Raw genomic sequence first — 104,134 nt, 5'->3', positions numbered from 1 at the left:
AATGTGTGCCACTTTTACTTGACAGTTTAAGAAAAGTACAGGTGAGTATGATAGTCCACACCTGTAATCCCAGCACTTGGGACGCTGATGCAAGAGGATCTTGAGTTTGAGACTAGTTTAGCTTTGGATACAGTGAGATCTTGTCTCAAAAATGACAGGGAGGAGCTGGGCATGGTGGCACACAACTTTAATCCCAGCACTCAGGAGGCAGAGGTAGGAGGATCACCATGAGTTCGAGGCCACCCTGAGACTACATGGTAAATCCCAGATCAGCCTGGAACTAGAGTGAGACCCTACCTTGAAAAACCAAAAATAAAATAAAATAAAATAATAACAGGGAGGCCTGGAGAGATGGCTTAGCCATTAAGGTGCTTGCCTGCAAAGCTTAAGACCCAGGTTCAGTTCCTCAGAACCCATGTAAGCCAGATGCACATGGTGGCATATGTGTCAAGTTCATTTGTAGTGGCTAAAGCCCTGGTGCACCTATTCTTTCTCTCCCGATCTGCCCCATCAAATAAATAAATAAAAATTAAAAAGTGAAAGGGAAAAGATAGAAACAGGAAATTAAACCTCTCACTACTGGAATAAAAAATTCCAGCATAAGTAACAACATTTGCTGTGAAAGTTGGCAACATAGAGACAATATTTCTTTTATATAGAAATATTTTTAAATTCAAATATTAAAAGGCTGAGGACCCTGTTTTAATGGGTAAAGGTGCTTGTGCTTGCTTGTAAAGCCTGATAACTCAGGTGCTACATACATCTGCAGTTCATTTGCAGCAGCAAGAGGCCCCGGTGTGCCCATTCTCTCTCTCTCTCCCTCTCTCTCTCTCTCTCTCTCTCTCTCTGTGTGTGTGTGTGTGTGTGTGTGTGTGTGTGTGTGTGTGTGTCTCGATCTCTCCTCTCTCTCTCTTTGCAGATAAATAAATAAAAATATCTTTTAAAACTGGGTGTAGGGATACACACCTTTAATCCCAGTACTGTGAGTTTGAGGCCACCCTGAGACTACATAGTTAATTTCAGGTCAGCCTGGACCAGAGTGAGACACACCTTGAAAAACCAAAAACCAAAAAAAAAAATACACACACACACATCATGGCGGCACACATCTTTAATCCCAGCACTCGGGAGGCAGAGGTAGGCGGATTACTGAGTTCAAGACCAACCTGGACTATATAGTAAGTCCTAGGTCAGCCTGGGCTATAGTGAGACCCTACCTCAAAAAAAAAAATATTAAAATAGCTGGGCATTTAATCCCAGTGATCAGGAGGCAGAGGTAGGAGGATTACCATGAGTTTGAGGCCAGCCCGAGACTACATTAGTGAACTCTAGATCATTATTAACTCAGAATTCATGAGTATAAAGACCACCAAATTAAAGCAAGCTTTTAATTGTGCACAATAGAGCCAGACTAGCGGCTGCCTCCTTAAGGCAGGGATTCAGACAGCAGCCCCAAGACAGCTTCTAAGGCTCCTTTTATAGGACAAAACCATAGAAATCACAGGGTAGGGAGTTTGCAGAGACAAGCAAGCATGGTAACAGAAACAGATCAGCATTACAGTTAAACTACTTCCCAGAATCTTATGTAGATACAATCCTGGGAACAGTAACCAGGGAACAGTTTGTGGCTCCAACTCAGAGAGAAACTTGGAGAAACAGAAATTTAACCTATTCATTATATTGAAATGGCTCTTGCTATTAAGATGGAGTCAGGTTGGCTCTTCACTCCCCCCTTTTCTTATGTATCTCTGTCAAAGCTTTGATAGGGGTTTCTATTTCCATTGGCTGTATTGGTTGATAATGTTTATGAAGAACAAGTATTTCAGTAGTTCCTATCTGTCTGGATATAAACCTTGCGATGCCCCAGAGGATGCATGGCCCGATTGTTAGGGAAAGTAAGACAAGTTAATAAGGGGTCTGCTGCAGCTGAGATAAGAGTAGTTAACCAGGGCTGGAGAGATGGCTTAGTGGTTAAGCGCTTGCCTGTGAAGCCTAAGGACCCCGGTTCGAGGCTCAGTTCCCCAGGTCCCACGTTAGCCAGATGCACAAGGGGTCGCACGCGTCTGGAGTTCGTTTGCAGAGGCTGGAAGCCCTGGCGTGCCCATTCTCTCTCTCTCCCTCTATCTGTCTTTCTCTGTGTCTGTCGCTCTCAAATAAATAAATAATAATAAAAAAAAAAGAGTAGTTAACCAGTAGGACCAATTGAACAGAGATTGATACTACTTACCTCCTTCTTGTTGATTCAAATATTTAGTTTGGAGATTATTTCTTACCATAACTAGGGTTTCTCTAATTATTCCTCCTTGTTTCATGAAGAGTAAGTCTAAGTCTCTTCTATTTTTTTTTTTTTTTTAGTTTTTTACAAAGGCATAAGCATTACTATTAATGAAACCCTAAATTTGTGCACTGAGGATTTAAATTTCAATGAATTTTTTTCTCAATATTTTATTAACAACTTCCATGATTATAAAAAACACCCCATGGTAATGCCCTCCCTCCCCCCACTTTCTCCTTTGAAACTCCATTCTCCATCATATCCCCTCCCCCTCTCAATCAGTCTCTCTTTTATTCCGATGTCATGATCTTTCCCTCCTATCATGAAGGTCTTGTGTAGGTAGTGTCAGGCACTGTGAGGTCATGGATATCCAGGCCATTTTGTATCTGGGGGAGCACATTGTAAGGAGTCCTACCCTTCCTTTGGCCTTACATTCTTTCCGCCACCTCTTCCTAAGCCTCTTCTATTTTGTAGAATGGCCTCTGCTAGTGGATCTACCTAATGTTCTAGTCTAGAGACTGAGTCTTCTAGGAACCCCACATCCTGTTTGATCTATGTGTTGAGTTGTTTGGATCCCAGGTCCTGTACAATTAGTGCTGAGTACCTATGACCACTGATCCGGCAATACCAGTGCCCATAGGAGTGGAACCAGTATGGAGGCTCGTCTGCTCTGAAGGTGATTATTAAGCATGGCTAGGTGTAGGCAGCCAGTGTCTATCATAAGCAGATATTTGGGGCATAATATAGGTGAGAATACAGAGGAGAGGGTGGGTGACTCTCATGCCTGATGCGTGTAACAGATAGACATTGAGTGAGGCCATCTATGGAGGCCCACCAAGTGTCATTAGGAGCCGGGAGAAAGAGTTGCTGGCTTTGGTTATTCCATGCCTCTGGGCTTTGAGTTAGGTATGCACAGTTGTCCTGATATTGGGAAATAAATTTGTCAGAGGGCTTGGAGGTCAAACATAACCCTTGACCTTGTACATCACCTAGGGTAAGCTTAGGCTGAGACCAGAAGCAAGCATGATCTGTTGCTAAGGACAGGCTATTCCTACATAATAAGGGGCTTGGGATCTAGGCAAAGCCAACAATCCTTGGTGATGTTGGGGTGAGAGTTGTTGATAATGGAAAAGGTAGTTGTTAACATTGTTAATAAAGGGACTTAGTATGTAGAGGAGTGTGAGTTAGAGGCATAGAAGAATGGGCAGCAGTAGCTCCCGCTTTAGAAGAGGGTTGAGGGGCTGATAAGATATGAGGGGGTGGTAGGAGTTTTTCATTAGGGCCAATGGGTTTAGATTTCAGATTGGATTCATTTCCTCTGAATAGTGATGGAAGTAACTGGGTCTCTACCGGTGATACATAATCATATAATAAAAACATTCCCCATGGTTTTCCCATTTCCCATGGGGAATCCGTGGCATAAATGTTCCATAGTTTAGGTTGAAAAGTTATGGGATTGCAAGTTTCCCTGATAGGACACTTGGGATTAAGTGAGGTAGGGTTGGGGGCTACAGTTAGGTATTCATCATCCTGGGGGCTTTTCCAGGAGGCAATAGTCTCACAACCCCAGGTGGAACAATGGTAAGAATGTTGGCCTTGACAAGAGTTGTCCCCTCTTGCTGGGCAAGCCTAAAATTGAGTGCCTTGTTAAGTTCCATTCTCTCTGAAGAGCCCCACAGCCCCATCTGAGGCTCCCTGGTGTCCATACTCCCCCTCTGCACCAGGATCCTGGCTTAGGTCCTGTCCCATGTGAAGTACAAAGGTTACAGAGATCAGTTCAGGTCAGTCTGAAGTAGTGTTAGAGGCTAAGACCTTGCCAGTGTCTGTCAACTGGACTTCCCATTCCCAGGTTGGGGGCTTATGGGGATTATTGTAGCTTAGACTTATGTTTGGAAGTAAACCCAGTAAACCAAGACCAACATTTTGGGAAAGGGGAGCACATATGTTAGGTAAGGTGTGAGCAGAAGTTGTAATCTTTGGGAAGAGTTGGAAATGGGTAGACTATGGTAGAAAGAGTAAGGTGTATAGAAGTATGGGTGGCATTTTATGATTAAAATAATAATGAAATGTGACCATAATAGCATAGTGAGGATTGCATTTTCAGTGTGAGACCAGTCAGAGGGTTGTGATTAGTCCAGTGGTAAGGATTGCAGCTGTGATGAGGGCAAGAACAAGGGGAAGGATGGGGCAGCGCGTGAGCAATCCCAGTGAAGGGCAAAATGAAGGTTGAGCATGAAGAATTCAATCTGGGGCTAGAGAGATGGCTTAGTGGTTAAGCGCTTGCCTGTGAAGCCTAAGGACCCCGGTTCGAGGCTCGGTTCCCCAGGTCCCACGTTAGCCAGATGCACAAGGGAGCGCACGCATCTGGAGTTCGTTTGCAGAGGCTGGAAGCCCTGGCACGCCCATTCTCTCTCTCTCCCTCTATCTGTCTTTCTCTCTGTGTCTGTCGCTCTCAAATAAATAAATAAATAAATAAATAAATAAATAAATAAATAAATAAATAAATAAAAGAAGTCTTAAAAAAAAAAAAAGAATTCAATCTGATGGGGCTGAAAAGACGTAAAAGTGCCCTGTAACCAAAGAATTTCAACAGCCTCGAGTAGCTGATCAAAGGTATGGATAGGCTGTGGCATTAACCATAGATCCTCTAGCAAGTTGTCAAGAAAAAAGTGAAACTGCTGAAGGCTCAGGGTCATCCGGGGAGGGGGTTATTTTAGAAATCTTAACCTTAAGAGAGCCCTTCTCAGTCACTTTTCATTTTTTGTGAGTTGTCTTTTTTTCCTCTGGGTCTTTAGCTGATCTCTTAAGGTGCAAGTGATGTATCCAAACAGGGATACCAGCACTTTAACAGTGGTGGGTGTTCAGAGAATCACAATGTAGGGGCCTTTCTACCTGGGTTTGAGGGTGTCAGTCTCAGAGCCGGGGATCAGCACAGAATCTCCTGGATGAAGTGGGTGGTCAGGCGAACAATATCCAATCGGCTGAGCATCCTGGACCCGTGGAAAAATCTTATCTAGAGTCAGTTGCAAACCTTTTAAATATTCAGAGATAGGGGAGTCTGTCAACAGTTCTTGATGTATCCCTAGGGATCATAGAGGGTGGTCTCCCATAAATTATTTCATATGGAGTAAATCTTTCCCTGTAAGGGGTGCATTGAGTTCTCAGCAGGGCAAAGAGCAACAGGTCTACCCAGTTACCACCAGTGTCAAGATTATATTTAGTTAAAACTTCCTTTAGGGTTCTATTCATCCTAACTTGCCTGTACTCTGAGGATGGCACATACATCTCAGTTTCCAATTTATATTGAGAGACTTTGAGAGTAATTGAGACAATCTGGCCATGACGGCCTGGCCACTGTCAGACCCCAAGCTTAAGGGCAGGCCAAGTCTGGGAATAATCTCTGTTATTAATTTCTTTATTACAGTTTGAGCCATTTCCACTCGAGTTGGAAAGGCCTCTACCCAGCCTGAGATGGTGTTGACAAAGACCAGCAAGTGTTTATAATACAGTCCTTGTTTAATTTCAGTAAAATCCATTTCCCAAAATTCACCAGGTATAGTACCTTGACTTCTAGATCCTTGAGGAAGGATATCCTTTTTGACATTTCCCTGAGCACAGGTCAAGCAGCCATCTGAGATGCTCTGTAGTATCTATGTCCAGACAACCAAACACAGGGAGAGAAAGTTCTGAAAAATCCACTATCCATGATGATTGTTTTGAGCCCCCATGTTGGAAAGTTGTTTTGTCTTTTTTGGTGAATACAAAGGAGTGTCTTTGTCAAAGCAGATCAGAGGCTTTGGGACAATCAATAGTTATAATATATTTTGGGACTTGGGTCCCCAAAGGCCACTTCTTTGGCCACCCGGTCTGCATGATTATTGTCTCGGGTTTGGGAGTTGTCATCTTTTTGCTGTCCTGGCCAATGTGTTATAGCCAATTTAGTTGGTAACCAGATAACTTCTAGAAACTAATTTTTTTGTTTATTTTTAATAGTCTTTCCTTCTGAAGTTAATAATCCCCTTTGTTTGTATATCTGCCCAAGGACATGAGCCATGGCAAAAGCATAGTGGCTGTCTGTATAGATGTCTACCTTTTCCTTTTTGGACCATCTTAGTGCTTGAGTCAGAGCAATTATTTCTGCCTTTTGGGCTGAAGTGCCCTTGGGTAGGGCTTGTGCCCAAATGACTTCTCCTTGTCCTGTGACCACTGCTGCCCCTGCATACCTTATTCCTTCCTGGATGAAGCTACTGTCATTGGTGTAGAGGTCAGTGTCTCTGGTCATGAGGGAGACATCTGTCAGATCTGGTCAAATTCCCTAAATGACATCCAGCATCTCAAAGCAGTCGTGGATGGATTCTTGAGGATCATCATCTGGCAGCAGGGTAGCAGGGTTGATGGCCACAGACTTATCAAAAGTCAATCTATCTTTGTCTAAGAGAAGGTCCTGATGTTGGGTTAAACAGGCATTTCATATCCAGTGGTTAATGGCATCCCTTAATAATGTTTCCACAGCATAAGGGGCTACTATGGTCAAAATCTGTCCAAGAGTAAGCTTATCTGCTTTTATAAGGACTGCAGTGGCTGCTATGACCTGTTAACAAGGAGGCAATCCAGATGACACTAGATCTAGTCTCATTTATTTATTTATTTATTTATTGGGTTTTTGAGGCAGGGTCTCACTCTGGCTCAGGCTGACCTGGAATTCACTATGTAGTCAGGGTGGCCTTGAACTCACAGCGATCCTCCTACCTCTGCCTCCCGAGTGCTGGGATTAAAGGTGTGCGCCACCACACCCGGCTAGATCCAGTCTCTTTTAAATGTAGGCAATCAGCCTTTTCTAAGGGCCTAGGGCCCAAGTCAAAACCCCTTTTACAATTCCCTTTTTCTCTTGCACATAGAGATGGAAAGGCTTAGAGATATCCAGGAGGGTAAGGGCAGGGGCCTCCTTTAAATTCTTAAAGGCCTGCTTATGCTCTTCTGTCCATTCTGTGGGAGTATTCCCTTCTGCGGTGGCTGAGTACAAAGGTTTAGCAATCTCTGCAAACCCAGGAACCCACAGGCAGCAGTACCCCACTGCTCCCAAGAATTCTCTCACTAGCCTTTTTGAAGCTGGGGTGGGGATGCTCATGATGGCCTATATGCAGGTCTGGAATAATAGTCTTTTTCCTTCTTTTAATTCATAGCCTAAATAGATGACCTATGATTGACATACCTGGGATTTCTTCTTAGAAACTTGATACCCCAATTGAGCCAAGGTCCTTAAAAGTCCTTGGCTTGCTTATAAACAATCCTCTCTGTCTTTTGCAGCCAGCAACAGGTCATCTACATATTGGAGTAATGTAGCATGTGGGTACTCACTGTGTAATTGGCTCAGATCTTGGTTTAGAATCCCTGAAGCACCGAGTCCAAGTTAGTTATCCTGCTATTCCCAGTTCAGGGTCAGTCCATTCAAAAGCAAAAGTGGGTTGACTTAGTTTTGATAAGGGAATAGAGAAGAAAGAGTCCTTCAAGTCTAGAACAATGGAGGTCTGATATTCAGATGGTAGCATGCTGAGCAAAGAATAAGGATTAGGAACAGCTGGGTGGATAGTTTCCACTCTTTTGTTTACTTCCCTTAAGTCTTGTACTGGCCTATAATCTCAAATTCCCAATTTTTTGTGTTCCAGGATGACTGGCAGGGAGTAAGTATGCCTGTCTCAAGAAAGCATCTGAAGCCAGGTGTGGTGGCACACGCCTTTAATCCCAGCATTTGGGAGGCAGAGATAGGAGGATTGCTGTGAGTTCAAGGCCACCCTGAGACTACATAGTGACTTCCAGGTCAGCCTGGGCTATAGTGAGACCCTACCTCAAAAAAACAACAGCAAAAAAAGGCATGTGATGTGAACTTTTATACCTTCTTTAGTTTCCTGACTGAGGGAATATTGCTTCACTTGGATAGATAGAAGATAATTGGACCACTACTTGTGGTACATACCTGGCTAGGCCTGGGGGATTATCTTCTGCTCATACAGGTGGGACTTCCCTGGCTAGTGGCTCTCTTAATTCCTCTTCAGGCATTTGGATAGGATTTAAATTTTTTTTTGTTGTTCATTATTTATTTATTTTAGAGTGACAGGCAGAGCGAGAAAGGCAGGGAGAGAGAGAGAGAGAGAATGAATGGGCTGCCAGGGCTTCCAGCTACTGCAAATGAACTCCAGATGCATGTGCCCCCTTGTGTGTCTGGCTAACATGGATCCTGGGGAATTGAGCCTTGAACCAGGGTCCTTAGGCTTCACAGGCAAGCGCTTAACTGCTAAGCCATCTCTCCAGCCCTTGAATAGGATTTTTGAGCAGTAGGTATTCCTCAATTAAGGGACAGGTAATTGTTAAAATCTGGGCTGAACTTCCCAATTGGAGTTCAGGTGTGTTCCCTGAGAATGAAATAGTTGCTTGAAGTTTGTTTAGAAGATCTCTTCCCAAAAGGGGGAATAGACATTTAGGGCTGTCAAGAAACAAGAAAGTTACTGCCCCATGTCCCAGGTCAACAGTTTGTTCAATGGTCCATTTGAATTTTTCCCTGCCCCTGTTGCCCCTTCTAGCTCCATTGTTTGATTGGTGAGGGGCTCCAGGGGCTTCTGTAGTGCTGAACTTGAGGTTCCCATGTCCACCAAGAATCTTACAGGTTGGCCCCCAATTGAAAAGGATACCAATGGCTCTCAAGGGCCTGATTACAAAGAGCCATGGCCCTGCTATCCTTCTGGAGGCATAATTGGCTTTGGTCTGGGTAGACCTGTTCTCTTCCACTGAGGACATTCATGTTTCCAATGTCCTAGTTCTCTGCAGTAGGCACATTGGTTTTTCTATAGAGGCTGTCTGCCCTGGTAGTTAATTTTCTGCCCAGGTTTGTTCTGGTAGATAATTCTTTGTTCAGGGTTGAAGGCCCTAGGGACATGTAATGCTGCCATTGTAACTTGATTTATTGTCTTTATCATCTGGTCTTCTTTGCTGTCTCTATTATTGAATACCTTTTGGGAAATCTCTAGTAATTCTGATCTCTTCTTCCCTGCAAACTCATCTAGTTTTTGGATCTTTTAATATATGTCTTGAGCCGACTGGGTTACAAAAGCCAAGCTAATTGCCTTGAGGTTCACTGGATCCTCTGGGTCAGTAGGAGTATACAGGCAATATGCCTCCAAGAGGCGCTCAAGGAATGCTGAAGGCAATTCTTTTGGCCCTTGTTTTACATCTGCCACCTTAGATAAGTTATTGGCTTTTGGGCTGCCTGTTTCAATCATTCTAAAATAGCCTGGAGGTACTGACCAAGAGACCTCCTAACTTCTTCTGTCCTATAGCCCCAGTTTTGTCTCCTTCTGGGCAGGATACAGCTGTTTCAGTTCTCCGCTCACTGGGTTGGGTGTCTATCCCAGGTAATGCTTTTGTAGCTACAGTTAATATTCGTTCCCTTTCTTCTGTAGTAAAAAAAAAAAAAAGGTGTGCAGGAGTTTTTGGCAGTCATTCCAGGTGGGAAAGTGATTAAAGAAAACAGAGTCAATCAAGGAAGTCAGAGAACTTGGGTCTATTCTCAAAGGGGGATTCTGGTTTTTCCAGTTGTACAGGTCAGTTGTAGAGAAAGAAATATAAACATAATAATTATCAGGGGAAACTTGGCACAAGAGGAGGACAGAATCTGGCACCTCTCCTGGACAGTTTTCAGAGATGCCATTGGGAAGCCCCCACTGGGTGTGAGGAGGATAAGAAATGGGTAAGGAAGTGGGTGGGGGATTAGGAGCACAGGGGGTAGTAGAGTGAGGTGATGGGGAAGAGGTTGAGATTGAGGTAATGAACGGTATGGGGGGAGAATGAGATCCTCTTGGGAGCCTTGTAGTCTGGAGACTTAGGGATCTCCTGATGTTTCTTTGAGGACTTTGGATGCTTTCCCCTTGTAACAACCAGAGCTTGCCTTCCTTGGCTGTCCCAGGCCATGAAACCTGCATCCAGGGGGTCAGATCTAAAGTTGTCTCTGGCCAGAGCAAAATATATCCTATTTGATCCGGGTGGCCAGGGTTGCCAAGGACAACGTTGACCACTGCCAAGCCATCTGGGGATTGAATGAGCCCTTGGAGGGCCATTCAACTCTGAAGGTGGGCCAGTCTAGCTCACAGAAGGTTCTGAGGCAACTTTTGGTGATGGGATAGTCACAATCCTGTTTTATTACAGAGGTATATAGTTGGTTAAATTTTTTTAGTACACTGTCTAGGGGGGTGGCAGATTTGTTAGTCTTACTTCCCATTTTGTCTGTCAGTCCAGTCACCTAGGGCCAGCCACTAAAAGTCACAGAAACACAAGACACAAAACCAAGACAAAAAATGACAAACAAAAGACAGACAACAATCAAAAAAAAACTAAAACCAAGTAGACAATGCAATGTCTCACTATTGCCTAGAACCAGGACCAAGTGGACAGCATGAGCTCTGCAGTTGTCCTGAATCAAGTGGACAGTGCAATGACTTGCAATTGCCTTTGGCAAGAGTGTGCATGTGCCTTGTCAGACACCTCTCTGTCCCCAAGTGAGATCTCAACCCAGACCAAGTGTCATAGAAAAGAAGCTATGACTTACCACTTGAGTCCTCTCTAGACTACTGCTTGCTGGTTTCACTTTTGTGTGAACACTTTTGTGTCCGTGGAGCAGAAAGCATGTCCTGGGGCTTTGGAATATCTACAAACTTTGCACCCCCTGGGAGCAATGTTTCAGTCCTGGAGGCTCAGAGAGAAGGGTCCAGCTTTTGAATTTGTGTTGGGGTCTCTACCTTGCTGTGGCTTCCATTATGTTAACCCAGAATTCATGAGAATAAAGACCACCAACCACAAATTATGGCAAATTGAAGCAGACTTTTAATTGCGCACAATAGAGCCAGACCGGCGGCTGTCTCCCTAAGTCGGGGTGTAGAGAGCAGCCCCAAGTCATCTTCTCAGGCTCCTTTTATAGGACAAAACCATGGAAATCACTGGGTAGGGGTTTTCAGAGGCAAGCAAGTATGGTGACAGAAGTAGATTATCCATTACAGTTAAACTACTTCCCAGAACCTTATGAACACACAATCCTGGGAACAGTAGCCAGGGAACAGTTGTGGCCCCAATTCAGACGTAGAAATTTAGAGAAACAGAAACTTAACCTATTCATTATATCGAAATGGCTCTTGCTATTAAAATGGAGTCAGGTTGGCTCTTCATCAGCCTGGGCTACAGCAAGATCCTACTTCAAAAAACATATACATATATTCATCTATCCATCTTAAGGCACAAATGTATGTGCCTCTAGGTGGGGCCTCACTCCTCTCCCAGATATTTTCTAGGAATCTCACAAGCAAAAGTATTAATTTTTATTCGCAGTGAATATATCCTCACTGCCTGCATCTCAGTGGTCCGTTTTATCTTATCAAGTATAATCCTATCAGGTGCATCTCATATCTTAACCCTTTAAAGATAGTAACTTTAGAAGTCACCCAAATCCTATCTCCCTTGCTCATGCTTGTGCCTTGCTTTTTTTCCTGAGCAATTCTCTTTCTATTAACCCTTATGCTTGAAATGCTTTTGTACATAAAATCCAACTGTGGCACTGGAGGGATGGCTTAACAGTTAAGGCATTTGTCTGCAAAGCCAAAGGACCCAGGTTCAATTCCCTAGGACCCATGTTAGCCAGATGCACAAGGGGGCACACGCACACATGTCTGAAGTTTGTTTGCAGTGGCTGGAGACCCTGGCGCACCCATTATTTCATTCTCTGTCTCTCTTTCTCTCCCTCCCTCCTCTGTCAAATAAATAAATGGATAGATATAGTCAAAATATAAAAAAAAACTGATCCAACTCTTTCATAATGGTTCATCCTGAAATTCTTTTGCACAGTAAAATCAAGAACCTAAGTTTACCTGAGTAGAGGACCCTAAAAGATAAAGGAACTCCTCAGGTTGTTGTGAATAGCACAGGAATCTGTCTCCACCCCTCCCCCACTCCAACCACAAATAATGTGATTGTGGAAAACAATATACACTGAAATCTATTTTTCTCCAGTTTAAACCACCACTATTTTTATAGCTTCCAAGAAACAGCAGCCTTATAGCTGTTCACAACCCAAATTCATATGAACATCCATCTAGGAGGGAACTAGAAATGAGAAGTCAAACAAAACTGTCCAGCAAGTCATTATCTAGCTTTTAGTAATCCAGAGGCTAACTTCCTTCCTGTTCCACATTACAAAACTTTTTGTAGACTCATAGTTGAACCTTATTTTTATAACTGGATTGATTAAAACTTGAGCTGTATTCTTCAGGCTCTGATCCTGTTCTTGTTCCTGAGACAAAGCAGAAGCTGCAGCCCAGCAGAAGCAGCAGGTCTGTGGTAGAGCCATGCATAAGTGATGATGGTGCTTGTTAATGTTACTGCCCATGACATCATCAACAGAGTCAGTTGACAAATGCTGGAAGATCCCATAGTGGAACTGTGTGTACCGTAGGCGGATGCCTGTGGCTGGTAAGCCAACTTCGTTTCTCACAGGTAGAGTGGAAGCAAGCTTCTTTTTTGCATGGAGAATGAGGGATGTCTTCCCATTAAGGTAAGGGGAAGTGTTCATGTTTCAAGCCCCATGCCTGTTCTTTGTGGGTGGGCACACTCATGACTGCCTATAAGACCATTTTAATTTATGCTCAGGCTAAGATGGTGTCAAGTTCTTTGTTATCTGAAATAGTTTATTTTATAGTACATTTTGATGTGCTGAAGTGCCTCAATAACAGAGTTCATGCTAAAAATATCATGTGAGCTATCCACTTAAAATGAGAATACAAGATTGAAAGTAAAACAGAAAACCACAGTACTAGGCACAATAGTCTTTCTTTCTGGATAGGTAAGGGGATACATACTGGGGAATCAAACTCCAGTCGTTAGGCTTAGCAGGCAAGCACGTTAACTGCTGAGCCATTTCTCCAGGCTTGAGTAGGTCAGTTTTAAGAGCTGTCTGAGATTAGCTGCCCTTCCTGAATCAACCCACAAAGGTAGAAGGATCTTAACTCACTTTCCCTAAAAGTAGAGTCTGAGGTGAGGATATGGAGGCAGAATTACTCTCAGGAGAGTATGGTAGGCCAGGGGAAGGAGCTAAACAGGGTGTGGTCTCAGATCACACCTACTCTGATCTGTACATAAGAGAAAACATGCAATATTTATCTCTCCTAGCTGGTTTATTTCACTTCACATGATGATATACAGTTTCATCTATTTTTCCTATAAATGACATAGTTTCATTTTTCTTTACACGTATTTTTAAGCAGCTTCACTTCCTTCAAACATCCTGAAAGGCTGACTAACTGACAGTTTCTGGGATTAAGAACTGTGAATTTAGAAGAATGTGGAGCTTTTGCAACATGGATGAGGGTGAATTGGGGATAGAGTAGAGAAAGAAAGGGAGAAAGAATGAGCATGCCAGGGCCTCTAGCACCTGCAAAGGAACTCTAGACACATCTGGCATTACATGGACATAGGGGATAGGTGGTTGTTGTTCGTTTGGTTTGTTTGGTTTTTTCGAGGTAGGGTCTCCAGGCTGATCTGGAATTCACTCCGTATTCTCAAAGTGGCCTCAAACTCATGGTGATCCTCCTACCTCTGCTCCCAAGTGCTGGGATTAAAGGCATGCTCTACCACGCCTGTCTCGACACAGGGGAATTGAACTCAGGTCATTAGCCTTTGCAGGCAAGCACCTTGACTGCTAACCCATCTTTCCAGCCTCTATGTTTTCTTTTAAAAAATGATAATTCATTTATTTGCATGTGTGGAGGGAGGCAGTATTCCAGGCACATGCACCATTTTGGGTCTGGTTTTACACTGATGCTGTGTAATTGAACCTCAGCTAGCAGGCTTAACAAGCAAGTACCTCTAACCACTGAACTGTTTCCCCAGCCTCTGTCTTCTTTATCCACTCATATGTTGATGGACATCTAGGCTGATTCCATATTTTAGCTATTGTGAATAATATAGCAATAAACATGAATATGCAAGTATGGGGCTGGAGAAATGGCTCAGTGGTTAAAGGTGCTTACTTGCAAGTATGTCTGTGTTATGCTGACTCAGATTATTCTAGTACTTGCATATCTGGGTCATACTACAGTGATAACATGTAATTAATTAAAATAGCTGGGTATAGTTGGTCATACTGGAAATTCTACTTTCAGTGTTTGTGCTAATTTCCATGGTAGCTGCACCAGTTTATACTCCCACATACACCAGATGCACAAGGTGGCACATGCATCTGGAGTTCATCTGTTATGGCTAGAAGCCCTGGCCTGCCCATTCTCTCTCTTTCACTCTCTCAAATAAATAAATGCCATATATGTTTTAAATTAGCGGCTGTGGTGGTCTGGGTGTATCTCTGGGCCTCTCAGGCTGGGCTATTGGCCCACATGGCTATTCTGTGCTGGTGTCATGCTCAGGCACTTGTCATAGCTCCAGCATTGCTCTTTCTGCTTACAATTGCTCCAGCTAGCTGTGGCCTTCCATGTTTCCATATGAATTTTATGATTTTTTGAAGTTCTGTGAGGAAATCATTGGAAGTTTTGTAGGAATTGCATCAATTCCATCTTTCCATCTTCTAGTGTCTTCTTCAATTTCTTCCTTCAGTGTTTTTTTTCTTTTTTTTTTTTTTTTGCTTGCTTGCTTGTTTTTGTTTGTATTATTTTTTAGGTGGGTCTGATTCTAGCCCAGGCTCATCGGGAACTCACTTTGTAGCCCAGATTGGCCTCAAACTCATGGTGATCCTCTTACCTCAGCCTTCTGAGTGCTGGGATTATAGGTGTGAGTAACCACACTCAACTATATTCAGTGCTTTAACCTTTCAAAGATTTTTTTTTGAACATAGCAATTTTTTAATTAACACAGTATTCTGGATACAAGTATAATACCACCAGGTGAGGACTGCTTTTACCTCAGAAACCTATGATAGCATGGGTAGAGATAAATAGGCTTTAGTATAGCCTCTTCACTAGTCATATTTCAATCAGTGCTGACTGGAAGTTAATGCAATTTCTTTTAGGCTAAGATTTTCAGTGAAATTATACAACTAATCCTCCATGTAATATAGACCAATTTAACATGTTTTAAGGTAATCTGTCCTCGTTTAATGGCAAATTGGGGAAGTTAAACAAGGAGAGTCCTTACAAAGGCTAAGCATCCTTTTCTTTTAGGCCACCTTAAATTTTATCTTGCTTATATGTGTTTCCATTAATATTCAAATACAAATTTAGGCACGTTTCAGCTTAATAATCCTGCCACTTACTAAAGTTTCTATGCAATTAATACTTCAGGACAACCCAAAGATGATACTTAACTGGTTACAACAGTAAGATGTAAAATTTTTTAAAAGTTCTGGTCCCTTAAAATTCAGTAGGGCCACAGGCATTAACTGGAAGTAGCATTTGTTAAATAGTAACAAAAAAAGCCTTAATCAAAGATGATAATGATAAAATATATAGGCTCTCATACACAATCTTTCTAAATTTTCACTCTGTAAAAAAATGATTACAATGTCTTTCAGGCTTGCTATATGCTCCATATAATTGAAAAGAAACCAACAAGAAATTCAACATTTAGCAAGCTAGAACTATTTACTGTAAGCATATAGTGAAATTCTGGAAAATATACTATTATACTTTGAAAAAAACACTAACAGTAAGCATGTGTTGAAGGGATCTTATAAATGAAACATTACATATCTTATGATTATGCATACAACTTATCAAAAAGACTGCTATTTTTCCAAGAATAGCATCACACTAAACACTATATATTTAAGACTGAAACTTCTATACACATGTTCTCTCTGACTCCAAAGCAGCACATGCCTCTTAGACATTCTCTTGTTATCATACACCCATTGTGGTCTCACAAATTTTTGTTTGAGCAGGGTAATATAATCACTTAACTATTAAACAAATTTAACCAGTTTCAGGGAACAAGTTTCATAATCAGTAAAGGAACATTAACATTAGCTTCTCCTAACAGAAGGGGAAACTCATATGTGGGAATAGTTGCAAGCCTGGAAAAATACTTCTAAAGGAATAGACTATGAAGTCAGTAATAAACTCAAATATGAATTATGTTTCTAGTGCAACATCAGTCTCCTTACTAGACTAACAGCTGTTCTGCCATGTTTGTTGGTAGTACTAATTAATATTCAGACCATACTGAAGAGTTCAAATCACATGGAATTCTGAAAAACTAGAATGATTATTTTTACTCTGAAAATGGTGCTATAAAACTCAATTATTTTCTTAGCTTCTTCAGTGTCCTACCATCTTCATTTAAACATGGTCACCTGCGATTCTTCCCTGAGGAAGAGAAAACCAAACCCAGTGAGCTGTGACCTCATGTGCTTTACCAGCTGCAGCCTGTGTCGGCTGCCGTGGGGGCTACTTGAACACAGCCCAACTGGAGAAAAACAAAAACTTCAAATTTTGACAAGCGATTTTTTTTTTTTTTTGGTAGCATCAAGCTTTCTAAATAGAAAACAAATAAAAATATAAAACCAGATGGTCATTTTTATGACAACCTGACTTAGGGTTTACATAGTCTGTAAAAGACCCTATAGACAATTGTTTCTTAAAGATGCAAACTGTAGTATTCTTACTAATGTTAGTGTTTTACTTCATGGAAATTTGTGACACATGACATCAAAGAGAACTCCAAGTCATATAAGGTTATAAAATGCCACTGCTTGTAAGAGAAACATAAACTCCAATGTTTTCAAATATATTTTTTAAAAATATTAAAGCTCAGCTGGGCGTGGTGGTGCACAACTTTAATCCCAGCACTTGGGAGGCAGAGGTAGGAGGATTGCCGTGAGTTCGAGGCCACCCTGACACTACAAAGTGATTTTTCAGGTCAGCTTGAGCCAGAGTGAGACCCTACCTCAAAAAAGAAAAAAAAAAAATTAAAGCTCTAGTTCTGTTTATCAGTTGCTAATTTAAATAGTATTTGAACTGATGAAGAGGGCTTATCTGGGCTAAATAACTTTGATAACCTTATAGTATAGTGAGGTTCTAAGAAACTAGACATGGATGACCTTAACCAGAACTGATTATTTCTGACTCAAATAACTAGGCAGCAAAAATCTACTACAAAAATCTTCCTCCAGTTCCCAGAAAACTGCTTACTGTCCCAGTTTAAAACTTTCTGCCATCAGAGGCTAAGCAGATAAAAGTGAAAATAAAATGTTTTTTTAGTCTCTTTACCTAAATACACTCTTCAAAAATCTTATGGAGGGCTGGAGAGATGGCTTAGCGGTTAAGCGCTTGCCTGTGAAACCTAAGGACCCCGGTTAGAGGCTCGGTTCCCCAGGTCCCACGTTAGCCAGATGCACAAGGGGGCGCACGCGTCTGGAGTTCGTTTGCAGAGGCTGGAAGCCCTGGCGCGCCCATTCTCTCTCTCTCCCTCTATCTGTCTTTCTCCCTATGTCTGTCGCTCTCAAATAAATAAATAAAAAATGAACAACAACAAAAAAATTTTAAATATTAAAAAAAATCTTATGGAAAAGTAATGTCTAAACAGTATTTTTATCATTTGATCTATCAGCCAAAAAGTAAGTACTAATTTCCTGTACAGAGGAAATTCAATTGCAGTATTTAAAAGATCAGTCCTGTAGTCTTAACACCAAGACATGAAAAAATTTGCAAATCCAAGATGATGCTTAATATGAAAGGCACAGTTCAAAAATTTGTGTTCATTGTAAAGCTAAAATTTTGTTACTGCAAAATCCTCCATTTAGTCTTTCAGTCACTGGAAGCTGCTACTAAAAACAGTACATCTTTAAAAGGGAGGAAGAGAGACAGGCAGTGAAGGAGAGTGAAGTCAAATACATATAACAGTTTGAAATAAGCAGTCATTTTTTCCTAGGGATCTCAAGCTATAAGAACCTTTTTGTACATTCCTTTATGGATCTGAAGCTAAATGAACATGTTCTACCTTCCCTTCCACTTTAAAGAGCGTCCTCTAGTGAGAGTAATTCCTTTAAGTTACTGTGAGTGTTATGCCATGGCAGCAGCTTCAATTTCCTAGGCTAGAGTAACTAAGTAACCTCACAAGAATATTCATACATGACAACGGGCTAAAAATGCAGGGCAATTCCTCCATACACTTGCTCAAGGAGAAAAACCATCCTTTTAAAAGATCACCATCAGGTACACTCTGTACCTGTTTTGCTTTATACCACTGGTGACTAAAATTAAAATAGTTTTGCAGTGAGGTCTTATTTTCTTTCTGCTTGCAAGTATATACACATTGTAAAACTATTCTGTGTCACATGATTTTATATGAAATCAATACAAAAATGACCTACACAATCAACACATTAACTTTAATACTGCACATTATTTATCTTGATCGCAGTGGTGATAACCTCCTTGTCGACAATCTTGTGAGCTGAGGAGCTGATTCCCATTTTCACAGATACGCTCTCCAGAGCTGCTCTGACCTAGGTCTGGAGGCTCCAGTCTGCCCGTGGCCAGACGGGAAAGCGCGCACTGCTGGACCGTCAGCCCTGTCCGGGCTGGCGACACCGACCTTCTCTGTGGGCGCGGTCCTGAGCCCCGAGGAGACGCGGTGCCGCCGCGGCTTCCGCCTCAGTGCCGCTCCTCAAAGCCCGCCGTCCCGGTAGGAGGCTTGGACCCGAGGTCACTCTCGGCGGGCCTGCGGGCGGGGCTCGGACACTGCGGGACGTGCGGCAGTTTTCCTCGTCTCCGCGACGCTCGCCTCCACATTCAAGCCCAGGGCCTCCATCCAGGGCGGCACCTGCAGAGCAGAGCAGAGCAGCCAAGCACGATCCCGAGCCCGTGGCGCCCTGACTACACACCGGCCCATCCTGACTGACTAAGGCTCGAATGAGTTTCCGGACTTTTTGTTTGTTTGAGGTTCTCCAGTGCAAACCCAGGCACTCTCCCGTTTGCTCCACGCGGGAAACGCGTGGAAGTCAGATTTCAACAAGTGGGGGTGCGGGAAGAGTTTCTGGGCTTGCAGCCGGTGTTCCCTGCGGCGCCAGGAAGTCGGGCCTTTACTTCCATCATCGGAACGGCCATGGTGAAGGGAAGTGGACACGCCAGAAACAAGAGGAGGAGGAAGAAAGGAGGAGCAAGGGGTTGAAGGAGGAAGGCCCTCGGCCGCAGTCATCTGCTCCCTAAAAGATTTTTTTGAATTTAATTTTTTGTGTGTTTGTTTGTTTACTTTGTTTTTGTTTTTCTGAGGTATGGTCTCGCTGTAGCTCAGGCTGACGTGGAATTCACTATGTAGTCTCAGGGTGGCCTTGAACTCGTGGAAATCCTCCCGCCTCTGCCTCCCAAGTGCTGGGATTAAAGGCGTGTGCCATCACACCAGGCTGAAAATTTTTATTTACTTATTTGGGAGAGAGAGTAAGGGTGCACCAGGATCTCCTACTACTGCAAACAAACTGCAGACACATGTGCTGCTTTGTGCATTTGGCTTTATGTGGGTACTAGGGAATCAAACCCAGGCCACCAGTCTTTGTAAGCAAGCACCTTTAAGTGTGAGTCATTTCCCCAGCCCCACTTTAAGCTTTCCTCTTGTGGTACTTTGAATATATAGCCCCCAATATATTTAGTGTTTTGTTAGTTTGTACTTTGGATCTGCAGCCACCTGCCTAGAGGCAGTGTCTTTGGGTGGATGTTAAGGTGTGGTGGTGGGTTTGAGATTTCAATCTAAAGATATGCAAAGTGTGTCTAGCTGGAGTTCCTGAAGTGTGCTGTGCTGTGTGGCTTTTGGCTTTTAGCTTTTTCTCTTTCTGCCTGTTTTTTTTTTTTTTTTTTTTGTTGTTGTTTTATTTGAGAGCGACAGACATAGAAAGACAGATAGAGGGAGAGAGAATGGGCGCTTCGGGGGCTCCAGCCACTGCAAACGAACTCCAGACGGGTGCGCTCCCTTGTGCATCTGGCTAATGTGGGACCTGGGGAACCGAGCCTCGAACCAGGGTCCTTAGGCTTCATAGGCAAGCGCTTAACCGCTAAGCCATCTCTCCAGCCCTCTGCCTGGTTCTTTAAGAGGGGGCCAACTTCTACCATTATGGAATTTCCCATGGATCTGTAAACTTCAGTAAACCCTTCAGTAACTGTGACTGTTCTGGAAGTTCATCTCAGTGAACCTGAATCTGTTATACCTCTTTAACTAGGTTTATTGCTTGGTATTTTTTAAAGCTATTATGAATAAGAGTTGTTTTTTTTTTTAAACCTGATTCTTTCTCAGCAAGTTCATTATTGGTATATAGAAAAACTAATGATTTTTGTATATTGATTTTGTTTTCTGCTACTTTTCTGATAGCATTTATCTAATCTAAGAATTGTATTGTGAAGATGTAGCAGATAGCCCCAGGTTCACTGAGATGAACTTCCAGACCAGGTACAGATATGGAGGAAGGGATTTATTGAAGCTTATAGATCCAGGGGAAATTCTATAATAGCAGCAGAGCTGGCCTGCTTTCACAGGACCAAACACACACAGAGAGAAGCGCAAGCCTAAAAGCCAAAAGCCACACAGCTCAGCACACTTCAGGAACTCCAGCTACCACACTTCACATATCTATAGATTGAAATCTTTAACCCACCACCACACCTTAAGATCTGCCCAGTGACACTGCTTCCAACCAAGTGGCTGCAGATACAAACTACAAACTAATAAAATACTGAATATATTGGGGGCCATCTATTCAAACCACCACAGAAGCCTATAGGGTTATTTAAATATGGGATCATGTTATATGCAAATAGAGATTATTTGACTTCCTTTTGTTCCACATGTATCACTTTTATATTTTTTTCTTATTGTGATGGCTAAGATTACAAGTGCTATATTGAATAAGAGCACACCCATGTCTCATTCCTGATTTTAGAGGATGTTTTTAGTTTTCTCCTATTCAATATAATTTTGGCTATAATGTCATATTCACCCTCTATTATGGTATTCCTTCTATTCCTAGTTTCTTCCAGGTTTTAAAATAAATTATTTTTATTTTTCAAGGTATCTATCTATCTATCTATCTATCTATCTATCTATCTATCTATCTATCTCAGGCTGGCCTAGAACTCACTTTGTAGTCCCTGGATAGCCTCAAGTTCACAACCCTTCTACCTTTGCTTCCTGAATGTTAGGATTAAAGGCAGGCACCATCACCCCTGGCTTCTTACAGGTTATTATCATGAAGGGAGTGTTCTGAATATATTGAGACAATCATATAATTTTTTGCTCTTAAATTAAACTTATGTGCACTTATTGATTTTCATATGTTGAACCAACCTTGCATCCCTGGAATGATCCCAATTTGGTCATGGTGTATTATCTTCTTGCAACAAACACTTTTAACCATGGAGCTATTCCCCAGACATAATATGTATGATTTTCTTAGTGTGTTCTTCAATTCAGTTTGCTAGGAGAATTTATCTGTTGTTTGGGGGGGGGGGCAGGGGAGGCAGGACAACCAGGGACTCTAGCAGCTACAAACAAACAACAGATACATGTGCCTGGAAAATTGAATGTGAAAGGAATGGGATGATCCCTCTGTGCAATATACAATGGCCTCTCTGTATCTTTGTTTCTAAATATCTTTGTGATTACATAGCATACAATGTTTCCTGCCTCAGTTCCCCCTATGTGACATCTGTAACCTTATGACTTCTTGTAATACCCTCTCCTTGTTTAACAGTTTGTAATTTTGTGGTTTAACTCCAGATCCTATTTTTACTATAAACATCATGTGGTTGAGTGTCCTCAGTGTCTGTCTCCTTCACCCTTGTGCTGATACCATGTTCACTAAGGTAGCAGCATTCTTGCTCATTTTCCCCATTCCTCTGTGGTTTCAGCTGGGCCAGTGCACTGGGTCATTTATCTCCTCAGGACCAGCTCTTGTCTGAAAAAGAGAAGCAGATTCTCCAATGGAGAGTAAAGTCAGCACTGGTTAAATGGGGTAACCATTATTAAATTAGAGAGAATTTAAAGGGTGTAGACCCTCTTATAGCCCAAGATTAGTAGGAGCTTGACAATGGAAAGCATAATCATTATCTAGATATGATTCTGACTTGTTTCCCAGTTCCAGATATGGTTACCTTTGTACTGAGTGGATCTGTTAGCCAATCCAAGAGCAGTTGGTTACCCACCATGACTGTGTGCCACTATCACACTTGTGTGAGCATCATGTCAGATTGTTTGCTTCTAAGGAGCTTAGACTTTGAGTTGCTTGGACAGATGTTGGTCATCCCCCCCCACACCCCCCCAGCGGTAGCTCATGTAGTGCCTTCCAGCACTAGATGGGATAATTGTCTGAGGACTGGCTCTCTTCCAGATTCTAACCAGATCTCTCCATGGTCTGTGCCAACAGCACATGGTGATTTCAGCAGTAGGGTCTTACCATTAACCTCTGGTAGGTAATCAAGTGCTCTGACAGAAGTCTGTCTTGTTTGTTTTGGGACACCTTGTAGGTCTCTTCAATCAAAAGGTTATTGTGGATATTAACCACATCTCCATGCTGCACTGCCTACACACAGTCCAGTGAAGGGTACCTGCACCAGGGAATTGAGAGGAGCTGGGAAACGGGTCTGGCCTACTTACTCTGTGCTGTGCCCACCTGAACCTATTTCAAATATTTTTATTAATTTATTTGCAAAGAGAGAGAGAGAATGGGTATGCCAGGGCTTCTTGCCATAGCAAACAAACTCCATGCATCACTTTATGCATTCATTTTTCTCCTATTACACAGGTCTTGTGTAGATAGCATCAGGCCATAAATATCAAGATTACCCTAGTGGCTATGTGCCTTTGGCAAACATACATGTGGTGGTTTGTCTTGTTTTTGTTGTTACTGTTCCTTGTTTGTTTATTACCACCAATTTCTTTATGTTTCTTTTTAACTTCTGTTGACAACCTTCCTACATACAGACAATGTACCATGATGTATAATCTCTCCCTTTTCCTCTACCCTTACCCCCTTCTACCTTCTTTCTAATAGTTGTTTTTACTAATTTCTTTCTTTTTTTTCAAGGTATAGAATTGTCGGGAATTCAATATGTAATTTCAGGGTGTCCTCAAACTCATGGCAATCCTCCTACCTCTGCCTCCCAAGTGCTGGGATTAAAGGCATGTGCCACCATGCCCAGCTTTACTAATTTCTTTTTTCTTTCCTGCCTTTCTTTCTTTTTTTTTATTTTTAAATTTTTATTAACATTTTCCATGATTATAAAAAAAGATTCCATGGTAATTCCCTCCCTGCCCACCCCCACACTTTCGCCTTTGAAATTCCATTCTCCATCATATTTCCTCCCCATTACAATCATTGTACTTACATATATACAATATCAACCTATTAAGTATCCTCCTCCCTTTCTTTCTCTACCCTTTATGTCTCCTTTTTAACTTACTGGCCTCTGCTACCGAGTATTTTCATTCTCATGCAGAAGCCCAATCATCTGTAGCTAGGAACCACATATGAGAGAGAACATGTGGCGCTTGGATTTCTGGGCCTGGGTTACCTCACTTAGTATAATACTTTCCAGGTCCATCCATTTTTCTGCAAATTTCATAACTTCATTTTTCTTTACCACCGAGTAGAACTCCATTGTATAATTGTGCCACATCTTCATTATCTACTCCTCAGTTGAGGGACATCTAGGCTGGTTCCATTTCCCAGCTATTATAAATTGAGCAGCAATAAACATGGTAGAGCACGTACTTCTAAAGAAATGAGATGAGTCCTTTGGATATATGCCTAGGAGTGCTATAGCTGGGTCATATGGTAAATCAATCTCTAGCTGTCTTAGGAACCTCCACACTGTTTTCCACAATGGCTGGACCAGGTTGCATTCCCACCAGTAGTGCAGAAGGGTTCCTTTTTTTCCACATCCCCGCCAACATTTATGATCATTTGTTTTCATGATGGTGGCTAATCTGACAGGAGTGAGATAGAATCTCAATGTAGTTTGAATCTGCATTTCCCTGATGACTAGTGACGTAGAACATTTTTTTAGATGCTTATATGCCATTCGTATTTCTTCTTTTGAGAACTCTCTATTTAGCTCCATAGCCCATTTTTTGATTGGCTTGTTTGATTCCTTATTATTTAACTTTTTGAGTTCTTTGTATACCCTAGATATTAATCCTCTATCAGATATATAGCTGGCAAAGATTTTTTTTTCCCATTCTGTAGGTTGCCTCTTTGCTTTTTTCACTGTGTCCTTTGCAGTGCAAAATCTTTGTAATTTCATGAGGTCCCAAATCTGTGGTTTTATTGCCTGAGCAATTGGGGTTGTATTCAGAAAGTCTTTGCCGGGCTGGAGAGATGGCTTAGTGGTTAAGCGCTTGCCTGTGAAGCCTAAGGACCCCGGTTCGAGGCTCGGTTCCCCAGGTCCCACGTTAGCCAGATGCACAAGGGGGCGCACGCGTCTGGAGTTCGTTTGCAGAGGCTGGAAGCCCTGGCACGCCCATTCTCTCTCTCTCCCTCTATCTGTCTTTCTCCCTGTGTCTGTTGCTCTCAAATAAATAAATAAATAATTTAAAAAAAAAATTTAAAAAAAAACAGAAAGTCTTTGCCAAGACCAATATGTTGAAGGGTTTCCCCTACTATTTTCTCTAGCACTGTCAGAGTTTCAGGTCTGATGTTAAGGTTTTTAATCCATTTGGACTTAATTCTTGTGCGTGGCGAGAGAGAAGAATCTATTCTCATCCTTCTGCAGATATATATCCAGTTTTCAAAACACCATTTGCTGAAGAGGCTGTCTCTTCTCCAATGAGTATTTTTGGCATTTTTATCGAATATCAGGTGGCTATAGCTACTTGGGCTTACATCTGGGTCCTCTATACTGTTCCACTGATCTACATGTCTGTTTTTGTGCCAGTACCATGCTGTTTTTGTTACTATGGCTCTGTAGTATAGGTTAAAATCAGGTATGGTGATACCACCAGCCTCTTTTTTGTTGCTCAGTATTATTTTAGATATTCGAGGTTTTTTGTGATTCCAAGTGAATTTTTGGATTGTTTTTTCTATTTCCATGAAGAAAGCCTTTGGAATTTTGATAGGGATGGCATTAAATGTGTAGATTGCTTTAGGTAAGATTGCCATTTTCACAATATTGATTCTTCCAATCCAGGAACAAGGGATGTTTCTCCACTTTCTAGTATCTTCTGCAATTTCTCGCTTGAGTGTTTTAAAGTTCTCATTGTAGAGATTCTTTACTTCCTTGGTTAGGTTTATTCCAAGGTACTTTATTTTTTATTTTATTTTATTTTTTAATTTTTATTAACATTTTCCATGATTATAAAATATATCCCATGGTAATTCCCTCCCTCCCCACCCCCAACTTTCCCATTTGAAATTCCATTCTCCATCATATTTCCTCCCCATTACAATCATTGTAATTACATATATAGAATATCAACCTATTAAGTATCCTCCTCCCTTCCTTTCTCCACCCTTTATGTCTCCTTTTCAACTTACTGGCCACTGCTACGAAGTATTTTCATTCTCACACAGATGCCCAGTCATCTGTAGCTAGGATCCACATATGAGAGAGAACATGTGGCGCTTGGCTTTCTGGGCCTGGGTTCCAAGGTACTTTATTTTTTTTGATGCAATTGTGAATGGGAGTGATTCTCTGATTTCATCCTCTGTGTGTTTGTTGTTAGCATATATGAAGGCTACAGATTTCTGGGTATTTATTTTGTATCCTGCTACATTGCTATAGGTTTTGATCAGCTCTAACAGATTGCTAGTAGAGTCTTTAGGGTCCTTTATGTATAGAATCATGTCATCTGCAAATAATGATAACTTGATTTCTTCCTTTCCAATTTGTATCCCTTTTATGTGTGTCTCTTGCCTTATTGCTATGGCTAAGACTTCCAAAACTATATTAAATAGAAGTGGGGACAGTGGACACCCTTGTCTTGTTCCTGATTTTAGTGGAAAAGCTTCCAGTTTTTCCCCATTTAGTAATATGTTGGCTGTAGGCTTGTCATAAATAGCCTTTATTATATTGAGATATGTTCCTTCTATTCCCAGTCTCTGTAGGACTTTTATCATGAAGGGATGTTGGATTTTGTCAAATGCTTTCTCTGCGTCTAATGAGATGATCATGTGATTTTTGTCCTTCAACCCGTTTATGTAATGTATTACATTTATAGATTTGCGTATGTTGAACCATCCCTGCATCTCTGGGATAAAGCCTACTTGGTCAGGGTGAATGATCTTTTTGATATACTCTTGTATTCTGTTTGCCAATATTTTGTTGAGAATTTTTGCATCTATGTTCATGAGGGAGATTGATCTGTAATTTTCTTTTTTTGTTCTATCTTTGCCTGGTTTTGGTATCAGGGTGATGCTGGCCTCATAGAAGGAGTTTGGTAGGATTCCTTCTTTTTCTATTTCCTGGAAAATCTTAAGAAGCAATGGTGTTAGCTCTTCCTTAAAAGTCTGGTAAAATTCAGCAGTGAATCCATCCGGGCCTGGGCTTTTTTTAGTTGGAAGATTATTGATAACTGTTCGGATCTCCATGTTTGTTATAGATCTATTTAAGTGATTAATCTCTTTTGATTTAATTTAGGGAGGTCATATAGATCAAGGAAATCATCCATTTCTTTCAGATTTTCATACTTTGTGGAGTATATGCTTTTATAGTATGTCCCTATGATTTTTTGAAATTCTCTCGAATCTGTTGTGATGTTACCTTGTTCATCTCTGATTTTATTAATTTGTGTCTCTTCTCTCTTTCTTTTGGTCAGATTTGCTAAGGGTTTATCAATCTTGTTTATTCTTTCAACGAACCAACTCTTTGTTTCATTAATTCTTTGGATTGTTCTTTTTGTTTCTATTTCATTAATTTCTGTCCTAATCTTTATTATTTCTTCCCATCTACTGACTTTTGGTTTGCCTTGTTCTTCTTTTTCCAAGGCTTTAAGGCGAAGCATTAGGTCGTTTACTTGCGACCTTTCTAATTTCTTAATATAGGCACTTAAGTCTATAAATTTACCTTTTAGAACTGCCTTCATTGTGTCCCAGAGATTTTGGTATGTTGTGTTCTCATTGTCATTTGACTCTATAAATTTTTTGATTTCCTTTTTGATTTCTTCATTGACCCATTCATCATTTAGTAGTGTATTGTTTAGTTTCCATGATTTTATGTATGCTCTATAGCCTTTCTTGCTACTGACTTGTAGTTTAATTCCATTGTGGTCAGATAGAATGCAAGGAATTATTTCAATTTTCCTGAATTTGTTAAGATTTGCTTGGTATAGCTGGGCGTGGTGGCGCACGCCTTAATCCCAGCACTCGGGAGGCAGAGGTAGGAGGATCGCTGAGAGTTCGAGGCCACCCTGAGACTACATAGTGAATTCCAGGTCAGCCTGAGCCAGAGTGAGACCCTAACTCGAAAAACCAAAAAAAAAAAAAAAAAAAAAAAAAGATTTGCTTTGTGTCCTAATATATGGTCTATTTTAGAGAATGTTCCATGTGCTGCTGAAAAGAATGTATATTCTGCAGCCTTTGGATGAAATGTCCTGTATATATCTGTTAGGTCCATTCCTTCTATTACCTCATTTAGTCCAGCTGCCTCTTTGTTTATTTTTTCCTGGGATGACCTGTCAATTGATGAGAGTGGGATGTTAAAGTCACCCACCACCACTATGTTTGGTGTTATCTGTGACCTTAATTCTAATAGTGTTTGTTTGACAAATTTGGGAGCCCCCATGTTAGGTGTATATATGTTTAGGAATGTAATGTCCTCCTGTTGGAGTGTGCCCTTAATCAATATAAAGTGACCTTCCTTATCTTTCTTGACTAACGTTGGACTAAAGTGTACCTTGTCCGATATTAGGATAGCAACCCCTGCTTGTTTTCTAGGCCCATTTGCTTGAAACACCGTCTTCCAACATTTCACCCTAAGATAATGTCTATCCTTGGTAGAAAGGTGAGTTTCTTGGAGACAATAAATTGTAGGATCCTGCTTTTTAACCTAGTCTGCAAACCTATATCTTTTCGTTGGGGCATTGAGGCCATTGATATTAAGAGATATTATTGAAAGGTGTGTATTTATGTTTGCCATTTTTTTGTGTGTATGTGTGGTTCTGGTTCTACCTGTGCTCTCTTCTGTTAACTAGTATTTGAGTATTGCTTGTTTTTTCTAGGTTCCTTATATGTGTGCTTTTCCTTTTCTTCAGCATGGAGGATTCTAACAAGTATTTTCTGTAGAGCTGGTTTTGTCTTCAAATACTCCTTTAACCTGCTTTTGTCATGGCATGTCCTTATTTCTCCATCTATTTGAATGGATAACTTTGCAGGATAAAGTAACCTTGGTTGACAGTTGTTATCTTTCAGAACTTGGAATATATCACTCCAAGCCCTTCTGGTTTTAAAAGTTTGTGTTGAATAATCTGCTGTAATCCTGATGGGCTTGCTTTTGTAGGTAACTTGATTTTTCTCTCTACCTGCTTTCAATATTTTTTCTTTGGTGTGTGTGTTTGGAAGTTTGATTATAATATGGCGAGGAGAGGTTCTTTCTGGGTTTTGTCTGGCTGGGGTTCTAAAGGCTTCCTGTATCTGTATTGGCACCTCTTTCCCAATTTGGGGAAAATTTTCTTCTGTGATTTTGTTGAAGATGCCTACTATGCCTTTGGAGTGGAATTCTTCTCCTTCTACTATGCCCTGAATTCTAATATTGGATTTTTTCATAGTGTCCCGAATATCTTGAAATTCCCACTCATACTTTTCTTGTTTATTTTTTATTTATTTATTTATTTGAGAGCGACAGACACAGAGAGAAAGACAGATAGAGGGAGAGAGAGAGAATGGGCACGCCAGGGCTTCCAGCCTCTGCAAACAAACTCCAGACGCGTGCACCCCCTTGTGCATCTGGCTATCGTGGGACCTGGGGAACCGAGCCTCGAACCGGGGTCCATAGGCTTCACAGGCAAGTGCTTAACCGCTAAGCCATCTCTCCAGCCCCCACTCATACTTTTCTATAAGCTTGTCTTTCTCTTTGTTGGACTGTATTAGATCTGTCACCTGGTGTTCTAGCTTAGATATTCTGTCCTCTCCCTCATCCATCCTACTGGTGAGATTTTTCTATTTCATTAACTGTGTTCTTCATTTTTAGTAATTCTGATTGGTTTTTCTTTATTATTTCTATTTCCTTATTTTTGTCTTGTATTGCCTTCTTTATTTCACCAAATCTGTGTCCTGCGTCTTCGTTGATTCCTTTGATTTCCTTTTTGATTTCTTCTTTGATTCTTTTGATTTGTTCTTTGACCTCTTTGAACATATTTATAATCATTCTTTTGAACTCTTTCTCAGGCATTTCCTCTAACTTGTTCTCACTGGAGGACATTTCTGATGCATTAATACTTTTAGGTGGATTTATATCGTCTTGCTTTTTAGTGTTTCTTGTGTTATAATGTATATATTTTTGCATCTTCGATTAAGTTAATGCTTGGATTTTGTAGCTAGCTGGGCATTCTTAGCTGTATCAATTGATTTGATGTTATATATTTTAAGGGTAGGATCTTAAGGTGTTAGTTGTGGCTCTTAAGACTCTCAGAGTATCTACAAAGGTGTTCCTAGGGTTGAGTTTCCCTGCTATGGGAGTATTCAAATAGGCTGAGTGGAATAAAATGCAGGTAGATTCTAAAATTTAACTAAACACTGTACACATTCAATCAAAAACAACTCCAAGTGTGTATGCAAGAGTAGTTATTATAATGACCAGATCCTCTATCAACAAAGAGGTTAAGATTTCTGGTCTGTTGAGGGATTCAAGTCAGCTTGCGATCAAGTGAGACCCTTACCTGGTGCAATCCCAGTTACCTTGGATGATTTTGGTCTCAATCAAGTTGCTGCCAGGGTTGTTGGGCTGCTCTTCTTATTTCTGGAAGTGGGCACTGGCTTTTCCTGTGGGGCAAACCGAGCCTGGCAAGTGTGGCCCTGCAGATCAGCACCCCTGCTGCTGGAACTGCTGCTGCTCAAGCTGCCGCTGCTGGGTCTGTAGCTGTTGCTGCTGAAGCTCTTGCTTCTGGGCCTACCACTGCTGCTGCCTCTGCTGCTGCTGTAGCTGCCACTGTAGGAGCCACCACTGCTGCTGAAGCTGCTGCTGCTGTGTCCACTGCCACTGCTGCCACTGAAGCTGCTGCTGCTGCTGCTCCTGTGTCTGCTGCTGCTGGGTCTGCCGCTGCTGCTGCGACTGGAGCTGCTGCTGCTGGGGATGCTGTTACTGGTGCAGGAGCCACTGATGTTGCTGCCAAACTCTGGTCCTGCTTGGGTCCCGCTGTTGGCTCAAGTTGGTGTGGCCGGGTCCCGGCACCGCTGCTCTGTTCGCTGGAGCTGGGCTCAGGTGTGGGGGAGGGGAGAGAGCCGCAGCTGCTCTTGTTCTCTTGCTGTTCCACCTGTTCTTCTACCTCGTGGTCTGCTCCTCCGTTGCTCACTGCCGCTTTCCCTTCACATTTCCTGAGTTGCGGAGAGCGTGGTGTGAGGGGAAGCTCCCGCACCTGGCTTTTCCTGCAGCTGGAGCTGAGCCTGGCCGCTTTCTGTTGCACTGCCGCCGCCGTGATTGGCGGAACTGTTGGAGCCTCTTTTGCCGCCTGTGCGGGCTCTGGATGCTCTGGATCTCTTCTACTTCTCTGCTGCCGCTTCAATTTCCTATACACCTCACTTTTTAGTAAAAGTGTGTATTTTGCTGAGTTTTTTTGGTCTTTTTTCCCCCTTAGGCTGCTTTGGTGTGGTACCTACACCGCCATCTTAACCGGAAGTCTTTCAGCTTTACTAATTTCTTAATGATGCTACAGCCCTAAAACTCTTTCAACATGTGTCCTTCTTATGTTCTATGGTTGCCATGCATTTTGGTTCTACATATATTTTATTTGTTTTCCAAGGAAGTGTCTCACTGTAGTTTAGGCCGACTTGGAATTCACTATATAGTTCCAGGTTGGCCTCAAACTCACCACATCCCCCTACCTCTGGCCTCCCAAGTGCTGAGATTAAAAGTGTGTACCAATATGCCTAGATCTAATGTTTTATTATTTTTATTTATTTCTGGTTTTTTGATCTGCATATATTTTAAATTCTGCAAGATATACTATTATTGTTTTTCTTATTATTTCTTTTTATATTTAATTATTTGTTTATTTTTGGGTTTTTGAGGTAGGGTTTCTAGCTCATGCTGGCCTGGAATTTACTATGCAGTCTCAGAGTGGCCTTGAACTCATGGCAATCCTCCTACCTCTGCCTCCCGAGTGCTAGGATTAAAAGTGTATGCCACCACGCCTGGCTCTTGTTAAATTTTCTTTTTTCTTTTTTTGGTTTTCGAGGTAGGGTCTCACTCTGGCTCAGGCTGACCTGGAATTCACTATGTAGTCTCAGGGTGGCCTCAAACTCTCGGCGATCCTCCTATCTCTGCCTCCCGAGTGCTGGGACTAAAGGCATGCGCCACCACACCCGGCTTCTTGTTAAATTTTTTATTGTGTGCATGTTTGTGTACGTGCACCAAAGTCTCACTGCTGTCCAGGTCTATGTTAGTGGCTGGGGAATTGAATCTGGGCTGGCAGGCTTTGCAAGAAATTGCCTTTAACTTCTGAGCCATCTCCCCAGACCTCCCAGTCATTATTTCTTATAAACAACCTGCTTTTATATTTACCTACACATTATCCTTTCTGTCATTCTCCTTTTCCTTCTGCATGAGCTGATCTCTTGCCCTGTTAGTTATATCTTCCTTCTCTTCCTCCTGCTCTTCTGTCTCTTCCTTCTCTCTCTCTCCCCATAGAGCCATCCTTGGAAAGAATCCCTTCCATTTCTATTTCTATGAAATACCTTTGTTTCACCATAAATTTTCCAGTTAGAAATTAAAGTCTTACATACACTAAAACTTAGTCTTCCTTAGTACTCAGTTCTGTATGCTCTGAACAATACAGCCACATAGCCACAACAAGATCTATACCTGTGCCATAGCCCCAGTACATCATGCCCCCAATAAATCTATGCTAATTGTTTTCTTTGTTAACTTTAGAGATGCCATCCTATCATCTTCCAGATTCTTGTTTCCATAGAGAACCTTTTTAAAAAATTTATTATTTATTTATTTGACAGAGAAAGAGGGAAAGAGAAAGAGAGAATGGGCTCTCCAGGGCCTCCAACCACTGCGAACGAACTCCATACGTCTGCTCCCCCTGTACATCTGGCTAATGTGGGTCCTGGGGAATCAAACCTGGATCCCTTAGCTTTGCAGGCAAATGCCTTAACCGCTAATCCATCCCTCCATAGAGAATTTTTTGACAATTAAATTTCATATTTCATCCTTAACAGTAACTTTTTTTTCTCTGGATGATTTAAGAGTTTTCTCTTGTCTTTCATTTTTAGCAATTGGACTATATAATGTGTCCAGGCATAGGTTTTTGTTGTTTTTTTTTTCATGTGGGGTCTTACTCTCGCCCAGGCTGACCTGGAATTCACTATGTAGTTTCAGGGTGGCCTTGAACTCACGACTATCTGCCTACCTCTGCCTCTCCATGTTGGGATCAAAGGAGTGTGTCACAACACCCAGTCAGGCATATATTGTTTAAAAAATTACTTTATTTATTTGTAAGAAAGATATATAGAGAGATTGGGAGAGGATAGGCATGCCAGAACCTCTTGCCACTGTAAATAAACTCCAGATGCACATACCACTTTGTGTATCTGGCCTTATATGTATACTGAGGAATTGAACCCAGACCAGCAGGCTTTGCAAGCAAGTACCTTTAATTGCTGAGTCATCTTCCCAGCATGAGGCATATATTTATTTTATTATTCTTTTGTTTTTGTTTTTGAGTTAGGGTTTAACTGTAGTCCAGGCAGGCCTCGAACTCACAGAGATCCTATCTCTGCCTCCTTAGTGCTGGGATCAAAGGCATGCCCTACCATGCCCACCTTTTTTCTTTTAATTTTCTTTATTTAATTGAGAGAAAGGAAGGGAAGGAGGAAAAGAGGGACAGAGAGAGAGAGAGAAAAGGAGAGAGAATTAGCATGCAGGGCCTCCTGCTATTGCAAATGAATTCTAGTTGCATGTACCATGTAGCAGACATATTCAGGTTCACTGAGATGAACTTCCAGATCAGGCACAGTTATGGAGGAAGGGATATTTACTGAAGCTTACAGATCCAGAGGACGTTCCATGATGACAGAAAAAGCTGGCTTGATTTCACAGGAACAGAGAGAGAAGCACAAGCCAAAAGCCACACAGCACAGCACACTTCAGGGACTCCAGGTAGGCACACTTTGTATATCTTTAGAATGAAATCTCAAATATACCTTAAGATCTACCCAGTGACACTGCCTCTACCCAGGTGGCTGCAGATGCAAACTACAAACACTACAAAACACTGAATATATTGGGGGCCATCTATTCAAACTAACACACACCATTATGTGTGTCTGGTTTTGAATGGGTACTGGAGAATAGATCCTGGGCTGTCAGGTTTTGCAAGCAAGTACCTTAACTGCAGAGCCATCTCCCTAGCCCAAGGTATAGCTTTATTTTTGTTTTGTTTTGTTTTGTTTTTTCAAGGTAGGGTTTTGCTGTAGCCCAGGCTGACCTGGAATTTACTTATGTAGTCTCAAGTTGGTCTTGAACTCACAACAATACTCCTACCTCTGCCTCTGGAGTGCTGGAATTAAAGTCGTGTGCCATCATGCCTGGCTTAGATTTTGTAAGCATAAACTCTTTTTCTTTATAATTTGTATTTGTGTTCCTTAGTGCTATACTCTAATCAGTCTAGACCCTAGTCCTCAGTCTATGTCCAGAATCAGCTAATGGCCCTAACCATATCATCATTTTCACTATCTCATCTCTGAAAGCTTCTCCTCTTCGGGATTTTATTCTTTCTCATGATCCTTCCACTGCTGATGTCTAGTAGAATAAAATCTTAATAATATATCTGACTTTTCTAGATGTTATATCAGGGACTTGGCCTAATTGTATTTTATCCTAGCCAGAAGAGCAAGTTTGAGTTTTCCTATTTTAATCTTCATTTGGGGAGAGATTTTTGAATGAAAGAATAAGACCGAACAAGTTATAACAGCTCAACATTGGGATTGTGTCCATCACACAGTGCCTGAAATTTCCACATACTAGCCTCAGTTTTCTTCCAGCTGCATATACATACTGCAAAGTGAAGGTAGTTAGACTAAGAATCATACTCAGGCCCATGAAAAATTGCAGAGGAAGCGGCTACACATGAGTATTCCTCCCACTGCTGGCCTGACAGCCAGCTCTAGGGAAACAGTCACAGAAACTGACTAATTAAAACATTTCCAGCCTGGTGTGGTGTCACATACCTTTAATCACAGCACTGGGGAGGCAGAGGTAGGAGGATTGCTGTGAGTTCAAGGCCAGCCTAAGAATACATAGTGAATTCTAGTTCAGCCTTGGGCTCGAATAAGAGCCTACCTCAAAAAAAAAAAAAAAAAATCAAAGCAAAAATGTGGGTTCTTGCTCTGAGGGCCAGCCACGGTTCCCCCTGAAGGCATCCACGTAAGGGGGGTGGTGAGCACGAGAGAAACACACTCCCGGGAAAAAGTTGAATAGCTCTCTCAGTTTTATTGTCAGTGAAATGGGTTTATAAGCATCTGAGGATGGGGGACGGGTCCTAAGGGGATTGGAAGCACCAAATTCATTTCTGATGCCTAATTAGCATATAGGGACATTCATGCTAGCAGGTAGGCAATGGCAGGGTGGGTCAGGTGAACTAGGGTCTCAGGAGGATGGGCTGTGTGAGAGCTAATAAGGAGTTTCCTAGGCAACTGGCCAAAGGTCACAGGCTATAGGCAGAGCCTAAGTGCAGGTGTGCTGGGATTGGAGAGGGAATGGTCTCCTGTTGCCTGGGGGTCCTTGGCCATGCCTAGAAGCTCAGGCCCCTCTTCTGAAGGCTCCAGCCTGTGCCTGGCAGTGCCTGACACAGAAATCCACAGACTACAGAGAATCCAGCAGCAAACCAGACTTGCTAACAGACTCACCAAGACTCAGAAATCAATGTGAAGGAGAGCTAGGAAGACTGTAGAGCCATAGGGTGGGTAGAAATATCTTGAGGGACAACTTCTCTCCTCTGACCAGACTGAGGCCTTAATTACCCAACAGTGAACACCAATAATTCCACTGAGGAGTACCCACAGAAAAAGTGGAATCAAGAGAGGGGATATAAGACTAGAACCTTTGTAAAAATAAAATAAAATATAGAACTGGAGAGGTGGCTTAGTGGTTAAGGTGCTTGCCTGGTAAAGCCTAAGGACCGAGGTTCAATTCCCCAGGACCCACATGAACCAGTTGCATAAGGTGAAACATGTGCCTGGAGTTTGTTTACAGTGGCTAGAGACCCTGGAGTGCCCATTCTCTCTTTCTCTCTCTCTGCCTATTTCTCTCTTTCTCAAAAAAATAACTTCTTTTAAAAAGTATGTATTTTAAAAATAAAAATAAATAAAAGGAATCATACTTGTGGGAACTTTGAGAATTTTGTTTGAGATGCAATGTGAAAGAGAGCTTCCTATTGCTGTATGATTCTCCACTTTATTCTGAGAAATTCCATAGAGTTAAAAAATCCATCAAAATTGGCTCCCTCTGCTGTCTGGAGGCTAAAAACATTGACCATCTCAACCTTTATAGCTTATAGATTTTCTTTCCCTTTATTAAAGTAAATTAAGTGAACACTGAGATAAGGAAAGTACTGTCTTGTCATCTAGCCTGAGCCACAACTGTGTCTTAACTTCTGTTACAGCCTGAAGAGATGGAGTCTCTCTTCTTGGATGACATCAGCTCCATGGTACAGAACAAGGCTATAGAGAATTATCATACCCATGACCATCCAGTTTTGCCACCTGCTCATCTCAGTGGAAAGGAAAGATATAAAGAATGGAGCATTTGCCTCTTTGGAGAAGGTGGCTTTGGAACTGAATAATGCCTATGAAGACTTTGTTCAGGTGGCTAGCAGGTAATGCGTTCAAAGAACTCGCACCCATTGTCCTCACAAACTGTCAGAACATATTGTCAGAACTAGAGACTGATGATGGTGTTCTGGAGAAAGTCATATGTGAAAAAAATATATCAATATAAGAATTGAAGCTGGCTGTGGTGGTGCATGCTTTTAATCCCAGCATTCAGGAGGCAGAGGTAGGAGGATCACTGTGAGTTCGAGGCCACCCTGAGACTATATAGTGAATTCCATTCAGGTCAGCCTGTACCAGAATAAGATTCTACCTCAAATAACCAAAAAAAAAAATTGATATTAAATTTCAGAAACCATTTTTTAAAAATATTTTATTTATTTATTTGAGAGCGACAGAGACAGAGAGAAAGCTAGATAGAGGGAGAGAGAGAGAGAATGGGCGCGCCAGGGCTTCCAGCCTCTGCAAACGAACTCCAGATGCGTGCGCCCCCTTGTGCATCTGGCTAACGTGGGACCTGGGGAACCAAGCCTCGAACCGGGGTCCTTAGGCTTCACAGGTGAGCGCTTAACCACTAAGCCATCTCTCCAGCCCTCAGAAACCATTTTTATTATGGGGCTGAGAACTTTCAGAGTTGTCTAAATATGACTTTCATGTTTGTCATTCAGTGTATTAAGTCTGATTATTAATGAAAATTATACATGAAGATTACTTCCATATTATAATCCAACAACTAAACTGAACTCTTTTTTTTTTTTAATTTATTTATTTGAGAGCGACAGACACAGAGAGAAAGGCAGATAGAGGGAGAGAGAGAGAATGGGCGCGCCAGGGCTTCCAGCCTCTGCAAACGAACTCCAGACGCATGCGCCCCCTTGTGCATCTGGCTAACGTGGGACCTGGGGAACCGAGCCTTGAACCGGGGTCCTTAAGCTTCACAGGCAAGCGCTTAACCGCTAAGCCATCTCTCCAGCCCTAAACTGAACTCTTTAAACCAAAGTTGAATAATGCAACAAAAGTTTCAGATTTTTTTTTTTTTTTTTGAGGTAGGAACTTACTAGTGTAAGTAAGTAAGGCTGATCTGGAAATTACTATGTAGTCTCAGGCTGGCCTTGAACTCATAGCCTCATAGCAATCCTTCTACCTCTGTGTCTCAAGTTCTGGGATTAAAGACTTGAACCACCATGCCCAGTTGTAAATTCTAGTCTTTTTTGTTGTTGTTTGTTTTTGAGGTAGGGTTTCACTCTAGCCCAGGTTGACCTGGAATATACTCTATAGTCTCAGGCTGGCCTTGAACTCACAGTGATCCTCCTGCCTTGGCCTCCTTGAGTGCTGGGATTAATTAAAGGCACATATCACCACACCCTGAAAGTTTTAGATTTTTTTTTTTTTTTGATGAGCATAGTATATACATTTATTGAGACAGCAGCAGACATTACACCCCTAGGGCTCATGACTACTCCTGTTTTAAGTTTTCAGTATCAGGAATGTATTCCCTCCCATGGAGTTGGCCTCCAGTCCAATTAGAAGGCACTTGGTTTCTACCATGACAGATGTGCCACTATTGCATCTGTTGGCTCATTTGGCCTGGCTGGCAAAATCTAAGGTTTGCAGTGTCCACTGTTGAGTATCTTTTTTTTTTTTTTAATTTTTTTTTTCTTTTTTTTTTTTAATTTTTTATTAACATTTTCCATGATTATAAAATATATCCCATGGTAATTCCCTCCCTCCCCACCCCCACACTTTCCCATTTGAAATTCCATTCTCCATCATATTACCTCCCCATTAATATCATTGTAACTACATATATACAATATCAACCTATTAAGTATCCTCCTCCCTTCCTTTCTCCACCCTTTATGTCTCCTTTTCAACTTACTGGCCTCTGCTACTAAGTATTTTCATTCTCACACAGAAGCCCAGTCATCTGTAGCTAGGATCCACATATGAGAGAGAGCATGTGGCACTTGGCTTTCTGGGCCTGGGTTACCTGACTTAGTATAATACTTTCCAGGTCCATCCATTTTTCTGCAAATTTCATAACTTCATTTTTCTTTACCGCTGAGTAGAACTCCACTGTATAAATGTACCACATCTTCATTATCCACTCATCTGTTGAGGGACATCTAGGCTGGTTCCATTTCCCAGCTATTATAAATTGAGCAGCAATAAACATGGTTGAGCATGTACTTCTAAGGAAATGAGATGAGTCCTTTGGATATATGCCTAGGAGTGCTATAGCTGGGTCATATGGTAGATCAATCTCTAGCTGTTTTAGGAACATCCACACTGTTTTCCACAATGGCTGGACCAGGTTGCATTCCCACCAGCAGTGCAGAAGGGTTCCTTTTTTTCCACATCCCCGCCAACATTTATGATCATTTGTTTTCATGGTGGTGGCCAATCTGACAGGAGTGAGATGGAATCTCAATGTAGTTTTAATTTGCATTTCCCTGATGACTAGTGACGTAGAACATTTTTTTAGATGCTTATATGCCATTCGTATTTCTTCTTTTGAGAACTCTCTATTTAGCTCCATAGCCCAATTTTTGATTGGCTTGTTTGATTCCTTATTATTTAACTTTTTGAGTTCTTTGTATATCCTAGATATTAATCCTCTATCAGATATATAGCTGGCAAAGATTTTTTTTTTCCCATTCTGTAGGTTGCCTCTTTGCTTTTTTCACTGTGTCCTTTGCAGTGCAAAATCTTTGTAATTTCATGAGGTCCCAAATCTGTGGTTTTATTGCCTGAGCAATTGGGGTTGTATTCAGAAAGTCTTTGCCAAGACCAATATGTTGAAGGGTTTCCCCTACTATTTTCTCTAGCACTGTCAGAGTTTCAGGTCTGATGTTAAGGTTTTTAATCCATTTGGACTTAATTCTTGTGTGTGGCGAGAGAGAAGAATCTATTCTCATCCTTCTGCAGATATATATCCAGTTTTCAAAACACCATTTGCTGAAGAGGCTGTCTCTTCTCCAATGAGTATTTTTGGCATTTTTATCGAATATCAGGTGGCTATAGCTACTTGGGCTTACATCTGGGTCCTCTATACTGTTCCACTGATCTACATGTCTGTTTTTGTGCCAGTACCATGCTTTTTTTGTTACTATGGCTCTGTAGTATAGGTTAAAATCAGGTATGGTGATACCACCAGCCTCTTTTTTGTTGCTCAGTATTACTTTAGATATTCGAGGTTTTTTGTGATTCCAAGTGAATTTTTGGATTGTTTTTTCTATTTCCATGAAGAAAGCCTTTGGAATTTTGATAGGGATTGCATTAAATGTGTAGATTGCTTTAGGTAAGATTGCCATTTTCACAATATTGATTCTTCCAATCCAAGAACAAGGGATGTTTCTCCACTTTCTAGTGTCTTCTGCAACTTCTCGCTTGAGTGTTTTAAAGTTCTCATTGTATAGATTCTTTACTTCCTTGGTTAGGTTTATTCCAAGGTATTTTATTTTTTTTTGATGCAATTGTGAATGGGAGTGATTCTCTGATTTCATCCTTTGTGTGTTTGTTGTTAGCATATATGAAGGCTACTGATTTCTGTGTATTTATTTTGTATCCTGCTACATTGCTGTAGGTTTTGATCAGCTCTAACAGCTTGCTAGTAGACTCTCTAGGGTCCTTTATGTATAGAATCATGTCATCTGCAAATAATGATAACTTGATTTCTTCCTTTCCAATTTGTATCCCTTTTATGTGTGTCTCTTGCCTTATTGCTATGGCTAAGACTTCCAAAACTATATTAAATAGAAGTGGGGACAGTGGACACCCTTGTCTTGTTCCTGATTTTAGTGGAAAAGCTTCCAGTTTTCCCCCATTTAGTAATATGTTGGCTGTAGGCTTGTCATAAATAGCCTTTATTATATTGAGATATGTTCCTTCTATTCCCAGTCTCTGTAGGACTTTTATCATGAAGGGATGTTGGATTTTGTCAAATGCTTTCTCTGCGTCTAATGAGATGATCATGTGATTTTTGTCCTTCAACCCGTTTATGTAATGTATTACATTTATAGATTTGCGTATGTTGAACCATCCCTGCATCTCTGGGATAAAGCCTACTTGGTCAGGGTGAATGATCTTTTTGATATACTCTTGTATTCTGTTTGCCAATATTTTGTTGAGAATTTTTGCATCTATGTTCATGAGGGAGATTGGTCTGTAATTTTCTTTTTTTGTTCTATCTTTGCCTGGTTTTGGTATCAGGGTGATGCTGGCCTCATAGAAGGAGTTTGGTAGAATTCCTTCTTTTTCTATTTCCTGGAAAAGCTTAAGAAGCAATGGTGTTAGCTCTTCCTTAAAAGTCTGGTAAAATTCAGCAGTGAATCCATCCGGGCCTGGGCTTTTTTTAGTTGGGAGATTATTCATAACTGTTTGGATCTCCATGTTTGTTATAGGTCTATTTAAGTGATTAATCTCATTTTGATTTAATTTAGGTAGGTCATATAGATCAAGGAAATCATCCATTTCTTTCAGATTTTCATACTTTGTGGAGTATATGCTTTTACAGTATGTGCCTATGATTTTTTTAATTTCTCTGGAATCTGTTGTGATGTTACCTTGTTCATCTCTGATTTTATTAATTTGTGTCTCTTCTCTCTTTCTTTTGGTCAGATTTGCTAAGGGTTTATCAATCTTGTTTATCCTTTCAAAGAACCAACTCTTTGTTTCATTAATTCTTTGGATTGTTCTTTTTGTTTATATTTTATTAATTTCTGTCCTAATCTTTATTATTTCTTCCCGTCTACTGACTTTTGGTTTGCTTGATCTTCTTTTTCCAAGGCTTTAAGGCGAAGCATTAGGTCGTTTACTTGCGACCTTTCTAATTTCTTAATATAGGCACTTAAGGCTATAAATTTACCTCTTAGAACTGCCTTCATTGTGTCACAGAGATTTTGGTATGTTGTGTTCTCATTATCATTTGACTCTATAAATTTTTTTATTTCCTTTTTGATTTCTTCATTGACCCACTCATCATTTAGTAGTGTATTGTTTAGTTTCCATGATTTTATGTATGCTATATAGCCTTTCTTGCTACTGATTTGTAGTTTAATTCCATTGTGGTCAGATAGAATGCAAGGAATTATTTCAATTTTCCTGAATTTGTTAAGATTTGCTTTGTATCCTAATATATGGTCTATTTTAGAGAATGTTCCATGTGCTGCTGAAAAGAATGTATATTCTGTAGCCTTTGGATGAAATGTCCTGTATATATCTGTTAGGTCCATTCCTTCTATGACCTCATTTAGTCCAGATGCCTCTCTGTTTATTCTTTCCCTGGATGACCTGTCAATTGATGAGAGTGGGGTGTTAAAGTCAACCAGCACCACTGTGGTTGGTGTTATCTGTGACCTTAGTTCTAATAGTGTTTGTTTGACGAATTTGGGAGCCCCCATGTTAGGTGCATATATGTTTAGGATTGCAATGTTCTCCTGTTGGAGAGTGCCCTTAATCAATATAAAGTGACCTTCCTTATATTTCTTGACTAACGTTGGACTAAAGTCTACCCTGTCTGATATTAGGATAGCAACCCCTGCTTGTTTTCTAGGCCCATTTGCTTGAAACACCGTCTTCCAACCTTTCACCCTAAGATAATGTCGATCCTTTGTAGAAAGGTGAGTTTCTTGGAGACAACAAATTGTAGGATCCTGCTTTTTAACCCAGTCTGCAAATCTATGTCTTTTCGTTGGGGCATTGAGACCGTTGATATTAAGAGATATTATTGAAAGGTGTGTATTTATCTTTGCCATTTTTTTTTTTTGTGTGTGTTTCTGGTTCTACCTGTGCTCTCTTCTGTTAACTGGTATTTGAGTATAGCTTGTTTTTTCTAGGTTCCTTGTATGTGTGCTTTTCCTTTTGTTCAGCATGGAGGATTCTATCAAGTATTTTCTGTAGAGCTGGTTTTGTCTTCAAATACTCCTTTAACCTGCTTTTGTCATGGCATGTCCTTATTTCTCCATCTATTTGAATGGATAACTTTGCAGGATAAAGTAACCTTGGTTGACAGTTGTTATCTTTCAGAACTTGGAATATATCACTCCAAGCCCTTCTGGTTTTAAAAGTTTGTGTTGAATAATCTGCTGTAATCCTGATGGGCTTGCTTTTGTAGGTAACTTGATTTTTCTCTCTACCTGCTTTCAATATTTTTTCTTTGGTGTGTGTGTTTGGAAGTTTGATTATAATATGGCGAGGAGAGGTTCTTTCTGGGTTTTGTCTGGCTGGGGTTCTAAAGGCTTCCTGTATCTGTATTGGCACCTCCTTCCCAATTTGAGGGAAATTTTCCTCTATGATTTTGTTGAAGATGCCTACTATGCCTCTGGAGTGGAGTTCTTCTCCTTCTACTATGCCCTGAATTCTTATATTGGATCTTTTCATAGTGTCCCGAATATCTTGAAATTCCCACTCATACTCTTCTATAAGTTTGTCTTTCTCTTTGTTGGACTGCATTAGGTCTGCCACCTGGTCTTCTAGCTTAGATATTCTGTCCTTTCTCTCATCCATCCTACTGGTGAGATTTTCTACAGAGTTTTTTATTTCATTAACTGTGTTCTTCATTGCTAGTAATTCTGACTGGTTTTTCTTTATTATTTCTATTTCCCTACTTATGTCTTGTATTGCCTTCTTTATTTCATTAAATTGGTGTCCTGCCTCTTCTTTGATTCCTTTGATTTCCTCTTTGATTTCCTCTTTGATTTCTTCTTTGATTGTTTTCATGTGTTCTTTGACCTCTTTGAACATATTTATAATTATTCTTTTGAACTCTTTCTCAGGCATTTCCTCTAACTCTTTCTCACTGGAGGACATTTCTGATGCATTAATACTTTTAGGTGGATTTATATCGTCTTGCTTTTTAGTGTTTCTTGTGTTATAATGTATATATTTTTGCATCTTGGATTAAGTTAATGCTTGGATTTTCTAGCTAGCTGTGTATTCTTAGCTGTATCAATTGATTTGATGTAATATATTTTCAGGGTAGGACCTTAAGGTATTAGGTTGGCTCTTAAGACTCTCAGAGTATCTACAAAGATGTTCTTAGGGGTTGAGTTTCCCTGCTGTAGGAGTATTCAAGCAGGCTGAGTGGAATAAAATACAGGTAGATTCTAAAATTTAACTAAAAACTGTACACATTCAATCAAAAAACAGCCCTGAGTATGTATGCAAGAGTAGTTATTATAATGACCAGATCCTCTATCAATAAAGAGGTTTAGATTTCTGGTCTGTTGAGGGATCCAAGTCACCTTGTGACCAAGTGAGACCCTTTCCTGGAGCAATCCCAGTTACCTTGGGTGATTTTGGTCTCAGTCAAGTTGCTGCCTGGGTCGTCAGGCTGCTGTTCTGATTTCTGGAGCTGGGCACTTGCTTTTCCTACGGGGCAAACTGAGCTGCTGCTGCTGCCTCTGCTGCTGCTGTAGCTGCCACTGCTGGAGCCACCACTGCTGCTGAAGCTGCTGCTGCTGTGTCCACTGCCGCTGCTCCCCCTGAAGCTGCTGCTGCGGGATCTGCCGCTGCTGCCACTCCTGGGTCTGCTGCTGCTGTGGCCGCTGGTACCGGTGCTGGAGCAACTGGTGTTGCTCCCAAACTGCTCCTGCTTGGGTCCCGTTGTCAGTCCAAGTTGGCGTGGCCGGGTCCCGGGCCGCTGCTCTGTTCACTGGAGCTGGGTTCAGGCGGTGGGGGAGGGGAGGGAGCCGCAGCTGCTCTGGTTGTCTCGCTGTCCCACGTGTTCTACCTCGCAGTCTGCTCCTCCGTTGCTCGCTGCCGCTCTCCCCTCACATTTCCCGAGTTGCGGAGAGCGCGGTGTGAGGGGAAGCTCCCGCACCTGGCTTTTCCTGCGGCTCGAGCCGAGTCTGGCGGTTTTCTGCTGCGCTGCAGCTGCGGCGGTTGGCCGAGCTGCCGGAGCCGCTTTTCCCGCCTGTGCAGGCTCTGGATGCTCTATAACTCTTCTACTTCTCTGCTGCTGCTTCAATTTCCTATACACCTCACTTTTTAGTAAAAGTGTGTATTTTGCTGTGTTTTTTTGGTCTTTTTCCCCTCTAGGCTGCTTTGGCCTGGTACCTACGCTGCCATCTTAACCGGAAGTCCCCAAGTTTTAGATTTTTAATAAAAATCCCTAATCTGGATGATAGAACCTGTGTCTTTTTAATTCCAACCCCATTACTTACTAGTTATCTGGCTTCATCTAAATTCAGAAACTTCTTTTCCTCATCTGTAGCTGGAGCTAACAGCCCAGCCTGCCTATAGGATTGTCACCATGGTCATGGCAAACCATCCTGACAACTCACTGAGCACTGTGTCTAGAACATGGTTAACCAACGAGTGATTGCCCTGATAGATCCTACACATGGATAGAAATGTTTCACCCAACAAATACTTATGACCCACCTGGGAAGATGCCGGTCACTGCTTTAGTTGCTGAAATACAGCACTGAGTAAGAGAGACACGCTCAGGGAGTGGAACTGCCAGGAAAGGAAACACTACCATACCAATAAGGAAAAGCTAAGCACTTTATAGATAGTGGAGACAGTACAGACATTTCACACAAGAAGAAATAAAAATGTATATTAAAATACAAAAGTATATTCAATCTTATTGATATGTAATAATTCTTTCACGAAACAAAGAAATGCAAATTAAAATAATGATATACCATTATTTGGCACTAACATACTAAGATCAAAGAAGAATGGTTAATACCAAGTGTTGGCAGAAATGTATCAGTTATGCCGGGCATGGTGGGGCATGCTTTTAATCCCAGCCCTTGGGAGGCAGAGATAGAAGGATTTCCAGGAGTTCAAGGTCCCCCTGAGAGTACAGAAATGTGTCAGTTATAATGTACTTATAATGAAAATGGAAATTGATAGTTTTAGAGGCTAATTTGATAATATAGATTCAAGACTTAAGAAACTATGTATCTAAGCTGGGTATGGCACTCTTGAGGCTGAGGTAGGAGGATAATTTCTTTAATATTTTATTTTTATTTATTTACTTCATATATATAGAGAGGCAGATAGACGGAGAGAGATAGAATGGGTGTGCCAGGGCCTCCAGCCACTGCAAACAAACTCCAGATGCATGCCACACCTTGTGCATCTGACTTATGTGGGTCCTAGGGAACTGAAACTGGGTCCTTTGACTTTGCAGGCAAGCACCTTTACTACTAAGTCATCTCTCCAGCCCAAGGAGAATCATTCTGATTTTCAGGTCAGCCTGTGCTAGAATGAGATTCTACCACAAAAACAAAGAAAGAAAAGAAAACAAACAAAACTATGTACCTATTTATCCTAAGGAAATATGAGCAAAGATGTACATAAGGATGCTGTTGCAACACTGTTTATACTTCTGAAAAAGTAGGAAAAGATAATGTGGGCTAGGGGCTATAACTAAGTTGGTAGAGGGCTTGCCTAGCACAGGAAGCTCTGGGTTCAATCCTCAGCACTGCATAAAACTGGGGTGTTGTCTTATGACTATAATCACACTTGGGAGGAGGAGGCAAAGGATCAGAAGTTCAAGGTCATCCTTGGCTACATAGTGAGTTTGAGGTTAGTCTAGGTTACATGAGAACCTATCTCAAAATAAAATAAAATAAAGGGGCCTGGTGTGGTGGCACTTGCCTTTAATCTCAGCACTTAGGAGTCAGAGTTAGGAGGATCACTGTGAGTTCAAGGATAGCCTGAGACTACGTAGTGAATTCCAGGTCAGCCTTGGCTAGAGTGAAACCCTTCGTTGTAAAACCAAAATAAATAAATAAAAAGGTAAAGGGCTGGAAAGATTGCTTAGTGGTTAAAAAGCTTGCCTGTGAAGCCTAAGGACCCATGTTCAACTCTCCAGATCCCACTTAAGCCAGACACATTTTGCACACAAGAAGGCCCATGAATCTGGAGTTCAATTGCAGTGGCTATAGGCCCTGGCATGCCAATTCTCTCATTCTCTCTCTCTCTCTCTCTCTCTCTCCCTCATCCTTTCTCAAATAATAATTAAAAAAAAAAAAAAGGCCATGGGATGGAGAGGATGGCTTAGTGGTTAAGCACTTGCCTATGAAACCTAAGAACCCTGGTTCGAGGCTCAATTCCCCAGGACCCACATTAGCCAGATGCACAAGGGGCACACATGTCTGGAGTTCGTTTGCAGTGGCTGGAAGCCCTGATGCACCCATTCTGTCTCTCTCTTTCTCTCTCTCTGTTGCTCGCAAATAAATAAATAAAAATAAACAAAAAATTTTTTTTAAAAAAGGCCAGTCTGTTGGGCTTGTCTAAAAAAGAAAAAAAGGAAAAAAAAAAAAGCTAATGTCGGGCTGGAGAGATGGCTTAGTGGTTAAGTGCTTGCCTGTGAAGCCTAAGGACCCCGGTTCAAGGCTCGGTTCCCCAGGTCCCACGTTAGCCAGATGCACAAGGGGGCGCACGCGTCTGGAGTTCGTTTGCAGAGGCTGGAAGCCCTGGTGCGCCCATTCTCTCTCTCTCCCTCTATCTGTCTTTCTCTGTGTCTGTCTCTCTCAAATAAATAAATAAATAAAAATTAAAAAAAAAGCTAATGTCTTAGGAAGCTATGCCAACCCTGCAGTGAAACAAAAAATCGAATATAAATGCTTAAAATATAAATAACCATATCATTATTATTATTATTATTATTATTTTGATCTTTCAAGGTGGGTCTCACTCTAGCCCAGGCTTACCTGGCATTCACTAGGTAGTCTCAGGGTGGCCTTGAACTCACAGCAACCCTCCTATTACTGCCTCTCAAGTGTTGAGATTAAAGGCATGTACCACCATACTTGACTAGTATTATTTTATGGGACAGAAACTGTCAAAAAGTCTAAGCTAAGCATCGTAGTGCACACCTTTCATCTCAGTACTTGGGAGCCTCAGGCAGGTGATTGCTGTGAGTTCGAGGCCAGCCTGAGACTACAGAGTGAATGCCAGATCAGCCTGGGCAACACTCCCACCTTGAAAAAAAAAAAAACCACAAAAATAATTAAAGAATAGTGCTAGAAGTTAACCTTGACAAGGCACATACCAGTTATTCACAGTGAGTCTTTCAAGATTCTTCCTTCTCCTTCTCTTCTTTATTCTCAGAATTTCCAGATTTTATTTATTTATATACATATTTGTGGGGAGGATAAGAGATAAACCTGGAATAACTTATTTACAAGAAAGCAAGTAATGAAAACTAATGGCTAGGTGTGGCATGGTAGCACATGCCTTTAATCCCAATGCTAGGAAGGCAGAGGTAAGAGGATTACTCCCAAGTGGTGGGGTTAAAGGTGTGTGCTATCTACCTGGACCCCACAACAAGTTTTTATTAACTGAAAAGGAGGAAAATAATACTTTCATTGAGCAGAGGCCTTGTACGTATCACTTTACCCAAGTGGCCAAAGTTAGCATTAATATTGTAGGGACAAAAAAAAAAAAATCATCACATACCTACTGAGGTAATACACTGAGAAGGACACAGTCACTCTTGGAAAATAACAAAATGTATAAGAGGAATCTATTGGTAAAAACAAATTGAAGGACTTTCTATAAATGGCTGGCCATGCTCTGTCATACATCAAAGGTCAAGGAAGACAGATTACCTTGGGAATGGTTCCAAATTAGGGTTTAAAGGAATATGTGTTCCCTCTTGTTGCTAGAATAAGTCATCACAAATTTAAGCCTAAAACAACAGAAATTTATAACCTCATGGTTTGGAGGTCAGAAGATAGTAGGCTTGGCTGGTCCTGTGCTGTGGGTCTCTTAGGTTGCCAGGTTTTATTTGGGAAGAATGGCTTCTGGGCTCATTCTAGTGGCTAGATGAACCTGGCTTCTGTAGTTGCAGGACTGAGAGCTGCTTCCTTGCTGTGAGTCATAGGCTGAATTTTTGCTTTTAGGGTTTTTTTTTTTTGAATTTTTTATTTTATTTTATTTTATATTTTTGGTTTTTCGAGATAGGGTCTCACTCTAGCCCAGGCTGACCTGGAATTCACTATGGAGTCTCAGGGTGGCCTCAAACTCACAGCAATCCTCCTACCTCTGCCTCCCGAGTGCTGGGATTAAAGGCGTGTGCCACCATGCCCAACTTTTTTTGAATTTTTTATCTTATTTAAATTTTTATTTTGGCTTTTTATTGATAATTTTCATACATGTGCATAATGTATTTTGATCATAATCCCCTCCCATTACTTTCTCTTATCCCTGTTTTCCATCTCTCTTACAGTGAACCCTTTCTCCCTTCTTAATATTCCTTCTTCTATTTCTTTTTTGTTTATTTGTTTTGCTTTTTCAAGGTAGGATTTCACTGTAGCCCAGGCTGATCTGGAATTCACTTTGTAATCTCAGGCTGGCCTTGAACTCACAGTGATCCTCCTATCTCAGCCTCCCAAGTGCTGGGATTACAGGTATGTGCCACCATACCAAGCCTTCCTTCTATTTTTATTTATTTATGATTTTATTTATTTATTTTTTATTTTTGGTTTTTTGAGGTAGGGTCTCACTCTAGCCCAGACTGACCTGAAATTCATTATGTAGTCTCTGGATGGCCTTAAACTTGTGGAAGTCCTTCTATCTTTGCCTCCTGAGTGCTGGGATTAAAGGTATGTGCCACCATGCCCAGCTTCCTTTTTTTTTTTTTTTTAATGTCATTTCTTTTTTCCTGTTTTGCCTTCTTCCATTATCCATGATAATATGTTGATGAGCCCAGTATTATGCAGGTAGCTACAGCCACAGTGAGGTTGTAAATGCAATGCCCACTTCTTGTCTACAAAATAGCATTCCAAAGCACTCCTTCTCATCCTTTGGGTATTATATTCTTTCCACCTCTTCTGTGATGTTCCCTGAGCCTTGGGAGGTATGAAAGAGATGTCTCATTTAGCACTGAGCACTTATATGTAACTTTTTAGTACTTTGACAATTTTTTTTTGTTTTTGTTTTTTCAAGGTAAAATTTCACTCTAGTCCAGGCTAACCTGGAACTCACTTGGTAGTTCTAGGCTGTCCTCGAATTCACAGCCATTCTCTTACCTCTGCCTCTTGAGAGCTAGCTACTTTGACAAATTTTTAATACCCTTAGCAGTCACTACCACCTGCAAAAAGAAGCTTCTCTGGCAAAAAGTGAAAGCAACACTAATCTGTGGGCACAAGCATAAATATTTAGAGGACAGTTTCATGGGCACTACATACCCATTTAGCCAAACAACAGTAGTAGTTTCCCCCTATAGGGCCTATGGACTTCCTAGATACAGGATTTTGACTAGGTTTCCGGTATCAAGCAGAAATTCCCTCCCTTGGAACAGGTCTCAAGTCCAGTCAGAGAGTAGTTGGTTTCTTCCATGACAGACATACCACCATTGCACCACTTTTGGCCTGGCTGTCCAGCCGTAAAGCTTGAAGGATCCACTGCTGATTAAGACTATTGGTTACTTTTCTTCCCCAACAGGCTGTATACATGGCAATTTCCAGCATTCAGACAGCTAGCTAGCAGAAAGGAGACTTTCAGCTCAGTTCCCACTTGATTTCTCAGTGTCCCACACCCAAAGCATGAAGTTTCATCAGTTAGTTCTGGTGTGCAACCAAGAGCACTGGCAAGATCCTGTATTGTTTGGGGGTTTTGGGGTCCCCCTGGCAACTCATTGGGAGTTTCCCCACTTTTTGCACTGGGATTTTTCTGTAACAACCTAGGGTTTTTGGATATAGCATTATCCACCCCTATGGCTGCTTTTGCCCAAGCTTTCTCTTTCTTAAAATTATGTGTTTCTTTTAAATATTTATTTCAGAGAGAGAGAAAGAAGACCAGGGAGAGAGAGAGATAATGGGCATGTCAGGGTCTCCACCACTGTGAATGAACTCCAGATGCATGAGCCACTTTGTGCATCTGGCTTTACATGGGTACTGGGGAACTGAACCTGGGCCATCAGGCTTCACAATTCACAAGCAAGTGTCTTCAACTGATGAGCCATTTCCCCAGCCCAAATTAAGTATTTTTAATGTATTAACAAAAAAGTAGGTTTTCATATAGCTTATTCATAACATGTTTAGTTTTGATGAACCCTCCCCTGCCCTTTCCTGTAACAACTTAATGAATTTCAAGCCTGACTGTATTCATTCCATGTGGCCCACTCCAGCAATGACAGGTTAAGTCCCTCTCACACTTTGTATCTGATATCTGCCAAACCTCTGTTACTTCCTTTTCTGTCCTCTTCAGCTGCTTTTAAGGGCTCATTAAATTGTATTGGGCTCAAAGGACATCTGATTAGCAACCTTAATTCCATCTGCAAAGTCCTTGCCTAGCAGTACCTACATGAGTGTTTAACAGAGAAACAAGAATCTTGGTGGTAAGAGGTAGGGGGATCTTTAGAACTACTGCACTTGACTGTTACATGTCATGTGCACTCTTGGATTGGGAGAAATTACAAAAAAAAAATTGAATATTGGCTTTGGATCAGATACTTTTGTTGTCAGTGTTTACTTTCCTGTTTTTGATAATTATTGTGTGATTATGAAAGTGAAAGTTCTTGTTCTTAGGGAATCCACACTGAATCATTTCAGGATAGAGGAGAATCCTGACTGGGAACTCTACAAAGAGGAAGACAGGAGAAGGGAGAAGTAGAAGAAAATGATAAAGCAAATGAGGCAAATTGGTAAAAATGGCTGAGGCTATGACTCAGTGATTAAGCTGCTTGCTTACAAAGACTGATGGTCTGGGTTCAATTCCCCAGTACCCACATGTAGCCAGACGCACAAAGTGGTGCATGGTCTGGAGTTCACTTGCAGTAGCAAAAGGCCTTAGTGGCTACACCCATTCTCTCTCTCCTTGACAATAAATAAAATAAAATATATATAGATATATATCTACCATAGGACACAGCAATCCCACTTTTGAATATGTACCCCAAAGTATTGAAAGCAAGGACTTGAACACATATTTTACACATTCATGGTCACAGAAGGAGCATTCACAATCACAAAGACATAAACCACACAAAGGTCTATAGATGATGAATGTATAAGCAAAACACATTTTCAGACAATAGCATGTCATTCATCTCCAAAGATAAAGAAAATCCTGGACGATGGACAGTTGGTAGAGTGTCTGCCTGGCATGCATGAAACCCTGGGTTTGATCTTCAGTACTACATAAACCCAGCATGTTGGTGTATGCCCATAATCCAAGCACCGGAGAGGTGGAGGTTAGAGGAGTTGAAGAAATTCAGTTACTCTTGGCTACACAGCAAGCCTAGTCTTGGCTATATGTGATTCTATCTCAAAAGCTAACCACATATATAGATAAATGAAATTCTGACATATACAATATGGATAAACTTCAAGGACATTATGTCAAGTGAAATAAGCCAGCCAAAAGGACAAATATGGTGTTAGTTTACTTATTTGAGGTACCTAGAGTAGCTATATAGATGATAAGCTATTAATAACAAGGGTGTGTGCTGGGCTGGAGAGATAGCTTAGTGGTCAAGGCCAGAGGATCCTGGTTAGACTCTCCAGGACCCATGTAAACCAGATGCACAAGGGGGCGCATACATTTTGAGTTTGTCTATAGTGGCTGGAGGCCCTGATGTGCCCATTCTCTCTCTCTGCTTCTTTCTCCCTCTCAAATAAGTAAATAAATAAAAATATATTTTAAAAAATAACATGGGTGTGCAGATTCCTGTCTATAATATGGAATACAAAGTCTCCTTATAGTATGGAGTACAAAAGTACACTTATCAATTCCCTGATCCCTTGCCACAGTTAAGTAAAAAGAAAAAAATATAAAAACACATTTGACAAAATATATATTATAATTTATTTAGGAGTTTGGAGACAGAGTACTTTTATATTAATTTAATACTTTTTTATACATTCTGGGTTTCTGACTGTTGCAGTCGGGTTTGCATTGCTGGTAGAAATCACCCAACCAAGAGTAGCTTCTGGGAAAAAGAGATTTATTTTGGCTTACAGGCTTGAGGGGAAGCTCCACGATGGCAGGGGAAAACGATGGCATAAACAGAGGGTGGACATCACCCCCTGGCCAACATAAGGTGGATTACAGCAACAGGAGGGTGTGCCAAACACTGGCAAGGGGAAACTGGCTATAAAGCCCATAAGCCCACCCCCAACAATACACTCCCTCCAGGAGGCATTAATTCCCAAATCTCCATCAGCTGGGGAGCTAGCATTCACAACACCTAAGTTTATGGGGGACACCTGAATCAAACCACCACATTCCGCCCCTGGCACCCATAAACTGATAATTATACATGATGTAAAATGCAATGCATTCATCTCATTTTAAAAGTCCCCATAGTTTTTAATCAATCCCAAAGATGTTCATACATCCCCAAAGTCCAAGATCTTTTAACTGAGCCATAATACCAAAATATAACCTCAAAAAACCCATAATGGCACAGAATAAATTTTCACACTGCAAAAGATGGTATTGGGCATAGCAAAGAAACATTCAACCAATACAAGATTTAAAACAACCAGGGCAAACATCAAACTCTGTAGCTTCAAGTCCAGCAAATCTAGCCAGTGAAAAATCTTCAAGTCCGATAATTCTAACCAGCAACAAGTCTCTGGCATTCCAATTCCGCCTCTCCAGCTAGGCTACTCACAGTCCTGGAAAACTTCATCGGGGCCGGCAGCTCCTTGGCAGCCATCTCATGGTCCCGGCATCTCCGCTGGGTCTCCACTGCAAGCCACGGTTCATCTTCATGGCCCCATGGGGTCTCTATGCAGGCAACCAGCAAACCCGCTTCACACTGCCCATGGCCATTTCCAAAACACAAGACCGTGTTGCAAACTCAATGACCCTCTTTCCAGCATTTCTTATACTCCACGATACCAGGTAGGGTGCCAATTTGTTAATCCAGGGGGGAATAAAGCAGACTTTGAAGAACAGGACACTCCTTGAGCACTCAGGCCCCTTCAAAAGAGTCTGCATTCTTCTTGTTGCCCCAGCGCAGGTCAGCTAGCCCAGTCTCAAAGGTTGTAATCTCTCAGTTGCAGCTGAACAGGCAACAGTTCACCCAAAGATTTTTCTTTCTGTGCCATATCCCTCTGCACACACCAGTTCATTTCTATGCAAAGCAACCCTGCACAACTTCTCAGGACATGGGCATAAGAGCAAGCTTCTCACACAAACTGCTAGCCCAGTCCAAGCAAAGCTCTTTCTCACCCTCATAAGCCAAACCTCACAGTCCATAGCTCTTATTGCCTTCAGGTCTTTCAGCTCTGACCAGGATAGACCATTAAGCTGTACTTACAGCACTGCAAAGCATCTCTTAGACGAAGGTTTCAAATCCTCCCACATTCCTCTTGAAAATCAGCTCCCAAAGGCCAAAACCACACAATCAGGTGTCTAGCAGCAATCCCACTCCTCGGTACCACTTTACTGTTGCAGTCCGGTTTGCATTGCTGGTAGAAATCACCCAACCAAGAGTAGCTTCTGGGAAAAAGAGGTTTATTTTGGCTTACAGCCTCGAGGGGAAGCTTTATGATGGCAGGGGAAAATGATGGCATGAGCAGAGGGTGGACAACAACCCCTGGCCAACATAAGATGGACCACAGCAACAGGAGGTGTGCTGGCATGGGGAAACTGGCTATAAAGCCCATAAGCCCGCCCCCAACAATACACTCCCTCCAGGAGGCATTAATTCCCAAATATTCATCAGCTGGGGAGCTAGCATTCACAACACCTAAGTTTATGGGGGACACCTGACTCAAACCACCACACTGACACAATGCATTTTTCTCCTTTTTTATTGGTAACTTCCATAATTACAGACAATAAACCATGGTGATTCCTCACCCTGCTCCTTTCCCCTTTGCAACTCCACTCTCTGTCATATTCCTTCCCCCTCTTCTTGTTTTCTCAAGCCAGGGTCTCATTCTAGCTCAGGTTGACTTGGAACTCACTGTGTAGTGCCAGACTGGCCTCAGACTCACAGTAATACTCCTACCTCTGCCTCCCAAATGCTAGGATTAAAGGTTTGCACCACATTTTTGTTTTGTTTTGTTTTTTTGAGGTAGGGTCTCACTTGAGCTCAGGCTGACCTCAAATTCACTAGTCTCAGGGTGGCCTTGAACTCACAGTGACCCTCCTATCTCTGCCTTCCAAGTTCTGGGACTAAAGGTGTGTGCCACCACGTCCAGCTCACAAAGTATTTTTAAATCACAAAAAATGATACCCTAAAGTTTGGGTTGAGAATGTGGCTCAGTTGATAGAATGCTTGTCCAGCATGCATGAGGTCCTGAGTGTAATCCCCAACATTACAGAAGACCTGGTATGGTGGCACATGCCTCTAATACCAGTACTTGGAAAGTGGAAGCTACAGAGTCAGAAATTCAAGGCCAACTGTGCTAAAAAGAGATCCTGCCAGGCATGGTGGTGCATGCCTTTAATCCCAGCACTTGGGAGGCAGAGGCAGGAGGATTACCTTGAGTTGGGTGCCCTCCTGAGACTACATAGTTAATTCCAGGTCAGCCTGGACCAGAGTGAGACCCTACCTCGAAAAAGAGAGAGACAGAGAGAGGGGGAGAGAGAGAGAGAGAGAGAGAGAGAGAGATCCTGTCATGTAGCTGGAGAGATGACTTACTGGTTAAGGTGCTTGTCTACAAAACCTGATGGCCTTGGTTCAATGCCCCAGTACCCGCCTAAAGCCAGATGCACAGTGGTACATGCTTCTGGAGTCTGTTTGCAGTGGCTGGCAGCCCTGGCATGCCCATTCACTCTCTGTTTCTTTTCTCTTTCTCTAGCTTGCAAATTCTATATACATAGTTTTAAAATAAAGAGAACCTGTCTAAAAGAAAAAAAGGTGCCATAAATTTTGAGAGAAGTTAAACATTACTTTTGTCTCCTTCAGCACAAATGCCTTTTTTTTTGTATTGTCTGTTACTGGCAAGATAAATTATTCATGTAGAGAATTATCTATGATATGACTTTGGGAAATGGTCCAGCCCTTCTCTTAGAACAACAGTACAGTAATTCACATTTAGACTTGGTTTGGCTCCACTGACTTTCACTGCAGTTTCTTGAGTGCTCTTGGAAAAGGCCAGATAGAAGTAGTCAGTAAAGCCTGCTGAGAGGTGGGTTGGTGGGTTCTGGCCTTTCTCTGCTGGGTAAGCTTCCTGGAGGCCAGAACTTGCCCTTCCACTGCCCCTCTAACACTGCACCCACTGCTGTTTGCAAGAAGGATGGGATTATAGTAGTCTGTGAAGAGCCAAGTAAAACATATATCTTCTTTTGCTTAAAAATATATCCAACATCAAAATAAAAGACAGACTGAGAAAGAGAGGTGATATGATGGAAAGTGGAGTTGCAAAGGGGAAAGTGAGGGGGAGGGAAGGAATTACCATGGTTTATTTTACATAATTATGGAAGTTGTCTATTAAAAATTTTTTAAATCATATCTGGACCAGGCGTGGTAGTGCATGCTTTTATTCCCAGGACTTGGGAAGCAGAGGCAGGAAGATCACTGTGAGTTCAAAGCTACCATGAGAGTACATAGTGAATTCCAGGTCAGCCTGGGCTAGAGTGAGACCCAACCTCAAAAATAACAAAACAGGGCTGGAGAGATGGCTTAGTGGTTAAGTGCTGCTTGTGAAGCCTAAGGACCCTGGTTTGAGGCTTGATTCCCTAGTACTCTTATAAGCCAGATGCACAAGGTGGTGCATACATCTGGAGTTTGTTTGCAGTGGCTGGAGGCCCTGGTGCACCCATTCTCTCTCTCTCTATATATATATCCCTATCTGTCTGTTGCTCTGAAATAAATAAATAACAATTAACAAACAAACAAACCCAAAAATATTCTATGCTGTCATTGCTAGTAGAAAACACCTGACTAAGTGTAGCTTATGCGGGAGTGGGGGAGAGCAAGGTTTATTTTGGCTTACAGACTTGAGGGGAAGCTTCATGATGGCAGGGAAAACAATAGCATGAGCAGAGGGTGGACATCACCTCCTGGCCAACATCAGGTGGACAACAGCAATAGGAGAGTGTGCCAACACTGACAAGAGAAAGCTGGCTATAGCACCCATAAGCCTGCTCTCAACAATGCACTGTCTTCAAGAGGCTTTAATTCCAAATCTTCATCAGCTGGGAACCTAGCATTCAGAACACCTAAGTTTATGGGGGACACCTGAATCAAACCACCACATATACTTAACATTTAGAAAGTATGAATGAGCTGAAGAAAGAAAACTTATTGCCTATAAACCTACAACCTAGAGATATCTACTCTGGATATTTTGATGTATTGTTATTCCAGATATGTTTCTTTCCCTTTCCACTTCCTCTTACCCAATTTTTTTATTTCCCATTTTTCCTTTTGAAAACCCTTATACAAAAATATCTCTAGGGCTGGGAAGAAGCACCAGAGGGTAAAGTGCTTGCAACAAGACAAGGTCATAAATTTAAATATATATATTTAAAATAACATATCTGTATGTGTGTAGGTCATGAAAGTAGAAAGGAGATTGTTAGGGGGGAGGAAGAAGTCTCAAGGTAGGGAGAGAGAGGTAATGAAATTTATGTGACATGAAAGCCGAAAGGGGAACTGTTTGGAGGTAGGAAGAGAATGGGAGTGACAGAGAGCAGAGGGAGGGCAGAGGGGAGAGGGGTGAATTCGAAAAGAACAGGGGCTGCTGGGAAGATGGCTGGCCCAGTAAAGTGCTTGTCTCACAAGGATGAGGACTGGAGTTTGATCTCCAGACCCATGTTAAAAGCTGGCAGTGGGGCTGGAGAGATGGCTTAGCGGTTAAGCGCTTGCCTGTGAAGCCTAAGGACCCTGGTTCGAGGCTCGGTTCCCCAGGTCCCACTTTAGCCAGATGCACAAGGGGGCGCACGTGTCTGGAGTTCGTTTGCAGAGGCTGGAAGCCCTGGCGCGCCCATTCTCTCTCTCTCCCTCTACCTGTCTTTCTCTCTGTGTCTGTCACTCTCAAATAAATAAATAAATAAAATTAAAAAAAAAAAAAAGCTGGCAGTGGTGACATACACTTGTAATTCCAGTGTCAGGGTGGCAGAGACAGGAGACTCCCTGAGGCTTGCAATGAAGCCTAATCTGTGAGTCCCAGGACAAGAGGTCCTGTCTCCAAAGGAAGGTGGATGGCATCTGAGAAAATGATACCCAAAGCTGTCTTTTTTTAAAATTTTTATTAACATTTTCCATGATTATAAAATATATCCCATGGTAATTCCTTCCCTCTCAAAGCTGTCTTTTGACTTCTACACATGCATGCACACACATGGAACCAACACACATGTGTACCTAAACATGGGCACACAAACACACACATAAGAAAGAGCATAGTATGCCTGGCATGATGGCGCATGCCATTAATCCCAGTACTTGGGAGGCTGAGATAGGAGGATTGCTGTAAGTTTGAAGCCAGCCTGAGATTACATAGTGAATTCCAGATCTGCCTGGCCTAAAGTGAGATCCTACCTCAAAAAAAAAAAAAGTTATATCTTTCTGTTGCATTCACCTTTGGGGCATTATGAAATTTTCCTCTTTGTATGTAATAATTCTTTCCTTTAAGCCTACTTTGTCTACATATTGTAACTACCACAGAATTTTTTGGAGGTTGCTATTTGCACAGTATTTTTTTAAAATTTTAATTAGTTTGTGACTATATACTTAAAACTATCTTGCTTAGGGTTGGAGAGATTGCTGAGCAGTTAAGTCACTTCCTTGCAAAGCCTAAGGATCCAGGTTTGATTCCCCAGAACCCACGTAGGCCAGTTGCACAAGGTGGTGCATACATGGAGAGTTTGTTTGCAGTGGCTAGAGGCCCTGGTGCACCCATTCTCTCTGTCTGTCTCTTTCTCTCTCAATAAATAAAGTACATTAAAAAGAAAAAAAACCTCTTTACTTAGTCTGACAGTCTTTGTATGATTTTTAGAATATGTAGTCAACTGTATTTTGTATAAAACTGAAGTATTTGTGATTAAGTCCAGTGTACTTCTCTTTCTCTTCTGATTGTCTTAGTTGTGCCTTTTACTTTCTTTTGAGTTATACCTATGTATTTATAATTCTGTTTCTTTCTTGTCAGTTTTGCAGCTAGGTGTTCTTTTATTATTCTTTTACGACTGCACACAAAGTGCACATTTTTAGCTCACTGCAGTACAAATCAAGACTTCTTAGATTCTATAATAAAGTAATATTTTTTTTATCAGTTCACAGTGTAGGAACCTCCAATATCTTTCTCTCCTATATTTTGTGCTATTATGATCTTGTATTTTAATTCTCTGTGAACTTCAAACCCTATATCATCACTATGATTTTATCTATTAACATTCATTTAATATTACTTATGGTACTAGGGACTAAACCAACGACCTGACAAGCACTATATCACTGAGTTATATTCCCAACCATTTTTATTTTATTTATTTTATTTATTTTATTATTTTATTTTATTTTATTTTATTTTATTTTATAGACAGAGAAAGAGAGAAGATGGGTGCTCTAGGACCTCTTGTCACTTCAAACTAACTCCAGATGCATGTACCACCATGTGCTTTTGGCTTTACACAGATACTGGAGAACTGAATCCAGGCTTTCAGGTTTTGCAAGCAAGTGCTTTTAACCACTGAGACATTTCTCCAGCCCTTTTTATGAAGAAGGAGGTGTGACTCACATAGGCTATGTGAAAGAACTCATGAAGGCAATGGAGAGTGGAGATAATGAAGGCTTCGGTTCCTCTAGGTCTCTAAGGGAGAGGGGCTGTTCTGTCTTGCTGCTCTGCTCCTGTTCGCAGCAAGGCACTAGAGCAGAGTTGTAGTTCAAGGCTATCTAGGCTCAGGAAGCAGGCCTGTCAAAGTGACCTCAACTGCATATGTGTCGTGGAGAGACTTCTATGACCATAAATATAGCCCTACATCTCCATTTCATTTTATTTTTCACATTTTTTTAATTTATTTAAGCTACAGAGTGCCAGGGCCTCATACCACTGCAAGCTCCAGACACATGTGCCATTTCATGCATCTGGCTTTACATGGGTCCTGGGGAACTGAACCCAGGGCATCAGGCTTTGCAAGTGAGTGTCTTTACCAGGTGAGTGATCTCAGCCCAATCTGCATTTTGATGGCTGCTTGGTGCCCTGTGACTTCTGTGCACATAGTTTACATATGGATATGCTCTTCCTCCCTGTATCATGTGCTCTTAGTGCAATGTGTCTGTCCAGGCTGGCTGGAGACTCTGAGGAGGAGTGGCTCAGGAAGGAAATGAAACCTCTGTGTGAGTCCCTGATCTTCTCTGGAAGAAACATCATGCTGGTGACTCAGAAGCTCCACCTGCAACCAGAATATCAGTGCCACAAGGAGGAGCTGTGATAGTGGCTCAGCAGATGGTGTTGGACACCACAAAGGTGGGATCTGTCTGCTTAGACATTACTGGGAAGCATGGGTAGACATATTACTCCATGGGAGACCCCTGCCCCCCACTGTGAAACCTGTCTAAGTTTTTGCCTAGATTATAGACATACAGTTCATTACCAGTTTCATCAATGCTAAATGTAGAAGCTGCCATAGGGGTCTGGGTAGACATCCTGAATTAGGATCTATGACCATAAACTACACGTGGCTTCGTCTTCCCCACACTTAGCCACCAACCCCTAATAAAAAGACAGCACCGTACTTGTGACCTTAAGCTTTGGAGAGAGGCTTCCAAAACCCCTGAAATCCTCATTCTATTTGTTAAACCAGGCTCCCAAATGCAAGTTCTGCCGCACTGACCTACAGCTGCAAAGGCCTCTGGGGCTGTGGTAATCCTTCAGCTTCGGAATACTCTCCCATTGTCTATCCTGGTCAATTTCCCCCGTTATGCTTGGCTTTTAGACTGGGACATTGCTCCTTGTTAAAAACCATATGTCGCAAATATGTTTTGTATTTTTTGTTCATTATTATAACTTTAGCAGTGTATAGGCTGTTAGTAGTGGATGGGTATTTTAATAGATCCTACTAAAGGAAGGTTTCAAATGAAAGGATGAATTGAAGGATGTAGAAAGGCAGGCTCCTGGCTTGGGTACCAGTCATAGGTTCAGGGAGTAGATGAAGCTGTCTGAAGTGGCAGGGTCCAGTCAATTAAGCATCACAGAGGAACTCTCTGAATCCTTATTGTCTTCCAACTCTGTCATCTAAATAATAACCCACCCCTGAGCACTCAGGGTTGGACTCCATGGTAAATGTGGTTCATACTTAGAGGCTTTACATTGTCCGTTAAACCAAATGTAATCAAATAAAAACACCACAGTAAATGAGGTTTTGCCCCTGAGATTCCACACTTCAGGGAGGTTGGCGGTGATTTGTAAATGACAGGCAACAGTAGGTATCATTGCTGTAGCCGCTCCAAAAAATGTGCGACCATCTTCAGGCTTCTCTTCCCGGGTCTGTCCCAACAGGTCCTGCTCCTCGAAGACACAACGATGGTGAGGAAGGTGGTGAGGGCTGTTGAATGGTGCCTGACCTGTTTGGACCGGCTGGAGGCCGCGAGCTCGCTGCGCGGTCCCTTCGCGGACCTGGGCGCAGCACTGCTGCACCTTGGCCGCCTGACCGCGCGCGGATGCGGGGATGAGCTCCTGGCCCGCGCCCGCCGCCTGCTGCCGCTCCACGCCCCCGCTCTGCTCCCTGCGGCCGCCTCCGGCACCCGGGCGACGCGCGGCCGGCCGCCTCCCGGCGCTGCGTCTTTGCTCAGACCAGGGAGAGCCTCGGTGAGCTCCGGGCCGGTTGGAGGCCCGCGCTGCGGGAACGGCTACCTGGCCCCCCGCCTGCGACGGCAAGAGCCACCTGCTGGCGGCGCCCGGGCCCGCGCGCGGCGGCCGTCTGGACGCGCCGCTGGCCGCCGCCGTGTGGCTTGGCCTGCGCCTGGCCGCCGGCTTTGCGCCACGGGGAGAGGCAGCGCGTAGTGTCCCGCTGCGCTCCGCTGCTGGAGCTCCGGCGCGCGGCCCACGCGCCTGCGGCGAGCCGGGTGGAGTGCGCAGCACTGCGGGCCGCGGCCGACGCCCTCGCTCTCAGCGTGCGCGCAGGGCTCCTGCGCCAGATCCTGGACAACTTCACCCACACCCACAGTCCCCTCCAAAGGCTGGTCCGAGCCGCCTTGGTTACTTCCACCCGCAGCACCCCCTGCGATGGCAAAGCCTGGTGGAGGAGCCTCCAGCTATTCCTCGACGTTTTCCTTGACCAGGCCAGCCAGATGGTCCAAGTGGCCCGCTTGGTCTTGCTTTGCAGTCCCCAGCTGCAAACTGGCAGAGACCTCGAGGCTGCTGTGGCAGGCCTTTGGAGGGTAGTGGTTCGAGTAAAACAGCTTTTCCCCAAAAGCCCCCAAGAGTGTGGACAGGACTGGAGCCCTGCCGCCCTGCAAGCAGCCTGGGCCCAGACGTCCGAACACTTGTCAGCATGCTTTGATGCTGTTCTCAATATTCCTGAATTCCTAACCGTGTCCATTCAGGAAATGATCAAGCATTTGGACTTCTTCACATAGGCTTTGCGGAGTGGAGATTCCAGAGAGTTTTCCAGAGCTGTGGTGTATTTACGGGGTCGAGCCACACACATAGTACAGGTAATGCGCAGGTATGTGAGCCAAGGACAAGACCCTATTTTCCGGAATGGCCTGAAAGTGTTGATTCAGCAGCTAGAGCAGTCTTCCTTGTCAAAGTGACAGGAAGGAGAGCAAAAATTATTTTCCCTTCAGCATGAGTTTCTTTGCTCAATCACCAGCTGTTCTCAAGGTTCTACATGTTGTTCCACATCTCCTGGTCTTATCAATTCAAGTGCCTGCAGGTGTCTTCTGTATTCCTCCATGGGGTCTTCTGACTCACTGACTTCATTCTGTTTCTCTTTGATAATCAAAGACCTGATTAAGTTCCAGGATCTTGGTGCTCATGTGTGTAATTCACCCTGGGCAAGCAGTACATCCAGCCTCTGAGAGTCCAAGTTTGGGGATCAGACAGCCTGAAGCACAGCTACCTCTGTCATTTCCTAGCTTCCATTCCTTTCCATTAAAACCTCCTTATGAAGCATCTTTCATGGCTGCAGGACAGGGTGACACAGGTCATCAGGGAGGACAGCAAGCTTATTTAGCCCCTATCATCACTCCTGCCCATGAAGGGAAGTGATGATTCCTGTTGGAGGCTGGTTTTGTCAGGCCTCATATTCTAAGGTTTCTACTGGAGGGAAGCATTGTCCTATACACTGAAGAAAACTGGCAAATTTATGTCAAGGAGCTGCCATTGGAAGTGAGAGCACTCAGAGAAAGGAGAAACACCACTGTGACATGTATCCATTGCAATCCTCACTCCTTGCTTCCTGCCCTAGAACAGAGACCACACCCTCCGCACACCCCAGAGCAGTACTCAAGCAGTGGATGCTCAAGGGAAGCCATGGGTTGGGAGAGGAGTTGAGCATGTTCTGGCATGTAAGTCACCCCTGAAAAGTATTTATTCCAATTTTAAGATCTATGACACACATCCCAGGCTTCTGTCCTTGTTGAAAACCCTATAACACTACCAGATTGGGATACTAAAGTACCTGGCATGACTATTTTTCTAGTCATAAATAAATAGATAATAAAAATAAAAAAATAAAGAATAAAAATAAAGAAATAAAAAATAAAAATAAATAAATAAATAAATAGAGGTATTTCCTAGTTTCCTCTCTTGGCTCCAGGACCACCATTTTCTCTCTTCATTATCCTTCTAGCTTGGACAGAGCCCAGAATGCCTTTCGTTTTTGGTCTCAGCTAGTTCTCTGCCTCTTTCTTCTTCTCATCTACTTCTGGATCCCCATCTGGCTTTTGCTCACCACTGCCACTCCAGCCTGTCTACAACCAGGTCAACAGAGCAGTAGATGACATTGAAAATTCCCAGAAGGTTGGGGTGCTTACATTGAAAAAGTAAAGGCAAAACCAGGTGATTTCTCAGTAAACATTAGTTCACATTTTAGTTCACTTTATGCTGTAATAGCAGAAAGCCACAGACTAAGTATTATGTAAAGAAAAGAAATTTATTTGGTTCACAGTTTTGGAATTTGGTAATTCCAGAATGGAAAGACTCTGTTTAGTATGGCAAGGCAAAGAAACAACTGAGGATGTTCTCAATCTTTTCTTGTTGGATTTACTTCCAAGTCCAGAACAAGTTGTCTTGGCTCTGGGTTCCAGAAAGGGTTTGGGAGAGGCTCCACTGAAGGTCCAATAGGAAAATCAAATGGCCTTACCATGACATGATACCTGGTGTACCTACTGTGAGTTCCTAGTCTACTTATGGGTGTCAGAGGCTGCTGTTTTTCTTATAAGATAGTGGGGAGGGATACCACAATTATTCACATCAAAACAGTCTTTTAGTATAAAATAAGTGATGTGAAAGTGTTTGGGTTTCTGAAGTTGGAACAGTCAAGAATTCTTGAGTTTCTTTAAGAGGCTATAGATTCTTCTTTCTTTCTTGTAAATCCAGAAGAAAAGATATACTACTTTGACTCTTTTGAGATTTAAGTGAGTCACATTTCAGTTTATGCCCATTCTGGATGTATGGGGTGTGGACTCATGGAGGGTCATCATTTCTCTGTTCTCTGGAGAAGATTGCCAAGGACTGCTGGGATGTGGAGGACTCAGGAAACTCTCCAGATCCCTTCCTGTCTTTCTTGGAAAAATGATTTTAAAAAGCAAAGGCAGTTAACATTCCCACTGTAGGCCCAAGTGTCTGGAATGCCATTAGTTCTAACCCCATGTCTTCTTTTAGCACCCAACTGGCAATCTCTCTCTACCCCCTGGTTGCCCAGCCAGGCAACATGCTGAAAAGGACCAGCCTGTTGATGATATGGTGAGAATAGAATCACCAACATCACCTGAGAAATGGCCCAAGAGGTGTTCCTGATGACTCAGAGCTTGAGGAAGAAAGGGCCTGTCCTGGTGCTTGGTCTTCTGGGGGTCATGGCAGTGGGAGGACTGTGTGCTACACTGGGGAAATGGTGTTTGCTCTGCTGCCCTAAAGCCTAGAGTGAAAACTCACACTGAGGAGCACTAAACATCTCTATAAATTCCATTTTTCTTCTCTTCCTCTTTTTTTCCTGGGGTGGGGGGGCGCTCAGTTATTCAAGTTTTGTTTTATTCCACCAGGAAAGACAATTTCCAAAAATTTGCAATATAGTAAAATTAATGACTCATTAATGCCAAGGGCATTATTTATATCTTTATTAGTATGGTGGGCTTTTTATTTTCATTTGATTTTGTTTTAAAAAAATTATATTTTATATATTTTGGGCTGGAGAGATGGCTCAGCTGTTAAGTGCTTGCCTGTGAAGCCTAAGGACCCCGGTTCGAGGCTCGGCTCCCCAGGTCCCACGTTAGCCAGATGCAAAAGGGGGCGCACGCGTCTGGAGTTCGTTTGCAGAGGCTGGAAGCCCTGGCGCGCCCATTCTCTCTCTCCCTCTATCTGTCTTTCTCTCTGTGTCTGTCGCTCTCAAATAAAAATAAATTAAAAAAATTATACTTTATATATTTTGAGAGAGAAAGAGTGAGAAGAGACAGAGAAAGAGAGAGAGAGAGAATGGGCAGTCTAGGGCTTTTAGCCACTGCAAATGAACTCCAGACACATGTATGCTTTGTGCATCTGGCTTATGTGGGTACTGGGGAATCAAACTTGTGTTCTCAGGCTTTGCAGGCAAGTGCCTTAACTGCTAAGCTATCTTTTTAGCCCTGATTTTGATATTTGAGACAAAATATGAATATGGCTTTGGTGGCATATGCCTTTAATTTCAGCAGTCAGAAAGCAGAAGTAGGGATCACTGTAAATTCAAGGCCAGCCTGGCATAAAGAGTGAGTTCCAGGTCAGGCTGGGCTAGAGTGAGACCCTACCTTGGGGAAAAAAAAAAAAAAAAAAAAGAACTCTTTGAACATGCAGCCCTGTTTGTCCCCAATCCTCCTATCTGAGTTTGTCATGTGCTTCTGGAATTACAGGTCTGTGTGCTAGTGTGCCAGGTTGCTGCTTTGTCTGTTGAGTTTCTCATACAAATAGAGGTGATTGTAAGGTTTGGGAGTGACCAAGACCACAGAGAACGCTCTGAGGCAAAGACGGAAGCTTTTATTTGGGAAAAACACGAGCTTCCAGGACTGACTCTCAAGAGCACAGCACAGTCAACTTTTGAGATTATAGATAGTGGGCTATATAGAGTTCTTCAGTTGGGGGAAGGTGAGGAAGGGAAGGGACTCCTTCCAGTGAAGTCTAATTCCTCTGTCATAGGTATTCCCGCTTGTCTCTTTTCTTTTTCTAACATCACCCATTGGCTAGCCATGGTGGTACAGAAGGGAGAATTCATAAATCAGCTAGCAAAGGGCAGAATAGAATTTTATTACAAACCAGCATGAGGTCCAGGAGACTTATTTCCAAAGCCTGGCCTCCTGAGCTCCAGGTGCTACCAACTTATATCGGCTTTTTGTTGTTGTTTTTCAAGGTAGGCTCTTGCTCTAGCCTAGGCTGATCTGGAATTTACTATGTAGGCTCAGGGTGGCCTCAAACTCATGGCGATCCTCCTACCTCTACCTCCCGAGTGCTGGGATTAAAGGCGTGCGCCACCATGCCTGGCTATGATATGGGCCCTTTTGACACTGTCATCCTAGATGCCTTACTTTATTGGTGGGATTGAAACCCTAACCTACACAACCTGAGCCATGAAAAGGGTTTACTTTGCATTGAACAAAATTAGAGGAGTGGAAAGCTGTTATGCTGATGAAAGCCTGCTGGCTGCAAAACAGGATGGGCAAACAAGGGAAAGGCTGGAAAACAGGTGAACACCCAGGGTGAAGGCTGAAAAGTAGGGTGTGGGCTAGGGGTGGGGTCAGAGGTGGCCTTGCAGAAGCAGATTTCAGGTCCCTTAGATTTTCCGGCTTAAATTCTCTTCCACGGAGCAAAGAGTTGCTTTGATTTGGGCAGTGGACATACTTGTACTCACTTCCTTCTTGCTGGGACTGCACTGTACCTCTAGTCGCCCACGCCTCTTCAACCAAAACTCTTAGGATTGCTTTCCTTTTGAGTGGAGTAGCTGGGACAGCTTGGCACATGAAACAGATCAAGTCATGCAAGCAGTTCCAGGCCAGGGCCAGCCATTTCAAAAACTATGGGAAAAACAAGTAAAATTCTGCCCATTAAGTTGATTTCCATTCTTCATGGCATTTAGAAGCCCCTAATCAGGACAAGATAACAGCACTCCTTTTTGCTGTGTGGTGAAGCTTTAAAAAGACCCTCCTTTGAAAAGAAAAAGAAAAGACTCTTCTTGAGCCAGGTGTGGTGGCATGCACCTTTGATCCCAGCCCTTGAAAGGCAGAGGTACGAGGATCACCGTGAGTTCAAAACCACCCTGAGACTACATAGTGAATTCCAGGTCAGCTTGAGCTACAGTGAAACCCTACCTTGAAAAAAACCAACATCTTTCTCATGCCCTCTTGCTCTTCCTCCAGCAAACTATTAAGAAAGCCCAGATCCTGCCTCTTGACCCTGGTGGGAAATTTCAACCACATAATCACCATCCATGTGTGAAACCCCACATCCTACCTCAACCTTTAGCTACTATTAAAATCAATCCTGTCTCCTTCCTCTGCTTACTCAAGCCATTTTACAGCTGGCTAGGAGCTGCCCTGTTCTCTCCAGCATGCCTCATAAACCACATCTTCCTGGTTCATATGTTACATCATCAAGTCTTTACATCCAAACCAAATTTTTGTAACTGGGGTCTATCCTGTTGCTACAGAGTGCTATAATAACAGGACTTGTGACATTTCTTGGGTTTTGCTTTTTTTCTGAGCCTAGTCACTGTTCCTATGGGCTGGTGAAAGGCTACTTGTCTGCTTATCCCAGGGAAGTAGGGAAGGGTTGGGGTTCTACATTAGCTGAAAGAACCTATCCTTTATTTGTGATATTGAGCTCAACAGTTATGCTTAAGATTTGAATAAATGATTTTGTTGCTTTAAAAAGAAAACAGGGGGCTGAAAAGATGGCTTAGTGTAGTGGGGTCCAGTGTAGCACAAACAAGACCACTGACTCACAAAGTGCTGGTAGTGACGTGACATGCTGGGGCCGCACATCAGAGTGCGGAATCTCTGAGAGCAGCCCTGAGCCACTCGGAGTGTCAGCTTTTATTGAAAAAAAAACAAAAAAAAACCCTACAAAATGGGAGTTAAACCATAAATCACAATTCACATGTGACAGTTACAGCCATGAAAGCAATTTTAAACATAGTGGGGAATTTGGTGCATCTTAGAAGATGATAGGGAAGAAAGGGGAAAAAAAGAAAAAGGAACTTGTGAACAGCTCTGTCAGTTACAGGCGGTGCCTGTGGGAGGTGTTTGTAAGATTCCCGGGGGAGGGGGAATCTTCCATGGTGGGAGACCCACACCCAAGAACCAAGACCGAGCCACTGGATGCAAGAGGCAGCTTTATTGTTCACGCAGGCGCCTGCGGGCACTCCAGTCCTTCCAGAGGCTGAGCACCCAGGGCAAGGGGAAGGGTCTCTTTTTATAGGGTTAGGGAGAGCAGAAGCAGGTTTACAGAAGCAGAAGCATGGTTATAGTCCCAGCACTGGTTACTTATTAATAGACTTGGGGTTGGTGGGGATACAGCAGGGTTCCGGGGACTGAGACGGGGATTTTTTTTTTTTTGTTTTCTTCTCTGAAACATCCTGTCAGGGTTATCTATAGTACATTAGGCGGGGTCAGTGGTCATGCTATGGTCACAAGATTGTTTGCCTGTCTGCATCTGGGGGCTGTTTTTGGCTCCTGGTATTTTTCCATAGGGTTTTACATTCCCCCATTTCTCTTGGGACTGAGTAAAATCTTTTACTTACAACTCGGTGTCATTTTGGCGTAATGTTTTTTTTTTTTTTTAATTTTTTTGTTTATTTTTTTTTATTTATTTGAGAGTGACAGACACAGGGAGAAAGACAGAGAGAGAGAGAATGGGCGCGCCAGGGCTTCCAGCCTCTGCAAATGAACTCCAGACGCGTGCGCCCCCTTGTGCATCTGGCTAATGTGGGACCTGGGGAGCCGAGCCTCGAACCGGGGTCCTTAGGCTTCACAGGCAAGCGCTTAACCGCTAAGCCATCTCTCCAGCCCCATTTTGGCGTAATGTTTGATACTGATATTGATTAGTAAGGACCAAGGTTTGGATGACTAAGAGTCTGTCCCGCATAAACTGCACTAGTCTGTTGAAAATGCATGGGCCAAAGGTTAGTAAGAGTGCAAGAATGAGTAGGGGACCTAGGAGGGTGGATAAAAGAGTGGTGAACCAGGGGGATTTGGGTTGCCAGTATACATTTCCAGTGGTTTCACATCCCCAGTTTTTACAATAGTAGTCCAATCTAGTCCCACAGTCTGATGCCTGGGCATGTTGGGGGCAAACATATAGAGTGGAGTTTAACAACTGCCTGGCAGGTTTGGAGTAACATCCTGGGCTAACAGGAGGGTTGTGTCTCCTCCGATGGGTCCTTTTTAGAGTCTCTTTAAAAGGTTTTCTATGGGTGGTCAAGGCGCACAGATTGGGGGTTAAGGAGGGCCACCATGTCCATAATGGGGCAGGGGAGGTAGTAGACCAAATAATTTGTCCTTCCTCAGAAATGACTAGCCAAGTCAAGGATAAGGGAAGGTGAGGACTAGCAGAGACGTTACTCACAAAACTGAAAGTTAAGAAGAGGCATGTTAAGATCGAGAGAGTCTTACCTTTAGGGGATTTGGAGTGCGATGTGCTTTCCATGATGCGGGGTTTGGTGGTGTGCTTTCTGGGTATTCTGTCAGGGCAGCTTTGACGTGGGAGGCGTGGATCCAAGTGGCGATTCCGTCTACTTTTAAGGCCGTGGGAGTTGTCAGGAGCACAGTGTAAGGTCCTTTCCAGCGAGGTTCCAGATTCTTGGTCTGATGTCGACGGACCCAAACTGAGTCCCCTATCTGGAATGAATGGGGGAATTAGCGGTTTATTAGTCGCCTCTTTATAGGCAGCTGCTAGAGGTTTCCAAACTTCCTGGTGTACCAACTGTAGGGCCTTCAAGTGAGCCTGTAGGGTGGGGGTATCAGTAAAATTAGAAATTTCTGTAAGCATGAAAGTGACAGCTGGCGGGGGGGCTGCCATAGAGGATTTCAAAGGGGGTTAGGCCATGAGGGCCTGGGGTGTTTTGGGCCTTGTAGAGGGCCAGGGGTAGGAGTTGTACCCAATCCTTTGAGCCAGTTGCAAGCGTTAATTTAGATAAAGCCTCTTTAATTGTTCTATTTATCCTTTCTACCTGACCTGAACTTTGGAGTCTGTATGCACAATGTAACTTCCAATTGATCCCCAGTGCCTTGGCCACTGACTGACTTACCTGGGAGACAAAGGCAGGCCCATTATCTGACCCGAGTGCCTGTGGCATTCCATACCGAGGAAAGATATTATCTAGTAATTTCTTGGTTACCATTCTGGCGGTTTCATGCTTGGTGGGAAATGCTTCTACCCATCCTGAAAAAGTATCTACAAAAACTAGGAGATATTTGTAACCATACATCCCCGGTTTTACCTCAGTGAAGTTGAGCTCCCAGCAAGCCCCAGCTTGGTGTCCCCTCAGGCGGGACCCAAGGGCCATCTGGGCTCATCCAGCATTTACCTGAGCACACACTTTGCAAGTGTTTGCAATTTCTTTTAGGATTGAACCTTTGTTTAGAAAAAGATGTCCTGTTTCCTTTTGTTCTAGTAGAGTATTCATCTTCTGAGCACTCATGTGGGTTAGCCTGTGAAGTTGCTTAATGAGGAGGACTGTAATCTTTTGAGGTACAATAGTCTTTTCTAGGTAAGTCCATTTGCCGTGGGCAGCATCATATGATGCCCCCAGTTTCTGAATTAAGTCCAAGTCCTCATTCGTGTATTCCCATCCCGGAGTTGGAGATGCTGCTTTAGGAGTCCCCTCCTCAGTGGCCATCAAAATCAAGAGTTGGGGTCCCAGAGCTGCCTCACGGGAGGCTTTATCAGCGAACCTGTTCCCTATGGCCTCGGGGCTGTTTCCTTTCTGGTGGCCTGGACAGTGTATAATGCTGAGCTTCTGGGGTAGGTACAGAGCCTTGAGGAGGGCCAATATCTCAGTCTTATTTTTGATTTCTTTTCTCTCTGAAGTCAGCAGGCCCCTTCTTTTGTAAATTTCCCCATGTATGTGGGCGGTGGCGAATGCATACCGGCTATCAGTGTACACATTGAGTCTTTTACCTTTCGCCTGCTGGAGGGCTTGAGTTAAGGCAATGAGTTCTGCTTTTTGTGCTGAGGTCCCTCCAGGCAGGGCGCTAGCCCAGACTACTTGGTCTCTGGTGGTCACTGTGGCCCCGGCCCGCCTCTCACCATTCAGTAGGAAGCTGCTACCGTCCGTGTACCAGGTGAAATCTGCATCCTGCAGCGGCTGGTCAGTGAGATCCTTCCTGGTTCTGTGTACCTCTGCAAGAATCTGCTGGCAATTATGAGTCTCTGGCCCCTTAGGGAGGGGCAACAGGGTGGCCGGGTTTAGGGCCACTATTGGACCAAATTGCACACGGTCTTTGTCAAGAAGCAAGGATTGGTAATGAGTCATATGTGTATTAGACAGCCAGCGATCTGGGGGCTGTCTCACGATAGACTCAATGGCATGTGGCGTTAGCACAGTCAGAGGTTGCCCCAGGGTTAGTTTACTTGCATCCTTGGTTAAGACTGCAACTGCAGCGATCATCCTTAGGCATGGTGGCCAGCCTGAGGCCACTGGGTCTAACTTTTTTTTTTTTTGAGAGATATGCAACCGGGCGCCTCCATGGTCCAAGCCTCTGAGTTAGCACCCCCTTCGCAAACCCCTGTCTTTTATCTATGAATAGCTCGAAGGGCTTGGTGATGTCAGGCAAGCCCAAAGCCGGAGGAGAGAGGAGAGAGTGTTTAATTTTGTCAAAAGCCTCTTGCTGTGGCTTAGTCCAATTGAAGGGGGTTCCTTGTTTAGTCAAGGGGTAAAGGGGGGCTACCATTTCAGTAAACCCTGGTATCCATAGGTGACAGAACCCGGCGGTCCCCAAGAACTCTCTGAGTTGTCTATGGTTCTGGGGGACAGGAATGCGAGCTACAGTGTCTATTCGGGCCAGTGTTAACCAGCGTTGGCCATTTCTTAATTTGTACCCCAAGTAGGTGACCTCATGTTGACAGATTTGGGCCTTCTTAGCAGAAGCTCTATAGCCCAAGCATCCCAGAGTCTCAAGCAGGGCCCCGGTACCATTATGACAGTCCTGATGTGAGGAGGCCGCAAGCAGGAGATCATCCACATATTGGAGCAGAATTAAAGACGGGTGCTGGACTAGAAAGTCAGCCAGGTCCTGGTGTAAGGCTTCATCAAAGAGGGTGGGACTGTTTTTAAATCCCTGGGGAAGTCTTATCCATGTTAATTGCCCTGAGATTCCAAAGTCAGGGTCCTTCCATTCGAATGCAAACAGTGGCTGACTCTGGGGAGCCAGTCTCAGGCAGAAAAAGGCATCCTTTTTTTTTTTTTAAATTTAATTTATTAGTTTTCTTTTCAGTAAATACAGACAGTTTGGTACCATTATTTAGGCTCATCTGTGATCTACCCCCTCCCATTAGACCCTCCTTGTTAATGAAAATGGGTCTTGCATTGTGGAGTTAGCCCCCAGTTATTGGTATGATAAATGTCTCTGCAAATCATGACCCAACATGTAACTCTGACATTCTTTCCGCCCCCTCTTCCGCAAAATTTCCCTGAGCCATGTTGGGTTCATTTTTGGTGTGCTTCAGTGCTGAGGTGTTGGGGGCCTCTGAGGCTTTAGCTCTCTGATTTGGTAGGAGTTGATTTTTCTCTGCATCGATCTCCTTCCCCTTTGTGCTGGTATCCGGTTCACAGGAAAACATCACCCTTGCTTATTTCACCAGTTGTCCTTAGTTTCAGTTGGGCCCCTTTTGAGGTATGTTGGGGCAGCTCTCTTCTTAGGATCTGCATCTATCTGGAAAAGAGAAGCAGATTCTCCCACGGAGAGTAAGTTAGCACCCGGAAAATTGAGATAACACTTACTTTTTTGATAGAGAGTTTGATAGGTGTAGGCCCTCTTATACCCCGTGATTGATGGTAGCTTGATGTTGTAGAGTGGGCTTGTGTTTGGGTATGGTTCTGACTTGATTCCCAGCTCCAGCTAAGGGTCTAGTACCACTGAGTGGATCAGTTAGCCAACTCAAGAGCAATTGATTCCTCACCATGGCTGTGTACCACTATTGCACTTGTGTGGGCATCACATCCGGTTATTTGTTGCTAATTAGGTTAAACAATGTGTTGCTTGGACAGATCTTGGTCATTTCCCCCAGTCGCCTATGTAGCGCCTTCTGGCACTAGACACGCTGACTGTCTGGGGACTGACTCTCTCCTGGCTTCCAGCCATGTCATTCCATTTTACGTGTCAGCTGCATATGGAGTCTTCAGCAATAGGGTCTTACCACTGGCCTTTGGTGGGTCATCAAGTACTCTGACAGAAGTCTGTCATTGTTTTGGGAAACCTTGTAGGTTTCTCTGATCAAAAGCTCATTGTGGATGGTAGGCCCAAGCTGGAAGTGGGGGTTACAGGTCAGTGTCCACTATTAAATTGAGGAAAAAGATAACTAATATACAAGAGTTAGAGAGGAGAGAGATAGAGGGGAGAGGGGGAGAGGGAAGATGTAGGAGATTTAGGTCAGTCTTGATCCTACCCTCTCCAGTGTCTTGTGGTTCAGGTGTTTCCTATAAGGGTCTAGTGAAGGTTCAGCCATTTGGTCTGTCTTTTAGGAAGTAGAATTTTATGGTACCATTGCCGCTTGGGTCCGGATTACTGTTTTCCACCCTTTGATTCCCTCCCCGCCCTCCCATCCATCTTATTGTCTAGTCCATGAGGTGCTTGCTGGGTATGTAAGGCATCTTGGGCAGATTCAGGTTAGGTGTTGCAGATGAGTGAGACTATGTGTCGATTTTTTTTCTGTGATTGGGTAAGTTCGCTGAGAATGATCTGTTCCAGGTTCAACCATTTTTCCTCAAATTTCTTTATGTCGTTTTTTCTTACTGCTGTATAGAATTCCATTGTGTAGATATACCACATCTTTGTTATCCATTCTTCTAATGATGGACATCTGGGTTGATTCCAGCTTTTAGCGATTACGAATTGAGCTGCTACAAACATGGTTGAGCAAATCTCTCTGGCTTTTGGTTTGAAGGTTTTAGGGTACATGCCCAGTAATGGTATAACTGGGTCTGTTGGTATTTCTATAGTCAGCTTTTTCAGGAGTCTCCATATTGCTTTCCAAAGTGGTTGTACCATCCTGCATTCCCACCAACAGTGAATGAGTGTCCCTGCTTCTCCACATCCTTGCCAGCATTTATTTTCATTTGACCTTTCGATGTTGGCTATCCTTATTGGGGTAAGGTGGAATCTCATAGTTGTTTTAATTTGCATTTCTCTGATGATTAGGGATGATGAACATTTTCTTAGGTGTGTGTTTGCCATTTGTATCTCTTCCTCTGTGAATTGCCTGTTTAACTCTGTGCCCCATTTTGTGAGTGGGGTATTTGTCTTCTTACTGTTTAGACTTTTGAGTTCTTTGTAAATTCTAGACATAAGGCCTCTATCAGTTGGATAACCTGCAAATATTTTCTCCCATTCTGTGGGTATTCTATTGGCTTTGCTTATTATATGCTTGTCTGTAAAGAAACTCTTCAGCTTCATATGATCCCAATGGTTGAGTGACTGTTTAAGAACTTGAGCCACTGAGGTTTTATTCAGGAAGTCTTTTTCCATTCCTATATCATGGAAAGTACTTCCTAAATTTTCTTCCAGTAATTTTTGAGTTTCTGGTCTTATGTTGAGGTCTTTGATCCATTTGGATTTGAGTGTTGTGCACGGTGAAATGTGTGGATCAAGTTTTAGTTTCCTGCATGTGGTTATTCAGTTTGTCCAGCACCATTTGTTGAAGATGCTATAGAAAAAGGCATCCTTTAAGTCCAAGATTGAATACCACTGATGAGAGGGAGGTAAAGAACTCAGCAGGTTATAAGGATTAGGCACAGTGGGGTGGATATCTTCCACCCTTTTGTTAACTTCCCTAAGGTCTTGGACAGGGCGATAGTCCCTGGTACCAGGCTTCTTGACAGGTAATAGTGGAGTATTCCATGGGGATCTACAGGTGGTCAGAATTCCCTGGTCCAAGAGCCTTCTTATGTGAGGCCTAATTCCCAGGTAGGCCTCATTAGACATTGGATATTGTTTAACTGATATTGGGGATGTCGATGTCCTTAAGGTTATAATAAGGGGGGCCTGTTGTCTGGCCAATCCCATCCCTCCAGTTTCTGCCCAGGCCAGTGGGTAGGCCTTTAGCCAATAATCTATATCTTTAGGTTCACTTGGGGAGTTGTCATGGAGCCGATATTCATCTTCCAGATTAAGAGTCAGTACATGTAGGGGAACTCCCTTAGGACCAGATACTTTGGCCCCAGTTCCTTCAAAATGAATTTGGGCTTTTAATTTTGTTAAAAGGTCCCTCCCTAACAATGGGTAGAGGCAATCCGATACGTGTAGAAAAGAATGTGTGACCTTACTGGTGGCTAAATGTACCTTCCGTTCGGTGGTCCAGTGGTATTGTTTTCCTCCTGTGGCACCTTGTACCCAGGCTGTCCGGCCGCTCAGGGTTCCAGGGCATTGGGTGAGGACCGAATGTTGGGCGCCAGTGTCCACTAGGAACGTGACAGGGTGCCCCCCCCGACAGTAAGAGTTAACCTAGGCTCGGGGGGGGGGGGGGGCTCCTGGCCCTGACTGCCCTAGTCTTCATCTAGGGCAAACAGGTTGGATTTCGGGGTGGAATCTGTTGGTTTCCTGGGTCTTTTAGGGCAGTCCTTTACCCAGTGTCCTTTTTCTTTGCAGTATGCACATAGGTCCCGGTCCACTCTGGGTCTGGGTCTCCCTTGGTCTCCCAACCTATTAGTCCTATCATTGTTCTGTACTACAGTGGCCAAGAGGCGGCTCAATTCTTTGCTCCTTTTGCGTTCTCTTGCATTTTCCCTGTCCTCTGCTTCTTTCCTAAGTTTGTCCTCCCTGTCCTCTGCCTCCCTACGTAAGCGGTCTTCTCTCTCTTCTGGTGTCTCTCGCTTATTAAAAATCTTTTCTGCTTCCTTTAATAAATCTTGGAGAGACTGTCCTTGTAAATTGTCTAATCTTTGAAGTTTATTTCTAATATCTGGGGCAGACTGCCAGATAAAAGTCATGGACACATTTACCCCCTGATTAGGATCCTCCGGATCATAGGGGGTGTACATGCGATAGGCTTCCTTAATTCTCTCTAGAAAGGCAGCAGGGGATTCATCTGGTTTTTGTATTACTTGCTTTACCTTGGCCAAATTAGTAGGGTGGCGCCCAGCACCACGGAGGCCCGCTATGAGCAACTGGTGATAAAGGCGTAGGTGCCCCCTACCGTCTGCTGAGGCATGATCCCATTTAGGGTGAGTCAAAGGGAAAGCGTCATTGATCTCATCTAGTATCTGGGTAGGTCTCCCATCGTCGCCTGGTACATCTTTCGGGCTTCCAGGAAGACCCTCTGCTTTTCTTCTGACGTGAGAAGAGCCTGTAGGAGCTGTTGGCAGTCATCCCAAGTGGGTTTATGGGTGACTAAAATAGACTCAATCAGGTTAGTTAATACGGTAGGGTCCTTAGAGAAAGGCGGGTTGTGGGTCCGCCAATTATATAAGTCTGAGGCAGAGAAGGGCCAATATTGAACCTGTTCCCCTGGCCCCTGCCTCAAGGGAAAGGCTTGTGAAGTCTCCTTCTTAGGTGGCTGCTCTCGGTGGCTCCTCAGACGTCCAGCCACTGGGGAAGGGAGCTCGGGTGGGGCCAAAGGGGCTGGTGGCTGGTGACTAGGGGTATCTTGGGTCTGAGATCTATAGGGAGGGGGCTCCTCTGAGAGGAGATCTATAAGGGGGGTGTTGGGTCTGGGGGAAGTACTGGTTTTGGGGGCTTCTTGGTTTCAACTGGACAACAAGAGGAAGAGGAGGTAGGGGCAGGGATAGGCAGCGGTGGGGTAGGTTGAGGAGGAATGAAAGGAATGACTCAGGGTGGCGGGTTGACTGTCAGACTTTCCCAGGTAACTATATAGGGGACCTGATCTGGGTGTCCGTGTGGGCCATGATCAAACACTTTAGCTTTCACCTGTAAAATAGTAGAGAGGTTAAAAGTTCCATCCCTTGGCCAGCCCACATTGAAAGTGGGCCATTCTGCGGAGCAGAAAGTTTGCCATTTTTCCTTTTTGACGTCTACTGACTGGTTGGAGGCGATCTTCCGAACATCTTTCCAATGATCTAGGGTTAAACTCAGGGGGGTCACCATTTTTTGACCTGTTTTGTCAAGAGACAACACTAAACAAACACCAAGGACTAAGACAACAGAGAGACAGCCAGCACAGAGACGCGCAGCGCAGCTTCGGTAGCAAATTGAAAATGCAGATTCAGACGGGAGGACTGTTCATCCACCCAACAGACTAACGTATCCCTTAGATACTTGTTGAGCCCCGAAAAATCGGGCTCGCAGGTTCCCTGGAGCATCCTCCAGGGTGGTGGGGGAGAAGTCTGAGCCCATCAGCTCCTTCTCAGGCCGCCCAGATACAAAACGACATCGGATCCGAGCCGATTTTCTAACGCAGCGCAAACAGTCAAAAACGAAACCAGACATAGACAGACAGAATGGTGCACCAAATCAATCGCTTACCTTCCGGTAGGCAGTAGTTGGGTTGGGCAGGGGTCTCTCTATCCCGGAGGAGCCCCCAGTTGTAAGATTCCCGGGGGAGGTGGAATCTTCCATGGTGGGAGACCCACGCCCAAGAACCAAGACCGAGCCACTGGATGCAAAGGCAAGAGGCAGCTTTATTGTTCACACAGGCACCTGCGGGCACTCCAGTCCTTCGAGAGGCTGAGCGCCCCGGGAAAGGGGAAGGGTCTCTTTTTATAGGGTTAGGGAGAGCAGAAGCAGGTTTACAGAAGCAGAAGCATGGTTACAGTCCCAGCACTGGATACTTATTAATAGACTTGGGGTCGGTGGGGATACAGCAGGGTTCCGGGGACTGAGACGGGGATTTTTTTTTGTTTTGTTTTCTTCTCGGAAACATCCTATCAGGGTTATCTATAGTACATTAGGCGGGGTCAATGGTCATGCTATGGTCACAAGATTGTTTGCCTGTCTGCATCTGGGGGCTGTTTTTGGCTCCTGGTATTTTTCCATAGGGTTTTACAGTGTTGTGGGGTAGGTCTGTCACCAGGAATCTCCCAATACCCAGCTTATATGCCCTTAAGGAGTTTGCTAAACAGTTCAGGCCCCAAATAATGCTCTTCAGACTAGCAGAGTCTCCTGTTTACCTGCCATTCGCAGAGCTTCCTGTTTGTCTACCGTCTGTTTCCTACAAGGAGTGACTTCTATTTTTCTCTAAGCTAGGTATTAAAAATGTAGAGAATATAAAATTTTGTTCTCTTTACATTAGCAGTTAAGCTGTTTGCCTGTGAAGCCAAAGGACCCAGTTTGATTCCCCAGTACCCACGTAAGCCAGATGCATAAGGGGGTGCATGTATCTGGAGTTCATTTGCAGTGCCTAGAGGCCCTGACACGCCCATTCTGTTTCCTCTCTGTATGTCTCTCTCTCTCTGCTTACAAATAAATAAAAATAAAAAATAAAAAAAGAGGGCTGGAGAGATGGCTTAGTGGTTAAGGTATTTGCCTGCAAAGCCAAAAGACCCTAGTTTGATTCCTCAGGACCCACATAAGTCATATGCACAAGGTAGCACAGGTGTCTGGAGTTCGTTTGTAGCACTGAACTGCACCCATTCTCTCTTTCTCTCTCTCTGCCTCTCTCTCTCTTTCTCTCTCTCAAATAAAATAAATAAGGTTAAAAATAAAAAAAGAATGAAAGAACTGAAAGATGGCTTAGCAATTAAGGTGCTTGCCTGCAAAGCCTAAGGACTGAGGTTTGATTACCCAGTGCGCACATAAGCCAGAGGCACAAGGTGGCACATGCATCTGTAGTTTGTATGCAGTAGCTAGAGGCCCTGGGGTGCATATTCATTCTCTCTCTGTGTCAAATAAATAAATTAATTAATTTAATTACATTAAAAAAGGGAAAAGGAAAAGAAATGAATAGATGGAAAACTATTGACCTAATTCAAATCTCTTTTTTAAAAAAATATTTATTTATGACAGAGAGAATATGGGTGCACCAGGACCCACTGTGGCTGCAAAAAAATATAAAATAAAAAATATTCCAGGGACATGTGCCACTTTTTGCATTTGGGTTTATGTGGGTACTGGGGAACTGAACCCTGAATCATCAGGCTTTGCAAGGAAGCATTTTTAATCATTGAGTCATCTTTCCAACCTGAATCTCTCCTTTCAAATAAGAGAAAGTGAGGTCTAGAATGTTCACAGATGCAATATGACTGACTAAAGGGTTACTTCTGTTCTCGATTCTTTAATTACCAGTTCCCAAATTAGAATCACTACCTGTGACTACTATGTCCCTGCACTTTTATTTAACTTGGATGTTCCCAAAGCCTGGCCTTTCTCAGGAGCCTTGGATCTGCCCTACATCTTCTGCAGGCCACAGCCCATGTGGACAACCATAAAGTAGGGCTGTATGCCCTTCAGTAGCCACCTCCCCCACACGTACAGAGAGAAGGAGCTTGTTCTGCTGGTTGCCATAGAAGTCAGCCTCTTACTACCTCAGGCGGCTTTGTAGGTGGCTCAGGTGGTTTAAGCTAAAAGATGTTCATTTCCAGGGGCTGAAGCAAATTTGTGGCAAGCTTTGTAAATTTGCAACCAATGCTGTTGGGGGTGTTTGTGTGTGCTATGAATGCAGTTTGCTGCTCCTGACACTTTCATTTCTTGGTATACAGACCAAAGATCAGATCATTACCTCTGCCAGGAAAATTGCAGCTGCTGGAGAAAACCTAACCAGACTCATTGGCATTATTGCTAAGAACTGTGTAGATGAAAGTTGCTCCTGGGAGCTTGTATGTGTGCTGGAGCAGATTCAAACATTGAGCAGCCAGCTCCGCATCCTCTCCAGGTAGGAGGAGGCTTTGAGCTGAGCTCTTCTGTCTGGAGACCCGGTGGGACTACATGGAATGTCGTTGTGTTTCATTTAATGTCTTATCCTCCATGAGTTTAAACCGGCCCCTTCCCCAGCTAAAATACAGGGTACCTACTCCCATGGGACAGCTGTGTTCACAACACTTCAGGGTGAGTCTTCTACATCAATGACTGACATTCTTTCTTTATAATCATTTTAACTGTTAGTGCTCCATTTTAAACTAATCTCTCTAATGAAAAAGTCAGTTATCTTTTAAATCTGCAGTCATAATGCTACACCGTGACATTCTGGGAAATGATAGACCATACATACATTCACTTGATTCATACTTCTTTTTGTTTATTTTTATAAAAATCCCACTTAAAAGCCGGGCATGGTGGCACATGCCTTTAATCCCAGCGTGTGGGAGGCAGAGATAGGAGGATTGCTGTGAGTTCAAGGCCACCTTGAGACTCCATAGTGAATTCCAGGTCAGCCTGGGCTAAAGTGAGACCCTACCTTGAAAAAAAAAATCCCTCTTCAAATGTAATATTACCTAGGCATGGTGGCACATGCCTTTAATCCCAGCACCTCTGGAGGCAGATGAAAGAGGATCACTGTGTGTTTGTTGCCAGCCTGGAACTACAGAGAATATTCCAGGGACAGCTTGGGATAGAGTGAGATTCTATCTCATCCTTGCCCCCCACCCCCAGAAAGGAACATTAGGCCTTTAGAAGCTTCCTGCTGTAAGTGATTCCTACCAAGACACCTCAGCTTTCTGTAAGAGGCTCACGTTGTCAAGCTTCTCCTCCTTGGAAATGGCCTCTTCACCTGGTCTAAGGTCTGCTTTCCTTCCTTCACTTCAAGTGTAAAGGCCTCTCTAGCAAGAAGCAAGTACTCTGAAGAGCTCCTGGTGGAAAATGCCCAGCAACTCCTCCAGGCTGTGTCCAGGAGAGGCTGCCACTCGACGGGTGAGTGCCACAGAAGCCTGGCATGTGACTGACACTCACGAGGGTCTGTCTCCTTAGCTGTTACGCCCAGCTCTGTTCTTTCTGAGCCTGACTCTTCACCTCCTGTGTTTCTTTTGAATAGTTCCATTGGCCTGCCTTCAGTCTCACTGACTGCTTCTTGGGCTGCATCAAATCTGCTAATGTACCCTTATAGCATTCTGTATACCATTACTATGTTTTCTTGATTTCCAGCATGCCCCTTTAGCTAGTTAGTTAGCTGGTAATTTTTGTTTGACAGTGTCTTGCTATGTAGCCTTGAAGTTGCTATGTAGCCTAGTTTCCCTTTGAATTCATAATCCTCCTGCCTCAGCTGCTGAATTACGGGTATTACAAGTATGTACCACCTGACCTTTTTATTACTTTTTATTTTATTTATTTTTTTGTAAATTTTTATTAACATTTTCCATGATTATAAAATATATCCCATGGTAATTCCCTCCCTCCCCACCCCCACACTTTCCCATTTGAAATTCCATTCTCCATCATATTACCTCCCCATTACAATCATTGTAATTACATATATACAATATCAACCTATTAAGTATCCTCCTCCCTTCCTTTCTCTACCCTTTATGTCTCCTTTTTAACTTACTGACCTCTGCTACTAAGTATTTTCATTCTCACGCAGAAGCCCAGTCATCTGTAGCTAGGATCCACATATGACAGAGAACATGTGGCGCTTGGCTTTCTGGGCCTGGGTTACCTGACTTAGTATAATACTTTCCAGGTCCATCCATTTTTCTGCAGATTTCATAACTTCATTTTTCTTTACTGCTGAGTAGAACTCCATTGTATAAATGTGCCACATCTTCATTATCCACTCATCTGTTGAGGGACATCTAGGCTGGTTCCATTTCCCAGCTATTATAAATTGAGCAGCAATAAACATGGTTGAGCATGTACTTCTAAGGAAATGAGATGAGTCCTTTGGATATATGCCTAGGAGTGCTATAGCTGGGTCATGTGGTAGATCAATCTCTAGCTGTTTTATGAACCTCCACACTGTTTTCCAAAATGGCTGGACCAGATTGCTTGCCACCAGCAGTGCAGGAGGGTTCCTTTTTTTCCACATCCCCGCCAACATTTATGATCATTTGTTTTCATGATGGTGGCCAATCTGACAGGAGTGAGATGGAATCTCAATGTAGTTTTAATCTGCATTTCCCTGATGACTAGTGACGTAGAACTTTTTTTAGATGCTTATATGCCATTCGTATTTCTTCCTTTCAGAACTCTCTATTTAGCTCCATAGCCCATTTTTTGATTGGCTTGTTTGATTCCTTATTATTTAACTTTTTGAGTTCTTTGTATATCCTAGATATTAATCCTCTATCAGATATATAGCTGGCGAAGGTTTTTTCCCATTCTGTAGGTTGCCTCTTTGCTTTTTTCACTGTGTCCTTTGCAGTGCAAAATCTTTGTAATTTCATTAGGTCCCAGTGGTTAATCTGTGGTTTTATTGCCTGAGCAAATGGGGTTGTATTCAGAAAGTCTTGGCCAAGACCAATATGTTGAAGGGTTTCCCCTACTTTTTCCTCTAGCAGTTTCAAAGTTTCCGGTCTGATGTTAAGGTCTTTAATCCATTTGGACTTAATTCTTGTGCATGGCGAGAGAGAAGAATCTATTCTCATCCTTCTGCAGATATATATCCAGTTTTCAAAACACCATTTGCTGAAGAGGCTGTCTCTTCTCCAATGAGTATTTTTGGCATTTTTATCGAATATCAGGTGGCTATAGCTACTTGGGCTTACATCTGGGTCCTCTATTCTGTTCCACTGATCTACATGTCTGTTTTTGTGCCAGTACCATGCTGTTTTTGTTACTATGGCTCTTTAGTATAGGTTAAAATCAGGTATGGTGATACCACCAGCCTCTTTTTTTTTTTTTTTTTAATTTTTATTAACATTTTTCATGATTATAAAATATATCCCATGGTAATTCCCTCCCTCCCCACCCCCACATTTCCCGTTTGAAATTCCATTCTCCATCATATTACCTCCCCATAACAATCATTGTAATTACATATATACAATATCAACCTATTAAGTATCCTCCTCCCTTCCTTTCTCCACACTTTATGTCTCCTTTTCAACTTACTGGCCTCTGCTACTAAGTATTTTCATTCTCACACAGAAGCCCAGTCATCTGTAGCTAGGATCCCCATATGAGAGAGAACATGTGGCGCTTGGCTTTTTGGGCCTGGGTTACCTGACTTAGTATAATACTTTCCAGGTCCATCCATTTTTCTGCAAATTTCATAACTTCATTTTTCCTTACCGCTGAGTAGAACTCCATTGTATAAATGTACCACATCTTCATTATCCACTCATCTGTTGAGGGACATCTAGGCTGGTTCCATTTCCCAGCTATTATAAATTGAGCAGCAATAAACATGGTTGAGCATGTACTTCTAAGGAAATGAGATGAGTCCTTTGGATATATGCCTAGGAGCGCTATAGCTGGGTCATATGGTAAATCAATCTCTAGCTGTTTTAGGAACCTCCACACTGTTTTCCACAATGGCTGGACCAGATTGCATTCCCACCAGCAGTGAAGAAGGGTTCCTTTTTTTCCACATCCCCGCCAACATTTATGATGAGTTGTATTCATGATGGTGGCCAATCTGACAGGAGTGAGATGGAATCTCAAAGTAGTTTTAATCTGCATTTCCCTGATGACTAGTGACGTAGAACATTTTTTTATAGGCTTATATGCCATTCGTATTTCTTCCTTTCAGAACTCTCTATTTAGCTCCATAGCCCATTTTTTGATTGGCTTGTTTGATTCCTTATTATTTAACTTTTTGAGTTCTTTGTATATCCTCTATATTAATCCTTTATCAGATATATAGCTGGCGAAGATTTTTTCCCATTCTGTAGGTTGCCTCTTTGCTTTTTTCACTGTGTCCTTTGCGGTGCAAAATCTTTGTAATTTCATTAGGTCCCAGTGGTTAATCTGTGGTTTTATTGCCTGAGCAATTGGGGTTGTATTCAGAAAGTCTTTGCCAAGACCAATATGTTGAAGGGTTTCCCCTACTTTTTCCTCTAGCAGTTTCAAAGTTTCAGGTCTGATGTTAAGGTCTTTAATCCATTTGGACTTAATTCTTGTGCATGGCGAGAGAGAAGAATCTATTTTCATCCTTCTGCAGATATTTATCCAGTTTTCAAAACACCATTTGCTGAAGAGGCTGTCTCATCTCCAATGAGAATTTTTGGCATTTTTATCGAATATCAGGTGGCTATAGCTACTTGGGCTTACATCTGGGTCCTCTATTCTGTTCCACTGATCTACATGTCTGTTTTTGTGCCAGTACCATGCTGTTTTTGTTACTATGGCTCTGTAGTATAGGTTAAAATCAGGTATGGTGATACCACCAGCCTCTTTTTTGTTGCTCAGTATTATTTTAGATATTCGAGGTTTTTTTGTGATTCCAAATGAATTTTTGGATTGTTTTTTCTATTTCCATGAAGAAAGCCTTTGGAATTTTGATAGGGATGGCATTAAATGTGTAGATTGCTTTAGGTAAGATTGCCATTTTCATGATATTGATTCTTCCAATCCAGGAACAAGGGATGTTTCTCCACTTTCTAGTGTCTTCTGCAATTTCTCACTTGAGTGTTTTAAAGTTCTCATTGTATAGATTCTTTACTTCCCTGGTTAGGTTTATTCCAAGGTATTTTATTTTTTTTGATGCAATTTTGAATGGGAGTGATTCTCTGATTTCATCCTCTGTGTGTTTGTTGTTAGCATATATGAAGGCTACTGATTTCTGTGTATTTATTTTGTATCCTGCTACATTGCTGTAGGTTTTGATCAGCTCTAACAGCTTGCTAGTAGACTCTCTAGGGTCCTTTATGTATAGAATCATGTCATCTGCAAATAATGATAACTTGAGCTCTTCCTTTCCAATTTGTATCCCTTTTATGTGTGTCTCTTGCCTTATTGCTATGGCTAAGACTTCCAAAACTATATTAAATAGAAGTGGGGACAGTGGACACCCTTGTCTTGTTCCTGATTTTAGTGGAAAAGCTTCCAGTTTTTCCCCATTTAGTAATATGTTGGCTGTAGGCTTGTCATAAATAGCCTTTATTATATTGAGATATGTTCCTTCTATTCCCAGTCTCTGTAGGACTTTTATCATGAAGGGATGTTGGATTTTGTCAAATGCTTTCTCTGCATCTAATGAGATGATCATGTGATTTTTGTCCTTCAACCCGTTTATGTAATGTATTACATTTATAGATTTGCGTATGTTGAACCATCTCTGCATCTCTGGGATAAAGCCTACTTGGTCAGGGTGAATGATCTTTTTGATATACTCTTGTATTCTGTTTGCCAATATTTTGTTGAGAATTTTTGCATCTATGTTCATGAGGGAGATTGGTCTGTAATTTTCTTTTTTTGTTCTATCTTTGCCTGGTTTTGGTATCAGGGTGATGCTGGCCTCATAGAAGGAGTTTGGTAGAATTCCTTCTTTTTCTATTTCCTGGAAAAGCTTAAGAAGCAATGGTGTTAGCTCTTCCTTAAAAGTCTGGTAAAATTCAGCAGTGAATCCATCCGGGCCTGGGCTTTTTTTAGTTGGGAGATTATTGATAACTGTTCAGATCTCCATGTTTGTTATAGGTCTATTTAAGTGATTAATCTCATTTTGATTTCATTTAGGTAGGTCATATAGATCAAGGAAATCATCCATTTCTTTCAGATTTTCATACTTTGTGGAGTATATGCTTTTGTAGTATGTCCCTATGATTTTTTGAATTTCTCTGGAATCTGTTGTGATGTTACCTTGTTCATCTCTGATTTTATTAATTTGTGTCTCTTCTCTCTTTCTTTTGGTCAGATTTGCTAAGGGTTTATCAATCTTGTTTATCCTTTCAAAGAACCAACTCTTTGTTTCATTAATTCTTTGGATTGTTCTTTTTGTTTCTATTTCATTAATTTCTGCCCTAATCTTTATTATTTCTTCCCGTCTACTAATTTTTGGTTTGCCTTGTTCCTCTTTTTCCAAGGTTTTAAGTCGAAGCATTAGGTCGTTTACTTGCGACCTTTCTAATTTCTTAATATAGGCACTGAAGGCTATAAATTTACCTCTTAGAACTGCCTTCATTGTGTCCCAGAGATTTTGGTATGTTGTGTTCTCATTATCATTTGACTCTATAAATTTTTTGATTTCCTTTTTGATTTCTTCATTGACCCACTCATCATTTAGTAGTGTATTGTTTAGTTTCCATGATTTTGTGTATGCTCTATAGCCTTTCTTGCTACTGATTTGTAGTTTAATTCCATTGTGGTCAGATAGAATGCAAGGAATTATTTCAATTTTCCTGAATTTGTTAAGATTTGCTTTGTGTCCTAATATATGGTCTATTTTAGAGAATGTTCCATGTGCTGCTGAAAAGAATGTATATTCTGCAGCCTTTGGATGAAATGTCCTGTATATATCTGTTAGGTCCATTCCTTCTATGACCTCATTTAGTCCAGATGCCTCTCTGTTTATTTTTTCCCTGGATGACCTGTCAATTGATGAGAGTGGGGTGTTAAAGTCACCCACCACCACTGTGTTTGGTGTTATCTGTGACCTTAGTTCTAATAGTGTTTGTTTGACGAATTTGGGAGCCCCCATGTTAGGTGCATATATGTTTAGGATTGTAATGTCCTCCTGTTGGAGTGTGCCCTTAATCAGTATAAAGTGACCTTCCTTATCTTTCTTGACTAACGTCGGACTAAAGTCTACCCTGTCTGATATTAGGATAGCAACCCCTGCTTGTTTTCTAGGCCCATTTGCTTGAAACACCGTCTTCCAACCTTTCACCCTAAGATAATGTCTATCCTTTGTAGCAAGGTGAGTTTCTTGGAGACAACAAATTGTAGGATCCTGCTTTTTAACCCAGTCTGCAAATCTATGTCTTTTCGTTGGGGCATTGAGACCGATGATATTAAGAGATATTACTGAAAGGTGTGTATTTATGTTTGCCATTTTTGTGTGTGTGTGTGTGTGTTACTAGTTCTACCTGTGCTCTCTTCTGTTAACTGGTATTTGAGTATAGCTTGTTTTTTCTAGGTTCCTTATATGTGTGCTTTTCCTTTTGTTCAGCATGGAGGATTCTATCAAGTATTTTCTGTAGAGATGGTTTTGTCTTCAAATACTCCTTTAACCTGCTTTTGTCATGGAATGTCTTGATTTCTCCATCTATTTGAATGGATAACTTTGCAGGATAAAGTAACCTTGGTTGACAGTTGTTATCTTTCAGAACTTGGAATATATCACTCCAAGCCCTTCTGGCTTTAAAAGTTTGTGTTGAATAATCTGCTGTAATCCTGATGGGCTTGCTTTTATAGGTAACTTGATTTTTCTCTCTAACTGCTTTCAATATTTTTTCTTTGGTGTGTGTGTTTGGAAGTTTGATTATAATATGGCGAGGGTGAGTTTCTTTCTGGGTCTTGTCTGGCTGGGGTTCTAAAGGCTTCCTGTATCTGTATTGGCACCTCTTTCCCAATTTGGGGGAAATTTTCCTCTATGATTTTGTTGAAGACGCCTACTATGCCTCTGGAGTGGAGTTCTTCTCCTTCTACTATGCCCTGAATTCTTATATTGGATCTTTTCATAGTGTCCCGAATATCTTGAAATTCCCACTCATACTTTTCTATAAGTTTGTCTTTCTCTTTGTTGGACTGCATTAGGTCTGCCACCTGGTCTTCTAGCTTAGATGTTCTGTCCTCTCCCTCATCCATCCTACTGGTGAGATTTTCTACAGAGTTTTTTATTTCATTAACTGTGTTCTTCATTGCTAGTAATTCTGACTGGTTTTTCTTTATTATTTCTATTTCCCTATTTATGTCTTGTATTGCCTTCTTTATTTCATTAAATTGGTGTTCTGCCTCTTCTTTGATTCCTTTGATTTCCTCTTTGATTTCTTCCTTGATTGTTTTCATGTGTTCTTTGACCTCTTGGAACATATTTATAATTATTCTTTTGAACTCTTTCTCAGGCATTTCCTCTAACTCTTTCTCTCTGGAGGACATTTCTGATGCATTAATACTTTTAGGTGGATTTATATCATCTTGCTTTTTAGTGTTTCTTGTGTTATAATGTATATATTTTTGCATCTTGGATTAAGTTTATGCTTGGATTTTCTAGCTAGCTGTGTATTCTTAGCTGTATCAATTGATTTGATGTAATATATTTTCAGGGTAGGACCTTAAGGTGTTAGGTGCAGCTCTTAAGACTCTCAGAGTATCTACAAAGATGTTCTTAGGGGTTGAGATTCCCTGCTATAGGAGTATTCAAGCAGGCTGAGTGGAATAAAATACAGGTAGATTCTAAAATTTAACTAAACACTGTACACATTCAATCAAAAACAGCCCCGAGTATGTATGCAAGAGTAGTTATTATAATGATCAGATCTTCTATCAACAAAGAGGTTTAGATTTCTTGTCTGTTGAGGTATCCAAGTCAGCTTGTGACCAGTGAGACCCTTCCCTGGTGCAATCCCAGTTACCTTGGGTGATTTTGGTCTCAGTCAAGTTGCTGCCTGGGTCGTCAGGCTGCTGTTCAGTTTTCTGGAGCTGGGCACTTTCTTTTCCTACGGGGCAAACCGAGCCGCTGCTGCTGCCTCCGCTGCTCTTATAGCTGCCACCACCGGAGCCACCACCACTGCTGAAGCTGCCGCCCGTGACCACCGCCGCTCCTCCCCCCCGAAGCCGCTGCTGCAGGATCTGCCGCCGCTGCCACTCCTGGGTCCGCTGCTGCTGGGGCCGCTGGTACCGGTGCTGGAGCCGCTGAAGTTGCTGCCGAACTCTGCTCCTGCTTGGGTCCCGCTGTCAGCCCAAGTTGGTGTGGCCGGGTCCCAGGCCGCTGCTGTGTTCGCTGGAGCTGGGCTCAGGTGGTGGGGGAGGGGAGGGAGCCACGGCTTCTCTGGTTTTCTCGCTGCTCCACGTGTTCTAACACGCGGTCTTCTCCTCCCCTGCTCGCTGCCGCTCTCCCCTCACGTTTCCCGAGTTGCGGAGAGCGCGGTGTGAGGGGAAAATCCCGCACCTGGCTTTTCCTGCGGCTCGAGCTGGTCTGGCAGTTTTCTGCTGCGCCGCGGCTGCGGGGCTTGGCCGAGCTGCCTGAGCCACTGGAGCCGCTTTTCCCGCCTGTGCGGGCTCTGGATGCTCTATAACTCTTCTACTTCTCCGCTGCCGCCTCAATTTCCTATACACCTCACTTTTTAGTAAAAACGTGTATTTTGCTGAGTTTTTTTGGTCTTTTTCCCCCGTAGGCTGCTTTGGCGTGATACCTACGCCGCCATCTTAACCGGAAGTCCCCACCAGCCTTTTTTTTGTTGCTCAGTATTATTTTAGATATTCGAGGTTTTTTGTGATTCCAAATGAATTTTTGGATTGTTTTTTCTATTTCCATGAAGAAAGCCTTTGGAATTTTGATAGGGATGGCATTAAATGTGTAGATTGCTTTAGGTAAGATTGCCATTTTCACAATATTGATTCTTCCAATCCAGGAACAAGGGATGTTTCTCCACTTTCTAGTGTCTTCTGCAATTTCTCGCTTGAGTGTTTTAAAGTTCTCATTGTATAGATTCTTTACTTCCTTGGTTAGGTGTATTCCAAGGTATTTTATTTTTTTTGATGCAATTGTGAATGGGAGTGATTCTCTGATTTCATCCTCTGTGTGTTTGTTGTTAGCATATATGAAGGCTACTGATTTCTGTGTATTTATTTTGTATCCTGCTACATTGCTGTAGGTTTTGATCAGCTCTAACAGCTTGCTAGTAGACTCTCTAGGGTCCTTTATGTATAGAATCATGTCATCTGCAAATAATGATAACTTGAGCTCTTCCTTTCCAATTTGTATCCCTTTTATGTGTGTCTCTTGCCTTATTGCTATGGCTAAGACTTCCAAAACTATATTAAATAGAAGTGGGGACAGTGGACACCCTTGTCTTGTTCCTGATTTTAGTGGAAAAGCTTCCAGTTTTTCCCCATTTAGTAATATGTTGGCTGTAGGCTTGTCATAAATAGCCTTTATTATATTAAGATATGTTCCTTCTATTCCCAGTCTCTGTAGGACTTTTATCATGAAGGGATGTTGGATTTTGTCAAATGCTTTCTCTGCATCTAATGAGATGATCATGTGATTTTTGTCCTTCAACCTGTTTATGTAATGTATTACATTTATAGATTTGCGTATGTTGAACCATCCCTTCATCTCTGGAATAAAGCCTACTTGGTCAGGGTGAATGATCTTTTTGATATACTCTTGTATTCTGTTTGCCAATATTTTGTTGAGAGTTTTTGCATCTATGTTCATGAGGGAGATTGGTCTGTAATTTTCTTTTTTTGTTCTATCTTTGCCTGGTTTTGGTATCAGGGTGATGCTGGCCTCATAGAAGGAGTTTGGTAGAATTCCTTCGTTTTCTATTTCCTGGAAAGCTTCAGAAACAATGGTGTTAGCTCTTCCTTAAAAGTCTGGTAAAATTCAGCAGTGAATCCATCCAGGCCTGGGCTTTTTTTAGTTGGGAGATTATTGATAACTGTTCGGATCTCCATGTTTGTTATAGGTCTATTTAAGTGATTAATCTCATTTTGATTTAATTTAGGTAGGTCATATAGATGAAGGAAATCGTCCATTTCTTTAAGATTTTCATACTTTGTGGAGTATATGCTTTTATAGTATGTCCCTATGATTTTTTGAATTTCTCTGGAATCTGTTGTGATGTTACCTTGTTCATCTCTGATTTTATTAATTTGTGTCTCTTCTCTCTTTCTTTTGGTCAGATTTGCTAAGGGTTTATCAATCTTGTTTATCCTTTCAAAGAACCAACTCTTTGTTTCATTAATTCTCTGGATTGTTCTTTTTGTTTCCATTTCATTAATTTCTGCCCTAATCTTTATTATTTCCTCCCGTCTACTGATTTTTGGTTTGCCTTGTTCTTCTTTTTCCAAGGCTTTAAGGCGAAGCATTAGGTCGTTTACTTGCAACCTTTCTAATTTCTTAATATAGGCACTAAAGGCTATAAATTTACCTCTTAGAACTGCCTTCATTGTGTCCCAGAGATTGTGGTATGTTGTGTTCTCATTATCATTTGACTCTATAAATTTTTTGATTTCCTTTTTGATTTCTTCATTGACCCACTCATCATTTAGTAGTGTATTGTTTAGTTTCCATGATTTTGTGTATGCTCTATAGCCTTTCTTGCTACTGATTTGTAGTTTAATTCCATTGTGTTCAGACAGAATGCAAGGAATTATTTCAATTTTCCTGAATTTGTTAAGATTTGCTTTGTGTCCTAATATATGGTCTATTTTAGAGAATGTTCCATGTGCTGCTGAAAAGAATGTATATTCTGCAGCCTTTGGATGAAATGTCCTGTATATATCTGTTAGGTCCATTCCTTCTATGACCTCATTTAGTCCAGATGCCTCTCTGTTTATTTTTTCCCTGGATGACCTGTCAATTGATGAGAGTGGGGTGTTAAAGTCACCCACCACCACTGTGTTTGGTGTTATCTGTGACCTTAGTTCTAATAGTGTTTGTTTGACGAATTTGGGAGCCCCCATGTTAGGTGCATATATGTTTAGGATTGTAATGTCCTCCTGTTGGAGTGTGCCCTTTATCAATATAAAATGACCTTCCTTATCTTTCTTGACTAACGTCGGACTAAAGTCTACCCTGTCTGATATTAGGATAGCAACCCCTGCTTGTTTTCTAGGCCCATTTGCTTGAAACACCGTCTTCCAACCTTTCACCCTAAGATAATGTCTATCCTTTGTAGAAAGGTGAGTTTCTTGGAGACAACAAATTGTAGGATCCTGCTTTTTAACCCAGTCTGCAAATCTATGTCTTTTCGTTGGGGCATTGAGGCCATTGATATTAAGAGATATTATTGAAAGGTGTGTATTTATGTTTGCCATTTTTTTTTTTTTTTTTTGTGGTTCTGGTTCTACCTGTGCTCTCTTCTGTTAACTGGTATTTGAGTATACTTGTGTTTTCTAGGTTCCTTGTATGTGTGCTTTTCCTTTTTTTCAGCATTGAGGATTCTATCAAGTATTTTCTGTAGAGATGGTTTTGTCTTCCAATACTCCTTTAACCTGCTTTTGTCATGGAATGTCTTTATTTCTCCATCTATTTGAATGGATAACTTTGCAGGATAAAGTAACCTTGGTTGACAGTTGTTATCTTTCAGAACTTGGAATATATCACTCCAAGCCCTTCTGGCTTTAAAAGTTTGTGTTGAATAATCTGCTGTAATCCTGATGGGCTTGCTTTTATAGGTAACTTGATTTTTCTCTCTAACTGCTTTCAATATTTTTTCTTTGGTGTGTGTGTTTGGAAGTTTGATTATAATATGGCGAGGAGAGTTTCTTTCTGGGTCTTGTCTGGCTGGGGTTCTAAAGGCTTCCTGTATCTGTATTGGCACCTCTTTCCCAATTTGGGGGAAATTTTCCTCTATGATTTTGTTGAAGACGCCTACTATGCCTCTGGAGTGGAGTTCTTCTCCTTCTACTATGCCCTGAATTCTTATATTGGATCTTTTCATAGTGTCCCGAATATCTTGAAATTCCCACTCATACTTTTCTATAAGTTTGTCTTTCTCTTTGTTGGACTGCATTAGGTCTGCCACCTGGTCTTCTAGCTTAGATATTCTGTCCTCTCCCTCATCCATCCTAACTGGTGAGATTTTCTACAGAGTTTTTTATTTCATTAACTGTGTTCTTCATTGCTAGTAATTCTGACTGGTTTTTCTTTATTATTTCTATTTCCCTATTTATGTCTTGTATTGCCTTCTTTATTTCATTAAATTGGTGTCCTGCCTCTTCTTTGATTCCTTTGATTTCCTCTTTGATTTCTTCTTTGATTGTTTTCATGTGTTCTTTGACCTCTTTGAACATATTTATAATTATTCTTTTGAACTCTTTCTCAGGCATTTCCTTTAACTCTTTCTCACTGGAGGACATTTCTGATGCATTAATACTTTTAGGTTGATTTATATCGTCTTGCTTTTTAGTGTTTCTTGTGTTATAATGTATATATTTTTGCATCTTGGATTGAGTTAATGCTTGGATTTTCTAGGTAGCTAGGTATTCTTAGCTGTATCAATTGATTTGATATAATATATTTTCAGGGTAGGACCTTAAGGTGTTAGGTGTGGGTCTTAAGACTCTCAGAGTATCTACAAAGATGTTCTTAGGGGTTGAGTTTCCCTGCTATAGGAGTATTCAAGCAGGCTGAGTGGAATAAACTACAGGTAGATTCTAAAATTTAATTAATCACTGTACACATTCAATCAAAAAACAGCCCCGAGTTGTATGCAAGAGTAGTTATTATAACGACCAGATCCTCTATCAATAAAGAGGTTAAGATTTCTGGTCTGTTGAGGGATCCCAGTCAGCTTGTGACCAAGTGAGACCCTTCCCTAGTGCAATCCCAGTTACCTTGGATGATTTTGGTCTCAGTCAAGTTGCTGCCTGGGTCGTCGGGCTGCTGTTCTGATTTCTGGAGCTGGGCACTTGCTTTTCCTGCGGGGCAAACTGATCCCCTGCTGCTGCCTCTGCTGCTGCTGTAGCTGCCACTGCTGGAGCCACCACTGCTGCTTAAGCTGCTGCTGCTGTGTCCACTGCCGCTGCTCGCCCTGAAGCTGCTTCTGCCGAGTCTGCTGCTGCTGCCACTCCTGGGTCTGCTGCTGCTGGGGCCGCTGTTACCGGTGCTGGAGCCGCTGATGTTGCTGCCGAACTCTGCTCCTGCTTGGGTCCCGCTGTTGGCATGGCCGGGTCCCGGCCTGCTGCTCTGTTTGCCGGAGCTGGGCTCAGGCGGTGGGGGAGGGGAGGGAGCCGCAGCTGCTCTGGTTCTCTCGCTGCTCCAAGCATTCTTCTACCTCGCGGTCTGCTCCTCCACTGCTCACTGCTGCTCTCCCCTCACGTTTCCCGAGTTGCGGAGAGCGCGGTGTGAGGGGAAAGTCCCGCACCTGGCTTTTCCTGTGGCTTGAGCCGAGTCTGGCAGGTTTCTGGTGCGCCGCGGCCGCGGCGGTTGGCCGAGCTGCCAGAGCCGCTTTTCCCGCCTGTGCAGGCTCTGGATGCTCTGGAACTCTTCTACTTCTCTGCTGCTGCTTCAATTTCCTATACACCTCACTTTTTAGTAAAAGTGTGTATTTTGCTGAGTTTTTTTGGTCTTTTTGCCCCCCTAGGCTGCTTTGGCGGTACCTACGCCGCCATCTTAACCAGAAGTCTTTATTACTTTTAAATAGTTTTTTCTTTTTTGCATGTCTCATAATTTCCTGTTGATATTTAACATGACATGTAGCTTGTGGAGAATAACAAAAAGCATGTATTTATAAACATGTCTTTCAGGCCCTTGCTATGGTAGGTTAGACAGTATGGTCAGTTGTCATCCTTAGTTTCCTGTGTTGCAGTCACTATGGTGACACCCTTGGCATCAGACCCGTTAGCATTTCCTTGTTTAGTTTAGTTTACTGTCCTTCCCTTAGTGGCTGAAGAAGTTATAGAAACAAACAGATCTGGGGAGGGATTCATTCCTAGGTGACAGGATGGCTACTCCCTTCCCCATCCCTGTATCCCTTTTCTATCCTGGCCTGAGCCATTCTCATGAGCATTCTACTACTGAGCTATATCATCCATAGCCCTGCCAATTTTTTCTCAACTTTCTTTCTTTGTGTGTGTGTGTAATGGTGTATGTGTGTATGAGTGAGCATGGGCACACACATGCCACAGTGTGCAAATGGAGGTCAGAGGAGCATTTTGGGGTATTGTTCCTTGCCTTCTATCTGGAGGCAGGGTGTCATGTTCACTGCTACATTTTCACCAGGATGGCTGGCTTCCAAGCTTCCCTAGTGTCTGGCTTTCTATGTGGGTGCTGGGTCTTACCTTGGTAGTTATGCTGACAGAGTAAGCACTCTATCTACTGAGCCATTCCAACTATATGGTAGCCCCATCTTCCCACCGTGCTGTGTACTATGTAAACTAGCGCTGTCCCTGGTTCTCTTTGCAGATGTATGTTTTTGTTTGCTTTGAGATAGGGTCTTATGTAGCTCAGACTGGTCTTTTGAAAATTTGTTTATTTGTTTGTTTATTTTCAAGGGAAAGAGAGAGTGAGAAAACATGGGCATGCTAGGGCCTCTTGATGCTACAAACTCCAGATACATGCACCACTTTGTGCATCTGAATTTACATGTGCACTGGGGAATTGAACTTGGCCAGCAGGCTTTGCTATCAAGTACCTTTTTTAAAATTTATTTTTATTATTGACAACTTCCATAGTTATAAACAATAAACCATGATAATTCCTTCCCCCTCAGTTTCTCCTTCACAACTCCACTCTCCATCATATACCCTCCGTTTCTTAATCAGTCTTTTATTTTGATGTCATCATCTTTTTCTCCAATTATACTGGTCTTATGCGGTAGTTATCACTCACTTTTAACCACTGAGCAATCTCCCCAGCCGCTAAGCTGATCTTGAATTTTACTAGGCAAGGATGACCATGAGCATCTGATTCTGCCTCCACATGAGATTACAAATGTGTACCACTATGGTTTATATGCTTCTGGGATTGAACCCAGGGCTTTGTTCATGCTAAGCATACACTCTAACAACTGAGATACATTCCCATTGTAAGAGATGACTTTTTTTAAAGGTAAAGTGAGAGAGGGGGCAAGAGAGAGAGAGAGAGAGAGAGAGAGAGAGAGAGAGAGAGAGAGAGAGAGAGAGAGAATTGGCATGCCTAGGCCTCAGCCACTGAAATTGAACTCCAGATGCTTATGCCACCTGTTGGGCATGTGTGTCTTTGTGCTTACCTCACCTTTGTGCATCTGGCTTATGTGGGATCTGGAGATCAAATGTGGATCCTAAGGCTTCACTGGCAAGATGTGCTAAGCCATCTCTCTAGCCCTGTTTTTTTTTTTTTAATTTTTAATTTATTTATTTGAGAGAGACAGAAAGAGGCAGAAAGAGAAAGATAGATAGATAGAGAGAGAGAGAGAGAGAGAGAGAGAGAGAGAGAGAGGGAATGGGTGTGACAGGGCCTCCAGCTATTGCAAATGAACTCCAGACTCATGTGCCACCTTGTGCATCTGGCTTACATGGATCCCAGGGAATCCATCCTACTAGGCACTTTGGCTTTGCAGGCAAGTGCCTTAACTGCTAAGCCATCTCTCCAGCCTGATGTCTGTTTTGTTTTGTTTTATTTTTTAAAATTAGATTTGAGACCAGGAAGCTTCTAACCCAGCTCTCAAGAGTCAAGAAAGGTTATGACTTTGTGTGTTATCAGGCTTCTTGTGAGGAGGAAGCAACACTCTTTTCCGTTTCCCAAATCTTCAATGAAAGCCTCAGTTGACAATCTTTTCATTCCTAAGAGAACACCTTTGCTGGTACCTGTTAGTATAGCTGTTAGTATACCTGTAATACTAAAATGTGGGAGAGGGAGATAGGAGGTTCAGGATTTCAACATCTTGGCTATGTAGCTAAGTAAAAGCCTGTAGCAGAGAGCTTCAGGTTCACTGAGATGAACTTCCAGACCAGGCACAGTTATGGAGGAAGGGATTTATTGAAGCTGACATATCCAGGGGAAGTTCCACAATAGCAGAAGAAGCTGGTCTGCCTTCACAGGTCCAAGCAGAGAGAGAGAAGCACAAACCTAAAAGCCACACAGCACAGCACACTTCAGGAACTCCAGCTAGGCACACTTAAACTGCCTCCAGCCAGTTGACTGCAAATCCAAACTACAAACTAATAAAACTGAATATATTGGGGGCCATCTATTCAAACTACCACAGTGCTTATCACATTATCTAATCAATTGAATGAATGAATAATTGAAGGAAGGAGAGGAAGAAAAAGAAAAGCAGAGCATCTTTCTTAGGACCTTTGTGTACTCTTCTAGCTGTGTGTGGTCCACCTTTTCACTTTCCGCTTTGACAAATGTTCCCATACCCAGCTGATTCTCCTTTATCTTATTTTGTTTATTTATTTTGTTTTAGAGGTTGGGTTTCACTCTAGTCCAGGCTGACTTGGGACTCACTCTGTAGTCCCAGGCTGCCCTTGAACTCATGGCAATCCTCCTACCTCTGCCACCACATTGAGCAACTTGTTTAGATTTTTTTTATGTTTATTATAGCAATAGCCAGTTGGAAACCTACTTATTCTTCAGCTCCAATTTTATTTTCTTTAAATTTAGAAATGGCTTACTGATTTACTATTTTTGTTTTGTTCTGTTTTTAAGGTAGGGTCTCAGTCTAGCCCAGGCTGACTTGGAACTCACTCAGTAGCTCCAAGTTGGCCTTGAACTCACATCACAGAAATTCTCCTACCTTGAGTGCTGGGATTAAAGTGTGTGTACCACCATACCCAACATTATTTACTAATTTAATCCCCACCCCTGGCTTTCCTTTTAAATGTTTATTATATGCTCCTGCAGAATCCTTCCAAATAGATAGCTCTAGCCTATGCCTATAGATCCTTATTTTGCTCCTTTTACCAAAAAATGCGCAACACAATTCCATCATGCATCTTAAGGATGCCAATCACCAAAAATAGGAGAAAGTAGCCGGGCATGGTCGTACATGCCTTTAATCCCAGCACTCAGGAGGCAGAGGTAGGAGGATCGCTGTGAGTTTGAGGCCACCCTGAGACTACATAGTGAATTCCAGATCATCCTGGACTACAGTGAAACCCTACCTTGAAAAACCAAATAAATAAATAAGGAAAAGTATCTTTGGAACAGCTGATTCAGTTGAATAAAAAAAATTCCCTATGAATGTTGTTTGGTTGGAGCAGGAATCCACTCTGTGTTCCCAATCCACTGTGTTCCCAATCATCCTTCCTCTCCTATTTACATTATGATTTGAATCCAGTGATCCAGCTCCAAGGATTGGGATCCCGAGAGCCTTCTCCAACCCAAACCTTCAAAACCAGCCAAACCAAAATAGAGAAGGCAAATGTTAGATACTGTTATCAACAAAGGCTTTTTTTTTGGAGGGGGGGGAGGCTGGAAGATGGCTTAGTGGTTAAAGCACGTGCCTGCAAAGACTAATGACCTGAGTTTGATTCCTCATTGTCCATGGATAGCCAGATGCACAAAGTGGTGCATACATCTAGTGCTCATCTGCAGTGGCTGGAGGCCATGGTACACCCATTCTATTTCTCTTCTCTCTGCTTGCAAATAAATAATTAATTTTAAAAAAGGATTTGGGGGCTAGAGAAATGGCTTAGCAGTTAAGGTGCTTGCCTATGAAGCCTAAGAACCCAGGTTTAAGTCCCCAGGTCCCACATAAGCCAAATGCCCAAAGGTGGCACATGCTTCTGGAATTCATTTGCAATGGCTGAAGGCCCTAGTGGGCCCATTTCTCTCTTTCAAATACATAAAAATGTTTTAAAAAAATTTTTAAGGCTTTTGGGGTTGGAGAGATGGCTTAGTGCTTAAGGCTCTTGCCTGCAAAGCCTAAGGATCCAGGTTAGATTCCCTAATGCCCATGTAAGCCAGATGCACAAGGTGGCCCATGTGTCTTAAGTTAATTTGCAGTGGCTGGAGGCCCTGGTGGTGCCTATTCTCTCTCTCTTTTTTGCTGAGGTAGGGTCTCACTTTAGCCCAGGCTGACTTAACTGTGGAGTCTCAGGGTGGCCTTAAACTCACTATAATCTTCCTACTTCTGCCTCTTGAGTACTGGGATTAAAGGCGAGTACCATGACTTCTCTTCGGCTTCTCTCTCTCTCTCTCTCTCTCTCTCTCTTTCTTTTCTTTTTTGTTGTTGTTTTGTTTTTCAAGATTGTCTCATTCTAGCCCAGGCTGACTATGTAAGTCACTATGTAGTCTTAGGGTGGCCTCAAACTCACAGCAATCCTCCTACCTCTGCCTCCTGAGTGCTGGGATTAAGGACGTGTGCCACCATGCCCGGCTCGCTCGCTTGTGCTCTCTCTCTCTTTCTTAAGTAAACATTTGTTTTTATTTTTATTTTTTTATTTTTTGAGGTAGGGTCTCACTCTCTGGTCCAGGCTGACCTGGAATTAACTATGTAGTCTCAGGGTGGCCTCGAACTCTCGGCAATCCTCCTATCTCTGCCTCCCAAGTGCTGGGATTAAAGGTGTGTGCCACCATGCCTAGCTCCAATTTTTTTTTTAAAGTTTCTGTGGGGGCTGGAGAGATTGATAAGTGGTTAGGGCACTTGCCTGAGAAGCCTAAGGATCCAGGTTCAATTTTCCAGGTCCCACATATGCCAGATGCTCAAAGTGGCATATGCATCTGTAGTTCATTTGCAGTGACTGGAGGCCGTGGCACACCCATTCTCTCTCTCTTTCTAATAAATAAGTAAAATAAAATAAAAAATATGTTTTTTATAAAAGGGCTTCTGTTTGTCATTAGATTACCAGATGCATATCAAAAACTATCAAATCTTCAAAACAAGTTTCTCTATGGTATTTAGATAAATTTTAGAAATTTTATCATTATAAAGACTAATTGGGAGCAGAAAGGATTTCTGAGTGGTTAAGGTGTTTGCCTGCAAAGCCAAAGGACCCAAGTTCTATTCCCCAGGACCCACGGTAGCCAGATGCACAAGGGGGCACATGTGTCTGGAGCTCATTTGCAGTGGCTAGAAGCCCTGGCACACCTATTATCTCTCTCTCTTCCTCTTTCTCTGTCAAATAAATAAATAAGAATAAAATATTTATTTAAAAATATCAATTGGAAGAAGCATTTTATATTTACAGCTCAACTGATAATGCCAACATTGTTAAGGTGCAGGCTTTGTGGTTGCAAAAAGAGTTACGTAATCAAAGTTTGCTAGTATTGCTACCCACCTAAATCTAAAATCTGTTACTTATAAAGTTATCTGTAGCTACAATCTGCAATTTAGTTTGAAAACTAAAGTATTTTTATTTTTATTTATTTTATTTTATTTATTTATCTATTTTTTTGGCTTTTCGAGGTAGGGTCTCACTTTAGCTCAGGCTGACCTGGAATTCTCTATGTAGTCTCAGGGTAGCCTCAAACTCATGGTGATCCTCCTACCTCTGCCTCCCGAGTGCTGGGATTAAAGGCATGTGACACCACACCCAGCTAAAATATGTTTAAATATAAGTACATTATGAATATTAAAGGGGAAAGTGAGACTTAAAAGGTACTTCCAACTAGATTATCTACATTAATAAGTTAGAATTTCATATGTGAATACTTTAAATATATTTTATTCATTTATTTATTAGAGAGAGAAAGAGAGAATGGGCGTGCCAGGGCCTCCAGCCACTGCAAACAAATTCCAGACACATGCGCCCCTTTGTGCATCTGGCTTACATGGGTCCTAGGGAATTGAACTGGAATCCTTTGGCTTTACAGGCAAACACCTTAACCACTAAGCAATCTATCCAGCCCCTCATTTTTTTTTTTTTTTTTTGAGGCAAGCCCAACAGTCTGGCCTTTTTTTTTTAAGTGTGTGTGTGTGTGTGTGTGTGTGTGTGTGTGTGAGAGAGAGAGAGAGAGAGAGAGAGAGAGAGAATTTAAGTGTTGGGAATGTGATGAAACCTTTGCCTAACATGTACTAGACCCTGGGTTTGATCCCTAGCATGAAGAATAAAACACCTGATACACCTAGCCCATAAACCCTCTCATCTGTGTGGTTAGCAACCCTATTCATTGTAGAATGTCAGTTGTTTACCCTTGAGAGCCACTGGCTGAGTAGGAGCTGCAATTCACCATACTGTCCAGCAACCGAGACAGCATCCATGCCTGTATCAGTTACATTCTTGTTGCTGTCATAAAATATCTGACAAAAATTTGTTTAGGGAGAAAGGGTTTGTCTATCATGTCAGGGAAAGCATTGTGACAGGAGCTGGTCACATTCAGTCTACAGTGAGAGCAGAGCAATTTCACCATTTTATATGGCCTATAAATGTAAAGAATCTTCACATTTAGGCCGGGCGTGGTGGCGCACGCCTTTAATCCCAGCACTTGGGAGGCAGAGGTAGGAGGATTGCCATGAGTTTGAGGCTACCCTGAGACTCAATAGTGAATTCAAGATCAGCCTGGGCTAGAGTGAGACCCTACCTCGGGAAAAAAAAAAAGAATCTTCACATTCAATCCCCACCACAATAATTTACTCAAAGACTGAAATAACTTAAGATCTAGTGTGTTGGGGCTGGAGAGATGGCTTAGCAGTTAAGGTGTTTGTCTGCAAAGCCAAAAATATCCCAGTAAAGGATACCAGTTCAACTCTTCAGGAACCACCAAAGCCAGATGCACAATGGGCACATGTGTCTGGAGTTCAGTTGCAGTAGCTGGAGGCCCTGGCATGCCCATTCTCTCTCTCTTTCTCTCTCTCACAAATAAACAAATTATATATATATATATACATATACACACACACACACACACACACACACACACACACACACACACACATTTTGATGAATAGATGTCATTACTATGGACAATCTATTTATTAGGAACTGTTGCAGCCCGCTAATCATTTTATTCATAAACAACCAACTAACCCTCCTCCTGGAATTCTTTTGACTAATTCAAGTCAGGTGTGATCATGTGACCTCCAGGTGAGCAGTGGGATATCCAGTTTGCCACCCCAGAACTATCTATCCCTGTGGCCTTTGAGTCCTAATGTTCCACTGACACTCCCTCCCCTGACAGCTCTCCAGTCACCCAGCTCCACGCAGGTGTGTTGCCTCAAATCTATAGCGCCAGCAGTTCCTGCTGGCATCGGGGCAGCTGTTTCTCTTCATGGGCCTCTTATGTGGACTAACATATCTTGGGTTGGCAATCCAGCACAGGTCTCCTGGACTCGACCTCCATTCTCTGTTGCCATCAGCCCTTTATTGCTGGTTATTCAGACTCTGACCGAGGCCTGATGGCCTAGCCCAACTAAAATATGTATTTTTTAAAAAGATCTAGTGTGGAAAAGTTGGTAAGAGTCAAACAAGTCATGTAAGAAAAAACATCTTGCCTATAGTTAAGGTGGGCCTTTCAACTTTAATTAACATAGTAAAGATAGATATCCTTCAAAGATACACCCATAGGCTAACCTAATCTAGATCATCCCTCATGGGTGATGATTGGTCCTATCAAGTTGACACCAGTAGAAGCCATCACAATACCTAATTCAGCCAGCCTTAGAAATGATTAGATTTCAGTTGTGCATCCTAGAAATTGAACCATCATTAGGTCAAGGACTATCTGTAATCTAGACTAAATCACTTAGGCTTCCTCTTTTACATGATTCTTTTTTTCATGTGTGGAATGGTATATGCGTATGTGTGCCTTTGCATGCTTTGTGTGTACACATGTGGAAGGCCAGAAGGATCACTGTGTGTCCTCCCCTAACCCTTGCTCTTCTGCTTCTTTTCTTGAGATGGAATCTCACTGAACTCAGAGCTGCCATTTGCAGTCAGAGTGGTTGACCCAAAGATAATCCTCAGCTTTTGTCCCCATAGGATTAAGAACAGAGCCATCTTCCGCTCCTTCTGGTTTACCCACTCTATGAAAACCTTTATGCTCTTTCCTTTGTTTTCCCTTTGCTCCCAGTAAGGAGCTCCTAACTGGTGACACTGGGAATGTGTGCACTGCATTCCTCAGTATTGAACTTAATTATCTTTTACTTCTGTAAGGTTTGAGACAGCCCTCTCCAGGCCCAGAGGAATTGGAAGTTGCTGCCTTATGCATACAGTTGTGGAGAAAACTACTAAGACACTGACGTCAAGAATCCACAAACGTAGACTGTGACGAGCTGGGCCTGCGAAAAGCAAGCAAGAGAAAACCTCTAGCACTCGTGGCCTTGGGTCCAGAATAATTATAAAGGCTGAAAAATGTTCTTTAAACCACAGTCTGTTGACCAGACTTTGGCCATCTCTGGGGAGTGCCTTATAGCTTGAGTCAGTGACACAAGGTGTTGGGTGGCCAGGGTCTGTACTTTCACAGAGCTGCTCCAACAATGTAGCTTTGCATACCCAGTGCTGGGATTAAAGCTGTGTGGCACCATGCCCAGCTCTTTTTGCAGGTTTAAAAAAATGGGGCATAGCCGGGCATGGTGGCACACGCCTTTAATCCCAGCACTTGGGAGGCAGAGGTAGGTGGCTTGCCATGAATTTGAGGCTACCCTGAGGCTACATAGTGAGGGGGAGACCATACCTCAAAAAGCAAAACAAAAAAGTGGGTCCTAGAAGCTGGGTACAAGTGGTCTTCGTAGCTTTCCATATGCTGGTCTGTGTATCATTGCTTGGTTCTACTAGCATGTGCATTTGGTTCCGGCCTTGTCTATACAAGGGCCTCACCCTCCCTGCATTTTATCTCTCCTGCAACTGCAAGCAAGCAAGCAGCAGTTAATACAGTGGCTAAAGATTGCATTTAGCAATAGCGAGAAAAATATTTTGTCTTGTAGAACTGAACCAAGATCCTTTGGCTTTATAGACAAGCACCTTAACCACTAAGCCATTTCTCCAGCCCCCTCATTTTTAATTTTTAAAAATATTTTATTTATTTATTTCCCAGGAGAGAAAGAGAGAGAATGAATATGAGAATGCCAGGGTTCTAGCTGCTTCAAACAAAGTCCAGATGCATGTGCCATTTTGTCATCTGGCTTTATGTGGGTACTGGGGATTCAAACCTGGGTCATTAGGCTTTGCAGGCAAGTTCCTTTACTGCTGAACCATCTCCTCAGCCCTTTTGTTGCTTTTTAAGAAAACTACTTCCAGGTGTGTTCAATTTATTAATAAAGATTTTGTCCAGGGTAGTTATAAAGTGTTTCCTGTATTTACAAATCAATGCTTGTAAAAATATTTCTTAAATTTGTTTGCAATCAAAGAGAGAGAGAATGAGAGGAAGTGGGCACCCTAGGGCCTCCGGCCACTGCAAAGGAACTCCAGATGCATGTGTCACTTTGTGAATCTAGTTTTACGTGGGTACCAGGGAATCAAACTCAGGCTGTCAGGCTTTGTAAGCAAGTGCCTTTAACTGCTGAGCCATCTCTCAGGCCCCATAAAATATATATTTCATAGGATTTATTAAATAGAAATGTATTAATTCAATTGGTGATTTTATTTTATTTGTATAGTGGGTAAATATTACAAATCAAGTCTGCAGACAAATTCCAGACACAGGTACCACTTGTATATCTGGCATTATGTGGGTACTGGGGAATCAAACTCAGGTCCTTGGGTTTTGCAGGAAAGCGCCTTAATGGCTGAGCCATCTCTCTAACACCAAGCAGTTAGACAAGAAAAGACAAGGGTAACAAGAACATGCCACCCCCCCTGCCCCAGCAGAACCAAAACTGGTGTCTGATATAGTCTCACCCAAGATGTCAACACTCCTCAGCAGGGACTTCCTGCTTCCTTCTCAACTCAACATCCCTCAGTGGGCTGATAGCTCCTGCTTTGGAGGGCTTTCTTGCTTGTTACATGTATAATTTGTCTTTGATCTCTCAGTCCTTCATTACTTCTTCATCCTCTCTGGTCATTTATGTGAATGGGGCTCTTTTGTTTCCTATGCTTGTCTTTCCTTTTTAAAACTTATGTTTGTTTATTTATTTGAGAGAGAGAGAAGAGGCAAATATATAGAGAGATAATGGGCACCTCAGGGCCTCCTGCCACTTCAAACAAACTCCAGACACGCTCCACTTGTGCATCTGGCTTATGGGGGTACTGGGGAGTCAATCCTGGGTCCTTAGGCTTCACAGGCAAATGCCTCAACCACAAAGCCATCTCTCTAGCCCTTCCTATGCTTTCCCTCAACGTGTGGATGCTTGTGCCTCCTCCAGAGCCTTTACTCTACATTTTTTTTCTGTGATGGAGATTCTTTCCATCTCCCCTCTCTCTTTCTAGCTGGGCAAAGAGGACAATTCTCTGGTTTGAG

At 42.4% G+C, this 104,134-nt stretch overlaps 1 pseudogene; it reads left to right on the top strand.

Annotated features, from left to right (window-relative positions):
- The first annotated feature begins 11,444 nt into the window (after positions 1 to 11,444).
- On the top strand, positions 11,445 to 102,074 carry LOC123460253 (annotated as a pseudogene).
- Positions 102,075 to 104,134: the final 2,060 nt, after the last annotated feature.

This window comes from Jaculus jaculus, chromosome 4, assembly GCF_020740685.1.
Source record: "Jaculus jaculus isolate mJacJac1 chromosome 4, mJacJac1.mat.Y.cur, whole genome shotgun sequence".
Taxonomy (NCBI): domain Eukaryota; kingdom Metazoa; phylum Chordata; class Mammalia; order Rodentia; family Dipodidae; genus Jaculus; species Jaculus jaculus.
The sequence above is the reverse complement of the archived record's forward strand: the minus strand, read 5'-3'. Positions and strand labels throughout refer to the sequence as shown.